The sequence below is a fragment of the Brachyistius frenatus genome, unplaced genomic scaffold (assembly GCF_029030835.1).
Source record: "Brachyistius frenatus isolate BFR_SWC_R1_liver_20210118 unplaced genomic scaffold, ASM2903083v1 Contig_30, whole genome shotgun sequence".
Lineage (NCBI taxonomy): Eukaryota > Metazoa > Chordata > Actinopteri > Embiotocidae > Brachyistius > Brachyistius frenatus.
The window spans coordinates 2904477-3041895 of NW_027210629.1; the positions used below are offsets into that span (position 1 = coordinate 2904477).

General features: G+C 41.5%; 3 protein-coding genes across 5 annotated transcripts in view; 2 read left to right on the forward strand and 1 right to left on the reverse strand.

Annotated features, from left to right (window-relative positions):
- dock8 (dedicator of cytokinesis 8) overlaps positions 1–7487 on the forward strand; it is a 54309-nt gene extending 46822 nt beyond the window's left edge. For all 3 annotated transcript variants that reach the window (XM_069699520.1, XM_069699521.1, XM_069699522.1), the window contains 5 exons: positions 1–193; positions 281–424; positions 1544–1650; positions 4648–4818; positions 5708–7487. The exon at positions 1–193 is cut by the window's left edge and continues 44 nt beyond it. In XM_069699520.1, coding sequence (XP_069555621.1) covers positions 1–193; positions 281–424; positions 1544–1650; positions 4648–4818; positions 5708–5759 — 667 coding nt within the window. In that variant the 3' untranslated portion in view covers positions 5760–7487. The remainder of the gene's footprint in view (positions 194–280; positions 425–1543; positions 1651–4647; positions 4819–5707) is intronic.
- A 2370-nt stretch (positions 7488–9857) lies between these two features.
- Positions 9858–85516, forward strand: aopep (aminopeptidase O (putative)). Its single transcript, XM_069699525.1, has 18 exons — positions 9858–9963; positions 11537–12378; positions 12677–12846; positions 14138–14378; positions 15196–15409; positions 15884–16008; positions 31536–31749; positions 32340–32446; positions 38127–38229; positions 38443–38550; positions 39171–39214; positions 41875–41935; positions 46599–46661; positions 47866–47952; positions 70607–70723; positions 76014–76100; positions 76252–76400; positions 85339–85516. The coding sequence occupies exons 2-17, from the start codon at positions 11579–11581 to the stop codon at positions 76390–76392; spliced, it is 2682 nt and encodes an 893-aa protein (XP_069555626.1). The 5' UTR covers positions 9858–9963; positions 11537–11578; the 3' UTR covers positions 76393–76400; positions 85339–85516.
- A 1403-nt stretch (positions 85517–86919) lies between these two features.
- Positions 86920–121567, reverse strand: fancc (FA complementation group C). Its single transcript, XM_069699544.1, has 16 exons — positions 121443–121567; positions 117998–118229; positions 112107–112194; positions 111881–111975; positions 105237–105344; positions 105065–105129; positions 102793–102957; positions 101831–101984; positions 97963–98018; positions 97608–97707; positions 96030–96105; positions 93036–93150; positions 90571–90745; positions 88981–89193; positions 87708–87903; positions 86920–87095 (listed from the first exon to the last, which is right to left on the reverse strand). The coding sequence occupies exons 2-16, from the start codon at positions 118193–118195 to the stop codon at positions 87091–87093; spliced, it is 1809 nt and encodes a 602-aa protein (XP_069555645.1). The 5' UTR covers positions 118196–118229; positions 121443–121567; the 3' UTR covers positions 86920–87090.
- Positions 121568–137419: the final 15852 nt, after the last annotated feature.

The following is a 137419-nucleotide window of genomic DNA, read 5'->3' on the forward strand; positions in this document are numbered from 1 at the left end:
TGAGATGAAGGACCGGCTGACAAACTTTGAGAAGAACTTCAACCTGCGGCGCTTCTTGTACACAACGCCCTTCACCAAAACTGGACGGCCTCGGGGTGAACTCCACGAGCAGTACAAGAGGAAGACCATCCTCACCACCATGCACGCCTTCCCCTACGTCAAGACTCGCCTCAACGTCATCCAGAAAGAAGAGGTAAGTGACAAACACATGGTGTGGAACATCTAGCAACTTCCGAGATGTCCTCCGCACCAATAATATTGCCTCTTTTCTGTTTCTCAGTGTGACTTGACTCCTATTGAGGTGGCCATAGAGGACATGCAGAAGAAGACTAGAGAGCTCGCAGTTGCCACACATAGAGAAAAACCTGATGCTAAGATGTTACAGATGCTGCTCCAAGGCTCTGTGGGCACCACTGTTAACCAGGTAATGAACACTGCAGATATTTTTGTGAATGACAGCATTGATGCCGTTTTGTGCTGCTGTCTGTTAAATGATCGCCTCACATTTAACCCAATGAAGGCTGTTCTCCTGAAATGATACTCTGCTTCACACATAGGCCTTCACCCACCCCCCCCCGACAGTGCTGTCTTAAAATGCAAAGGGAAATAGGAGAATGATTTACCTCTATTTATGTTATCACATTTACAGTTTCTATTGTAGTCGCAGAGTGCAGGTGGGAGACATGACAGTGATCACACATCAAAGCCTCCACCCCATTCATAACCCCTAATCCTTCCTTTGCTTTTCCCCTGATTTAGTTAAAACGTCAATTCATGGCGCCTCTTCCTTTCATGTCTCCGCTGCATGGCGTGCTAAACCGGAGGTCCCTTTGATCTGATAGCTTCCAGGTCCTGCCAGCATGGTGAATGTTGGAGTAATGATGGAGCTAGCTATGGCGTCTCCGCTCCCTCCCCCTATGCTTTATCTTCCAGCGTCTAATCTGACAGGTCCTTCGCTCCGACCTGATGGTTGTATACATAACACTAATGCTCAGCAGCTCCGTAAACATATAACTCTTGACTGTAATCAGTACAGGAGGCTGGCTTTTCTTGTGTGGGTCCACAGCTCAGACCGAGGACTGAGGCCCAAGCCGATGCGTTTATGATGCTAATCAGAGCTGTTTAACTGTGGCTGTCGTGATGCAGGCTCTCTGCAAGCGTGCTGTGGTTTTATGATGAATATAAGTTAGGATAACAAGATCTCATACTGGGCAAATGGGAGCCAAATGGTGGGTGTATGCAGGGTTAGTGGTGACATTAGCCATGTAGGAGGTTAATCATGGCTCCTTCTCTGATCTGATCTCTTCCTCATGTTCTAGTTCTGCATCTTGGCCTTTAGCTGCATTAGGCATTCAGTGAGCAAGTCATTTAGCCTCGTCTGAATGAGGGGATTTCTTATCCCGCCTTTGTTTAAATGCTCCCAAACACTTACTCGCTTCCCTCTTTCCTTCCTCCTCTCTGTTTTCGGTTTCCCTTTCTTCGTCTTTCTGACTCGGTTTCTTTGTCTTTGTCCCTTTCCTCCTCTCTCCGCCCCCTGTTGTAGGGCCCGTTGGAGGTGGCCCAGGTCTTCTTGAATGAGATCCCAGCGGACCCAAAGCTCTTCCGTCACCACAATAAACTGCGCCTGTGTTTCAAAGAGTTTATAATGAGGTAAGATACGACCAAAGAGTCGCCACACTGTGACACACACACACTGCAGCAAAGTCATTCAAAAATGAGAAAAAACACCCCAAAATAAAATAATTAAACTTCATGGTGAGCAATAAACCTAATGGAGTTCAGCGGCTACTTAACTTGAATTTGCTTATTGTTTCTCTTTATTGCCATCAGTGGATGCGAGAGGAAAATACAGCATCTTTATGAGACTTAGCAAGAATGAAAGTGTTCTCCAGGATGCTCTGTGTATACACCGTCACTGATGTTAGTGTAGGAAGATCAAATGAGAGCACAGAAAAATGTGAGTGATGGAGTACGATCCCCTGCTGTTTAAGCAGAGTGTCAGTGAAGATGTAGAGATAGACGGTATAATCGCAACCAAACTACAAACCAGGTCGCAGTTAAATAAACTAAACAGGTGGAAGTAATGTGAACTGATGTAAACCATTGTGACAGGGGATAGTTTTTCATTTCCCACATGACAGTAGAACATATTATTCATCCTAATATCACGAAGCTATAATTCTTTTGAAATTGCAAAGGTTTGTTGTTCCCCAGAGTTTCATTATATTTTGAATATTCAGAACATAATTTAAACCATCCTACCCATGGCAGTGTGTGTGAGAATTTTTTTTTTCAGGAGCTGTGTCGCATTTGTGGGCGTACATGAAGTGGCGTGTGTGTCTTTGTTCGTGTGTGTGCTTTCATCTCATGGGCATGTGCCTCCAAAAGGTGGTTTTCATTTTTCTAACCCTCATGTCACATTCCAGCAGCCTCGATGGTTACAAGCCGGTTGGCAAATATTTACTGTCATTTCAGTAAGGTTTATTTTCTAAACCCAGGCGAGCTTGCATCGTGTGCCAATCTTCTCAACGGTGGCACTCGTAAAAAAATAAATTAAAAAATAAAAAAGCACTCAGAAAGACATTGTTTTCTAAGTTGGTTGTCCTTTTACCTACAGAGTTAAATGTCTCCCGTCATATTTAGTTCTGTAGGTGCAGCTCAGATTTCAAGCCTCACAAACAAACATGTCATCTGCTGTGCAACTCCTCACTCTGCTTCAAAACATCAACACTGCTTTTCAACAGCCTACTCATTACTGTGAACAGACGCAGTGTAATGTTCAGTGTAGATCTGCATGATCAGGCTGCATCAACATTCAGGCAGTAAGAATATTGCAAGTTGATTCAAAGTTTTAATATTTTCTCTGCCATGAAGTGTTTTACTCATGCTATATATTTGACACGAGGCTATTTGTAAGCTAATAAAAATATATTTCATTATGATTAGCATGGCATTAGCACCCTGGTTAGCCTCATTATACATTGTATATGGATATAAATATACCAGAAGGATTTTCACCTATTTCGGCCTTAGTTAAAGGGCAGATAAGACATAACAACATCATTTAGAAAAGAAGAGAAAGTTAACAGGAATTGTTTGCAGTCCAAAGACATTTTTTACCATTGCGGTATAAAGAGGGCATAACTTGAAGTGGTAGATTAAATTAAAACAGCAGCGGTGTACAATACAAACCTCGGTGAAAGAAAATGTAAAAAATAAAACGCACGATTTCTTCAAGACAACTCGTGACTGAAGTCAAGAGGAAGATCCTCTGCTTTTCTCTTCAAAGCTATTTCATTTGTTCTGCTAAATGGATCTCAAAAGCTCTCACTTGTTATAACCTGTGTATTGATGACATTTCTAAAATGTATTATCTTCTTTTTGCACATAGTCTTTGATTGGATTTGGACCACACAGTTTTAAGGACTTTCTTGAGAACAACAACCCAGAGAAAGTTTCCCCCAGAACTAAATAGGATGCAATGCCGTTTTTAGTTTGCTCTCACATCGGCAATATGAACTCTGAAATGACAAAGACACGACATAAACAGAGCGACTTTTGGTACAGGGACGTTCCTTCTGGGTGCCGCTTGAAGAAGTATGTTGTTTGCTTGATTGACCGGTTTCTCAGCCTGTCCCTAACTTTAGTTTTGCTGCTGTCTTGTCCCACCTCTCCTTTGTCTAGACTTAAATTCTATATGTTCAGTAACTGAAAAAGAGCATAGGCTTTTTTTTTTCCCAACCTGTAAGGGATTTTACAGAGCCAAGCATAAAGAAAACGCTGAAGAAAATGGTCTTATGTAGTCAATATATAAAACAAGGAAGATCCCTAAATATTTCAAATACTTATCAGAAGAATTCAAACAAAGCAGTCAAATAGAGCGCTATATATCAGTAGATGTTTTTATGACTTTGAAATCCTTTCTGGTCATTAATGCTCATTACCCCGCGTGTTTACTGTATACTGTTACACGACATTGCTGTTTCCACATTACCTCATTAAAAGCTAAAAGATAAACTCAGACATGTGTTTGCAATCATCCCCTTCTCCTTGATTTCCTGCAGACTGCTCTGTGTGTTGGCCATTACACATGTCATGATCGAGTAATGTGGGGAGAAACCACTTGCCCTCTGCTCTCACTTTAGCTCAAATCCTCTTTTTCTTTTTAATGAAGCATTGTCCCTTCTCCAGCACATGAGGGAGAGTAGGATTTTTAGTTGTTAGTCATTTGTGATTTGGAGTTTTACCACCGTGGTTTCATAACAACCTTTTGTGTCATTTAAAGTGCAGCACACTTTTTGGTGGAGGTACTTAAAAAAAAAAAAAATCCAAACGGCACAGTGAAGTTCTCCACAGTCAAATACATAGTTAACTCATTTAGAGTTCTTGTACGCAAAGGACTCGCATTTATGTCAAGTAGTGACCGAATGTAAGCATGAAAGAGTGCTGCGCATTTCTGAAAGGCTTGAGGATAGAAGAGGATTAAGGCAAGATTAGTTGGCACAAAATCATCATTGAAGCTGTTTTTTTTTTTTTTTTTTTACATTTGAGGACAAGAAGTAAATTCAATTCTTATTTTTTTTAATCTCATGCAGTGGCATTACGCTCTGTAACTGGTGCCACCCTGCTGTGCTATCTGTCCCGTAGGTGTGGCGAGGCAGTTGAGAAGAATAAGCACCTGATCACGTCAGACCAAAAGGAGTACCAGCACGAGCTGAAGAAGAACTACAACCGTCTGAGAGAGAACCTGCGGCCAATGCTGGAGAGGAAGATCCCCGAGCTCTATAAACCCATCATCAGGCCTCGGCTGGAGAACAGGTAAACGCAGCCACCAGGTCAAACAGCCAATACTGTTTTTACAAGAGACACTGAGGTGAAAAAAAAAAACACATATCATTGATCTTTTTATCACTCCGTGTGTTCGCTGACCCAAACTGTATTCGAGATCCATTCACACTGTCTCTGTCACCTCCACAAATACTGATAGCTGAACCAGTGACACGCTACACACAACACATGCACATACATGAGTGCCATATTGCACTGGTGTATTAAGAAAGACCGAGACTCATCAAGAGCTTTTGTGATCGACCGTGATCATTTTCATACATCTTGTATTATACAACAGGGTATTTTCCATGCTGAGGGATGTGCATGTGTTTCAAGCTTCCAAAGTTAGACTTTTCTATCAGTTACTGGTTTTTATATGCTGATGTGCACTCATGCATAGATACATCTGCAATCAGCTGATTTCTCCTAAGATAATGGCCTATCGATTTAGCAGGCTAGTTCTGATAAAATAAAAATAACACAATAAAATGTACAATACCCCCTTAATATTTTGGAAGTAATTATCTCATGTGTGGCCGTGTCCAACATCTGGGCTTTTGTGAGGGTACACAGGAGCTAATGGGTGATGCCTGCCACTTTTGGAAGCTCCGTTGTTTGGTGGAAATGGGTGGGTGGGGTTGGTGGTTGTATTAAATCTGGCATTTCAGGTTGAAAGGAGGAAGTAACCGAGACAGAAATTTCTATTTTCGTCCCTTCCTCATTGAAACATTTACCTCAAGTCTCTCCTACTGCCTGCCATGACTGCTCCACCTCCTACTCCACCTCCTCCTCATCATCATCATCATCATCATTTATTATGTTTTGCTTCTGCGTTTTCCCTGTCTTCCCTCATGCCACTGTCCTCTGTCTCTCACAGGGATTCCTTCAAACGTCTAAGTTTCCGCAGGGCTGGGGAGGAAAACTCCTGAGATGCCACAGCTCATCTGAGACATAGTGCTACAGAAAGGAAAGGGAGGCTGTCACAAAACTGGGGGAGGAAAAGAGAAGATAAGATGAAAGAGGAGGAAAAAGTGAAAAGGAACTGCTGGTGATACCCTTCCACTCCTGTGCTCTGGAGCAGTATATTGTGTCCACAATGGATTTCTCTAACAATCCAGCAGTGTCTGTTAATGTCTGCTGCATGTCCACTTTTGTGTTTGTTTGTAACGGGAGGCAAAAGGAGAGCGAGCACATAAAAGCAGGGAGGGTGTGGGAATCGCAAGCAAAGTGTAGCTTACGGAGCAATTCACTGTAAAATCTTCAGATGCTGTGGCTCTGTTGATTTCCTTTTTTTTTTTTTTAGATAACTTCAAGTCCTAATAATGCTGCAAACATTTCCTCTGGGTTGGTAAAGTAGCTCTCTCCAGGTCCTTACTGGCCCAGGGCTTGTATGTGTGCTGATATTGGCCATGTTCTGTTTGTATGTGTATGTAAATGTCTTCTGAATGGACGTGTGTTTCTTTCGATAATGTTTTGGAGCAGAAGCTTATGGTGCCATACTGAAGTCACTTTGTACTCAGTCGTGATAAATGATTCTGTTATGGGCTAAAGGGCCTCTGAAATTCCACTGTGGGCAATCTATGCATGACATGTGCCAGTTAGAGCAGCAAGAGTGCGGATGGATTTGTGCACTGGAAAAATAAGGTATAATTTCCTGTGTTAACTCATGAGGCCATTTTTGTCTTACTACTGTTGGACCAACAGTACCCAGGTATGGAGATACAAAAGAAAAAAAACAGTTTCAGGGCCCTACGGGAGGCTCTAGAATACACAGAATACTCAAAACCTTTTGTATATAGAAGAAGTATTGCATCAGATAATTACAAAGATGTTTACAAAGGTATGAAAAACTATTTAGAATTTTATTTTGTGGAAATGTATTTTCAGACAAATAACAGCAATAATGATGTTAATTGGAAATATTGTTCAGTAGGTGAGATTCAGTGTCTTTAACAATCTCTGTCTATGTCTACTGTTCCAGTAGGTTCTGTAGTTGTTTGTAAATAGATTGCTTCCTACGATATACACAGTGCCAAATTTAATTCCTTATTTACGCGAAAAATGGAGAAAGTCAACTAGAAATGCAATAATTTGAAAAGTCACTCCACACAGCTGTGCTCTGCAAAGCGAATCATGTTTACCGCATATGTCAAAGTACATTCCAGAAGAGAAATTCATTACTGCTTCAGAGTATTAAGTAGTGACAACATGATTTCGTGAGAGCTCCAAGAAACGGCTCATCTCTTTGGTGTTATGTTGCAGGTCGCACTGTATTTCGGTAATGCAAATGTACTTGGCAGGTTTGAAAATGGGTATACATTTTTATATACATTATTAATACGCATTTGAATATTGTTCGCTCTGTTTCTAGGTACCCTTCTTATTTATTAGCAGCCAAATGTTTTTGAAATGGCAAAATAAAAAAAACCAATACAGTGTGCTTGTTAACTGTGAGTATTGATTCAAATGTATACCTATTTTTGAAACATTCTGAAAGTTGGTGTTATAAGATACATTGGTGGCATTCAACGAGAGACTGCATTCATCAGTTTTTTTTTGTGATGTTCTGTTGTGTTTTATTAAATGTGGAATCTTTACTTGTCATGCATACATGCTGTTGAAAAACCTGAATAAAACTTAATATATGCACACTGTAACCACTTTCTTTAGTCACTATTTTCAAACTGATTGAAATTGAAAGGACTTTTTATATTTTATTAGGGCCCTAGCACTGGTGGTGCGAAAGCCCTATATCCAAGGAATTATCTTTTTTTTTCCGTTTCTTATTTTTCTCCGCAAAGAACTGCATTTTTGCTGGCTTTATCATATTCAAAAACTCATGAAAGTTGGTACACGCGTCTCTACCGGCGAAAAATGCCATATTCTACTGGAGTTGCGGACATTTTGAGCATCATGGACCGACCTTCTCCAAACGTTACAGGTGTGATAACAGCCCCGCCCTGAAGACACCTTTATGGTAATATTCACTCATAGTCATAGCGCCCCCTGGTGGCAACTGGAAATGACACTTTTCATACTTTCACATGCTACATCGAGGTGGTTGATCACATGAACCTAAAGTCGGGTCAGAATAGCCCAAACATGTCGTTGATGATATGTTGAGAATTTCGTTCGACTTTGTGAAAGGGCGTCACCGTGACAATGCGGCAAAGTTTGATGTCTCGCCGTGACACAGGAAGTTGATGTTTTAGGTCAAAGGATTCTTGAAACCTCACGAAACGTGGCACATACATCCGGGGTGGTGAGACGATACATCTCGTATGTGTTTTGCGAGTGGGCGTGGCCAAACGGCTCGCTAGCGCCCCCTAAACTGCAGCCCTGGCACGTAGTTTCATCTACATCCACCATCTCTGTCCTATTTTAACACTTGGGAGATGAAAAGTTGTTAAAAATAATTTGTTTTCGGCGATCGGTGTGCCCGTGGCGTGGTGGCCATTTTGAGCTTCTCGCCATGAAACTACAAGTTACTGTAAATCTTGTGTACATTGACCAACCTTCTCCAAACGTTACATCCCTGATAAAAGTCTGGCCCTGAAGACATCTGTATGGTCATATTTGCTCATAGACATAGCGCCCCCTCCCGGCAACTGGAAATTTAATTTTTCATTCTTTCACATGCTTCGTTGAGCTGGTTGATCACATGATCCTAAATTCCGGTAAGAATAGCCTAAACATGAACATAAACATGATGAGGATACATTGACAAGCCTGTGCGTTATCGTCACAGCGTGTCGGACCGACTTGAAATTTAGTCTGTGCACTCTTAACATGTTTGGAATTAAAGTTATCATAAGAATTAGTGTTCGACGATCGGTGTGCCCGTGGCGTGGCGGCCAAAAAGTGACCCAAAAGTCATGTTCAAAAAATGACCGGCATTTTCAAAGTCAAAAAAGACTTATGATTTTTTTTTTAAGTCACAAGAAAGGGGCTAATTGAACCCCTAACCGTCTAATTGAGAGGCAGCAGTGCTAACCACTGCACCATCTATCTTCCCAGGAGCTGAACAGCATTGTGACAAATCTTTGGCTCACTGCAACCTATAACTCCACCGTCCACAAATATTCATTCAAATGCGACCAAAATTGCCGCAGACATTCTTTGGATAGTAGATATACGTGTTTTCAAGGGGGTCTGCAGTGATCTTCCCGTAATGTGTAGTGTATGCAAAACCTTTTCAATTTCCCTTTTTCAAGTCCCCCGAAGGCAAGTCCTTCTAAGGGTAAGCCACTCGTGTTTGTACGTGCAGTCATACTAATACCAAACCAACCAAAGGTTAACAACAATACAAAACTCAAACAAAAAAAAGTCCAAAAGAGGCTTCCCCCCCCCCCCCCCATTGTGCATTGAGCAGTTGCCTCACAGTGAGAAGTAACTTGATGCATGTCAGTTCAGAAAAAGGTCATACTCCAAAAATATATTGTATAGAGTATAGAGTATATAGTATATAGTATAGAGTATATAGTACAGTATATAGTATAGCCAGGGCAATGAGGCTAAGTTTGATGTTTCGCTGTGACACATGAAGTTGATGTTTAAGGTCAAAGATGCTCCAAACCTCATGAAACTTGCGTCAGGCACCAACTTTCATGAGTTTTTGAAGATGTTAAAGCCGCCAAAAAAAAGGCAATTCAAAAAAAAAAGAACAATAAGGAACGAGATTGAGAAAAAAAAAACATTAAACTGCAAGCGGGAATATGCGTATGATATGATATGAATATGCGGGAATATGTATTCAGTATGCACGTTTTATGAAACAATACTGTTACTTAATAATAATAATATTTACTACGGAATTTGTTACTTTTAATGATGAAAATACAAAGTGATTTTAAAAGCGGGGAAGAGTCCGGGAGAAGAACTACATTCTGCTGTCCTCGCCTTAAAGTGACGTCATCACCACTCGACTTCGACATGCCGGATGCAGCCCCGTTGTACAATTCATTCAGGACGAGGGAGCACTTCTGATGCCAGCGGTATGTAGGCGGTTGTCGGAAAGTCTCGACCAACACACGGTCGGCAGCGGCGAAGCCGGTGGTTTTGCGGAGACGTCGCCGCTGCGCTTCGGACCGCTGAGTCCGTATTCATGACGGAGAACAGGACTCGCCGTGCAAAGTTTGTCCCCTCATGTCCTGCAGCCAGTTAGCTTCACACCGCAGTCAAAGTTTTCAAACTCAGAAGTGTTTGTGCTGCGTTTTGAATCACGTGGTGTTTACTGAGCTGTCAAGATCTTTCCTTCTCATCACTGCAGTAATAATAACATTACTAGAAATGTCACGGTGCTAACATCACTTCAGGTTCTTGCTTTTACTTCGTCTCCGGAGCCTGTAATTAAAAACAAAGATGAAGACTAAACCTTAATAACTGGACCGGTAATAATAATAATAATAATAATCTTAAAGAGTTTTTCCGCTTTGACTTTTACTGCTTCTGCTTCAAAGGTTGGCTCTTACCAGTTTTGCCAGCAAAGACTCTTGACTTTTTACAGTTTACACTTTAATAAATTAATCATCTTTAACCATTTACTACCCATATTTACTCCGCTGAGCCCATAACTACACAATTGAAAACTCTTTGAGCCACCATATTGTGTTCTCCATTTCCATCTCCACAGTATACAAAGCTGGAACAATCAGTCGATGAATCAATTTGTTTATTGATTGAAAATTAATCACCAACCATTTGGATCATTGATTAATCCGTTTCAGTTTTTTTCTGTTTAAAAAAAAAAAAAAAAAAAAAAAAAGAAGCTAATTCCAGCTTCTGAGATGTGAATATTTTCTGGTTCCTTTAGTCCTCCGTGATAATGAACCGGACATCTTTTGGTTGTGGACTGTTAGTCGGGACCAAACAGACAGACATTGGTCAACATTTTTCAGTTATTTCTTATATTTAAAGACTAAACAACTAATTGAGTAATGGATAAAATAATCAACATATTAATCAATATGAAAATAATAATATGTTTCAGGCCCAGACAGATATTTTTGTTATACGTACTGTAGCTTAGTCAGAGCTACAGTAGTCATATAGGTCTTTTTTTTTGTGTGGCTTTAACAGTAATGGAAAATACTTAGTTTTTTCTACTTTTGTTGCTGTACATATTATCCTCTCTTTGTGTCTTCTCATATTTTTATGAATATACTCCGCACTGAATAACCTCTGATGACTCCCCGCTGTAAACGGTAATTGCACCTCTGTCTTTCCAAGCCTGCATCGTGCCCCGAGCAGGCTCCACAGAAAGATTGTGTCAGCAAAAACTCTCAAATACAGCAGGAGAGCTTTCATACCGGCTCCTGCTGCAGACAGTTAGCTTGTTCTGGCACAGGCCTGAGGTGTCATGCTAAAAATGCTCCATTAATAGTGATCAAAATGGGATCGCGAAATTGTTTTCCTGTTTGGAAACATTTGCGGAATGCGTGAACAGACGGAGTTTGGCACTTGAGTCATGAGATGCAGTTGGGCCGATAGATAGACCCCGACAGATTTGGCTTCATCACAGTCCGCTGACAGAACGCTTAATACATAGACAGAAGTACGTAACCTCAGCCCACAGGAAGCTATGTACCATCAGCTAGTAGTTTTGTCTGAAATCCTCACACAGGCATTTACCCGATAGTAAATTTAAAAAAAAATGAAGTAAAAGAAAATATAATAAATACATGTTAATTCTGCTCTTACTTCTTAGGTTTATCCATCCCCTGCTCATCTTTATCTTTGTTAGTGTGACATGGAGCCAGATGGGGAACTAAACCCTGACACGGATGACCTTCCGCTCCGAGCCAATACGAACCACATACTCGTCAGGCATTATGTTCTGGACCTGACAGTTAATTTTGACAGCAGCGTCATCAGTGGTGGTATCGTTCTGTTCCTGGAGCCGTGTTCTGGAGGGAGGAGGAAGGCTGAGGATGACAGTGGAGCTGGAGCTGGTGATGGTGCTGAGACTGGAGGCAGTCAGGCTGGGTGTAGATTTCAGGAGGTGGATGCAGTGGAGGATGTCACAGAAGGACTTGGGAAGACTACAACAAGGATGGAGATGACGTTTGGTGGTAAAGAAAGGGACAAAGCTGAACTTGAGGCTGACGGCGACAATATTCAGTCTTCACATTTGTGGCAAACCACCAGTGGGGATGATTTCACCTTAGTGCTGGACTGCTGCGACCTTGATGTATCTAAGGTCGAAGAAGTGGACATCGCCTCTGTCTCAGCCATGTTGAGCCTCCCACCAGAGGTTGAAACTGAAAGGTCAGGGGTCAGTTCAGTGAGCCCACAAGCAGCTTTTATTCAGAACATTATCTCCATGCCCTCAAACCGATGGAAGCAGAAGCACCAGTTGTTTTCACTGTGTAGCCGTGCCCCTGGTGCTCAGGATGGCAGCTCACTGCATTTTCATAGAGACAGTTGGAGTCTGCAGGTGAGGAAGAAGGGGGTCACGTCACCTCAGGAGTTTCCCCGTGTCCTCAGGATCTGCTACGAGACGAGACCGACAGGAGGCTCTGTGAGGTGGACCAAAGACCAGGACAACAGGTTTGTCTCAGGAGGCAAATCCTTTAAAAAAATAGTGGTTTAGTAGTATTAATACAGTAAATTTCAAAACTGGCAACTGGCAGCACATCTGCCCCAATTGTGAATCTGCTACTCACATTACAGTGTAATATTCTGTGCTTGCAATGGTGGAAAATAATAATACCGATTCATTAATTCACGAAAACATACCTCAGGCTATTTTGTTCTGTTCTGTTCTGTTCTGTGTGTGTGTGTTCGGTGGATCCTTTGAGCATTGCAATGAGGGTTGTTTATAGTTTACCATTGTTTACCCTTCCAGGGTGTGTGTTTACACTGCCGGCTCTCCCATCAACAACCGAGCTCTCTTCCCCTGCCAGGAGCCGCCTGTTGCCATGTCAACATGGCAGGCAACAGTACGGGCCTCCAGTGAGTGTGTGGTTTTGATGAGTGGGGAGGAGCAGGCGGTACCTACTGAGGACGAGGACACACGTAAGCTCCCGTAAAGCTTTGGAAAACCTTCAGCGACAACCAACAGAAGTCAAGTCGGTTTTATTACTTTTGTTTTTGTGCAGGATATGACATCAACTATCAAGACCCTGTATTAGAAAGTGTGGCATACTGTCAATTGACTATTTTGTTCTATAATAAAAGTCAATTTTACTGAAATCTAAGTAGGGATGGGACCTCAAAACCTTTGGAGTAAATGGTCTGTACTTGTACAGCGCTTTATCACCTTTCGGTCTCAAAGCACTTTAACATGGTTTTCCCATTCACACACTAATGAGACAGATCACCATGCAAGGTGCTGTCATCAGGAGCACATTCACACACCGATGGTACACCATCGGTAGCAACTTAGGGTTCAGTGTCTTGCTCAAGGACACTTAGGCATGTGGACAGGAGGAGCTGGGGATCGAACCACCAACCTTCCGATTAGTGTGCAACCCACTCTACCATCTGAGCCACAGCCTCCCTAAAGCCTGAGTAAATGGGTCTGTAGTGCTGATAATAAATATATTTAAATTTATTTAGACTTGTTTACATATTAGATCAAATATATCCTGATCTTTATAAATTCATCCAGAATCTTGGCCATTTTTTTTTTTTTTTAACTCCGTTTGGGATACGTTTTGTTAAGAAAGCAGGGACCACTGATGCATTTGAAAGATTGGAGTATTTTCTTAATGGGGGGGTTGGAAGAGAAACGAGCACTTTAAGAAACAGACACTTAAAAAAAACACCCGTCTAATTTTGGTACGATTTGGGACCATTTTCACACAAATACAGGCAGGTGTTTTTGTGCTGTTCCAGACCTCTGAAATTCTCTCCACAAGTCAAATCTTTTCATTAAGATTTATAGCATCATCTTACTGTCTGAGTCAGCAAGACAATGACAGAGAGTTGCTACAACAATGGATAAATGTGAATGAGATTAACGCAGCTGTACAAATTGATGTAAATTGAATTATAGCATTAACATCTCATAAATTGATTTATTTCTTTGATTGAAATAAAAATTTTAATTACTTTTAGCAACCGCTGCTTTAGCTTCTTTGGCATCTTAAATTTTGGCATGACTCTTACTCTTTATTGATGGAAAATGGCAAAAAAAAACATTAAATGTCAAAGTTGAACACAGATTGAATAGTGTAGTGAAATAAAAGGCTATTTCAAGGCAGATTTTCCCTCTATTTCTCTCTCCATGCTCTATGTCAGTCATCTAAAGTCCTCTACTTCTCTACCTTTGACATTTCTCTCTTGCTCTTCATCTGCTCTGCAGAATTCTTAATCTGGAATTACTACGTCACGATGGCCATGCCCGCCTCCACCTTCACCTTGGCAGTGGGCCGCTGGCACCAAGTCACAGCAGAAATTCCCCCAGTACTGGAAAAAGGGGTGAGGGACGGGACGGATTGTGCGGAGACGGCCAAACCCGGGGCTGAGTATGAGGCTGAGCTCGTGTCTGGACTTGGAAGCTCCTCTAGTGAAGTAGTAAAGGGCTCTCCATTCCATACTGGCAGGTATTTTATTATTTTTCCCGTATTAATTTCTTCTTGTAAGCCGTCCTCCTCTCCAGATGGTTATTAACCCAAGTCTGGCCCTTCAACATTCCACCCTTAAACTTTCCTTTCACCACATCAAAAATGGCACAGGTGAAGTTCAGGTGATGGATAGGGTGCAGCGCTCAGCCAGCTTTTTCGAAGAAATACATTAAAGTAGCACTTTGGGTTCAGTGCCAAGCAGAAATTATGTTTGGAGAGAAAAGCTAACATCATTTGTTGTAGAGGTATAGGATATAGAGTGCAGGTTAGAGAGGGCTGGTTTTCTGTCGGCAGGGCATGGTTAGGCTAGGGTCTCCCTCTCCACTGGCCAGCACAGGTTGGCAGGTCTGCCAGTGGTTTCCAGTAATCCTCCTCCCCTCATGGTTTTCCTCCAGCAGCAGCCCAGCCATAGCCTTCTGGAGGCCCCATGAATCTCCAACTACAAGGAAAGCCTTTATTTTCAGTGAATGGCTGGAAGGAAACTTGGCTGTCGCTCGAAACCTTTGGAACAGTCTCTATGCTAAGGATGGAGTTTGTGCTGGATATTGGATTAGAGTGAATGAGATTGCATGTCGGCACTTAGATATTTTTGGGATCATTGCGGTTTGCCTTTGTGATGTATATAGTCCATATTTCCATTGCTTTCATTTCCATGCTTAGCACAGAGGCACCGCAGAGTACACCGTATGTGGTTCAGCAGCTCAAGACCTGTATATTCTTTCAGTAGGACAATGAATTTAATAGTTGTTATTAACCTTGGATTAAACTTTTCTTCTTCTGTTTTAATCTACTTCAGCAGAGACCAGACCACCCGCTCAGACTCTGCACTCTGTTACTCTTCCCTGGAGGACGAGGGTCTCTCTGTAACTAATTATTCAGGCATGATGGATGACGACATCTCATGTTCCCATGGCGACTACCCTTGTCGATTTACTGAGCGGGTGGCTTGGTCCCAGCGGGTGATTCCACACCGTGTGTTTAGCCCCGTCTGCCTGCTGCAGGAGGCTCAGGTAGAGTTCTGACAAAGAGACATTAAGACTTGAGCTAATGAGATTTTATATGATTAGATGAGACAGTTAGCATCAGTTCAAGTTTGTGTGTCCATTCCAGAGGTTTTCAGCTGCCATCTCTTGGCAGGGTGGTAAAAGTATGAGACCCTAATCCCATAAGGGCACCTAAAAACATTCCTGACACTCCAAATGAGAATTTGTAAGAGGAATAACATTTAGAAGTATTAAATCAAAGGCTTTTGCCTATTCAGTCAGCTCTGACCCTCATGGTGGTTAAACATCTTTGATAACTTTAAGTGCAGCTCCCTGAGACTTAATATCTTCTGACCTGGACTCCATAGAAACAGTATAGATACAGTATAGCCACAAACTGTTGCATATCCTAACCACCTGTATCAATATGCAGACATGGGACTGAAGTAAAACTTGGAGTTGTATTGTCTTCATTTTTTGAGAAACTTGTTGCTTTTGCAGATGGCAGTCCTCAAGCTTTTGCCTCGATGTTTGGCTGCAGCCTACGCCGTTCTAGGGGTCCATCCCTTCCCCCGCCTTGACGTTCTCATCGTCCCAGCAGGGTTCTCCAGTCTGGGCATGGCCAGGTAATGACACCTACAGTATATTCTTCAGTAAGACGATGCAGATAGTGTAAAATGTTGGGAAGAGGATAGTGTGAGGAATTTGGAGAGACAAAGGTGTTTTCGGACCAAACACTTGTGGGCCTCCATTTGAAACTCGTTTCTCTCCTCTGAAACTGGATTGCTGTTTACACTGTGTTTTAAATGTGCCGATTGCTGTGGTGCTGTGTTCACACCGATCACTGTACACTTACATCATTGCAGTTCCTATTGTAATGGGAAGAGTATCTAACCAGGGGTGGAAGCTAACAAAGTCCCATAAAAACGAAGTTATAGGAATTTAAAAAGTTTCCCCGATGCAGACACAGAAAAAGGGAACTCCGTCCAGCTGCTCTTGGAACTGTGAAATAGTTCCTGCGGTCTAAAAACGCCTGGTGAAGAGGCCCCCAATTTTAATATGTACAATAGAGAGCTTTTACAGGTATTTTGCCTATTTGGTGTTGAAGGTACTGATGGTAGAGAAACAACATAATAATTGATTTATTGACCACTTCAGAGCAGCAGAAACAATCTGGCAACACAACACTGTCATTACTTTTTAAGTTGACCTTGCAAACCGGTGCCTTGTTACACGTTCAGCAGATGCAGAACAACATTAGACTTCATTTGGAGTTGTCTTTTATAACTGGATTATTATTATGGATTATTATGGATGTACATTAAATCCAATATTTAGCTCAATTTTGGCCTTCAAAAATGGCTCGTAACTACTAAGTGCTCCAGTATGTTCACCAGCTATTAACTAAATTGTTTACTGATTGGTGCTTAGTAGTTTATGTACAGAGTTCTTAGAGCTTTGTTTGCTGAGAACAGCTGCCTGCTGCATCTGGAAATGGCGCTGATGAGAGCTGTGAGAATGAACCAAAACAGTGAGCTTGCAGGCCGCAAAACCAAAACAGTGAGCTGAAAGATGCAGAAATGGTCCGCGTAGGGTAATTGCAGCAGTGGCAATTAGCTATGGGTTTGTTGCTACACCTTTCACAAAACACATTGTCATTTTATCTGGTGTAACTGTAATACATTGATTATAGCTGTTCTGGGTTAGCATTATTTGCTGTCTACTGTGCAGACACATTTTAGCATAGTAAATAAAAAACACTGAAACAGAGTGACAACCAAGAACTTGTTTTCCAACTTTATCTTGCTGCTTCTGCTTTGGTTTTTCAAGTAAAATGTTTCTGGGATGCATGAATAACGACACGCTTCACATTTCAAAACCCCCGCACTCTGTCTCAATCTGTACTGTGGAGATCCTCCACACAGGAATTCTTTCTGAATTAAAGAGTCCAACCATAACTCCCTCTAAACTTTGTTCAATCACTTGTTAGTCCTCCTTTTCTCCCTAGAATGACTGCTTCTGTACACTCTCCTTTGTTAATTCATTGTCACATAATTAACCCTTGTCTATTCTTTTATTTTCCTATTCCCTCATCCTGTCTCCAAAACTCACCACTTCTTTCTACCTTCATTCCCTTTTCCATCCCAAACAGCTCTCTTTCCTAATCCTTTTCCAAATTTTTATTCCAATCCTTTTTCACTCTTCTAAAGAACTCCCAACATGTCCCTTAACCTGCTCACACTTCTCTCTTTTTTTCATTTAAACCGTGCAGCTGACACTATCAGCCAAGTCAGTCAAGTTTACTTTCTCCATCCCTTCTTCCAAATAAAACATGGCTCATCCCTCCTTTTTTTTTTTTTCCTACGCTCCAAACCCTTACCCCAAACCCTGACCCTCGTGATGAGAGAGGTGGCTAACCTCCTCTCTGGGCACAGCGAGTCAATCAATAGGCTGCTCTGTTATATCTTTTTTTCAGGCTGTTTCAGGTGGTCTTCAGGCTCTCTCACACTAGACCTGTGTGTATTTATGTATGTATGTTTTAGTGGAGGTCTGGAGGCAGATGGGTGGGCGTAAAGCCACTGGATGACAGATTCTCTGTCGTACGCACTGTAGATAATTCTCCTCTATGTATTTGTTTCTTCTCCACCATCACCCTGTTGCTTTCTTTAGATGCTTTTCCAACCTTGCCCATGTTTATTCTCCTTTTATTACCTTACTCTCCCCTGTTTTCTATCTTCTTCTGTCCTGCTTCGGTCACTTCTTCTTTACCCTCCACTACCTCTTACTTTTCTCCTTTCATCCCTTGACTTTCTGTTTCTCTCTTTTCTCTCATAATATCCTTCAATCTTCAAGTCCCCTGTGTTTGCAACCCTTCTCCGTCGCCTCCACTTCGGTCGATCACTCTTCAGTCTGGCCTCAAGCATTCCACAGTAGTGATAGTTTCTCTGGAAAAATCAACTTTTATATTTTCTCTGCAGTTGAGTTCTTTCAGGTGACATATGGTGTCCTTTTAGATATAACTGCAAACAGCTGGGAGCCATATGAATGAAGTTAAAATTGGAAGTTAAAGTGAAGTAAAGACCATCAATGTCTGGCCTTTTTTTTTTTTAAATTATGCTGATAAAGTAAACTGATTAGGGTGGTCAGTAAACATCCCGGTGTCTGCGGTCTGCAGCCACAGTCTCTTTTCTTCTCTGTCTGCCTTTCTCCTCCTCTGTCGGCCTCCTTACAGAGAAGTGCCCCAGACAGGATATGAGCTCATACCTGAATATGTATTCTGTGTGAATTTCTGACGTTACAGCCAAGATTGGTCTCAGTCAGGGATATTTTGAACGACAGAGGGCGACAAGAGGATCGTCAACCTTGCATATTTATTTTGGCTACATCACCCAAAATACAGAGTGCTCTTTTGATCTATGAAAAATCTCTTCCTCTATCTCGTGAAAATGTGTCTCCCTGCTGTATTTATTTTGAATGGACATCAAGTGCTGACATAGAGGCTGTTCTGCTGTGGTTGTTGTCTGACGGATGTTTTCTTTTCCTTATGAGGACAGCTCCCAGGCACTTATCCCTCTTTCACTGGCTGCTTAGGCTCCAGTTAGCTGCAGATGGCAGAGGAGAGATTTAGGGCCTTCATTAGGCTTCAGACAGCACCTGCACTGACTCCCTATAAAACTCTGCATGGCTCTCAACCCAATGTCAATTCACTGCATCCTCCCCTCGGTACTGGTTGTTCAGTCCTGGATGCCTCTACACTGTAACCACAGGGCTGTGCCATAAGAAGGCTGGGAGGTCAAACAAAATGCAAGCGTAGATTGAGATGGAGATGAGAGACACGAAGAGGGTAAAGGCGGGGTTCACAACAGGCCAGCCGACCCCCAGGATGTGGGAGAGGATGTGTGGATTATTCCCAGCAACAAAAGCCATTAGGCCTTGGAAGGACTTCAGAGACTGGCGCTATTTAATCTAGAGATTGGGAGGTATGTGGGCCCCAGCCGTTGGGATCAAGCCAAGCGCAGTTTTTGTGCAGTGCCCCAGTGGAAACAGCAGGAGTGGAGGGGCTCCGGGCCAGGGAGCTGTGGCAAGGAGGCATAAAGCTGTTGTAGTGTGATACAGAGAAGGGAGGGCAGGGGCGAAAGCAGGGGAGGAATCACAGTGGCGTGAAGTTTTTATACCCAGATACGAGAGGGAGGGCAGGAAACTGAAGATTAAGAAGTCAAGTAAGGGCATGTCTGTATTCAAGGGCTGTGCCACGTACACTGCACGCCCACAAGGCTCTCTGAATCACAGACACACAAAGAAAACTTGAGTTGCGCAAACGTAGCTTCCAGGGTATGAAGCCAGTCAGCAGAACACAGGATTTTGCATCGCCAATTTTAGTTTATTTTATGTAACAATGTGAGCAACAATCTGCTATGTTTCAACCTAATCGTTGTGTTCTAGGAGTTCTTCAGTAGTCCAAGTTATCAACAGATGCATATTGGCCTCTCACAGGAATACTTATGACAAACAAAATCTTCTCTTTATGTCTATCTAAATCATCATCATTATCATTCTTCAAGCTTAGAGAGAAGAACGTGGAAGCACTGTGGTGTTACCTCTCTTCATGAAAGCTTTTGAGACACTGAAGAGCTAATAAGGAGAAGAAGAAAAGTACAGTATGGTTAAACATTGATAGAGGAGTAAGGACGGGGGTTTAAGAGGTGTCTGGGTGTTCTCTCACTGAGCATGACTGTGGAATCCCTTAAAGTTAATTTTGCATCCATTCTGTATAGAAAGCTCACTGTCCTGAGACCATGAGAAAGGTGTAAACTAAAGCTCTAAATATAATAAATCGGCTCTGAGTTGTCATCATCAGGCTACCCGCCATTTCCTGTACATTAGTAATTATGTGTGTGTGCGTCCATATTTGTACATATGTGTGTTTCTTTTTATCTGCCTTAGCTCATACTATTAGATTTTTTTTTTTTCTCTGAATGTGTAATCTGTCCATCGCATCTCGACCACGTCATTTGGTTCTGACAGGAAGGGCACGGCATTTCCTCTCGCTCTTTGAAGCTGAGGTCTATGTATCCCAAAGTGCTGGCTGGACTTGCGGGACTAATCTGAAATCACCGCATTCGCAGTGTGCCCAAATGAAGACATATCCGACGTCCCTCGGAGAGAGCGGTGGTTTTCAAGTGTTGAAATGGGCCTTTTAGTCGTGTGGGTGATGTGGGTTTTGTTTTGCGTCAGTGTAGACAGGCAGATTCCTGTGCTTGTGCTCGTATGAATGTGTGTATTGTTCAAATAATGGTGGAAGGATGTGTATTTACTGTGATGGCATGACGTCAGAGGATTGTTACTCGGACCATTTGTCATTGGCCATTAATTGACCCGGATCAATGTGCGGCAATTTCCTGTTGCTGTTGGAGTTTTTGATGGCAGGGGAAGGGAGGGCCGCCCCACACCACTTGATGGTAGGCTCTGATAAACACACACACACACACACACACACACACACACACACACACACACACACACACACACACACACACACACACACACACACACACACATACATATGTAAACATATCTGTCTCTCAGCATGTCTCATTGCACTTTTTATTTTCAGCAGCGTCCTTGATAATTGCTGTTTTTCAAGCTGAATAACAGAAAAATATTGGACAAGCAGGCTTCTTGCAAACATGTTTTTGACAAAGTAGCTCTCATACTTCTCCAACTATATGTATGGTTTCCCCTGATTTTATTCAGTACATTTCTCATCCTGCTGTGTGTTTTATGTATTTTACTCAACTCTAACCACATAGGGAGTGTCCGCCTGAAGAAAACGGTTGAAGTTGTTAAACTGCTAGTTCCACTTGCAGGACAGCCAAACTAGGCAGCCATATAAATGTCACAGGCACAGCTAAAAATTATGACTGCTGTATACCTCTTGACCTCTCTAAGTGGCAGTGGAGGATTTTCAGCCTGACTTCAGTCGATTGCATTGTTTGTTTATGGACTAGCAGGAAGTTACATTGTCCATTGGTCACTGTTGGGAGGAAGTAGGGAGCTGGAGTGCCAGGGGGAGTTAGTACCCTAGATAGATAGATAGATAGATAGATAGATAGATAGATAGATAGATAGATAGATAGATAGATAGATAGATAGATAGATAGATAGATAGATAGATAGATAGATAGATAGATAGATAGATAGATAGATAGATAGATAGATAGATAGATAGATAGATAGATAGAGAGAGAGAGAGAGAGAGAGAGAGAGATAGAGAGATAGAGAGATAGATAGATAGAGAGAGAGAGAGAGAGACAGAGAGACAGACAGACAGACAGTTAGTTAGTTAGTTAGTTAGTTCATTAATCCCACAAGGGGAAATTCTTTCGCTACAGCAGCATTTATAGATACAGGAAAGCAATAAAATAACAGTAAAAAATTATTAAATATAAAAATGCACAGTATATATAATAAAATAGAATAAAATAAAATAGAATAATTAAATTAAATTAAATTAAAACTAACTAAACAATAGTACAAAGTTTTTTTTATTTTTTATATTTAAACAAACAAGAAAAACGTGAAAGAAAAAAGTGTGCCACTTAGGCTGTTTTTCATCTTTTATAGGGCCAGACCAGTGGTTTTGCATGTTTTGACCCAGTAAACATTACAGATTCTTCACATTACCGCTGACCTTTTTGTAATTAATAAATTGACCTCCTGCCTTCCACAGAAACATTGGGTTGACTGTAATAGATGGTATTTATTTTAGACTTGTTTCCGAATGGCAACCTTTTTAGAGAACATCCAATTCACATAGTAGCTCTGACAACGGACAAAAATAAATTATTAGCTCTAAATTCCTGCGAGTTGATTTCCATGAAATACCAAAATTACTGGAAATTGATGAAAGAATCCAAAAACTTAGTCAGTAATAAAGGGATGAATCATAAAAATGCAATATCTCATAAGATCATCATTATGGAAAGATCATTAACTTTGAGGAAGGAAGTTATTGCTACATCTTGCATAATAGCAAATGAAATAGAAGAGCAGACCGCCAAATCTTAATCTCAACCTGCCCCAGTTTCCAGCATCTCTCTCACTCTCTTGCCTGATTGGTAATGATTCTCCACCACTTTGCACCCCTGACTGAACCGCACATCCGCCTCCTTGTTGAGCTGGGCTGCCCCCTTTTTCTTTGGTCCTCCTTCCTCCATTTCTCTCCCACTCTTCCCACTACTGCTTGTCCTTCCCTTCTTCCTTCTGATGTCTCAGTGGATTTCTTGCCTTTCTGCTCTCCTCTCCAGTTTGCAAAAGTAACCCAAGAAGTGTGTGACACAGGCTTGCTCTTTCAAAAGTCAGTTGGGGGGGCAGGATGTGGGAGGCTGGATTTTTTTTTTTTTTTTTGGCACAGAAGACAGCTATTAATCAAATAGTCAAGGATGAGGTGTTTCTTTCTTCCCACCTTGAGTGGATCTCCAGTGCGTCTATAGCCACACAAAGGTGCCTAGGGAATTGAAAAGGCAGCTCTGCATGCCTGCACCTGGACAGAAGGAGAGGGAGGGTCTTGTGCAAGCTTTTAAAGTGATTGTAAGCAGTTAAGATTTTTTAGGTGAGCTTTATTTCTTTTTCTCCGCAGTTCCCCTTGTTGGTCTGCTCGTTTCCTGCTGAACACACACGTGGGACAGCCTCAAACCCCACAAGCAGTGGCTATGGACATCCATCTCTTCTTAATTCCTTGTCTCTTTTTCTTGGTTACACCCGCCTCTTTGCTCTTAATGAAGATAGCAGGGTACAGTTTAGCAAGTGTTTTGTTATTGCAGGAACATTCCTTTCTAGTTATTTTGGGCGTCTCAGCTTACCTTCTCTATCTGTGGTATAAGTTTACCTGCAGTATCCTCTCACAGCTGAAGGACCCAACTTTTAACTCTTCTGCCGCTTGAGAGAAGAAGGTCCTGCATTTTTGTTGTGAAGTGTTTTTTCACCGGAATAATCCAAAAACAATTTGTTTACAATCGTTATTGCATTTCTGTTGATGGGATGTGCCTGCAGCATGGCTCACCACTCTAACCAGTGTCACATGTGCTGTTTTTTCCCCACACATGTGCTTCCTCTGTCACCAGAGGTTGGTCAGCGATAGCGTGTTGCTTTGAACTTCCCTTATATGAGAACCTGCTGGCAACAGCTGGCATATAGTGCTACATTTAACAGTAACACAGACGCACTGTGCCATAACTCTGGATTAGAGGCTATTGCAAGACAGGCCTGTCACTACACACCCATTCTACTAACTAATGGATGAGTCCACAGGACCCATTCCCTGGAGTGATGGATGGATCCATTGTGTGGCATAGGGGACATTGCTGCTGATCTTGACGTGCATCCTGGGGCATGTGTGTGATAGTGGAACCTCGAGGCTCAGGGTAATTTCATTTGTCTGTGCAAAGCCAGACAGTTTAATGTCCTCTGCGCTGAACCGACCAAAATGAGACATTTGAAACAAAGTGCTGTGAAATGCTCTCTGGTAATGCCTCTGATGTCTGGGTTTGCTTTTAGCCTCAGGGAAAGAGCTGTGCTCCAAGCTAGTCCACCATTTGCTTTTGCAGTTGGCTGTTTTTAATGATCCTTGCGGGCTCTGTGGATGGCAGTGTTGGTCTGTCAGTTTCTCTGGCGACTGGTCAACCTACCAATTTGACCGACACAGAAATATAATTTATATGTTAGACTAAATTCAGAGGATGCATCCTGATAAGTTTGCCGTTCCCATGCCTTTCTCTGTAGAGCCTTAAGTGAGTCAAGTTTTCTATTTAACCTGTGAAAACATTTTAACATCTACTGGAAGGATTGACACATTTTGTGTGGACATTATAGTTCCCAGACAATGAATACCAATGATTCCGTATTTCTCTGGTTCCACTATGAAGTTCATAATTCGGTCTTTGAGTGAAATATCTCAACAATTATTGGGCAGATAGCAATTGAATTTGGTAATGTTTTATAATTTCTTAAAATTGCAAAATACTGACATAGCCATGAGCCTCAACTGTATTTTGTGATCATGCTAAATAAGGTGATACTGAACATGATGAATAATATACCTACTCAGTATGTTAAATTGCTGATGCAGGTTTGAGCACAGCCTCACAGAGCTGCTAGCATGGCTGCACTCTAAAGTCTTCTTTTTAATCAAAATGGATCTTGATTTAAACTAAGTGAAGTTTAAAATACCGTTTTTAAAAATTGTTTTACTCCATTATCTATTTGATATTTAGTCTTTCCATTGAATTTGTTGACAAATAACAGAATTTCACCAGCCTTATGTTCTAAGCATTTCCATTTACTGTCACATTATATGTGCTGCTCTCCTCTTTATGTGTTAACACCTGTTGAGATAGTTCTTGTACCTTGTTCCAATACGTTTTCTGCCATGATTATATATTGTTGTATCGTGTTAGTGGGTTGTTGCGAAGCATTCATATCAAACACCTATGATGTATAGCCATTAGCTACAGTTGTTTTTTTTCTGACATGCGGGCGGCCGGTCAGGTGGCAGCCTGAACCCTCTGTCTGGAAGACAGCTCTGCCCACTTGGCTAATTTCACTTCGATCTCACCTTCATCCATCTTTCCATTCTGTCAAACACTTCATATATATAGCCTCATAGCACTGAGCCGTCTTACTTTCCATCCCCTCACTGTCTCATTCTCTCACATTACGTAAGAGAGGAAAAAAAATGTGTCTATTTATTACCCTACAGGCATGAAAATGTCTTAAATTGTAATACTATGAAAGCGATTGGTCCTGTCTTTTTCATTGAGGCAGTAGTGGAAGCCAAAAGAGGGCTCTGAGTGCTGTGGGATGAGTGATCGAGGTTGTATGCAAATAGCTACAGTGATACAGGAATGTGGGTTATGTCAAATAAATGTCATGTCAACATCTCCCTTAGGCTGATTGACAGGGGCTTGTTGTAGCCCGATCTGCTCAAACTGCACTGCATTAGCGCTCATAAAAACACTGTGTACGTCCTTTTTAAATCAATCCTATTAAATACTAATGTATCAAAGCAGTATAGAACTGTAAATCTTTGATCTAGAACTTGATGATATTTTGCACCTTTGGGAAGGCACCTGTGAATTTAGATTTCTTCTCTCCTGCTTCCTCCCGTTGCTTTTTCAAGTGTTGTCTTGAAGGTGTCAGCCTTTCCCTGCTGAGTCATTCATTGAAAGTTCTTGCTGTTTGCTCTCCAATATTTTGGCAGCTTGACAACATTCAACCACTCTAAAAGAGTTTGGCATTACAGACGAGTGTCCATACTGTTTTAAATATGCGCTCACACACTCAAGTACATTCTTCTGGCATGACATCAGTTTTTGGACTCTGTACTAAACAAGGAACAAACTGCACTGTGGATTGTTTCACTGTTAGATGTCTGATGGTGATGATCAGACATTTGCTGTCACTTCCCAGCTGATACGCATTGAAAGTAGATTTTGCTAAGAGTATGTGGGTGTGTGTGTGGTTGTGCGTATCTGTGCCTGTGATTTTCTCCTGGATTATGTGGGTGCTCTGTTGTACCTTATGCCCCTTACATGTTATTGAGCCTTTGTGTATATCTCTGTTTGTGTATACAAGCATTTCTGACTTTATCAGGTCTTGACCCACATGACCTGCTTATAGTTCTGTATCTATGTATCCAAGAGTGGGCATTAAAGTTGAAATGGCAGGAAACTAATGCAGTCTAACCTTGAAATGTGCCACTTATTTCTCATGTTCCAGCACAAAGCCTAATTTTCTCCAGACTTGAGGAGGAGAGTCCCCTCCTTGCTCCTGATGACCTCTGATATCTTTTCAGCAATTTATTTTCAGGCTCTGATGAGATAAAGTACATGTGGGTGGGGTGGCTCTCTGGGGGCCCCAGCCTGGCCCCCTGTTCATGTGATCAGGCCCTACATGGAGTGGCATTTGGCCTGGCCCTGTGGGGCCCCGTCTGGGAGTAGAGAGCTGATCTGCAGCCAGCCTGGAATGCCAGACATTTGAAGTCAGACTTGTTAAAAAAGAATGAAGGGTGGTAGGAGTTTGGTCAAACAGGCCCCTGTGTCTAAAATAGCCCACAGACTCTGTCCAAGGGGGAGGGAAAGGAGACAAAGCTTCTTCCCGTAAGATGACATTGCGAAAAGGCCAGCCCTCCAACCTTTGCTTGACTAGAAAAGAATAGACAAATTGTACTTTGTGTTTTTTGTCCATCTGTCAGTGCGTCTTAAAAAGTGTTTGTTTCTGTATAGGTATGCAAATTATGTGCACAATCTGTGAAATTTCACCAACGATCCTGTAATAGTGTCTATGTCACACTGGTTCAGTGGTTCAACAGTTTTCCCTGCAGGGAGTTGACACTGCACTCCAGGAGAGAGCAAAACTTGTCAAACAAGTGAGAGACCACAGGATGCTCTCTCTCTCTCTCTCTCTCTCTCTCTCTCTCTCTCTCTCTCTCTCTCTCTCTCTCTCTCTCTTCTGTTATGGCTTTCTCTCACACCATAAATATCTATCACATAATCTTTACATTTACTCTCTAAATCTCTTTTCTCTCTCTCTTCTGATGTTTTTTACATTTTTCTATCCACGTCCTTCGATGTTACCGTCCTCACTCTTATCCTCTCATTTACACTTACAGTATACACACTCAGCTCTCATCATCTTCTTCCTCCTATCTATCCTCCTAGCTGTCTCCTGGGGCTGTTTTACTGGTGTCCCAGCTATGTGCTGAGCTGGGCTGTGGATGTCAATTACAAGGCTATGATATGGCCCCTGCTGCATTATGCATGGAAGTGTCCCGCTGGGGAAAAAAATGGCCTACAGCCAGGAACGAGGGATGGAGAGATGGAGGGATGAATAATGGATGGAGAGATGGAGGAGCGAAACACTATTGCAATCTGTGTCTCACTAAATTGAAGACTTGCCCTGTCTCACACCTCTGAAGCTCAGGGCCGAGCCAACCGGAGTGACTCAGAGTTGTGAGGTTGTCGCGTGAGAAAGCACAGGAGGACTTTAATCAGTATTTCATTTTGTGCGTTAAGACCCAATGGGGTGCTGTCATCTGAAAGGTCACCTAAGGTCTCTGTCTGTTATTCTATGTGCAGACAGCCACCCATCATGATCAATTTTGTTTATCTCCTTCTGCACGTTAATTCCTAGCACTCTTTGACATCCTTTACATGTAGAATTTGTAGTTTTGAGTGGTTTTCGAGCCTATTTGCGCATACTTTTCTCTGAGCCTTAAGACACAGCGAATGAAGGCAATCAAGAACAAGATATACTGTATGATTAACAGTCAGGACTAAAATTTGTGTTTGGCATCCAATTAACTGTCAGAAAGTGTCATTTTATTTCTTTAATGCATTGTTCAGAGGAACATATCTAAGTAGTGAAGAGTAGAAAGCAGACTTACTATTTATTGCACCCTAAGGGCAATTTGTTGTACAGCCAGCAGTCAATTACAAAACCAATAGAGATCACAGAAGCAAAATAAATCAGGATATGTTCATTTGGTACATTCATTCATTTACATGCTTTAAAGGTGTCGGTGGCCAATTCAAACATCCAATCATTAAACATGAAGTAATGTTAGAAAATATTAGAAAATCATTACTAACCTTAATGAGAAGATCGAGGCCAAATTTGTCTTTTTCTTTGTCACCTCCATGAGTGTCTTTGATCCATTATCTAACTGGAAATCCCCCTGTAATCTATGAAAAGAATCCAAATGACACCATAATAGTTCGGAATATTGTTTTAATTGTATGACCATGGACTCTAAAAGAGTTAAAAAGAAAAGTCTTGTCACAATCGAGTTTGGTTAGAAGCAAAATAAATCAGGATATGTTCATTTGGTACATGTTTTGATTGTAGGAAGTCAACAAGTGTGTGATATAAAGACAGTGGAGGATACAAATTATTATGCAAAGTAAGAAGTATTTGCACATTTTGTGAGAGTTGCAGTATTACCACTTATTGCTTTGTGATTGATTGTAATTGTTGATGTAATCAGCAGCTTCAGTAAGTAATTTGTTTGTGAGCCGTATTTGCTGATTTGTAAAATGGAGATTAAATGAGAAGCACCTTGAACATGTGGAATTAAGACTGTATTTCATAACAAATTATTGTCTTATACTTTGTTTGAAAACAGCACTGAAGTTATAGATTGATATCAAAGTTCCACAGTGGCCCTTGTCTCAGATCAAAAGTAAAGATGAAAGGTGTATACAGGTTCATGATATGCATGGATGTGTGTGAAAGTCTTCTCCTGGGTGTATCCCTGGCAGGTCCCTGATGTCACCTGATGTCAGTCAGCGTATCAGTGAACGTGAAAGATGCCGTTGTTCCTCATCACCACCACGGTGGGATGACACTATTTGTCACTGTAGTGATGGATTCCGTCTCCCTCAGAGGAACATGTGCAAGCGCCGTCTCTGAAAGGCTGTCTTTGTGTTTCACACTCACTCGCTCACACACACAGACACACGCAATGCTGGAGCTGACAACAAAGGCGTGCTTATCCAATTGTGGGGGAATAAGATTAGGCTACAAAGAAACTCATAAGGCTAATGTTAGCATGTCCTGCGAGAGCCTTTGTTTGTGTAATCAGGAAAAACATGGGATTATATTTGAAATGCTGTCTCGGAAATGGTGGACATAAGACACTATTGTACGATGTTGACATGCTCCTAAATAACTGAAGGGGCCGACTTGCCTTGTATCTGATGCTGCAATCCTCAGGGAAATAAAGAGTAGTTGTGTTGTTCAGATCTTTTCCTCCACAATAGATTGTCTGGCAGACCCGGCCTGACCTTCGTCTTTACTCACTGTTTACCTTTATAATTGATTTAGTATGTCACCATAATTAGGTTATAGTAAGGGGAAAGAAAACCTCCTCTGTCATCTGGTATGTTAAGATGCTAATCTTTCCTTGATGAGAGCAGCTCATTTTACAGTTGCTGTAATTCATCCATAGCAGCAGCAGTATGTGTGCTTATTGTAGCTGCAGGAGTAAACTGTCAATCCAACAGGTGAAGTAATTGTCGCTGCTTTGTCTCAGGAGTTTTAAGTAGAAAGGGAAACACTGCATTGTGTGGCCTACTACTTCCATAGTTCCCTACATTACATTGACAGTGCTTAAGATGAAGACATTTCATCTGTAACATAAATGCATCTCCACCATATCTGTCATCACAGTTGGGTGGTATGACCCTGAGAGAAATACTTTTCAACAGAGACCTGCAGTTTGCCATAAATTCTCTCACCAAGGTCAGGTCAATGGTGCCTGGGACACTTAAGATCTTGAGAGTATGAAAGGAACTCTAGACAGTCCGTTGTTGTTATATAGGCCAGGAGAGAGAGAGAGGCCATTCATTCGCACCTCTGTGACCCCTCTCCCATTCTTCTGTTGAATAATAGCCTGCCTGCAGTCGGCCCTAAGCCCCTCAGGGCACCCAGAGCCTCTTACATAAGAAAGAAGTAAAGAATGCTCCAGAAATGTCTTCAGCCATGACCTTGGCTTTGACAGAGCACTGTGATTGGTCCTGTTCTAGCAGCGCTGCCTCATGGATATAAAATCACATGCTTTATGTATTCCTGCATCTGTATGCGACTGAGAGTCTACTGTATGAAGATGTCATGTTGTTGAATAAAAAAAATGACTTGAAATGGAAATTCTGCCTGCTCATTTGGCAATGTTTGTCTTTCAGTGAGTTGGTTTCCCACTTTGGTTACAACTACCATGAAATCTGATATTGCAGTCAATGTATCCAAGATGATGTAAACTATCTAATTTTAATGATTCCCTGACGTCTCGTAACCTAGCTGAGTGACAATTGATAAATTATGTACATACATTCATGTTCCCCTCAAAATACATTGCACTTATCTTGGCGGCCCCTTAACTTCTCATCTGATGCCCCTGTTAGGTCACAATTTTAATCTTCACAGACACTTAGCACTTTGTGTTTTGTGCTAATCAACAAATGTTAGCAAGGTAACCTCTTCAAAGATGCTGCATTGAATATGGCAAAAGCCTCCAAACATACATAGAACTGACGGGTATGTGAATGCGGAGTGGCACTGTGCCTGTTTCAGCACTGCAATATTTCCTACAGGAAACCATTTTGCAGTGAAAAACAGTTTCCAAACCCTCAACAAACCTGAGATTTATTTCCTTAATTGTCAGGAAAGGGAAAGTTGAAGAAAAGACCTACAGTCTCCATTTAAACTTTTTAAAATCAGGTATCAAAAATGGACAGAAATGGAAACCATTATCTACATACTGTAGTGTTTACTGACTCACATTTGCTAACCATTTCCTATTCAGTTTTGATAAACTGTTCTCATTAGCTAAATAGCTTAATGAGGCTTTTGAGCCATTTTATCTCTGTAGAACCTGAAATAGCCTCCTATCTTTATTTGTGTATTTTATTATCTGAATATTTACATGTATGCAGTTCTATCGATGGTGCATGGAGGCCAACGCTAGTTGCAATATTTACTTAGCATGTTTAATATTCTAAAGTAACCCTGCCTTGATAAATCTATAGCAGTTGGGCAAAACCTTTTACAATAGCTTGTTTGAATGTGATTTATTTTGTCCTGTGTTGGTTGACTGAAGTTCAGTTCAGTGAATATGATGTTCTCGCTACAGGGCAGTTGTTTTTTGCCAGATGAGTAAGCTGCCCTTCCTTAAACATAATGTAGAAGACGGAGAAAAGGGCGAGCAGTTTGTGACGCTGATGCTCATTAGAACACAAGTGTGGGTTTGTCTTACATGATGTGCTCTGGCAAAATTTTCTCTAATCATAGGTGTGGAGCATTACCTCAGAAACTCTTTGATCTTTTTGGAGGGAAGTACAGTGTGTACTGTATTTTTTTTTTTCTTCTGAACAAATTATTTTAACTCTTGTTGTCCCCTCTGTATTTTTCTGTCTCTCTCGTACTTCCTGAACTTTCTGGATTGTAACCTTTTCATTTTCCCATCTGCTAATTCTTATCTCCTCTTTAAGCCCTACTCCCTCCCTTATTCCTCACTCCGATACTCCCTTTTATAATTTATTCCTGGCTTTATCCCTCTTGTTCATCCTTTATCTCATGTCATGTCATTTGTCTTCCCCAGCCCCCATATAATCTTCCTGTCTCAGAGTGTGTTATACGCCGGGAGTCCTGGTTCTGGAGAGAGCAGCCTGTCTCTGTGTGGCTCCAGGATTTGCCATGAGATTGCCCACTCCTGGTTCGGCCTGGTTATCGGAGCCAGAGACTGGACTGAGGAATGGATCAGCGAAGGCTTTGCCACCTGCCTGGAGGACATTATCTGGGCCCGTGCACAACAAGTACAATACAGTTGCCGTCTTTTGATTGTAGTTTTCTTTTAAACTATTTTATAAAAGTAACTTAATAGTGGCCTTTTTTAGGCTGTCATCTCAGGTAGACAAAAACTTTAGGATGTTTAATAGAAGCTGTCAGAGACACCATATGACATGTAACGTATGGACAAATTGATACCACAGAGAAAGCAACTTTATCTCATCAGAAACAGAAACCAGTCAATGAAAAACAACCCCAGGAATCATTAAGTTAATGTGATGTTTATGTATGTCATTTATTTCTTGTCATTATCTACAAATACTACTATATAATATGATAGAGCGCCTTCATGTTTGCATGTACACACAGATCCTACACTAATCCAGTGTTTTTTCTCTTGTCTGTGATGTTTTTATTCACCTTTATGAAGCCATGATGTGGAGAAATTCATTTAACCACACTCATTGAAGATATAGTGAATAAGACAGCGGTGCCTCTATAACTGTGTCTTTATGTTTTTGTAGATGAAATTCACAATATTGATTTCTTTTCCTGTATTATTTTGGTTTCACTTGATGATGTTATCTTTTACGCCCTCTTTTCTGTCTCCCTTCAGCTCTCTTTACAAGAGAGAACAGAGCAGTTTGACATTAAGGCATCGCTGAGGTTAAGACGACTTTCTGATGAGTTACAGAACTCAAAAGAGGAACTCCAGATCCTCAGGTGTGTGTCTGTCATTGGTCCGTTCAGTTATCTTACCATTGTTGTCATGTACAAACAGCTCTTGGAGGATAGTGAAACAGCACTGCATGTTTATAACAGCATTTTATACAATTACATTCAGTTAACCCCAAACAGTTGACTAAAGTGCTGCAGGGTCATATGTACAGAGGAGGCAACATCGGCAGTCAGTGCAACTGTTTGATCATGTTACTCTGGTATCAGTGCTCAACACACTATTTTAAACATAATAGTTTTTTTTCCTTCTTACATGACATTACATGTCCTAGTTGCTTCAACTTAAACAGGTATTGGAGCTCTGTTACTGAAAGTAAATGTGCCAGTGCTGCAGTGACGGTTATAGAATTAATGTGAATGTGCAGACTCTTGATGTCCACTTATTTCTTCAAGGCAGCCATTCATAATTGTTAATAATTCAGAATAATTGATGGACCTTTGCATTGTTGGCAATCAAGCCTTTATAACACATTACTGTACAAAGCATTGATCTATCAAGTAAAGCCATTGATAGCCATTAATAACTTTCTGAAAAAGCTTACTTTGAATGAGAAGACATTTTTTATGTCTTTAAAGTAACCTGAATTTACAGTACAACAAATTTAGCCATAGACATGGTAGCATAGTGAAAACATTTTTTAGGGGTGAGAGAAAAATGTTTGAATGTGTTGTATTTGCATTTAACAAATTCCCTGTAGCAGATGCAGTGTATGTTTTTTTTAGATTAGACTGCGCCCAGGTTTTTTCCTTAGTGTCTGCACATGCAGACACGCACACGTGGGTGCAAGGTACATGCATTCCAGGCGTACAGGTGTGGCAGGTGTGGCAGCAAAGCATATCCAAGGTGTATTGCACTATGATGTCTTAGAAAAGCTCAGCACACGAGGACAGCAGGCACGCACAAACACACAAAACAATTTATCTGATCCTGACAATGTGGGACCCACACCCTGTTTGTTTTATCCAGGGTAGAAGCACCGTGTCATCAGGGGATTACAGGTAAAAACCCCAGCCAGGAGTTGAAAATGCTCTACTTAACTTTGTGCACATTGTAAGTCTCCTTTGAATAAAACAAGTGTTGTCGCTGGAGATGACACTTGTAACATAATGCGGTATTGACATTCACACTTGTAAGAGGCTGCACAGAGCATAACAGCAAATTAGTGTATTATTGATTTCACGACACCTCTGCTTCTAGCTATGTCACTTCACCGATAATGTGTCATCACATAACTGACGCACTTATGAATTAACACTATGTAGGATTCAAATCAATTCAGTCCCTCGTAAATAGTACAAGCTGTTAGTTACGTCCTGCATCATTAATACCAGTGTTGTTACTCATGTGGTGCTTTTTAAAACTGTTTTCATGAGTTTAAAAAGTTTCAGTGCTTCAATGGAGAATGTGTTTGGGAATAGGTTAATGTTGCCATTAAAATGCTGATATATGTCTTAAAATACAAAGCTCTGTGTGAGTGAAAGGGTTAAATACACACTTGAGAGCGGTGTCTTTATATCAGACCATCGGTGTTCCCCTATAAGGCAGACACACGGATGATTAAGAGTGGTTACAGCAACAGTACAAAACTCACATATGAGTGCAAACAACACACAGACATGCATTCCTGTATGCATGGATGTGAATGTTGTAACTGATCGCGTTACCTGGAAACACATTGTATTGTATTCTTGTAATTGCTGAGGTGCCAAACAGAAAATCCATCTCTTAATCCTCACATATTTTAAAGTAAAATAAAGCAAGTTGAGGCATAAAGGAAGCCTGCTCCCATATTATCTTAATGACTGAACACGTTCAGTCTGTGTGTCGGGCACAGTCCAGCTTTTATCCCTCTGTTTGTGTCTGTCAACATGTGCATTTTTGCAGAGCTAATTATTGTTTATCGAGCGCATCATGATTATAGTGTATGGTCAAACAGTGTTATCATTTTACACAATTTTGGGTGACATTTTATCTTATGGGTCTATAATTTTTGAATGATTTCCTAACAATTTCCAATACGTTCCCTGGAAGGAACGATGCCATGTGGTGCTAATTATAAGGAAAGTAGAATCACTGTTCCAATGAATTGCTTTGTAACCTCGAGACTCTTTTTAATACTCAGCAGGTCAGCTGAACATGTGAAAATGTGACGTGTGCCCAAAGGCAAGCATTCAATTCAACATATGTGTTCATGTAAAAGTAATATTTCCCTTTATAAATGAGTAATAACTGAAAATGTACTGCAGTTGAAATGGAGCAGCTGTTTACTGGGAAATTCCAGCTTTCCTTATGATTGCTACGTAATTAGAGTTAGTTCTTTCCATGAAACTTCCCATGAGAATTATTTAGAAATGAGTAGGAAATTACCATCCGATATAGAAATTTTGTCCAAATTAAGGTGTTAGGAGCAAAATCAAAAAGTTAATGCAAGTTAAGTTTTGTCCAATGCACTGCATACCAGTCAGGATTAACGCCATTTGAACATGGAGGATCAATCTTGATCTTTGGAGCAGTATGTGTGACAAAAACAACTCAGGAGTCATGAACAAGACGCGGGTGTCGTCGTCATAATTGTATATGAATGGACACTGTAATTGTTATCTCAGTTCTGTGATGGTGTTTGGTGTTGACCTCTTCCCAGTCTATGCTTTGACCAGCTTTTGTCTGGTGTTCATTAGTCAGCTCATGTTCTTTACCTCCAGTATTTACTCAGTTTCTCTTTGGTTATTTGTGTTATATGTATTTTGTCTTTTTGCTATTTTATGTGTTGATATCTGGAAAACCTACTTGTTAGCATTACTGTTGATTTAAATTATAAATCTAAATAAATATTGAATATGAGGAGCAAGAGAGTTTACTCAAAGGCTGGGAACAGGCTATACTACTTTTTGATGTGGGCTAGACTGCCTGTATCCAAGTCCTCATGTGGCTTCATTAGAATTACAACAGTGCTGAAACATGATATGAATAAACACAAAGGGGTTGTCACAATGAAAGGAAAAAGGGTATAGAAAGATACACACAGCATCCTTACCATTTTACACGTACACACACACACACACACACACACACACACACACACACACACACACACACACACACACACACACACACACACACACACACACACACACACACACACACACACACACACACACACACACACACACACACACACACAAAGTCAGGTTGTTCTTTCCAAGTTCAGTAGGTCACAATTGACACCCCATGATCCAGCAGGGGCCCCAGTGGCCAGTGTTTATCAGTCCATTTCAGATGAGTTATATTTAGGGCAGCCTGGGCCAGACGCCATTCTCCCTGCTGATTTACTGGGCTGCTGGGAGCACTGCTCTACCTTATCCGGTTTCCACAGTCAACCCAGTGTAATTTGTCAGGATATGGCTCGCGGAGCTATAAACCTCTTTGTGTGTGTGTGTGTGTGTGTGTGTGTGTGTGTGTGTGTGTGTGTGTGTGTGTGTGTGTGTGTGTGTGTGTGTGTGTGTGTGTGTGTGTGTGTGTGTGTGTGTGTGTGTGTGTGTGTGTGTGTGTGTGTGTGTTTGTGTTTGTCTGACATTAAGTTCTGTCAGTAATAGCTCCTGATTTCCTTTTGCTCTTTCTCTCCCTCTCAATTTCTGACACACCCAGGTGTATGCATGGCTACACACACACACACACACACACACACACACACACACACACACACACACACACACACACACACACACACACACACACACACACACACACACACACACACACACACACACACACACACACAGAGACAAACACCCTCCCTCTCACACACAGCCCACAAGTCAGATAAGAGCGCCGTTTATACTGAAATACATTGAGCTATTGTGAGATGGTCAAGGCAGGGAGCAGCGATTCCTCTTAAAGCTTTAGTTAATCATCTGTGACAACAAAAAGAGGCAGCCAGGGATGTACACATCCATAGGTCCCTGGTCTGGACAGTGAGAAGGGTGGAGTCCCATTGTCTAACATGGCAGTGATGGGTCAACATTCTGATACACAAAATGGACACATTTTCTCTTGAAATACATGTTCTGTCATTGTTTTTTTCTCTTGCCCCAGTCCCTCTTTTTCTCTGTCTGACACCACACATAATTTCCAGGGACACAGCATGCCCCGCTGTCCTAAAATAGTCTATTTCATCTTATCACCAGTAACAGACATGTGCACTATGGGCAGGAGACTGGACAGAGAGCAAGTAAAGAAAAAATATGCAATGAATGAGCCATTCTCATGACATTTAAGATTAACCCTGTATTGTATGATGTAAATTTTCACCTGCAGTCTTGTCATGTTTTACAGATTTGTGTTAATCCATGTGTCCACTGGCAGGCTGAGAACATTGTCTGCTTTTATCACACATACTCTGACAATCATTAGTAAAATGATCCGAAATAGATTTTCCCAAATCAGGTCATTGCTATTGTGATTTTTCTCACACCTAACGTTTATGTGACATTGGTACATGCTCACTGGTAAGAACACACCCTCATATGCATGATGAAAGTCCTTGTAAGAGTGTCCAGTTGGATTTAGAAATTCCAGGAAGCTGATGACTTCCTCTCTCAGTCCACTGAGCAAACCAAACATTCCTGTCTATCTCCTGTCCTCGATTTCTCCCACACCTCCTCTTCCTGTCCTCGGCACTAATCTACTCCATCTCCTCGTCCCCCACTCCTCTGCTCACCAGGACTCAAATAGATCAAATATTTGACCAACTTGTGGCTCACAGCTGATGTCCAACTCAAAAATATGAAACATTCAGGTTATAGGAAATCTCTGTGATAAGAATTTGGGTGCGTTTCTTTGTTTTATCTGATTGTCTGTGTGTGCCGACTGGCCCTGTCATGAAGGGGTCCTCTGGAAAAGTGCTAGCCAGTGATGAAGGGTGTATTGATTGGTGGGCCAGACGCCTGCTGTATCGACTAGGAGGGTGATCCTTCAAGGCCTTCCTATTGGCACACCGAGTTAATCTGCTCATCCTGATCAATACCGGCTAACTGACACTATCATTGCACAGCATCCCACGTCAGGGCTCTGTTTGTTTGTCTTTTATTGGTTTTATGTGTGTTTGTTTGTGTGTTTATGGTGGTTGAAGGGATGATTTGTGTCTGTGTGACAGGGAAAGTGAAACCTCGAGCGTGGCTCTTTTGTACCAGTCGTCAGGGGTGCGGTTTTTGTCTAAGCGTTATATGTTCGCTCCATGAGTCATTGCCTGTAAATTCAAAGCACAGCACCGTGAGGTCATATAAACACTATAGTATGCTATTATAAATCTGCAGCTTGATTTCCAGCCTGCCTCGGGCAAAGTATGGCAACTTGGCAAATGTTTTGGCCATTGAGAGTCTGAGTGGCTGGATTTAGTGTTGCTGACAGCATTGTCTTGCTCTGTTGAAATTGTGGTTTTCCTGCAACTAAAATGTCTGTAAGAGCGAGAGATAGTAAAAACAAATCTGTGCTCAGGCTTTTTAACATCCCATGTTTTTTTGCCTATGTCTTTTTCTGTCCTTGTGTTGTTTTCCATGCACCTTCCTGTTTACCAGGAAGGCTGAAAACCTCCCTTTGTGTGCTGTTTGCCCATCTCCTCTATCTGTGGTGTAATTTTGTTTCCCTGCTTTGTTTGCCCTCCTGCAGACCGAACATGGAGAAGACCGGTCAGGTCAGTGACTCTGGCTCCTCCACAGTTAAACATGCCCTCAACCCTGAAAAAACCTTCATGCAGGTCCACTACCTCAAGGTGAGAGAATCCGGTAGTAAACACAGCAAGGAAGGGTGGAATAAAAGGAAATCAAAAGGCTGTGAGCAAATCAAGCTATAAAATAATCCCATAATATCCTTTTAGGAATGCTTGGAGCAGCACTTATACAGGCCCTTGCTGTTGCTGCTCCTGCTCTCTATTGTCTGTGATAGATCATGTTTTGATGTCTTTACCATCTTGTTCTTTGTCCAGGGCTACTTCCTCCTCAGGTTCCTGTCCAGTCAAGTGGGAGAGCAACAATTCATTGACTTCTTCAGAGTATTTGTGAAGAAATACCACGGGCAGCTCATTTTATCTCAGGTGAGGCTGTAGAAGTTTTATTTGATTAACTCAAAGGAGCATCTCCATCTTGTCTTCCTGCTACTTGAGAGGCTGTTAATAAAATCTTAGCTCAGATTTGAGACAGTTTTAACCTGATCTGTCTCAGAGGCACAGAGATATTTCCATAAATTAATCGTAGGCACTCAGTTTCCGCAGTGTTACAATAGTTGAAAATGCACCAGCCGTATCTCAAAGATAATCAGCTCAGCCACATATGTTTATTCTGCTGGGACCATGAAGCTGAGCGAACACACCTGGACGTGTGTGTGTGTGTGTGTGTGTGTGTGTGTGTGTGTGTGTGTGTGTGTGTGTGTGTGTGTGTGTGTGTGTGTGTGTGTGTGTGTGTGTGTGTGTGTGTGTGTGTGTGTGTGTGTGTGTGTGTGTGTGTACACGACATGTAATGTGTTCCACCTGGCTTCTGTTTCCTCAGAGACAGATTGAGTCTTCCCACTAAATAATGAATCTAACATAAACACCGTTTGACCTTGTACTCTTGACTTAAGATCAGGAGTGCCTTTCTCTTTCTTTGTCTCTTCTTCCCGCATCTTCTAAATGCCACCATTTGTGTCTGTCTCTCTTTTTTTGTTCTTCTTGCACAGGATTTCCTGCAAATGTTGCTGATTACTTTTCCTGACATGGAGAGGTATGTAAGTGGCTATGAATATTGCTAAAGTCATGAATAATGTAAAAACTTCTTAATGCATTAAAACCACATTGGTTGAAGTTGGAGTCTCGCCTGGTTTCCGGTTCCAGACATATATGAGATATCTTTACTAATCAACTGTCTTCCTCAACAGATGTGATTTGTTGATAGATTTAATGTCAAAAACGTGTTGATTTGGTCACTGACTAACTTGGTCCTGATGCGGAAACATGGCCAGCAAAAGCTCCTAACACCAATCCGGTTAGGTGAACAGTCCCATCCACTCTCATATTAATTGAAGTGTAAAAGGATAACTGCTCCTCCTGCTCTCCTCCTCTCTAATTTTCTCTCTCCCTCTCTGCACTCATTTAATCATTCGGTTATCTATTTCTCCTGATTGCCTCATTAACCTCTTCTTTTGCCTGTCTCGCTGTCCCTCTTTTTGCTCCTTGTCTGTCTTTCAGAGTCTTTCTCCCACCCTGAACCCTTCGTGTCTTACTCCCTCTCCTCCTCAGCAGCCATGTGTCTGCTCTGAGTGTTGTCTTCTTGCCTTTCCTGTCATGTGGAGTGTGCTGCTTGACTTGCAGAGATTGATCGAATTAAACAGGGGGAGTTGGCCAAAGTCAATATTTGGATCTGATGCCTCTTTCAGTAAACAGCTCACTGGAAGAGAAGGGTATAAGATTAGAATAGACACGGACTGCTGAGGGTCATGGACACTCTTTTCATGGTACAGGGTCATATTTCCAGCTCATTCCTTCGACTAAACGATCAAAACATTTATAAGATCATATAGGCTAAATATAGAAATTCTGAACACAGAATGTGTTTTTTTTATAATTGCATTTATTAATTTCTGTTCAGAAGAATCCTTTATTTTCCCGGCATCACATGTCACTATGAAGATGAATAACCAGTAAAAATGAAATAAAGTTTCCATTGTGAGCATGAAAGAACTGGTAGATACATGTCTCATCTGCTCTTGTGAGACATAAAGCTTATTACTCTCTAGTCCTATTATTAAACAGTATTCGATAAATCATGTGGCGTATTAACTGTATTAACCTTTTGTTTGCAACACAAGAGAAGTATGCTGACATAACCCCCTGTAATCCCACTTTATGGTGTCTCCCAGTTGGTGTGGCAGATGCTTAGTCTTTATATACTGTCTGATTCAGCTTTTCATGCCAAGAGCTGACATTACCTCACAGTGAATTCACTGATGACATTTTTAATGCCCAGTTTCTGAGCAAATTGGTGCTTTATTTGAGAGCACTACATCTCCTAGTACACCAAAGAGGTTTTTATGAGCTTCAATTTACCAGAGGACCACTCTCCATCCAAAGTTGACAGCAGATGTACGGTTATGCAATGACGCAGGAGAACTCTGATAGAGTGTCGAAGCAAGGAGTACAGCCTTGACCTTGCAACAAAATGCCCATCTCTGTAAACCATTTTTAGCCACACGAGCAGTGGTGTGGCTGCATGTTGGTCGGTTGGTCCTCTAGCTGGTCGGTCAATAGACACTCAGACATTCAAAGTCCACACGGGAAGAATTGTGAGCATGTTGGTGCTAACATTAGCTTTCAAAGCATTGATTGTACAGTTTGACTTATACACAAGTCTAACATGTCCTTAAATGGCCACATTAGTGGTAAAGATCTAAGATTAGAAGATTTGTGGTCAACAGTAATACACTTTTTTATATACTGTGATGGAAAATAGATCTTTCGATCATTAATAATTGGAAAATAAAAATAAACAGCATTTATTCTACTCTAAAATGATATCTTCATTTCTAAAATAGGTCAAATATTTCAAATATTGATAAATAATAGTGAGAGTCCTGCTTGGCCTTTCTTCCCATCTATGCGCAACACGTGGTTGTCTTGATATATTGTCATTAGTGCAACATAGAAAATGTTTAAACCACGTAAAATCTTAAACATGTCAGCATTATACAAGGACAGAAAAGATGCGAAAGTAGGATTACATGTGTGGAAAAAGTTATTTTAAGAATATTTTTGGCAAATGTGGGTTGAGCTTCAACCAGTGATAACATAACTCTTAGTAAATGGGTAAACAACAATCTAAATAAGAATGTTTCTTAAAGTTTCTTTCAAAGAAAAACTCCTTTAATGGACTGAAGATCACAGTGTATATCAATACCTTAAGAGTAACCAAGCAGGGAATTTTTCTCCAAGCACAGGTGGGTAGGTTTGACATCGGGGATAAAGGTATGCTCTTTGCCTTTGTGTTTATATATATTGAATGCATACTTGATCGCTTGTTGAATGTTTGTTTGCATACACATTTTGCCTTTCACGCTGTGTGTTCTTTGTATGATCTATGACCATTTTCATGTGCAAACAGTCCCCTTCGGCCACTCTTCAGCCAAGGCCACGTGCATAAACATCTTTGCTTACTGCACTTGCATACTTGTAAATCCAGTTCATTGTCTGTACATGCCCATTTGCTCATCCCTCTATAGGAAAGTGGGTGTGCCCCTCTTTTTGTTTAAGGTGTTGGCCTCAACCTCAAATCTGCCATGACCCTAACAATATTTTCCCAGGGCCATGTTTTCATAGGGTGTCTTGGGCAATAACAGTCATTTCTATAATAATAGGAATAATACTAACACTTGTGCCATTGTGTTCCAGAAAAGGCCTCACCCTCAGTGCTATTTATGCTGACTGGCTTGATCGACCGGGAATTCCAAAGGTATGAGGAGTCTTTTTGTGTTTTTGTATTTGTCTTTCTTTTTCTTTTAAAGTATATCAAAATCTTGAATTTCAAAATGTTCCTTCATTGTTCAATAAGGTCCTGATGGAGACTGATATTATAGGTGTGTGTGTGTGTGTATATATATATATATATATATATATGTGTGTGTGTGTGTGTATGTATATATATATGTATGTATATATATGTGTATGCATATATATGTGTATGTATATATATGTGTATGTGTGTATGTATATATATATATATATATTGTATTTATATATATTTCAGTTAAAAAAAAAAGTTAAATACCATGTAGTAAGTAGCTACAAGCACTACCAGTTTTGGACTACACATTAGTTTGTGTTTAGAGTCAGTATGTGAACTTTTCTTTGTTCACAGGTGCCAATTCTTTACCTGTAAAATAAGTAATTACTTAAGCCATTGTTGCTCCCATTTGTTTCTTAATCACATGACACAAATGCGCAGACTGTTGTTGTTTGTAGGCATTGATGCTGACAGTCAAAGTACTTTTTACCTATCTTGTAATCCATTCTTACCTGGATATCCAGATCAGTCCACTATACTGTAGCTGTCATTGTTTTGTCACTATTTCATGGGCAACACAACTTCACTTTTACTTGTTTGCTTTTTGTTCTCTTTAGTTCTTCTCTGTGATGTTTTCATCATCCAGTGGTCATTTTTCATGTGCTGACACAACATTTGACAACCTAATTGGCTTCTTTGTACAAACAATTGACTGGATTTGGAGCCACAAGCCAAGAATATCTTAACAATAAATCAATACAGTTTTTAGACAATTTCATCAAATCCACATCACTGTAGGTTAAATTGTATTAAAATGCACAAGTGGATGCAGCTTCAGGGTCTGAAAAGTGAGGCCAATGTGGTAGTGCCTTAAACTGCAATCCTACTGAGGGCCACTAAGGGTTGGCTTCAAAAAGGCTCTTGCTCCATAGACTCCCATTCAAGTTCCCCCATGAAATTATGGTGTTGTTCACTAAAGTCAGTTACTAGCGGTCCATTTGAAAATAATCCCGACATTAAGTAGAGATTTGGCCTCAAAAAGCGTTAATCTTTGGGTGTGTGTCTGTTTGATCGAAAGGCCTGTGGTGTCCTCTGGTTCCCAATAAGATCGAGTCCAAATATGGTCACTCATGGCTCCAAAATAGCAAGATGGCGATAGACGAAATCTGAACTGAAGGCTTGATAACAGCAGTGCACCAATTAATGGGTGATGTCACTGTTGGTTGCTGCTGTGTTCAGATCATGTTCAGAGCCAGCAGTAATTCATGTAGTTTGTTGGACAGGAACTTTTTGTGTTAACAGGAGGAATGTGCTCTAAGCATGGATGACAACAGCAGCATAGCTTTTGTCTCACTGTTGAGCAGCAGTAAATAGTTGTGTAATGACACTCTCTAATGGGAATTATGTCTCATATTAGAAGTAAATAGCTGTCTGTATATAAATACTACAGCTTAAATGGTGTGTGACTATTAGCTAGTGGGCATTTAACAACTGCTCAGTGATGATGGCTCTCCACATGACATCATGTCCTGAAAACTAACATAGTTCATGCCCTACTCATCAGGAAATGTTTTGAAATTTTCAAGCAGGTTTTCTGAAAAAAGCTTGACCTCAAAGGAGGAGATCATTGATTTTTTTTGTTGCACGGTTAATTTTTTACCATTGTGTTGTTGAATCAGTGTCATCGTCTGTGTTACCAGACTGTTACTGTATCTTGTAGGTGAGCAGCGCTGCTCTGCCTCTGCCCTCTAATCGAGAAAAAGACCCACGGTCATAGATACTGGGATTGCAAAGCTACACACACACACACACACACACACACACACACACACACACACACACACACACACACACACACACACACACACACACACACACACACACACACACACACACACACACACACACACACAATCAATCCACTTTAACAGCTTCTTCAATTCTCCCATCTCCATGGTAACTGATCTTAATTACCACTGTGTGTACGTGCATTTTTGTGTGTCTGTGCTCATGTTGCTGTCTGGGAACCTTCACCTTCTAGATTATGTGATGATGTAACTGGAGCCTTTCAGGGGCCTCTCAGGGTGGGAAGGACAGGGTGGAGGGACTGCTGTTTTCTCACACCTGATTGGGTGACGGCTGAGTGGTCTTGCTGAGGCTTTTTTTTTTGCGTTTGATGTGCCAGTACCTGGCTAATAAGATCAGCCAGATCGATTGAAACCTTTTACAAATGCAAGTTGCTTGTGTGTATTATGTACACTAGACACAAACACATTTTTAAAAACCACCCTCTCTCTCTGCCTCTCATCCATTGCTCCTCAATGTGTTTGAATTGGAGAAAGGCAAGAAATGGTTTGGCCTAATAATAAACAATGACATTCACCAATCCTGGAGTAAGAGATGGGGAATGAGGAGGCCAGTGCTGGCCTATTTTAGACCTCAGAGTTTAGATGAGTAAGCACTCCCTCTGGGATGATGGATCTAGGCTGAGATACTTGCTTTAAATAAAGGCTACCCTGGAGTCACCAGAGATTTCAGCCTGATACCTTCAGCTCCAACTTTAACTACAACTGTAACCTGAATATTTTATCTTTGTCTTCTTTTGCCTGGGCTATTAATTAATGCCACTTATCATAGACTGTTTTAGGTGCAGCTGCTTTACCTATTATATAAGCATATTAATGCTTACTGTTCTACGAGGCAGAAGGTAGAAAATGATTTCACTCAAAGTATTAAGCCTGAGCATCTTGGGGGGGGGGGAGAGCTAAATTGGCTGATAAGACAAAGAAAATACTGCCAGTTCCAGGAGCTCAAACTTTCTCTGTTGAATACTGGCTGTCAAACTTCAATACTTTTTCAATATGGCAGCTCGGCTGTGTTTGCAGCATTAAAAAGTAAACACTACAAAATTGTGAAAGTTGTCACAAAAGAATGATTTGTCAAATTTTTAGCCTCATTTACTTATCATTACAGTCACGGTGTGGGACAATTTTTATTTAGGAAAGCTTATCTACAGTTGTTTATGCTGAGACAGCATTAAACAATGTTGAATATGATAGGTTTGTAGTCTTTTTGAAGAAAAGGCCTCAAAGAAAGACTTTTTTTTCCCCCCAAAATGTGTACTCAATGAAGTAAGTATTGAAAAAGCATTGTTTTTGGTATTTGGTCTGGTATTTCTATTGCCTGACATAGTTTCTGGGATCCAAACACTTTAAATGATATCCATCCATTTTGATCATTTAAAATCTAATTCATGTTAAAACTGTGGATTGATCTGAGGAACATATAGAAATACTCAGATACATCACCAATTACCACTATAGATTGATTGAATGACATGATTTATTTGCTTGTCATGCATGTTCAAGAGTGAAGGATGTAACTGGTGAACTTCTACACACAGTCTAAAAAAATGTACTCACTAGGAGACACACACAGATGAAGGCGATGTCATTGTAGGAGAGAGCAGGAGGTAGACAAAGGCTTTGCTATTCAGAGAATGGTAGTGGTGATCTCTCCAACCAAAGATGCGTGGTATACTGTTACACAATGCCAATTTACTGCTTCAACACTCACTACATCCTATACTGCCCACTGTAACACCTCCCTCTCTCTCTGTACCTCTCTGTGTCTGCCTCCTTCCTTGGCTTCTACACACACTGTCATGCTATTTCTGTCTGTAGGAGTACTTTTGTGTAATACACATAAAGAAGTACTCAGGCATGCAGTTATGACATTGAACTTTGTGTGTGGCTATGGTAACGCTAAAAGCTGGAATGGAATGCTGTCTGTCTGTCTGGTCTGTCTGTGCGTGGGAATGACATGTGTGCCGTGGACTGAGGCTGAATGTGATGTGCTGCTGCTGCATCTCGCTTTTTTGTGTGCATTAGTGGTGTGACATTACAAAACACCTTGCTTCCATGCTCTCCTGTCTGTCTACCCCCCCCCCCACACACACACAATCGCTCTGTTCTGTGATTCACATCACTTGAGAGCTCTGATTAAAGCTTAAATAAGGTGAGAGAGTAAGTGGTGTTTGTACCTACTAGCTGCTCTCTGTGCGTCATCGGTGTGTGTGTGTTTGCATGAATGACTCTACATATATATATGTGTGTGTGTGTGTGTGTGTGTGTGTGTGTGTGTGTGTGTGTGTGTGTGTGTGTGTGTGTGTGTGTGTGTGTGTGTGTGTGTGTGTGTAGTGGAGGAGGAGTGAATGTGTAAAGGACTTGAGATGACTGTTGGTTGTTGTAAGTGAGGTGATTTTTCCTTTCCTTTCCTTCCTCCTCCTTTTCTCTCAATTCTCCTCCACTTTCCTCCCTTTCTCTCATCCTCCGGATTCAAGTCCAGTTTCCATCAGAGGAACAAGTGATAGCCTCCCACCTCCTCCCTCTCCTCCCACCTCTCTCTCTCCTTCCTGCCTTGCTCAGGCACTCTCTCTTTCTCTCTCTCTCTCTCTCTCTCTCTCTCTCTCTCTCTCTCTCTCTCTCTCTCTCTCTCTCTGTCTCTCTCTCTTTCACTCTCCCCCTCCCTCGCTCTGCCTCTGCAAAGCATTCCTCTCTGTCCTGATCACTTGCTCCCGGCTCACTGCTTTCCCTTCTTCTCTGTCGTTCAGTGGCTGTATGAAAGGAGCACCGTGTGGTCACAGTCGAGGCTGGTGGAAGAAGTCAAAGCAGAGGTAGGCACTCTCTCTCCTACTCTTCTCTCCAGTGTTGTCTCTTCTTCTCATCTTCAGGGAGTGGCAGACAGACTTGGGCAGCTCACAGATTTGAAATATTGCACCTTAGACTGCTTGACATGATTGTCATCTTGATTCTCCTCAGTGTCTTTTCTTTCCCTAAGTTATTCTGCCACTATCTGTCTTTACTGCTTCCCTCTTTTTTCTCCTCTCTGTGTCATTCACACGATTTGTTTCACTGTGTTTGATACCATCTCTTATCTCTACCTCGCTTGCGCTCCCTTTACCTCTCTTGTTCTCATTTGCTCCCAGTTCAGTCTCTCCCTCTGTCTGCCTCTGAGTGAAGTGCGGCACACAGCGCTGTACATCTGTTGCGTGTCATTCTGTGCTGCCTATCAGATTTCCCATAAAGCTTTCATCTTGGTCTTGGTAGCTTTGGCTGTATTTTTCCATTTGTCTGTTTGTTAAAATAACTCTTGCCCAGAATATTTTAAAACACAAAGAAGGCTTGAGTGACTGCACTTGTGAAATGACCAGTCCGCTTTATTTACCATTTGTAAACTTCACTTCTAAAATAGTTAAATTGTCTTACAACAGTGTATTTATTCTGTCATATATACTGATGTAGAGGTGAGGAATCACTGATGGTACAGTAGATAGAGTTTGGCCTTGATAGGATTGGCTGCTTGATGGAAATCTATGGTGTAGGGGTTGCTGCGCTTCAGGCGCTGTTACAGCAACATACTTTCACTATTACTCTTTTGTGTCAGCCAGCTGTTTGTGTTGGTTGCCTGGAGGATGAGTGAGCACTGAACAGTTTGAATTAATCTGACCCTGTAAAAGAGAAGGAGCTATGGACTGGTGTACATTTGTGTACTTTACTCTGTCAATGCTTGCATGCTAATGGCTCGCTGAGAGTATTTTATTTTTATGTATATTTCTGAGACAGAAAGTGTCTTTAGTCTGTTTACATTTAGTTTTTGACTGTGACCACTTGTTCTTTGTTTTTCCCCTTTCTCTCTGTCATCATTACACCTTTTATGATTACCTCTGGTTCACCCCCCCTCTTTTTTTCTGATTCTCCTTCACACTGTCTTCCCTCTCCCTCAAAACCTGCCACTTTGTTGTCTCCTGCTGTCTACCTCTACACTCTTGTCTTTTTCCCGCCTTCACCCCCTCACTCCCCCGATCCTCCCTCCTGCAGGTTGTAAAATGGATTCTCTTCAGTCAGACTCATCATGGGAAGGGCAGAAAGCGGAAGAGAATAGAGCCCAAGGTGAACTACAAAGAGGTAGGAGACACTTTACTGTATTAAGACAATCTATCTACCTCCTCTCTGCTCTACTTTCAACTCTTGGACGTGTCCCTTTTTCTTTTGGAAGCCTTTTTCATCCTATCTCAGTTTTTGCCCTCTTAAAGTGGCTGTCATTCTTGAACTTTACAGTTTTGTTTTTTTTGCTTGTCCAACAACACAAGGATCCCCCAGTTCTGTTTATGTGTTGTGTCTGTGAGGACAGACTACCCTGTACTCCTTTAAATCTATGTTTATGTTGTCTCCTTCACCCACATGTTTAACCTTTTACGAGCTTGTATACATCGTGTGTGTGTGTGTGTGTGTGTGTGTGTGTGTGTGTGTGTGTGTGTGTGTGTGTGTGTGTGTGTGTGTGTGTGTGTGTGTGTGTGTGTGTGTGTGTGTGTGTGTGTGTGTGTGTGTGTGTGTGTGTGTGTGTGTGTGTGGTCATGGTCAATGGGTTTGATTCGGCCTTGAAGCTCCTTTGCATCTGCCCTTCATCCAGTCGTTCCAATCAGTTTGCACTATTTGCCTTAACATAAAATGCTATAGGAAACAATGCACATTTTTTTTTGGGCCTGTGTGTGTAGTGTTAATTAGGGCTCTCTGGAGATGGCTAATCCCCTCCACCCACTAATTGACACACGCACTTGCACATGCCTGCATCATTAATGAACGCACACTGATCTATAAGCCACAAAGGGCCAGAAGTCATTAGCAAGAGGAGAGCAGCTTTTATATATCACTCGCAATGTGCTCAGATGTTTTAGACTTTAGGAAACATTTGCAAAGCCACTCCTCTTTTTGTACATTTTATGTCATGAATATGTTATCTAAGAGCCCCTGGATGTCTTTGAATCAAATTTAGGAAGAGAAAATATAACACTCATTCGTTGCCAAGACTTGTAAAGATCACTGACTTTTTAAGGGCTTTAAATTTCCCTTAATGGAGCTTCATACAGATGTTGTGTAATGTTTTAAGCCGTACCTGAAATCCATTGAGTTTTTTATGAAACTTGTTCCAACATGCTTTTTGAATTACACAAATTACCTTCCTTCAATTCCTTGTTTAATTTTGGAGCACACAGCACATAAAATGCCAGAGCATGCCCCCCTCCCTCCAACCACCTGATACCTGCTGTCTGGCATATTTATAAAGTACACACACATACACTTACTTCACTTACTTCAAGGGGCAGCTAAAGGGCCTCTTCCTGTGGGGGGTGGGAGGGGGGCAGAGAGTGCTGAAATCAGCCTCATGAAAGAATAGCCAATTACTGTCCACTTGCCCATACACAATACTGAGAAAGAGGAGGGAGGGACGAATGGACGGACTGATGGAGCTAGAGAGCAGGGGGATATAGGGGCGGGGGTGTGGGAGTTCAGCGTTTGATGTTACACCATAAAAGCCATCCTGAAAGGAAACACGGAGTGACCCCCCCCCCCCCCCCCGCCATCCACTCCTCTCCCCTCTCTCCCCTGCGGCCCAGCCCTCTCCTCTCTCCTCCCCTGCGTCTCCTTCCCCTCCCTTTGTTTCTATGAACAGAGTGCCCCATGGACGGACCAGGTGTATTTTATATTACTCCTTCATGTACTTCAAACGCCAAACAGCCCAATTTCACCTCAGCCCCCGCCTCCTCTTCTCCAGAGCTACCTCTCCTCCCTTTCTCTTCCCTCCATCTACCAGCCTGTTGCAAAGCTATAAATCATTTGGCAGACCTGACCAGCAAAGGCAGAGGGGAAAAAAAACAAAACGAGGGATGCCAGTTAAAACACGGGACACAGGAAGGTAGAAGCGGAAGAAATAGTTTGGCTAAATCAGAGATGAAGATGTGACTGGAGCATGGAACGATGACAACGAAATACGAAAACCACTTGATGCCACTGTGTCTCCCCTGCAGCTATCCTTTAGATCAATTCAATTTTGAATCGAAACTCATATTCGTATATTTAAACAACAAAAAATGACAAGTTTCAGTGGAAAAACACAAGGGGAAAGCATATAGCAAATGGTATTTCAGAAAAAGAGAAGAAATATGTGACGGAATGACAAGAGAAGAAAAGATAGAAATCAAATTGTCAAGACAGGATTTTTGGAGCTGAAAATTGAAGCAATTGCAGGGTTAGAGGTAGATGATAGTGAAATCTAGCAAGGTGATGAATCTGATGTGGAAATGAGGAGCAGAGTGGATATGTGGAGAGATGAGAGAAGCACATGAGAGATGAAATATTACAGGCCTGGTCTGATGATGTAAGGGCGGTTAGGAAGGGAGGGAACGGAGAAGGTAAGACTTTTAGTGGGCAGGAATTAGGCTGCGCCAGTGTCGCATTTAGCACTAATGACATCAGGGATGATTAGGGAATATACACACATGTACACACTCACACAAACCTATAGATGCACACAGTGGTAAGAGCCAGACACCCCCTGCGGAGCAGCCCAAGATCTGGTCAATTTAATACAGCCAAAGTTTATTACCAACTTCCCCTCGTCTTTGTTTCTGTGTAACGTTATTGATTCACGAGCATCGTGATGTGTGCGTCTGGTTTTCTTTTGTGTGTGTGTGTGTGTAACTTGTGCCGAGCGTGCATGTGTTGTCCAGTGTGTGTGGAGAGGTCTGTAGAGGGATATTAGTCACGCCCGCATGGTAATGGGCCTCATTTTGCTCTCATTTTCATCTGCGGTCTCTGTAATGAGGGGGTCCGTCTGCCCCTGCTGATCAGGACAGAAAACCCTGTAGGGGAAATTTGTGTATAGCGGGAAATCTTGGCCAAATTTTTTGGCAGTATCATACTTCTCTGCTCTTTAAAGATGCAGTTTAGATGTTGTAACTGATCTGGTTCTGATATCAATCAAATGGATTCCATAATAAAAGACCTCAAAAATGGTCAATAGACATCATAAGATGCTTTAACCTCTCCTCGAACCTCACTGCAGCTCAGAGTAGTGCTCAACGATCTCAGGCATCATGGAACAACTGGCCTGTGGAATGGGTCTAATGGTTGGCTGATGCAGCAACGTTAAAATAACAATATTTGTTATTATTAATTATTTTAATTTTTAAAACGGTCAAAATTACAACTATATTCTGATCAGGACATTTAAAGTTGTTCATTTTACTAAGGTAAACAGCCTCCATAAATGTTTTATAGTCCTCTTTTCCATTTCTGCCCGAGATTACAATATATTAGATGCAGTTTGAGGCGTTGTTCTGCCTTTGGTGCAGATGTGATAAGGTTGTGTATATAGCAATTATTTACATAGCTCTTACCCTGGATAAACAAATCCTGGAAATAGTGTAATCCTGAATTCTTATCATTCCAGCTGAAATCGTTCTACACCACATTATTTTTTAACTTTACTGCACACCTTTGTGATTGTGAGGGTGCACAATTATCATGTACACCAGAATGGAATGACAATTATCTTGGTGGGCATTGTGATCATTAACAATTTCAATTGTAGGATTCAACATTTGCGTCTTACATTTTTTAACCACACCTAATGAATCCAAGCTGTGTAGTATTCATTGTATGGGCTACACATGTGATTCACTGATTCTCTGCAGGCTGTGCAGGATCCGAGTGATAATGTATCTCAGAACAGCGACATCTTCCTGTGTGCCACAGATGCAGCAGAATAGGTGGACTTCTTTGTCTCCTCATTTGCACCAACATGACAATCTGCACCTGGTCAATGGTATGAGTTACTGTGAAAACACCTACCAGCAGGCTTGTGTTTGTGGCTGAGACAACAACAGGTTTCGCGAAGCATCCTGTCTTGAGACAGCACTTCAGACTGTGAGGTGTCATCTGTTGATACAGATAGGGTTCAATTCACATACATGTGCAGTATCTGTTCCAATATTCAGCAGCTAAAGCTAATGATTGCGGGCTGTCAAACAATTGTTGATAGCTTTGATCGCCACAGGGCCCATAGCGGAGCGTTTGAGTGGACCAGTTGTCGTGGTGTTGGTTTCCATTTTTGTGAGCCCAGGGTTTAGATCAAAAGCTCCAGAGCAGCTACTAAATGGACCTTGCAGCGCTGGAACGTACATAGATGTCAACCTCTATTTTAGGAGATAAAGTAAACCCGCGACAAAATGAACTAAGTTTGAGTGGTGACTGAAATCTCTTGTGTTGTAATGAGGTGCGATGTTGATTGTTCGACAAGGGAAGTAGTAGTGGTAACCGGAGCCTCCGTGGGAGAGTAAACAGTAGGGAGGGCATGATCAAAAGCCTCTTCAGTTGGGTGGGGTTTGCAGGTGGTGCACATTATTCTGCCATAGCAGAGTAAAGGAGGAGGAGAGCGATGTGGAAATTGTTTCAGTCTGTGTTATTTGGCACTTTGTCTTGGCTTTGATTATTGTAAACGTAGCTGAGTAGTAGGAGATTGTTAATTTGAGAGACATAAAAGACTAGATTTAATCTACAGGCACTGTTTTTCCAGCATGGACTGACATGTTTTGTCTGTACATGTGTTAGAAATTGCTGGTTATAGTAAGAAATCTTGCATTGTCTGTTGTTCTCCTGCAATCTGCGTCTTCATCTTTGACTCTTTGTTTAGACTTTGACCAGAACCCATGAAATAAAACATATCCGTTTAGTAACGGTATCTGTGTTATTGTTTTCTTCACTAAGACGTAACTGCCTCCAAGTACACCCTGTCACGTTTGGCAATGCGAGCTCCACACCTGTGTTGACAAGGACACATCTGGTTTTCACTCATCTCTGTTTTCTAATCTCCAGCGTACTCTCCCAGGTTTACTCCGCTGTCTCCCCTTCCTTCTTCCCTACTCTTTATCTCTCACTTTTTCTTTCGAACTCTGCCTCACTCTTTCTGTCCCCCCCCCACCCCCCCTCTCTCTCTCTGTGATTTATTGGCAATGAATCAGGGATGAGGGAGTATGCCGGAGGAGAGATGGGAACATTCAGGGAAATGGCTGTTTCCGGCCAGACTTCACATCAGGATGGGAAATGGTAGGAAGAAAAGTGTGCATGTGCCTCTTTGTGTGTCTGTGTCTGTGTCTGTGTGCGTGTGTGCGTGTGTGTGTGTGTGTGTGTGTGTGTGTGTGTGTGCGTGTGCGCGTGTGTGCGCGTGCGTGTGCGTGCCTGTGTGTGTTTCTCCGTCATTTGACCAACTGGGGATCAGCTCTGGGGCTGCTCTGGCGGAGTCCTCTACCGTGAGCAACAACCCTCTAATTGTCTTTAAATAAAATGTGAATTGAGCTTTTGCACACATGCGGCAGCACATACAGAGTGAACGGAAAAGAATCAATCTTTGCCTTCAAGTTTTTTTTTTTTAAATTGCACTAATGAATGACTAGCAGTGTGAACACAAGGATACAAGTGCAAAGGTCATCATGGGTGTGTGTTAGGGAGCATATAGCCAGTGATTCTGATTATCTGATTTACTTTTATGTGTCCAATTCATTCATTATCTCCTTGAACCTCTGATGTTGTTTGGCAGTTTTGGGGGGGGTGATGTTTTTTTTTTTTTTTTTTCACGAAAGAGACTTATGATGTGAGGTCAAAGGTGACCGTGGTGAAGAGGGAAACAATCTTCAAACAATCTGCAGTTCTATAATCTTCTTTTCAAACTTCACCCACTGCATGATTGTGTGCTTTTGAATCATGCTGAAAGGATATCATTATGTGCGTAAGAACTGAGTTACCTTGCTGTGCAAACTGCACACCACGCACAAAAAAATGTCCACGGTGATCTACTAACGACGTGCAGTGACGATTGTGTCTTTCAAATGTGCAATTAAACTCACGTCCATTTTGTGTGTTCGCCCGCATGCATTATGTAATATTGGGCGATTCTGCTTGAAGGTGCAAAATACTGAGGGAACATGCAAATAGAACAATTTAGCACCCGCGACGATATTTACTAAACCTGAAAGTAGAAACAGGAGAAGTGATTGCGTGTTTATTTTTAGTACGACTGTCAGGAACGTATTAATCAGGTGTGCAAATCTGGAGAGACGACTGCTCTTATTGTGGTGAGAAGGAGACGCAGAGAAACCAAAGAATACGTAGAGAACGTGGTTTTACACCGAGGGGAAAAATGATTCAGACGTGTCGTTTGTCCAGCGATGATATTTCTGAGTTATTGAATGAACTATATATGATGATTGACAGCCAACAACAAGGAGGAGCCACGAAATACCAGCAATTAAAAAAAAAATTCCTATGACTCAGCATTTTCTTGCCTGTGGGTCGTTCCAGCGTATCTCTGCTCGGATATCCCGCCCAGTCTCGATATTCAGGTGAGCCGTCACAGGTACTGAATGTGTCCCGCAGAATTCACAGGTAGCTTCGTGAGGATCACGAGCACTCGCGAGGCACCGAATGAAAAGTCACCTGCTCATCAAAGATGGTGTTTGTTAAAGGATCTCATCCACCGTCCCTCCTTGTTTTATTATTAACCTTTTTTTTTTTGTACCTTTTTGTTTTTCCCACAGTATTTACCTCCTTGCTGATAATCTCCTATATAGCGTTTTGTTCTTGATATATTTATATTTCTTCATTTTTATTGGATCAGATTTCCTTTTCCTTTAGCGGTCGCTCTGTTTCCCATTGCTGGAATCACTTTAACATACGCAAACCCCTTATTTAAACACAGCGATTTTCACCTGATTTCAATGATGGAATTACTCTCAGCAAATCACCCGCAAAACGGGTGCAAAAAAATGTGCAAACTTTCAGAAGGAACACGCAATTTAGTACTCGTTATTTGAGATCTTAGTAAATCAGGAAACTGGTATGCGATCCAGAGCACCAAATTCTAAGAGTGAGTAAACACTTCAGTACATAAGAAACAAAAAGAAGCTGCTTGGCTGTGTAGCTAGTGTTAGCGACTAGCTCACTTCCTAGTTTTTTTTTTTCCCTAACTAGCGCCGTTAGTAGTCCCTACTTTGCCACCAAGCTTCTAGCACCAAAAGATGCACTAATTCATTTCTCCATGCAACGTTCTGGTGTGACAGGGCCAAAGTAAGCAACCATGAATGGATGGATATATACATGAAAAAAAAAATGAATGGATACGTGTGTGGTCTTTACTCTCCCTGTTGTGAGCAATTAGACACCATATTTAGAAACTGTAGAAGAGTGAGATAGCAGCACAGAGACAGAAGAATGGATCACTGCAGTTCTTTGAGCTCTCTAGTACTCCTTCAAGGTTCAGTGCATGAGCCCAGACAAAGAGTGAGCGCTATGCAAAGGAGAATTAGAAGGAGACATGGAGAGAGGATGAGTAGTCCTGGACAACTAAAGAGGCAACAGAGCAGGAGCAAAACAACAGATCAATACAAGTTTCTTACTGGCTTTTGTCATTTTCTGCAGTATCTGTTGTGGAAAGTGCTGACTAGGAGGGACAGATTGTGTGAAAATCAAGGGATCAGTGTGGCAAACAATTGCTGTTTGAGTCGCTGTTTTCTCACACTGGCTTTACATCAATAAAATGTTGATCCAGCGTTACCTGCCAATGAAACTTTTGGGTCCACTTTAGTTCTTGTTTGAGTATCCATAAATCTATCAAATGTACATCTATTTGAACAGAGCATATACACGGCTGTGTGTGTGTGTCCAACTCATGCCATGACATGACAGGTTCTTACTGTACAAAGTGAGGGAAAGTACAAACCACACAATGTCTGTATGACAAAATCAGGCTGTTTTACATTCAATTGCTCAAAATGTGTACATCCAAAGTTCCTGACCTCCCTGCTGATGGAGAGTCAAAGCTGTTCCTGTTCATAGGGAGTAAAAAGTTAGATAAAAAGCATATTAAAGAAAATTTAAATTAGAGATGGAGAGATTTCCATCTATAGTTGGGAGCAGTGGAGATGGCACCATTTGTGTTGCGTTAATGAGGGAGAGACAAAAAGAAAGTGTCAGCGTGTGTTTGTCTCATTTGTCACTCAGCAGCAGTTCTATTGTCGGGGTCATTTGAAGCTCACGGCCTGCCTCGTCTCGTCCAGGGACTCCCTGCCATCTGTGTGCGAGCATGTGTGTATGTGGTGTTTGTATATATATATGTGTGTGTGTTGGTGAATGAGGGGTATACAGTAAAAGAGAGGCTGGTATAGAGATCACTAGTCAGGATTGATGATGCTGACAAGCTATTTCATGACAGGCATAGCTGCTCAGAAATGCCACTTAGGCCTTCACGACTCGCAGAGGAACGTACACACACACACACACACACACACACACACACACACACACACACACACACACACACACACACACACACACACACACACACACACACACACACACACACACACACACACACACACACACACACACATTTGTGCTTCTATCTTTGTGAGGACTCTCAGCGACACGAGCCCCTTTTCCATTGCTGATACCGGCTTGATTCTACTCGCTGTTTTTGGTTTCTCAATGGGCAAAAGTCATGGATAATACCTGGTACCTGGACTACCCAATTAATGGCAACCTGCTAAACCACGCGGTGGCCCATTGAGGGGTTAAAGACGCTCCTTTGTTTGGTGCTATCTCTACGCTGTTTTTTTTCTCTCCGCTTTCTCTTCACCCCAACTGGTTGAGGCAGATGGCGCCGCTCACGTCTGAGGTTTGATCCTGTTAAAAAAGAAAGGGGAGATTTTCCTTCCAGCAATCGCTCATCTAGGAATTGGTGAATTGTGTTGTAAAGACTTTATTATGTGTTCTGAGAGGACTTATGTAGTGATTTTGCACTGTATAAATTAAATGAATTTAATTGAAAATGGAACTGCTAATGAAAGGATTCAGCGAGTGTGTGTGTGTGTGTGTGTGTGTGTGTGTGTGTGTGTGTGTGTGTGTGTGTGTGTGTGTGTGTGTGTGTGTGTGTGTGTGTGTGTGTGTGTGTGTGTGTGTTATGTTAAAGATGACATCACAGTTGTTTCACATGGCATTGCTACAACGACACCGCATTGAGGAGGTAAACTAGCTTCAGTGGAAAACGAAATCCAGATAAGTACCTGGTACCAAAAGCTAGCAAAGTTTAGCCAAGGCAGGACCGTCAGTGGAAAAGGGATAGTGTGTTCCCTAGCCTTTTAACACTCACTAGTAAATGCCCAACCCCAACACTTACCCCAATCTAAATCTTAACCCCTTAAGCATTTCTTTGAATGTGTGTCAGAAAGTGACGATCAGCCAAAATACACTCACTTCCATGGTCTAAAACTCAAATTGGGCATCCTTAAGACTGACGCAAACACACACACACACACACACACACACACACACACACACACACACACACACACACACACACACACACACACACACACACACACACACACACACACACACACACACACACACACACACACACAGAGAGACGCAAATCTAAGGTAAGGCAGCAAGTTGCGGTGAAGATATCTTCAGGAGGAAGGCGTGAGGTAGTTATAAAGAGTCAGAGTAGCACCAACGGGCTTTTCACTGAAGTGGTCAAAACGAATACACACACACACACACACACACACACACACACACACACACACACACACACACACACACACACACACACACACACACACACACACACACACACACACACACACACACACACACACACACACACACACACACATGCATTCTGAATCCCAGAAGCTTTTGAGTGTCATTAAAGTGCAGCTGTGTTTGTCTTTCCAGCACACATGGAAAACACATCAGGGACACAGAGAGAGAGAGAGAGAGAGAGAGAGAGAGAGAGAGAGAGAGAGAGAGAGCAGCCTGCTGAATATGTCTGCCACAATACGCACAAAATAAGTACCTCACTTTGTCACTCAGACAAATACACATTGTTCATTTTGGAGTCCATTCAAACACAAATTTAGACATTCAGTGTAATGCAGTGCTATAAAACGCAGTGTAGTGTGGAGGTCGCGATGTTAAAGCCGGTGACACTTCAGCCAGATATTTAGTGCAGAGTCGTGTTCAATATTGGGCTGGGCTGTAAAATGGAACTGGCTCTTTAGTGGTGGGAAATGAATCAATGCTTTTCACATAAAACCTGATTTAGGCGTCACCTCGTCGATTTCATAGGTACAGTATGTAATGTAATGTTTGTGTGTCTGTGTGTGCGCGTATGAATGTGGCGCGCTGAGTGCTAAAACATCTGTCTTTCCTGGTAATGACTGGGGAGCCGACAGCGCCCTCAGACAGCCTTGACGCACTTAGCCTGGTCAAGAAAACACACACACACACACACACACACACACACACACACACACACACACACACACACACACACACACACACACACACACACACACACACACACACACACACACACACACACACACACACGCAAAGTAATGTCAGCTGTATGCCACTAGGCCCAACGATTATAGAAATCCCTGCACATGAAACCAATAATAGATCTGACAGCGAGCATCTGAGGTGGTGATGTTGTCATAGAGGGAGCCTGGATTATGATTCCTTTTCTTCACTGGTTGAGGTCACTGTTATTCATGCCATGTGAGTGGGTTTCTGTCCCAAAGGAGCCATTGGTTTTTCTTAAAAGCAGTATTTTTAAGATTATCCTAAATTCCTGAAGAGCAGAGACAAATCAATAGTCTAACTGGGATTTTATGAAGTGGCTTGTTGCCAAAAGACCCTCATGTGCAGATACTCTTTGACGGATACCACATAGACACATGTATTTTCAAACCAGTCATTTTCTGAAATAAGACTCTATGAGACAGAAATACACACAGCTATTTTCATTATCGACCAAACTGCTGATTATTTTCTCGATTAATCATCTGGTCTATAAAATGTCAGAACATGGAAAAAAAAATGATCATTACAATGTCCTGAATCCCATGATGTCTTCAAAATTGAATTGACTGGCAGAAAAATAGACAAATAACTTCAGTTTTCTATTTCACAGGACAAAGAAAAATAGAAAATCCTCTCAATTGAAAGGTCAGAGCAAAGAAATGCTTGTCATTGTTGCTTAAAAAAAAAAGGACTACCTTGAATAATCAACTGTCAAAATAATTGCTGCTTTCTTTGTATTGATTGATCAAGGGCTTCAGCTCTGGAGCAGCTCTCATGACCAAATATTAGAGGCATTTGAAATTTCTCCTGGAGAAAAGTGCTATAAAATAGAGGTAAAATGACACTGAAAGAAAAATCATTTGAATCATGAACATGTTAAATCCTGTCAAAGAGCCAGCGCTGTTCACACTGCCAGGGGATGACAGCATATAGACTGAGTGTCTTCATCTTTCTAAAGGTCTTGTGCAATCTAGCGTTAAGACAGTCATTTCATCATTCATGTAAAAACTGTAAAAGCTGATAGCCAAACTGCAAGCGACACCTTCCTCTCAAAATTTCCCAGTCTGGGATATCATGTGTCTAAACATGGTCTTATCATAGGAAAATAACAGACGGGTTGTATTACTTTGGTTTTAATGCAAAGTAAACAACAAGTTTAGAATTTCTTTTAAGCAGTTTTTCCATTTGTGTATCTTGATGCTCTCTCTTACTCCATCTCTCCTGTTTCTGTGCTGTCTTCTGTCATTTTGTGTGTGTGTGTGTGTGTGTGTGTGTGTGTGTGTGTGTGTGTGTGTGTGTGTGTGTGTGTGTGTGTGTGTGTGTGTGTGTGTGTGTGTGCGTGCGTGCGTGTGCGTGCATGACTCCACAGCTGTGTGTCTCTTTCTTTGCTACAGATATCTGGGTTTAGTCCATCCCACATACCTCTGTCAGCTCAGACTGCTTAAACCCAGCCAGCCTGGGTTCACACAGGAGACAACACGCACATATTTACACCACATACAGACACACGCACAAACATACACGGGCACACTGTTAAAAACAGCTTGCACATATGCGGAAAGACGGACTGAGACTCTGAGCCACAGGAGAGTCTACTGAGTTGCTTCCTGAACGTGACCTTTCTGTTTTGATGGCTCTGGCTACGTTAGCCTTTTGCTGCTGTCTCCACTTCCCCTTCCGCCACTCCCTCTTTGTGTTTGAGTCCGTCTGCCAGAGTCCTCCCATCTTTCGCTCTCCATGTTTTCTCTGCCACTGTGGCGCTGTATCTCTTTTCCTCAGTGTATCTTTCACCAACGGTTGATGCTATCGCTCCACACTCGAGGTCATCACCGGTGCATGTTTGTGTTTTACCCCTATTATTGTTGTCATCTGACTAAACCTGGCTTGAATGGACGAATTCTAGCTGCCTGTGTGTGTGTGTGTGTGTGTGTGTGTGTGTGTGTGTGTGTGTGTGTGTGTGTGTGTGTGTGTGCGTGTGCGTGTGCGTGCGTGCTGACATTTAGAAATGTAACTGCTACAAAATGGCTACGAAATTCAGTTGTGAGTCGACCATTCACGATGTTTGTGTGTGTGTGTGTGTGTGTGTGTGTGTGTGTGTGTGTCTGTGCCCTGTTAACCTTAGTAATCATTATAATTAAGAAAAGCCCCCACCACTGATTATATTTATCTGCAAACCCTTAAAGGAAAGTGGAGTGTGGTTGGTGGACACGTTTTAAAAAAAAAAAAAAATTAATATATATATTTTTTTTCCGAGATAATATTTAACCACGAACCCTCGGCTGCTCTCAGCCTCCAAGGAACAGGCTAGAACAAATGACATGAGGAAATTAAGCCTCTGCTATTTTCAGCCTTAGTCACATTTCATTCTTTTGTACAATATGTATTTTAAGGAGTGTGCAGTACAGAATCTTTGAGGTAATCTCACGTACTGTGAGAGTGTGTGCAGTGCATGTGTTTGTGTTGAGCATCAGGGCTCAGCTAAATTCCAATACGGTGATGATATTGGACTGAGATGTCAGTGATTTTCAGACAATGGTGGTCCTGGGAGGAAGAAAATCCTCGGAAGCAGGATTAGACGATCACAAGACACCGAAACTGCCTGGGGAAATATGGAAAAATAATAACACCAAAAAGAATAGTGCGCCCAAGTCTGTGATTACAGCATAAAGTTGCTTTTAGTCAGTTTAAAGCCTTTTTTGTGAACAATCAATGAATGACTGTGAATAAAGTAAGTTTCAACTTTCACAAAATGTGCACACCCAGAGAAACCTGATTGTTTGAATTTGTATGTTAAAGAAAAAGGTTCGAGGTATTTTCTTATGTTTGGCTCTCTTCCCAACTTCTCCAAACCCTTTTGTGGCTAACAGGCTCTTATTTAAGTCATAAATCCTAAAACTGATTATGAATCGGGATTTTTATATTCTAAAAATAACCAAAGCAATTTCCTAAAACATCTGGCCTCATAGCTTTTACCAAATATTATTAAAACTGAGGTAAATATTATTTTTGCAGGTCAATATTTTAAGTTTTCATATTTGGATCGATAATGAGTATTTATGCAGTCGTTGTGACTCAAGATAAACTGCAGTGCCCATGTCTATTGTCATGAGAGTTTATGCCACAGTGCAATGATTTCATGATTGATGGTGGTGTTTAAAAAAAAAAAAATTAAATGCAGGGTTATGCCACAGATTTATCATCAGATATACACAGAAGTTTAGGATCAATAGGATCAGAGTTATTTTGTTTTTTGCACGGGATTTGTTGATAATAAGAAAAATATAGAATATCACTGTAGGCGGATACTATAACAGCCTTTAGACGTGTTTGTCTCTGTCAGTTTGTCCTTGTGAAGTTGCACAAAAAAGGCCTATATGCCTCTGTTCTCCACCATCCCTTCCTCCTCACCTCTCTCTTTGTCTAAGCTGACGTCCAGCTGTTTGGATGTGTCACTGTAGTACAAATGCTGCAGATTTTTTTTTCTCTCGCACACAAACAGCAGTCCTTTTGTTCCCGTGCTGTTTCAAAGGCCTCTCTCTTTCAAAGGCATACGGGCGGTGCTGGGGCAAAACACTCAACAGCCACCGCTGAGACCCGTGCTCAATCCCCAGCTGTAACTCCTAGTGGTTATTTAGGGTGCCTGCATGGAGGGTAGTTGGATCTAAGGAGGCTTGTTATAACCTTCTGGTGAAGACACTGCTGGCAACACAATAAGAAGGCCTGTCTCTACTGCCCCAGATCAGCAGTAGCACAAGAAGTGACGAGAACTGTCCTACAGAGGAATTGTGTTTTACAGAATTGGGAGGAGAAGGGGGATACGATAAAAAAAAAAACGAGGCCCATCTGAACCGTGCATGGGTTTGAGGAGTTGTTTGTGTCTCCGTTGGGAATGGAACAACTGATTGTGGGAGGAGGAGGAATGGTAAGAGGGAGTTGAGTGAGGCATCCACTGGAGACTGCTAGATTTGCGGCTTGCGTGAAAACATAAAGTGCCAGAGATTCATTAAACTTCCCCTGTTTTGGAGGTGTGTGAATGAGTATGAGTCAGAGTGGCAATGAGTAGGAGAGAAAACATGTTAATTGCCTTCATGATCAATGCCAAGTTACAGGAACATATCATTTTACATAATAAATGCGGCACCTAAGAAAGAACAACGTGTTAAAGCAGTGAGGAGAAGCTATCTGATGAGCAGCAGAGTTCATGCCCCATGCATGCTTGCTGAAAGTGTGTACAGCTTGTGTGTGCTTGCAAACTCATTTTGCGTTGGTGTGTTTTTTTTGTGCATGTGTGTATTGCTTGCCCAGTTGATTCCCCCTCAGAGCAAGTAGCCGCCGGGCCCACTGTGTGTGGTTTTTCAGCTTAACCCCTGACTCGCAACCCCGCTGTGACCCCATGCTGCTCTTTGATTGGCCTGAGACTGTGAACTTGAAGGCCAAGAAGGAACATGGGAAGGAAAAACAGCCGCTACAAGGGACTACCTATCCCAACAACCAGCAGCTGATTAAACACACTCAAACGCACATGCATTCACACAATCACACATGCACACGGGCTCGGTTAAATGTTATGGATTTCAGGGAGAAGGACACATGCTAACATGCAGAGCACATACTGTAGCTGTCCGGTGCATACATACCGAAAAATCTGTCCAGCTCGCAGAGCATAAATTAGGCGCTTAGACTTGTTTGTTTTCCAAATGGGCTCTGTTGATTGGCAGTGTATTATACATGCTGTGAATATTTGTTTCCCATTGTAGTCATGCTGGTGAACATTCCTGACACTTTGCCTGTTGTCAGCTCGCAGTATTTCGGTTCGAAGATACGTTGACGAGACAATCGATCTCAGTAGTCATTGTGATGGCAAGGTCAAAACTTCAAAAGCTTTCTGTCTCGCTCTCTTTTTTTTTTCTTTTCTCGTGTCCCTCTGTCTGACTCCCAAAAGCTCTCATTTGCTTTGATTCCTGATTAGGCTCAAGACTGATTGCAACAGCGGGATCCACAAACACACACAAGTACACTGCCCGTTTCCGCTGCCTGTAGATTTTGCGGCTGTTGATTGGAGCCGTTTCCAATTTCAAAAACAAACAACGCTATTAATGATTAAATTGCAGATAAACAGTCGCAGCTGTAGGTCACTGGCGAGGTCGTCATTCTGTGACCGGCGCTATCTGTAAGATCATCACCGTGCAGGTGCGACATCATTAGAGGAAATGACAGGACAGAAGACAGCTCAAAATGAAAGGCCAACATGTGACTCATAGCTAACCTTTCAGTATCTCGTGTGTGTGTGTGTGTGTGTGTGTGTGTGTGTGTGCGCGCACTACAATCCATTACCCGAAATTGGTTTACAAAATCTTTGTCATTAGACCGATTTTTAAATGTCTTTTTAGACCTTGTGAACCCATGAAATTGCAGTATCATATCCCCACAGCGTATGAATTCGTTCTTCTCCAGCCATTCATCAAATTTAGAGTCTTCTCATTACTGCTTTTACTAAAGTCTCCCTCACATGCTTCTGCAAGCAGAGAGTACGGCTGTTGTTTGAGAGGGGCTTCCTGCTAACATGAGACCATGTGATGTGTTAAATAGTCACCTGTTTCTTTCTGGAGAAGGTAGTATGACCCAGTCTATATAGATACAGATATTATTCACTGCACTTGATTCATTGGTAGGAATACACCTTAAAACCGTATATAATGTAAGAACATGAGCAATGGTTCAGGAGTTTCAGAGAAGTGAATGACCACTTTCCAAGATTTAATATTCCCAAGATACAAACAGCTTCTTTGACATCATTTTGATTTAAATTTTTTGCCTCTTGATTCCTATTTTATTCCCGAGCATCTGCCCTGTTTTATTGTGCATTTTCATTCTGTGCAGCTGTATAGAGCAGTTACAAGCTAATTAAACCTGTAAGTATTTGCGATGCCATTTATGCTATCATGTCTGTTGAGAGAATGTTAACAGCTTCTTGACGTACTGTTTCTCCTCAGGACCCAGGCCTGCCACTGCAGTTTGAGCAAATTAATGTTTGGGCCTTTAAATCAAGTTTAAAATGAAGACAGACAAAAAGAGATAAAGGAAGCGAGGAGGGGCTTTTTAATTGGAGGAGCCAGACACACAGTTTGGACGAGTGAAAGAAAGAGTGAAAAGGAGTTGGTATGGAGACGGGGAGCAGACAGTCATGGAGACAGAGGGAGAGAGAAAGGGAGGGATTTGAGTGAAAGAAGGAGTGAAACCCTAGTACCTGAGACGTGGGCTGAGGCCTTTAGCTGCTGGTGCCAGAATGTGTTTTTACGAGCCTGCGGTCAGACAGAAATAAAAGGCAGCCGAGCGGCTGAATGGCATCACACACACACACACACACACACACACACACACACACACACACACACACACACACACACACACACACACACACACACACACACACACACACACACACACGCGCGCGCGCACGCGAACATTCGAACATTCACACACATAAGTCAATGGCCTCTCAGAAATCACAGTTTGGTTTTATAATGTCACAGTTAGTCAATGTCTCCAACCCATATAATGCAGTGTGACTGAACAAGCAGCACGTTCTCCCCAGTGGTCCAAAGGTAGGGAGAGACGGAAGAGAGGGGAAGTGAGGCAGGAAAAGAAAGCATGAGCAACACCATGAGTCAAGACAAATTTGACGTATAAAGCCCAATATCACAAATCACAAATTCAAGGAGCTTTACGATCTTTACAACAAACATCCTTTATCCAAACGTCCATTTAATGGGTCAAAAATAGAAGAAACCTATGGAACAGAAAGAGAAGAAGAATCACTCTTACAGGATGGAAAGATATGTAGTAAATGTCACGTGTACCGAACAACAATATGCATCATCAGGATGGACAAATTATAGAATATAAACACATAGATTTAGAAGGCTGTAGTGCAGAGGTGCTAAGGGCATAGAATTTTTTTTTTTTTTTTTTTTTCATCTATTCCATATATTTTATGGGCACTTGCCGCAGTCACTGCCTTCGTGCCTTTAATTATTATTTTGTTCTCTCATCCTATTTCTTTCTTGTGTTTGCTTTTTATTCACAACTGCTTTGATCATTTCTTGTCATTTCCTCTTTTTTTATATATATATATATATATATATATAATTTTTTTTATAACAATTATAACAGGCTTTACTTCTCCAATTATGCCTGAGTGCAAGATTTCAAAGCATAAATCTCTGCCAGCAGTCCAGTAAGGAAAGTGTTGTAAAAAAATAGAATTCAGTTTTTTTTTTCATAATCGGTGCAAGTCAAAGCAGAAACATGGGAGATGATAGTGATGATTCAGTTACTAGGGTTACCTGAGGTCTCTCCAGCAGTGATGCGATGGTAAATGCTGATTGACTGCTTAAAGTAACAAAGAGACCGAAAGAGGTGAAGGTCACGACCTTGTTTAGCACAGAGGATTTCAGGGATGGATGAATATTTGGAATCAGCTTTGTACATGCATCAAGGCTCCAGAAAAAGGACATGCACTTGCTCTCCTGTCTACTATACAGAACGAGAGTGGTGGTAAGTGCCGTTGCCATAGAAATACTGAACAAGTGATGGATTGTTGAAAAGGCACAGAAAAAGATTTAAGATGTAAATGTTTTATTTTTTTAAGTTGGACAACCATTTTTCATTTTTTACCCTGTCTCTGAGGATGAGGTAGTGGAGCCAATGACAAATCATCAGATCAATTCATGTCTCTTCATCGCAGCCTGATCAATAACAAGGATAGAAATATCACAATAAAGCACCTATTGATGCTGTGAGCATGTGTGTACACATTCTGTACAAAAGGGTAAAGAGCTTCAACTCACTTTGTGCAGTACAAACATATAGCAGCAGTAGTATGACTAATGTTGCTTAGTCCCATACACCCACACGTATACACACACACACACACACACACACACACACACACACACACACACACACACACACACACACACACACACACACACACACACACACACACACACACACACACACACACACACACACTTTGGACTTTTTCTCTCCATTATTCTCAAACTCTCATCTTCTCCAACTCTTCCCACTCACATGGGAATACTGTGGTCAACAGTGCACGCTTACATCTACGCACACGCTTGACTATATATACTTTTATTTAATTTATAGTTTGTGGTTGACATCATATCCTGTGTTTACTATAGCTGTATCTCATTGAGCTGTCAGTCACTGCGGCAAACAGTCTATATTTGTGCATGCATGCGCACACGTGTGTTTGTGTGTGTGCCATTGTTCTGTCGAGGTTTAGAGGTCAGTGTGTGAGGAAACATTTCAGCAGCATATTTCCCAGAGGTCCTTGCAAGGCTCAACTCAATATACATCTGGTGCAACTTGCCCGTGTCAGTGGTTTGTCCAGAAGCGGAGTATGTATGTTGGTGTGTGGACTGTTTTGGATAAAATGTCCATAGGAATGCCTTTGAGAGAGAGAGAGTGACTGTGTCCTGTCTCTTTCATCATTCGCATTCCTCAGTTGTCACGGACAGTATGGGAATAAAATGCTTCTTTAATCTGTCCAAATTCCGTGCTTTGTGTATGTGTGTGTGTGTGTGTGTGTGTGTGTGTGTGTGTGTGTGTGTGTGTGTGTGTGTGTGTGTGTGTGTGTGTGTGTGTGTGTGTGTGTAGATCTTTTCACATGAAGCACTGAGATAGAGAAGGATACGTTTTCCCCTTCAGTGGTGTGCTTTCAGCACTGTACTATTAAGGGCTATTGTTAGAGTTACCCATGACCTAGTAATGACACGGGACTGTGTGTGTGTTGGACTGTGTGTATGGGCTGTTAGTAAGTGTTTGTGTGCCCTTGTACAAGCTCTACCCATTAATAAGGGAGTGCTCAGCCATGGAGTTCACCTTTTCCCCCGTAATTGCTCTCTCTCGCTCTCTCTTCCTCTTCCTCTTCCTCTGCCTCACACACACACACACACACACACACACACACACACACACACACACACACACACACACACACACACACACACACACACACACACACACACACACACACACACACACACACACACAAACAACTATACTACGCTGAAACACTTTCCCAGTCACCGATGTGAAGTTAGATATCCTAAAAGTGCAACCTTAGAGCAGTTATGAAGACGTAATGTCAAATATGACTTTAAAACAGTCGTTGTCAACTGATGGGTCCTTATGTGGGTGTGAACAAAAACAAAGCTGAAGGGAGAAATCGGCAACCTTAACCCTGAAGTCTATGAAATTTTGATTGCTGCGTTTTTATTTTGAAAGACGTAAGGACGTAAGCAACAGCCAAAACTAACATCGTCATGTCAGTAGTTAGCTCCCACTTGAGCATTTGTCAAATGGGTTAATAATAGATATGTTTACCTTTTTATTTAGCTCAAGTTTGCCTTTTTATGTCATATTTCATATTGTACAATTTCTATTTTTGAAACCTGGTGGTTTAGTTTTTTATTTTATGTTTTTAACAGTGCATTTTGTGTATTACTGCACTACTTGGCACTGACTGGCTCAAAAATGTCAAAACTTTTGGTCATGACTAAATGATGAAGGAAAAGATGTGAGTACTGAGGCTCGACCAGTTGAGAACCATCGCTTTAAACATTACAAATAAAAAGTACTCACCCCTCACACTTCTTCCCATTTGTGATAAAATTAGGAGCAGATGTTTTGAGACCACCTATATACATTTACGTTACCTCATTTGTACATACAGGCAGGTGAAGTACAGTCAAACCTACAGTACAGAGGAGACACCATTGTAAGTGCTACAACTCTCAATTTCAAGTTCCACCTGGCACAAGTGCCACATCTTTGCAGCTGTATTCAGCAAAATTCAAATGTTTCTGCTCTCAGAAGAAGTATGTCTTCAAGCAATTTTAGAAGAGAGAGTTTGAATAGTTTCCATTGTTATAGTAGAGTCCATCTTTGCTGCTCCTTTTTTTTTTTTTTTTTTTTTTTTTTTTTTTTTTTTTTTTTTTTTTTTTTTTTTTTTTTTTTTTTTTTTTTTTTTTTTTTTTTTTTTTTTTTTTTTTTTTTTTTTTTTTTTTTTTTTTTTTTTTTTTTTTTTTTTTGCAAATTCTGTGTCCAAGCACAATGAAATGACAGGAAATAAAGGTCAAGAAGGAAGAAAGGAAGAAGGAAAGTGTATATAAGAATATAAAGTAACAAGTACTGTCCTAAAGTATGTACTTGAGTATTTGTGCTTTTGGAAAGGTTCATGAGACAGTTTGTAGAAGCTGATGCTCGTCACCATGGAGATGTTAAATGTGAAGAAGAAGACAATCATGCTCCTGTTATAATGTGTGTGTGTGTGTGTGTGTGTGTGTGTGTGTGTGTGTGTGTGTGTGTGTGTGTGTGTGTGTGTGTGTGTGTGTGTGTGTGTGTGTGTGTGTGTGTGTGTCAGGGTAATAATAACAATGTAAATTGATTTGTAATGTACCTTCATTGACCAGGAATTGATTGGCGCAGACATATTGATTACCGCCATAGCAACAGAAATATACATAAGGGCACAACAGGACCTCAGTCTTGGCGGAGGGAGGTGTGTGTGTGTGTGTGTGTGTGTGTGTGTGTGTGTGTGTGTGTGTGTGTGTGTGTGTGTGTGTGTGTGTGTGTGTGTGTGTGTGTGTGTGTGTGTGTGTGTGTGTGTGTGTGTGTGTGTGAGAGAGAGAGAGAGAGTGTGAGAGAGTGTTTAATTGCAGTGCGGTCCTCTCTTTCCACCAAAGGATGGGAGAGTGAGAAGGATCATGGGGGGGCCCTAAAGAGACTTTTTAGAGATGGAGACGCCACTTCAGAAAACACTCAGCCTTTACAAAATGGAGGGAGCAGGGACATACAGAGGGGGGAGTCAATAGAGGGTGAAGGGAAAGACTGGATATCAGATTTTCCACGGAGTTAGGGGATCATCAGTGTGTGTGTGTGTGTGTGTGTGTGTTTGTCAGGATTGGTAGAAGTGTTTGATTTGATTATTTGCCAGCTAGAGTCTGGGTGTTATTCCCTCAGCTCCAACAGCTACATGTTGAAATACTTCCTGGTTTTAGGTCAGGTATATCCCGGTAGCGCTGTGGAGGTTGTTTACTGAGGATAGCTTCACCAAATATGGGCTCCACAAAAATTATATTGTCGCAGGCTGTGTTTACATAAATAGAAGGAGGTAAACATATCCAGCATGAATAGGATGTCTCCCTCCTTGTCTGTCATTTTCCTCTTGCTATCTCGTGCTCTGCTTCACTTAGTGTCATACACACACACACACACACACACACACACACACACACACACACACACACACACACACACACACACACACACACACACACACACACACACACACACACACACTCACACTCACTTCATACTTATTTTCACATTCGTCTCCACGGGGCTTTCAGACCTTAATTGTGTCCCAGACTGGGACCAGACAGAGAGTGTGGCTGGGAGTGCTGGGTGTATCCAGGAGAGAGCCAGGCAAGGCTGGGCACAGCTGTCCCCAGAGGAGGAAGTCACTCTCTCATATCGCTGCCCACATCCATCCTCAGAGTCATCCTCTCAACTCACCGCTGAATTTTCACCGTCCCCGAAGATGTTAGTCATCACAGGAAAATAGTTTTTTTCCCTTCAGTTCTACCGCAGGATAACACAATCAGTGTACGCACTATTAGGAAGCAACAGGAAGGCATTTCCTATTTCCTGAAAACCTTTTCGTCTCTGACATAGCTGCAATGAGGGATTTCACTGCAACCTTACAACTTCCAAAGACTTATACTGTTCTGTAAAATGTCTTTTTTGGCCGTGTGTTTCTCTGAACAGTGCTCCTCTCTTTGTCTCTCTACAGCAGGACCAAATCAAAAAAAGACAACTTTATTGCTTTACTCTTTGTCCTTGGTTCAAATCCGAATAATTTCTCTTTGTCTGTTCTTTTTTGTAATATTTCCCAGTTGTACAAGATTCACTTGATTTACCATATTTATTTAATTACTGTGTCAGCTCTGTTTTATTATTCTGCCGTTTCTTCTTGTTTGAAAGGCCGCATTAATTGGGACTTATATTGATGTGTTTTTTCATCAAGGCTTTCGAAGCGCAGCGTAGAAAATGAAACTCGTGGAAAATAATGTAAATTGCAAGTGGGTGAACAGCATGCAATATGTAAATGCTAGACTTGATAACTTTGCCAGTTTGACGCCGCCGGTGTAAGGAAGATGGGCCAATTTTGCTCCTAATATTTAATAATGTGTCTCAATATATTGTATGAGGGTGCTTGTATTACTCAGCAGTATTAATATCATGAACTGTTTTGTCTCCTCAGTTGACGTCGGACCAGTTGGTGATGCTTCTCGAACTTGTGTTGGAGGAATCGGAGCTCAGCGTGGCATCAATGCGTGCTCTGCAGAAAACCTACAGTCTACAGAATCGAGACGCTGAGGTAAGACCACACACTCACATAGACACATATTCTCACACACACACACACACACACACACACACACACACACACACACACACACACACACACACACACACACACACACACACACACACACACACACACACACACACACACACACACTCAGACAAGTGAGCATATGCATCCAAGCTCTTTAATCTCCTCTAATGGGAGAAACATTTTTTTGAGGGTTTCCTGTCTTCCTTTCTTCTCTTCTGATCCCAGGTCACAGACGCTAAGTAATGTTCTTTACCGCTGCCATTACTGGCTAAATCCCACAAGTATTCACTTCATGTTTTAACACTGAACAAAGTTCCTCAATGGTACTATTAACAATGTTTGTGAGTGTTTGTGTGTTTTTGTCTGTTTGTGCTGTTTGTGTGTGTGTGTGTGTGTGTGTGTATGTGTGGACAGCTTTAAGAGTTCTTTATTGTACAGCCTCTCGGTACAGGAGCATGAGTGAGAAAACACAGCTGCGGCAGAGCCCGTAAACTGTCCACGCTAACCTCCATCATTAACACATGGCTCGTCTTGAAATGAAAAATTCAATACATATTTAGTTTTTATTAGTTATATGAGCTGTTGGGGCAGTAATGTATGTAATGGGGCTGAGATATTCTGTTGTACAGAGCCAGTTGAGTGGTGATTACATGAGAGACATTTTAAATATTTACATTCCAAACTCTTGCTCAGGTCCCACAAATAAATAAGAGTGCTTCTAATTCTGTATTTTCAAGGTGTTTCTGCCCATTTTTATGCTGAAATCTGAAAGCATAATTTATTTCAGAGCTTCCGCTTCCTTCTTTAGATCATTGTCTTACTTTCAATTTTAGTAGTCGACCTCGTGGTCAAAATCCGGAGCCACTCTGTGTTTGGTCTCGGGTCTTTAGTCAGACTTCCTGGCAGATGAAAGCAGATTCTCATCTGCAATTTCCAGGAAAAAAAAAAAAAAACTTTCAGGGTTTGCTAAAAATACACAGAGCCATTATGCATAGTCATGCATGGTCAAACACACACTTACACAAACTGACACACACACACACACACACACACACACACACACACACACACACACCTACACACACCTGCCTAAAGGCAATGGTCCAGTCCTAATGTCAGTAATCTCATTCAGAAGAGGTTAATCGCCTACGCCGCGCCTTATAAATGTGGCCATTTATTCTCTTCTCTGTCCATGGCTCTTTTTCTTCCTCTCTTCACTCAGCTCTGCTTTGTCGGGTACCGCTTTCTACTCAGATGATTGACGATTGATCTGTCTAAAATTCTTGGATAAATACGGGAATGAGAGCAGTGCAGGCTCGGTAGCCCCTCAGTGTTTACCTCACAGAGAAGGAGAGCTTTTCAGAGTGAATGAATATTGGGTGATAGGAATAACTGGTATGACTTCTGAAAGGCAGTTCGTGATAAGGTGACTCTGAATGACTATCTTTCCCATTACTGTGAAATGACTGATTGATCACCTGAAGATAGAATTGTGTAGCCATACCTTTTAGGGTGATTACATGCAAAATGAATGACAAAGTTTTGATATTTAATCATTTGAACAAATCCTTTCCGTAGATATCTTTCCCATTGCTTCAACTTAATGTGGTGGCACATATTACATACACACATGCATGTTGAACCACCTGTTAGTTCTGTGCTAGACGTGTCTCACTACGAGCAGAAGTGCGTTTAAAAAGACGTTTAAGTGTGACGCTGCACTGTGAAAGTGATAAAGGAGCTCGATGCTGGGTTAAAGGTGCTAATGTGCAACCTCAAGTTTCTGTGTGTCTGATTTGCGTGAGCACGTACACAATAGTCAAAGGAAATCTGTGGCTGACCGCCGGTGTGCGTGCAGTCCGGACTGCTTTGTGTCCGCCGTGAGTGACCATGAATATGTGTGTGAGTGCGTCTGAGAGCCGGGGCATGCGTTTGCATGTATGAGTGAGAGTGCGTGACTTCGACCCACTTCCTTTCATATGAGCCTCATGTGATGTGAGATGTGGTGTGACTCCACATGTGCACGTGTACATGCATGTGCGTCCTGTGTGCAGTTTCGTGAAAGCGTTTACGTGCATGTATGTGTCGAGGGCCATCTGTCGGTCAGTCACACAGGCCCTCATTGTGCTCAGGTCAGGTTTACTCCAGTGACTGGAGACTTCACATCAGGTCATCTGGAGGAGAGGAGGAGAGAAAACAGAACAGCAGAGAGGAGTTACTAAGAATAAACAAAGAATTTTCTAAGAAGGAATTTTTAAAAAGTTATCTCTAGATTATTTGTATACTTAAATCAAATTGACAATCTCAAAGGGCTTCACAGGCTCATATTAGACTGGAAACAAAAACAGCTCCTCAAGTGAGGAGGTCTTAAAAATAAAAACCATGGCAAGGTTCACAAGGGAGGAAATCCCCCTCCAGGCCTTGTAGGTGCCACTGGGCCAACTAGATAAGAAAACAGTGATGGCTGCATTTAGATTGTGTCGTGGGTCACGAGTATAAAGATTTAGATTTGACTTTATTAATCCCACAGTGGGGAAGAAAGATTAATATACTAAAAGAAAGAAAAAGGCTAGTTCACCATTTTGGGAGATTTGCTTATTCTCCTTTTTAAAAAAAAAAATAATAATAATAATAAGATTCTGCACACGAAATAAGAGGCCAGATAAAATTTGAGTGAAAAAGTTAAACTGGCTGCATCTAAAGATGAAAAATCCACCCAACGGCACCTCTAAAGCTGACTGAATAAGATGTTTGACATTTGGATAAAGCCCTGTTTCTGCCTGTTTTCACTCTTTATGCTAAGCTAATGATCTCCTGGCTATAGGTTCATATCTATCAAACAGAGAAATAAGAGTGGGGACAATCATTTCATCTAACTCCCGGGGGGGGAAGAAAGGAATATTTCCCCAAATGCTGGTGTACATTATGTGGACATGTCCAGGCAACACTGCATTGTCATTTCCACTTCATGCTGATCACTTTCACTTAATGCTTTTGCATATATGAGATATATAGGTTTGTGTAGGTTTGTTTGTTATGGTAAGTAACATGCACACACAAAGTACTTGAGGAACAGCATGTGTTAGGATTGGTACGGGTGGGGTGGGGTGGAGTGGGGGGAGGAGGGGGCGGGGGCTGCAGTAATAAATGAAGGAATGTCACTGTGTAATTGCATGTGCTGTCAGAGAGAGGGGCCCAGCGAGAGGAGAGCCAGTAAAAAAAGGGGGTAAGGAGAGGTGCACCAGGCAGCTGCTCTGCCCCGGGGCTCTCCCCAGGAATGTGACCCAGCACAGCAAACAGCTGCCGGGGCTACGCAGGCCAGAAGGGCAGGGCTGGCACAAGAGGGTACACATACTGTACACACTCCCGTGCACTCCCATGAATACAGACACACATATCCTTGTTCCCATGTGGGCAGAAGACAGAAGAGCATGTTACATTTAACTCGCTTTTTTGTCTGCTTTGGGATTTTTGTCGCCTTCCACAAAAAAGCTGAAAAAGTATGGAAATGGAAGGTTTTAAATTGGGATGAAAGAGGGTTTTGAAAGGCCTTCTGAGACCAATTAAACTCATGTTTATTTATTGGGCTGCAGAGGTAATGTGAGGATTTAAATGTGGTTGTATTAGATTGAGATTCTGTTCTTATGCTGCTTATGCTAGATGAAGGGCGGTCGAACATTTCTGGCACAAACAAACAGAGCAACAATTCCTATTAGGAGTGTGAATCCTTTAAAGAAGCACTCGGACAGATCCATTTGGCTCCTATCTGGAATATGCCATCTCAAAATGATTATGTGTACAACTGCTTTAGAAATGCCCAAAGCTTGAGCTGTTGAAATAGAATCAATCAGCAGAAATCCCACGCTTGGTCACTGTACTCTCCAAAGGACTAGTTTATTATTCTGAGAGAGTGGAGATAGTTATGGAGACAGAAACACCCTCAAAAAAACAGCCGAGGGAAATTGTCAGGCTTTAAAGTAGTGAAGGTGCTTTAAAAGATTTTTCAACTGGAATTTTTTATCGCTCTTCTGTCTCTTTTATCATCTTCTGTCTGTTTCCTCCACAAGAGTACATCCATACACACACACACACACACACGCACACACACACACACACACACGTGCACGCTCATAGCAGATGATGAAGGATGATGGTTGAGGCAGGGACAGAGCCAGTCTCTGATCTCTCCTGTAACCGCGGCAACAGAGCTCCTATTGATCCTCTGGGAGAAAGGCCAGGCATTAGCTTTCCCACTTACAAATACACACATACAGTAAATGTTCACCTGCGTAGACACACACACACACACACACACGTATACACACTCCGAGCACGCACGTAGTCGGAGAATTAAATAGAACTTTTACGCGTGAATCTTTAGATTGAGATGATTTTCTTCCTAAAACAAAGTTCACGTCTGGTAATCCTCCGACTGTGGATGAAGCCATTCTTCGTCAGAGCAGCTCCCAGCTTTGTTTCCAGGCTTATCAGATGAGCTGTTTGTCTTTTGTTACTGGCATTGAGGGAGATCTGTTTCATATTGTGTGTGAGTGCACAGGCTAAAACCCTCGACGTAAAATGTCCTGCAATATGGTAACTTTTTAAAGATCAAATCAATTCACACCATTCAAATTTGAATGCTTTTCTTTTTTTGTATTGGCGGTAAAAAGTAATTCAGAAGAATTTATTCTTCTAAAGTGCTTTACCAACCATGTACAGAAGTTGGTAAAGCATTAACGTGGTTAGTGAACGATAAATTATCGACTGGTATCCCGGAAAAGTGACGCAGGTCAGATGATGTGTAATGTGAGTCTTTCCTTGTTCGGAGGAGGCGGGTTGGGTGCGTGGTCCACTGTTCGGTCTCCTGTTTCCAACCACGAGTCGGGACAGTTTTTTTAAAACCGCGTTTACTGTTGCCATGATGATGTAGGTTGCATAACTTGAAGAAAGTAGTGAGTTTAACCCAAACCAAGTACTTTTTATGTCTAAACCTAATCAGGGGCACACATTTAGGAATCACTCCCGATGGTAGCATTTGAGGGTCGAAACAAACTTCCTGTGTGGTCGTTGGGGGGGGGGACCTGGTGGGTTTGTGCCATTTTTCATGTTTTAATTCCTAAATCCTTTTTTGTTTGCTTATAATTTTGTGGCCAGTTTCACCAAAAGTCTCTTAAAAAGGGGAGTTTTCTGTTTCAATCCAATTTTAAATAAATGAATGAAAAATCTGTGTTCCATCATTGTTTTATTTTCTCTCTGTTTTGGTTTCCAGGTGCGACATCGCTGGTGTGAGCTGGTGGTCAAACATGTGTACACTCAGGCGTATGGAGACGTAGAGCACTTTCTGGTTCATGACCAAGTAAATACACACAGCTGCTGAACATTTGTCCTGTATTATACAGACAAATCTTCAAACATACTGATTCAACCAGAGAAAATTAGACAGTAAACTAAGACTGACACGTGTGCGTGTGTGTGTGTGTGTGTGTGTGTGTGTGTGTGTGTTCCAGGCCATGGGTGTGTATCTGTACGGGGAGCTGATGCTTCAAGAGGACCCGGAGCAGCAGGCTCTGGCTCATCGCTGCCTCTCATTGGTCCAGGAACAAATGGACCAATCGGCACGCAGGGTGGTGGAGGAGATGGTGCTGTGACATTGAAGGTGAAGTCTCATTTTCAGTTCTTTAGCTTTAACATGTTGCTTGTCATTTAATTTTTTTTTTCGTGCTCGTATGCTCTTGTTTTGAAACTCAGTAGGAGGCAGAGGAAGATTTTCATCTTTTTTTAATTTACATTTTTTGCTCTCAAGACCAGAATCACTTTCTCCTAAACTTACGGAAGCTCTCGTTTCATCATAATTTGACTGGCGCTCATTGGCACACATATGGACCAAAATTACATCAGCGAGTCTCTAAACAAGCTGAACCAGAAATGTAAAACTATATTTGTGCAGATTTATAAAATAAGAGAGATCTATCTGCTTAGGGTTTTCAGTTGCTTTATATTTGCAGAAAGATGTCTGATAATCGGCTGCTGAGTTACTTGATCCATTCATGGGAAAACGAGCTAATAACATCCCAGAATAATAAAACTCAGAGGGGCTTCGGAAATGTAACCGCAACATTTAATCAAATATTCGGTATCGTCTAATCATTTGACTTTGAGATGTCGGGCTAATTGTATTTTTCTGGCGTTTTTTACGTATTTGTATGTTTTATTGACACAATCTGTATCTCACATCTGACCTTTTAGTCTGAGGTGGCGTCTGTAAAAGACAGCTTTGTGTTGAATTGATCCTGATTCCCTCTGCCCCGGCGGACAGTCCGTACTTGAGTCACTTGGCTACCTATGCTTGCACATTCCTTCCTGAGCCCATTGAGTGTGCGTCTCGTGTGTGTTGTGCACATGTGTGTTTGTAGACTCCGAATGGGGCCTTTTCCGTGGTTTCGCAGCAGCGCCGTCAGGATGTGTTTGTCAGAGATGGAATTTGGGAATGTGTTCCTCAAACAAACGAGAGAGGAAAGACAGAAAAACAGCGAGAACGGGTCAGTGAGCATTTTCTGAGTTGCTCAGGATGGTCTCCACTTGATGTGGAGTGATTTTTATACTGTTTGACCCTGAAATTCCTTGTGTGTGTGTGTGTGTGTGTGTGTGTGTGTGTGTGTGTGTGTGTGTGTGTGTGTGTGTGTGTGTGTGTGTGTGTGTGTGGACGACTCTGAACAGTAAGGGGTTCATTGGCTTGACACTAAATTAAGAAATGGGGGGATTGGGGTGAAGATAGGTCTCTTTGAAGCTGCTGATCTTTTCATAACAGTCATGCTATTACTCACATTAACCTTTGAATAATGAGAGCAGGCAATTAAATGCATCTTGGCTGCACAATTTAGGAATAGCAACCTAACTATTCTTCAGTCAGTGATTCTAAAACTGTGGTACTTGCACCACTGGGAGCTCCACCTGGTGGTACACGAGAGCCTTGAGCTGAAAGGTGAAAGGTCATTTCATTTTATTACAGAAAATTATTACGACATTTTAATGACATTATAATAATTAAACGTTTGATGTTAATCATTTAAATATTTGAGAAATATAACACGCCTGTACTCACATCTGACATAGCATATCGCTAGTGTTAGCTTGCTCACATTTTAGAAGCCAAAACCAGGAAATGATCAGCAAGTCGCTTATTGAAATGTTTTAATATTAATTCAACTATTAATCAGTTATCAAAATCGTTGCCGGTTAATCGACTGTCGATCTTCTAATCACCTAATCAAGTAATTCTTCAACTTAAGTGTGGTCTGGTTAAGATTTATTCAAGTGTTTCTTGTAAACAGCCCCACAGCTGTCAACAAAATCTAGTAACGATATTGATCAGCTCTGACAAGTTTCTGGAAATTTTTTGACATAACTCAAGAACTCTAGCAGCTCTCGAACAGAGCTTTTCTACTTTCTAACCAAACAGAACACAAAAAAATATACCTTTCTGACTTTGCTCCAGATTTCGCCGAAATATGTCTTAACGTAGTTGAATAAAGTTAGAGCACAAAACTGACGAAGAACAGTGATTTTAAGGCGCTTTTGTTTTACTTTGTCTGGCCTTCACAGACAATTCAATTTGGATCAAAGCATACATTACTTAACCTCGTCAAATTTCTTCACGCTCCACCTTTTCGCTCACAGCTCCAAAGTCCGCTATCTATGTTATTATTTTGCAGTCGGGTGAAGGGAGGCGTCTCCGACCTCGGTCAACACCGGCTGCGTCACGAGGCGCTGCTAAATACTTGTCCACACCAAACCTGAGTGACTTACTGCACTAAATCCTTTTTTTTTTTTTTTTTTTTTTTAGGCTGTGACCAAGCTGCAGCGAGACAGGCTTTTATCTTCAGACACAAACACACACACGGTGAGACAGCTTTATGCGTTTGCGCAGGATGCGAAAGGCTTTCTCCACAAGTGCTTGGCATCTGGCTTGAGTCCTGATAAATCTCTCTGACACGCACGCAGCACAAACATACGTACAGCACACAAATATGTAGCACCTATCTGTCTGTGCCAGCCGATCTCTTGTCATCATCCGTCACTCCCTCGCTACACCTCCCTGTGGAGTCTTACCACAAGTACAGGAGAAATGAAATGGAGCAGCAAAAACAAAAACAAACAAACAACAACAACAAAAAAAACGAACAGAAGAAGAAAAGATGAATATCCTAACTTTTCCCACTGCTTCCCATTGGACTGACACAAACAAGCCTCTGTAAACATCAGCGGATCACGCTGGTCAACTGAGCTCGGGTGCAGATCTCTCTCCAATTAAAATGATGGATGAACAGACCCCCCCCACCCCCCACTGCTTTTTCATATCGCACTGTGGGGAGATGGATTTATGTTTTACTGCTCACTTTGTGTTCCCCCCATTGTCTTTTTTTTTTTGAAAGTAGAACAGTCTTCCCTTGTACCCTTTTACACCCTCGCACAGACCACAGCAGAGTGGGATTAGGCTGAGGCGGGCTGAGAGGGTTTTTTTTTTTTTAACTCAAAACAACATGTCTGTCAAGGGCGCACTCGCTGCTCTGTGTTTTTAAACCTAAAAAGCACAACCCTTTAAAAAGAGAAGGGTGGTCTCTCCCTGTCTCTTTCTCCCCCTTTTCCCCTCCCTGCTCACTCCCTCGTTCTTTTCTTCCCCCCCCCCCGGTACATGCCTCTGGAATCCCTCTTGATCCGCTTAATGAGGGGCATATCGCCGGGTTAGCCGAGCGTGGCGAATGGGAGACGAGGAGAGGGGTAACCAAGGAAATAGTGTGAGAGAGAGAGAGAGAGAGCGGGAGCGAGGATCTACAGGTCCGGTCTTTCATGGCTGCGGTCTGATGGGGCAAGACGTAAGGGAGGGAAAAACACGGAGGAAGAACAGAAAAAGTTCGAGGTTTTTTTTATTTTATTTTATTTTTTTTGGGTTTCAGAGTGTTTGCAGTTTTGCAGCGGAGTGAGCTTGAGGATGTAGGTAGAGAGGGGAGAAAAAAAAAAAAAATAGACAGACAGAAGATCTTGTTCTTTCATGTCTGGGCTGTGAGGGTTCCTGGCGTGCTGATTTGTGACTTATGATAAAATCACATTGCCAGGGATTACCACACAGCCCTGACCCAGCCGGCTGCTGTCACACACACACACACACACACACACACACACACACACACACACACACACACACACACACACACACACACACACACACACACACACACACACACACACACACACACACACACACACAGCCCCCCCCCCCCCAACCTCCCCACAAAATTCAAAACTAAAGAAGACATGATTATTTAAGGGTCTGTGTAATTGTGTTGGAGGAGCTGGTGATGTGGAAGTGCAGGAAAAAAAAAAAAAAAAAAAAAAAAAAGGATGACGAGGGAGCTCAATAATTGTGGGTGTTTTGTAAAGAGTGTGTTTACCGGAAGTGTGAACGTGTCAGTCAACCGTACAGGTTTTTGTATCCTCTCTCCAGCCAGACACAGAGCTTAGCTGATTGGTGAACAGTGATTGATTTCCTCTTTGTTCACAGTGGCTAAGTTCTGCACCTGAGGAGAGCATGACCCAGACAAGCAGACAAAGGGAGACAAGTGCGAGAGAAAGAGGGGGGACGAAAAGCGGCGTTCGGTTTTTGCAGTGTGTTGAGCCTTATTTTCCCACTCCAGTTATCTGATGTGTGTTTTGCACATTTCACTCACGCCACTCCTTCCTCCGTGTCCTCCGCAGTTTTCTCGCTCCCTGCTTCGACAGTCCTTCCTGCTCTCGCCTCGTTTCACTTTTCTCTTCCTCGCGGTCTCACAGTTTGCCCCTTCAGTTTGGTCTGAAAAGCTCTCCTCTCTCCCAGCCTCACTTGCAAGTCTGTGAAACTTTCCACCGAGACCCTCACTCAGAAGAATTAAACACACACACACACAAAAAAAAACAACCCGTCGCAAATTTAAAATGCAACTTTACTAATGAGTGCCACTCTACGCTCTCCCGCTTTCCCTGTTGTTTCTTCCTCCTCCTCTCATCTTCCCTCTTTGCTCTGTACTTCCACCTCTCTGCTTCTGTCTCCCTTTTTTTTTTAGTTACGTAGCGTAAAAGATAATGCTGCAGACGGTTGCACGCTTCTGTAGTTAGAGCGAAGGCGAGAGCCAAGTATCTCAGGAGAGCGACTGTACTCGCGGTGCTAATGAGGCCTGGGGAGACCCAAACTCTGCTTAATGCCGCTGACAGATATTCCATCTATACAGGAGCAGAGGCCACCGTCATCACCCTCATCATCATCATCATTGTCCTTCATCGTGCTACTCTCTTAGCAGCAAACGTTGTTCCGGCCGACGTGTAAAAAGTATGATAGAAAACCAGCAGTGTTACATCGCAGTCTTTCGGTACTTCCAAGCAGTACATACGAATATTTCCTTAAAGATATAATTAGTCAGGTCGATGCAACGTGGACTCAAACGTGTGGCATAAAAATGGATAAACAAAATCTTTTAATGAATGGTATGGGAATTTAAAGGCGCAGTGCGTGGGATTTAGTGGCATCTATTGGTGAGGTTGCAAGTAACTGAACATGCCTTCACTCACGCTCTGCTCCCGCGGATGCAAGAGAAACTATGATGGTTGCAAAACTGGCAAAGTGAAAGGGCCTCCTCCGGAACCAGTGTTTGGTTTGTCCCTTCTGGGCTACTGTAGAACTGTGGCGGTGCAACATGGTGTCCTCCAGGAAGAGGACCCGATCCCTATGCCGGTACGAAGAGCTCATTCTAAAGTAACAAAAAAACAAAACAAAACAAAAAAAGATTCTTAGTTTTAGGTGATTATACACGAATCCTCCTCAATCCTACACACTGAGCCTTTAAGGGAGTATTTTAAACTTTTTTTTTTTTTTTTGGATAATGCATTATGTTGCCCAAACGTACACGAGGAGATTGATTCTAGTCTCATAACTGTCTGTTTGATTTGAAGCCAGCAGCCAATTAGCCTACTTAACATAGAGACTGGAAACAGGGGAGGAAAAGACGGGCTCTGAGCAAAGGTTACAAAATCTGCCTTCCAGCACCTCTGGAACTAACTCACTTTGTTTGTTTACTCTGTTTAAAAACTGAAGTGTAAACTGACTTTGATTTCACAGGAGGATTTTATGAGGGACTATTTCTTGGCTAGGTGCAGTGACTTCCTGGAGTCCCTGTTGGCTGCTTGACAACCTCACAGTGACATCAAGGTTTCTGCACAGTATGAACAAGATTTCATGTCAGATTAGCTTTTCCTTCTGGTTTTCAGTCTTTGTGTTTAAGCTCAGTTAACCGGCTGCTGACTGCAGTTTCACATTCGTCTAACAGATGTGAGCACATTAGAAAAAAAAGCGAATCAGCATGTTTGGCAAAATGTCAAACTGTTTCTTTAACTTAATAATGCAGTAAAGCATTAAAGTGAGATAGCGCAGGTTAACTGGTTAAAAAAAAAAGAAAAAAAAAGGGTTGCCTGGGCCATCATGAAATCAGTTCTCAAAATCATCCTTTAAGCACTTAAAACGCCTCAGGTTTTCAACTTAAAATCACTTTGGCAGTGAAAAGTGCCGCCCGGGCGCCCTCGGCTGATACATATTGATTTTTGATGTAATCTCAGCCTGAGGAAGCCAAGATACAGAAACCCGTAAAGCAGACGAATTCTCACACACTGTGAAGAAAAACAAGACCGAGGCATCAAAGATGGAAATCTCAAACACGATTTCAAGGTGCTCCCATGATCTAGGTGTCAGTTTCCCCTTATTGGAGTGATTTAGTGCTCCTTACAGTGGATTTAATGTGCCACACGAGCTTCGATTGTTTCGTCTCGGGTAGGAGAAACAAAAAGCTGTGATTTCTGCAGAACACCCACTGATAACGTGAAAAGCAGCAATTCTCAGTTGGGTTACAGCACATGCTTTTGTTTCAGGCATCACAGAGTGTACTGAGAGAAGGTTCCCGAATTAGTCAAGATAAGCTGTAGCACAAAAACACAAAAAAAAACACTGCAAACAAAGGACGAACGTTCTCAGCAATGTGAGCAAGTTTATCATGCAAGGTTGCGTTTCCCTTGTGCTGTCTGCCGACACAATGATCAATAAATCCAAGTCTGTTTTCACAAGTCCCAAGAAATAGATTGGTTTGGGAACTGTTATGCAACAAACCTCCCCTCCCCCTCCCCCCATTTACATCTCCCTGCTAAACAAGGAAAAACTCATTCCAGCTGAGCGCGCTCGTCAGATGTCGATATCTGCAGGTGAGCTACGCGCGAAGAATTAATCGCGCGTGACGGACGCCCCTAAAGTTTAAACATACTGTATCGCCTCTGCCACAAGGTGCCGGGATCCTCTTTTGTTTTACCAGCCGACCGTAATGCAAATCTATACCGTTCTGGTCCGACTGCTCCCTCATCAAAACAGTGACAGATGGCTGAAAATGTATTTTAAACCTGCTCTTGCCTTTTTTTTTTTGTCAATTAGAGTGGAAGCTGCGAGGGGGTATTATAGCGCTCTATATTCACAACGACAAAATGGCGACTAAACGAGGACAGATGTGTGAATTAGAAATGAGGGCCATGTGGAGCCTGCCATTTTTAGACCTATATTTAGGGCCTGTTAAAAGAGTAATGACCATCAAAGGCCTGTAAAAGAGAGGAATTGCCATCGGAGCCTGTATCTAAAAGGTGATTTATTACAGTCTGATGGGAGGGAAATTGTGCTCTGCACTTTAAAGGACAAAGCAACGTCGTGTAAAGACGCCGAAAATAAACTTATTCGCCCCCACAACACCCGCGTCTCCTTTTCTTCATGCATGTTAAAACTTGACTGATTGTCTCTTTTAATGTCGAGAATATTTCCGGAAGCTGTTTCACTGGATTCTATTTCAAAGTGGGGTTGTCGGTTTTTTTTTTTTTTTTTTGGCCACTTTTGCAGTTTTAAGTATGTCGTAAGAGACGGTTGGAGGAATGCGATTTTGATGGATTTATATTTCAATTTTTATGATCAGCCTCCTCAAAGGGTCCCGGCAGCCTTTCTACGCCAGTTGTCCCGCTGACGCTGCGGCGGTGAGGTTTCAACCGTGTCAACCGCCCCTTTTCACCAGCTGGTGAAATCTCTTTAACAATCCCGACGGTTTGAGTAAACCTACGGTAGTTTGGTTTCTTGCGGGTTTGGCGCAGCGGAGGGAACAGCGCTCGATATGCTGCCGAAGTCGGCTTTGCTATTCGCTTCGTTACAGGAACTGCAAAAAGAAAAGAGGAACAAATATACGCTCGTAGCCGGCACTTCGTGGGAAAAGGAGAACGGAGACTCGGGCTTGGCTTCCTGTGCCTACTGAGCTGATAATCAGTCCTATGGAACCACTGGCTCAGTTCAGCAGGAACAGGAGTCCAGTCCACTCACCAGCGAACCAGAAACCACCACTGCTCCCAGCAGACATCGCCCCCCCCCCCCCGACCCCCACCCCTTTTTTGTTGTTGTTGTTGTTGTTGTTTTTAACACGTCACATACAAAAGCTGTTCGAACAGATTTTTCCTTCTAACGATTCATTCACTCGTGGCGCGGTATCACAGTTTTCAGAGCCGGCGCTTTGGTTTCCGATGAACTGAAAATATATTTCAAGAGAATGTTTTGTATAATTTCACTAAAGGGAGACTTTTAGAGAAATGTCAAGTACCAAGGACTGTAATTATTTCGGGGCATTACAATTCTTTTGTGACGGCAAAGCCCGGCTGATCAAACGGGTTGGGCTTAGTTTGTGGAACATATATTGATTCCTGAAAAGGATTTGCTGTTTAATGGATTAGTAAATTGTCCGGATGTTTACTGCCAACGGTTTCGATAACCGACGGATCGTTGTTTTTGTCTGTTTTCGTAACGCTGTAATTGAAATATTTTTGCATTTCAAAAAGGAAAAAGGAATCTTCTGCTATTTTGTTAGACTAAAAGAATTATTCAATTAATTGATCAAATTTAAAAAAAAAAAAAACGTCAACAGCATATATATTCCAGAAACACTTGAAGAATCGAGTATTAGACCGACTGCAGTTCAGTTTGTGGCCTTCATCGGGGTCAACATGAAACACATTGCACATCTACCCAACCCAACTCCGGCTCCCCGTCGGCTGCCGTGTGCGCGTTCGTATACGATTGGCGGTCCTTCATTTATTTAGGATTTTTTTTTTTTTTTCATGTGTTTCAAACCCACTCTATGTTTCATGAAGACCCTGATGAAAGCCGCAAGCATGAATATACTGGAACTGCCTCAAGGATATCTTCGCAGTAAGATGCTAGAAATAGCGTCAGCGTTGCATAGTTTGTCCACTAGAAGGTGCTGGCAGCTTTTTATTTTTCTAGTGTCAAAACATTCAGCTGTTGTTTTTTTTTGTTTGTTTGTTTGTTTGTTTAACTCGAGTTGACCTGTGTGTCGTAGTCCTCACGACACCCGCACCGGAATATTTGTCAGGATTAAATGCCACAGAGGTCAGTGTGTCTTCGCACCAGGCGGAGGACAACATCTCCCAAAAAAATGTTCAGCAACGCTCCAACCTGTACATATTTCTTCATCCTCTTCCAGGTTTGCTGACTGCGGGACGGAGATGACACGAGTTCGGCACGGAGGGCGTCACGAGGGTCCGGCGCTCAACCTCCTGTTTCTCCGGGACGCTGCAGGAACGCTCGGCGGCGTGAACAAGCAGAAGGCTGCGTTTATACTCCGCGGACAAGGCCAGCTGGCAACGTTTCGAGCGCAGCAGTTCTGTTCACCGGAGCCTAAAGAAGTAGCTGGTGTGTGTGAAACACCGTCGACACGAGCCGTTCGTAGCGAGACGACGCCGACTGCATTGTCTCTGTGGCGAGATGGGGGAAAAAATGACATCATTTCACAGATTTTTTTTTTTTTTTTTTTTTTTAGAACGATAGGTAATGGAGATGGGAAAAGAGGAACCTCCAACCGTGTGCGAGAACCCGAGCGGCAGCATTTAAGTTAGTGCCCGTTTGTGTAGGCGCGTTGTGAGTTCATGTCTGTTTAGTCTAAAGTCACCATCTCGTTCATGAGAGTTTAGACTAGAAATATTTAAGGTGAAGAATGGTTTTTTTTTTTTTCCCACTCTGACCGGTGATCAAACCTGAAAATACACCACAAATGACTCTGGGGGGCATTTTTATGTGTGTAAATGACAGTTTAATACCTGCTGCGCAAACTAATGGAAAACTTGTTTATGTACAGGTGAATTTTTAATGTGTTCGTGTTCAAATAAAATGATGTTGTCTTAAGTGTAAATTCATGTTTTTTTCTTTAAGTGTATTCCATTATTGTCCATCAGAGTAAAAACCTGAACGTCAGTTTGTCTCTCGAGCCTGTTGTACTGATTTGATACGTAAACTACAAAATACCGCAGCCGGATTGTCGCATCAATATCCTGCACATTTATATTAATGAAATAGACATTAAAAAAAAAAAACAATATCCTTATACGCAATTCACTTGATGAGAAGATTTGGGTTTTTGAACTTTTGTCCTATCTTGTAAGAAGGCGACAGCAGAACTGGGGAAGACGTCCACGGTCTTTAACCGTCCTGTTTCTGTCTCGTGTTGAACATGGAATCTACCCGTCAGTACAAACATGCCAAACGAGGAACCCTCCACCATTCAAAGTCTTCCATTATACTTCAAGATTTTGATTGTCTAACGGTGCTTCCTTCAAATTAAGACCACTTGTACCGCATGTACAATATATATATATATATATATATATTATATCCCTTCATTTTAATTGGATGTTGTGTTGATGTAAAGCTCTCTATCTGATTTTGTTTGTATTTTGCATTTAATTGTTAGAAATGAGATGAATCTTTATTGGCAAAGGGATGAGCGTGGTGCTGGAGGGTATTGGAGGGAAGATTACGAAAAGAAATGAAGGCGCATTTTCTTCTGTGTTGTTTTATTTGTTTCTGTACACTTTACGCCCCTAGCAATAAAATGAACATTGGGGGGGAGAAAAAAATAATACATCAAAATGACCTCATGTAGCAGATTCAGTGAAATGACACCTAAACCAATCTGACCTCATAACATTTCAGAAACAATCTCAGCGTTTGTGATACACACTGAATACTTTGAAAAGAACTTGGCAGATCACATTGTCTAACAAGCGGATCGTGCGCAAAGCAAAAACAAAACAAGGATCCTAAACGGCACCAAAAAAAAAACGATCTTTTTAAGACCCTCGTAATCAGCCAGTGGTCACAAAGCACGTTTACAGTGGAATCGTAAACAGCGTCCGCTTACGTTTATGAATCAAATACAGTTGCAGATGAGAGTTGTTCTTCAACCTTAGAAACCGGGACACGAGAGAACATAATTACAGTACACCCAGCAATGAGCGACATTCATTATTTCCATTTCCATCGCATACTCAGTGCTGTCGGAATATGCTTTCCATCGCAGGGATATTTTAAAACAAACCGCGATTTCGCAAAACCCCAACTTGTCACTCGGCTTTCCTCTCCTTCGAGCCTACGTCTCGCAGTCGGCGTGTGCAGCGTGAAGGCTTTATATTGTGAGGCAATTATATGAGTGGGAGGATTCTGACACGCCGTACGAGCCGCTGCTTCGTCGCAGTTGTGATCTGTCACTGCTCGAGTGTCCTTGTGGGGCCTCGCGGTTGTGTGTGTGTGTGTGTGTGTGTGTGTGTGTGTGTGTGTGCGCGTAATAATTGTAGCCTCGCCGCGTAATCTGTCCTTGCTCTGTTGTTTTGACACGGTCCTGTCATTGCAGCGCAGCGCATCTACACAGATGCGTGGCTATTTGACATTCTGGAAACGTGCCTTGATTTAAAAAATAAAAAAAAAAAAAAACCTGAGACGAGGATGAACTCACTGCTGTGTGTGTGTGTGTGTGTGTGTGTGTGTGTGTGTGGGGGGGTGTGTGTAATGCGTTCTCACCTGTTTTAGGAGTAGGCGAGTGTGCGCGCTCGCTCCACGGCTTCACGTTTGAATGCACGCGCGTTATTGTGGTTTGAAGTTCCTCGATCCTGAGATGAACTCTGTCGCTTGATAAGCGGCTTCCTTCGTTTCGTGTGAGCTCCAGTGAGCTGAGAACACGTGCTGCTTCTTCAAGCCGGCCAGACTGAGCTACCACCTGGACTGACGCACACGCACACACGCACACGCACACACACACACACACACACACAAAGGAAGAAAAGTTACTGCCTGAGACGGGGGACAAAAATCCTTCCAAAGCCAAACTGATCTCATGGACATGTATTTCTTCATATTCATGATATATTACAATATCAATTTCAACAGCGATCGAGATGATTCTGGATACGGTCGCTAAAATTAAACTTCCGGAAACTGCTTGTGTATTTCCTCTTCTATCCACGTCCAGATTCAGTGATATTTTACATTAAAAGATCTTAATTGTGGTGTAGGTGGAGATTTTGTATTAGAAAAAAAATTGCCAATTGTCTTTAAGAATCACATTCAGTAATTGAAAAGATATTTGTCCTAAAAAAAAAAAAAAAAAAAAAAAAAAATCAGCCACTCTTGTCCAATGTGCGTGTATTGCTGTGCGTCACACATTTCATCATTCAAACATAGCATTTTAAAATCATAATATAGACAACACACAATTTGTTTTCACTTGAAATGAACATTTCACGTACATCACAGACTTATGTTTCTACGAAGTGGACCGTGGAGTGAAAAAAGTTGGGTCTTGATAAAGATCCAGAATTCATTTTTATTTATTTATTTATTTTTTTGGGGGGGGGGGGGGTTATCTGTGGGTCAGGTGCTAGGGTTGTTCAGTTTGATCCCCTCGTGAGACACTGAACTCCCAAGTTCCTCCCAAAACCAGACCTGTGCTTTGCATAGAAGCTGTGTGCATGTTTGTGAAGGTAGAAAAGCACTTTGTTAAGCAAAGTCTAAAATTTGAAAGGAAATTAAAAAACAAAACAAACAACAACCCAGAATTCTATACTGAGGAAGAGTGTGATTATCTGATTCTGTAAAATGGACATTCAATTGCTTTTTCCGAGGTCAGAAAGGAACTCCCGAGTCCAAAAGATGTCTAAAAAGAAGACTTTGAAGTAGAACGAAATGAACAGTGAGTCATGATGTGCAATGACTTGTTAAAACGTGGCATGTGTACCAGAAGAATCTGGAAATGACTGAAAACAGATTCGGACGGGAAGAAAACAGTTTCCCTCACCGTCTGTAAAATCTCTGTTGAGTCACTCGGGGGTAGTTGGCAGAAAACAGCAAAGCTAACTAAGAGGTCGAGGCCCAGTAATGGAGCCGGTGATGGCTGCTGAGGTTGCGGTAACAGCAGAGTGACCAAAGACTGCAGCCGGTCGAAGGGGACAGGACGAGGTAGGACAGAGAACAGAGTGTGCAGGTGGTTCCAGACTTCATTGGCCCGTACCTGGTGACAAAAATAAGACGTTATTGGAACAAACAAAAACAAAAAAAGCAGATTTTTAAAAATTTTTTTTTTAAAAAGAGCATTGCTTTAAGTATCTTTCCTGCAAATGAAGATCGATAGACCAGTAACGCACAAATGACAGAAGAAAACAACCTAACGTGAGACGGACGTAGAATTGTACTCGGGGAGGTGGCAGTAAAAACAGGTGAGGCGACCGGGTGGGGGGGGGGGGGGGTTATTATGAGAGGCGGCGGATAAACGGGAGACACGGAGACGAAACTCAGGCCAGCGGGCCAAGACGCTCGCTGAGAAATCAATACTACATCACCCTACCCTTTTTCACCCGGCTCCCCCTCCCTCATCTGTATCTCTCTTGTCTTCACCACTGTCTCACCCTCTCCCCCTCTCAGACAGGGAGGGGGGGGCGGCACATCCATAATTTATTATTCTTTAATGTGTTATTCGTCTTTCTCTGTATTGGTTCACTGGCTTTCAACGACAACGCACCTGCCCGGAGCAAAGAACAAGCCCTTCCGCGTTTCTTACATGGTTGGGGAGTTATTGATACACGCTGCAGACGAGACCAGCTGAGACCTCTACACCCCCCCACCCCCCACCCCCGGCACCGACGTCCTTCTGCCCCAGAACTTAAATTGACACCGCTCTTTACTATTTAACCCCAGCAGCGGCTTGGTAAGACAAGAGCAATAATTAAACACGAAATAATGAGATTGTTTTTTTTTTTAAATTTTTTATTATTATTATTATTATTATTATGATTTATTTTTAAATGGGTTTCCAAATGAAATTATGACATGATAGACTCATAGTCTAAAGCAATGCCAATGTCATGACAATGATAATCCTAGTATGTTGATATTTAGAAGGTACAATGATAACCACGTTCACCCTCTTGTGCCTGGGACACACCGCCTGCATGGTGTGTGTGTGTGTGTGTGTGTGTGTGTGTGTGTGTGTGTGTGTGTGTGTGTGTGTGTGTGTGTGTGTGTGTGTGTGTGTCCACACTGCTGCAATGCTACTGCCAGTCTTAAAACAAAAATACAGCCCTTCAACTGTTGAATAATTGCCATCATGTAATTAGAGCCTACATTGCATTTCTGCTATGTTTATATTGTACAGATGCGATCGCAGAAGTCGTCCCTGTCTATCATCTTTGCGGGGACATACTTTGCCCGATGCGTGTGTTACATCGTGTGACAGTTCAGCGTGTTCGCGTAAAACTAAAGAACAAACTGGAGATTGAGGGTCATGTCATTAAGTTACACGTTAGGTTATAATGGACCAATGTGGCCGCAGAAGACAAAACTCCAACTCGATGGCGGTCATTTCTTTCTTTCTTTCGGAGGACAATCTTACCAGCTGTAAAGCTCTGCGGTGCCCCCTGTTGGTGGGGTGGTGGTAGAAGGTCAGCAGCCACAGGAGGGGACCAGAGTCCTCGGGCCCGGACGTGACCAGCAGCTGAGCAGCCACCTGTACCCAGTGGTGACACAGAACCAACAGGAACCAGGCCTCAAACACCCTGCGGTGCCCCCTGCGGGACAGGAGGAGGAGAAACCGACGTTCAGCATTGCGAAAGCTGCCGAAACATTTGGTTCTACCGAGTGCAATCAGATCTGAAGGATTTTTTTCGGATTATTTTCTTGACATTTCTGTGCCACTACAAGTGGAAGCGTGAAGGCCGGTGGCAGTGCGGCGCACCACGGGGCGTCATTTCACGGAGCATGCGCTTTGCACGGGTTACATCGTAAAAAGAACAGCATATCAGCCCCCCAAAAAAAAAAAAAAAAAATCATCAAGTACCTCGAGTTTAAAAACGGGTTGTTGACCAGGAAAACAGTGTTTAAGCTCAAAATGAAGTCCTTCTGGGTTTTTTTTTTTTTCCCCCCAGAACTTTCAGATAGGTCTCGTGACCTTCATCGGCGGTTCAGATGACGTGATTTCATACCTGTCACATGACAGCAACTAAACCACGTACATGACAACTGAGCAAATGAGATGAAGGCTGTGAGACACGGCTGAGAACCATGTGATACAATTCTTTCCTCAAAAGTTAACGTTGGTTGTATTCAAAACACAGCATGACGCCGGAAGTACCCAAGTTGGTGAGGCTAACAGTGCTATAAAAAGCGTTTAATATCTAGAAACTTAAATGATTTGGGTTGTCTGATTCGGATCCTTAATAGCCTGGCACTAATGCCATCCCAGTCTCAGTTTTTTTTTTTTTTTCCAATGAGTGTGTGTGTGTGTGTGTGTGTGTGTGTGTGTGTGTGTGTGTGTGTGTGTGTGTGAATATGTGAGCATCTCTCCTTCTCCAATTCCTGCCCCGAACCGAAGCTGAAAAATACAACTGATAATTGTCAGCCAAGCAATTTCTGCCCAAGTTGCTGTCCAACTACTGTGACAAAGTGATATGCCGGCTGTTTGTCTAAGAAACAGCCATCATGCTGAAAAGAAAGTTAGAATAAAAACCAACAGTTTTTTTTTATTTTTATATTATTGCACTGCAAATAGACCTCAGTGTTAACAGGCTGTCTGGGCCATTTCCATCATAAGGGCTTTATTCATGAGCCACGACTCTGAGTCACTGCCAGTAATATTAGTTCCCCCCCCCTCCCCCCCAAGTGACAGGAACAATGGACGATCAAAGAGAGACAAAGCTTTCATATAGATATGACTCAGAAGTATACTGAATCTCGTTGTTTTCTTCCCAGGTGTGACATCACACTGATATTTTATCACATTTAAAAAAAAACCAATGAGAGGCATCATAAGGATGAGCATATTAAACACCTTAAACTACAAAGTTGATCGCAAATATAAAGGACTTCATTTTTTTCAATAACAGCAACTCATAATCGATGTCCACGATTTACAATTTTAATACTTCACTCTCTTCGTTAATAAAAGATACAGCTATATTGGCGGGAGAGCACGGTACTCACAGAAACTACTGAGAAATGTCCGAGGGCACAGAAAGATGTCCTTCTTTTTCTCCTCTGACGGCTTATAACAGAGTATCTTTGTTTCTTGGAGTGTTGGATAATTCAAGTTCGGTCTCTGGGAAACTGTGATGGCCGTTTTTTTTTTAAAGTATTTTAGGACCATTTAAAGATAATTGTATTGCTAAAGACAATTAATAGTTAATCATAATTTTTTTTTTTTAAATAAAAGAAAATAAACTGTCAGTCGCATCCCTAAAAGAAAAGAAAGAATATTTCCGAAGGACGCGGGGAGAACAAAGAACATCGGTGTCACGGATTGCTGTAAAATGTAAAAAGGGGACGCAAGATTGCGGGATGGAACCGAGACTCAAGACAGAGAGGGCTGTGAAAGGGAGAACACGGCCGCACAGCTGCAACGGCGGGAAGGACTCGAAGTTAGAAGAGCGATGAGGACTTCTGTCAAGATTTGCCTAACGCCATCGTTAGAGCGCTCCTCCTCATCGTCCCTCTTTCCCCTTCAGCCTCCGAATATACAAACAGCGGTAACCCTCTGCAGGACTTTGGCAGCTGCAACTTTGCTTGGAGCAACGCAACATACTGCTTTTCCCAACCTTTTTTATCTGCATCCCCCTCTCCTCTTTTTCCTCTAAATCCGCCCGACCGAGGTTGCTCACTCCCCGCTTTTTTTTTTTTTTTTTTTAACTCTGTCCACTCCCCCCTGCACTCCTCGACTCACTCTTTTTGGGCGTCCAAACGCTCGTTTTGTCCACAGTTGTCTCTTTCCCAAGCTAATAGCCTGTAATGAATGCTTGGAAGAGGCTTTGCAGTGCTGCAGGACCTCTCTGCTATGAAGCGAAGGGGCCTCTCTCTCGCTCTAACCTGGTGCTTCTGCTGTCTCCGTCTCCCTCCTCTTCCTCCTCTTCCTCCTCTGTCAGTCTCCGTAATGAGCCGCTGAGCCAGTTCAGGTGATTTCTCCAAGCCCCCTGAGGCATCTCTGCAGGAACAGATTCAGGTGTATTAACCTAATGATTACTTGTAGCGCAAATATGCACATTTTACAATCAACTAGTTTTTTTTTTTTTTTTTTTAACAAAAGTCAAAGCCAGCCATCTAGTCAATTGTTAAAATAATATATAACAATCATGGGAAATACGTCCATTGTCTTCCTTTCCAAATGTTAGGTAAGAAGACTGACACCACTATCGTGTCTGTGCAGTAAATGACTAAAAGTAGTTCCAGTATGCAACTCTACTAAAAACCATAAATTGTCATTTGGTGTTATTATGTTAATTTGTATTAAAAACACAAAATAAAAACAGGTCCCACTGCAGTTTCCCAGGGTCCAAGCTGAAATCTTCACATTGCTTCTTCTTTACTTCCGTAGAAGACCAAGAATACCAGCAAATATTCACATAGTAGCCAGTAATCAAAAGCTGTTTTCACCTCTTCTTAATAGGCTGGCAGGGGGGCTGGCGCCTGAATATAGAGCTGACCTCCTGTCCCCCCCCCCCCTGCGAGCCTGCGCGCAACCTGAGATCCTCTGGTAGGTCGTTCCTCGACCATACCCCGAACTAACCGTAAAACTAAAGGCGACCGGGCGTTTTCTGTTCGGGCCCCTCTTACTGAACGACCTGCCAGAGGTGATCAGGGACGCTAACACACCGTTTTCTTTTGAAGTCACTCTTAAAAACGCACTATTTTAGACTTGCCTTTTGTTGACTGCATTTTTACCGATTTACTGTCTGTTTTCTTGTCTATTTTATTTGCGCTGTATTTCATCATTATATTTGATAGTGTTGCATATTGTGTTTTAAATGTGTGTAAAGCGCTTTGTAACTTGTTTTTGAAAAGCGCCGTAGAAATAAAGTTATTATTATTATTATACTCCTTACATGTGATGTAACATGTTAAAAGTGCAATGCGTACATTTTTGGTTTAAACCTTACAAAAATGATCAACAGAATGTGAAGAAAGTGCAGTTTGATGTTATTTCAAAGACTGTTTTATGTTGAAGCGACATCTACTAAATATTAGTATGCTAACCAGCTAGCACCGTCCATTTTCCACCTATTAATACGACCCTGGACCTCCACAGGAGCTAGTGAGTCATTGGCGTGTCCAGTCTGCGCCCATTCAGACACGAGAGGAAGACAAGGTTTGTGTATTTGAACTTGTTGTTAGAACAAATTGAAAAGTAAACACAACGATGGCTGAAAACATTTTTTTTTTTTTTTTTTTTTTTTTGGTCAATCCACTACCGGTTCCGTACAATCTCATTTTAGTATCATCTATCATAAATAAAAAAGCAACTACATACTAAACTAAATGATGGCAGAGCAAGAAAACACAAAAAGTGCTGAAATTCAGAGCCGAGAAGAGGGCAGACTGCCTGGACATTACAGTGACTATTAATGTACAACATTATATGTATTATAAGACAGGACTTAAATCTTACATATGGCATATTTAATAACTGAACTTTACAGATGTTGATAGGTGGATTTAAAATAAATAAATAAATTTTACCTCTAAATAGAGCCAGGCTACTTGTTTCCTCCTGTTCCCTCATTTTAGACTCCACTAAACTAAACCACCTGTTAGCTGTAACTTCAGATTTGCCGTCCAGCCATGAGAGTAGTTTCAATCTTCTCATACAACTAGAGGCAAAACAGACAATAAGCACATTTCCCAATCTGTTTAACTATTCTCAAGTTAAGACGCAGAACACTTCCACATAAAAGTCACAAGCAATTACTGATCTCCGGAAGGTAACACAAGTCCATTTTGCATGTGTAGCAACTGAAACAACCCGTAATATCAGGCACACATATTTTCCAAGCGGAACTGGATCAACCGAAATTACTGTCTCCTGTTTTCCAGCAATTATTTCTAACTGCTTTTAGACCCGGCGTGTTGTTTGTTACATGCAATACTCTGGAAAATAACTTTCCCACCACAAACTAAAACCCCACCTAACTGACACTTCAGGTTGACTAGCAAACTATAACAAATATTTCAAGTGCCTGACATCATGATCCGGGTCTTTCCCCCGCGCTGTATTTTAACAATGCAGTTATAAATCTTTATTCATGACATTTTCAGAAGAAGGACAAAGTCCAAACAAAACCTCAAATCCTCTAGTTTTCATAGTACCATTTCCATTCAGTCCCTGGTGAAAAATTGCCCTTCACTGCGCACGCACACGCGCACACACACACACACACACACACACACACACAAAATAATAATTAACTCTGAGTTCTGGCTGGGCTCCAGTGTGTCCCTAAATGGCTCCATTCATGTAAATCATTCCTGCCTACAGGCCAGTCTGGACACACACTGATAAGCAGCGCTGTGTTGTGCTCCTGCACTCACCTACTGTGTATCTCTTCAGTGGTAAAGATTCCCATACATAAACACCGGTAATACAGTAATATATATATTTGGTATAGAAAAAAATATAGAGTCTTCTTAATGAGACAAATAAAAAGGGGTGATACTGTGTTTGTTTAAGATGAGTAGGGATTTCCCTGATTCAAAATAAAAGCAGCTTGTACAAACCAGGTGACTCATTAAACCTCTGTATGGATTTCACATAAGTTATGACACTCATTTTGACAGCACCTAAGCGTCACTTCCTTTCCACATCATGTCAGCTTTTATATCTGACATGAAACCCTTAACACAGTTATACACTAACTATTATTGATTAGCCAGAACAAGACACAAAAGACCCCATTCATTGCGAAACAGAAAAACTGCGCACACACCGTTAAAAAAATAACCTGATTACACTCCTACTCACAATGCAAGGTTTTGTACATTGTGTCACAGTGAAGACACATACATGTGTGTGTGTATCTGCACACTGACCTGACGGCACGATCAAGAGGGGAGCCAGCAGACTTGGGGGTGACTGTGGGAAGAAGGCCTTCAATGATACTCTCGTCTGAAACAACACAAAGCACAATTCTCCCTCAGCTTCGTCAATGTAAATCATACGAACCTTCACTCATACATCAGTGCGCTCCGAAAGCCTGAAAAGTGACATTTTGAATGGGAGGCTGTGTAACAGTGATACAGTAGGTGCTAATGTGTAATGTAGCGTGTAATGGGTAGCGTTTAGTGCAGTGTGTCTCCAGCCATTAAAATTGAAGCCGGTGTAAATGCACGGCAGCACTGCCATCTACTGGTTAATAGAGATGAAAAGGAATAAACTGTTTTCGCAAAGCTGTATAGCAGATAATAAATCATACCTACATCGTAACACATGTGTTTTCTGGCCTTTTGACAGTAATGGCTGACATGTAAGTGCCAGATAATTCCCTACAGCCACACAGAATGTGTGGATGGATGATCCGCAGTACAGCAGCAGAGGATCCGTGAGAGTTTTAGCAAATGTCGAAAAGTACATAGTGACACATCGGTGTCACAGGTTCACAGTGGGTTCCACAAATTGCAGGTGATTTAGCTGTACAAAGGCATTACCTGCAAACTGATGATTTGCAGTTATTGTCTATGCAGCAGGGGTGCAGACTGTGTAGGGGGAACAGTCGGCTCCCAGCTGGAGATCAAGTGATAATGACGCGCGGAGGTAATCGTTAATCATCCTGTGCGTGCGTATCTAAGGCTGCAGCATAAAAGTAACCACTCTTTACTTTCCAGCAAAGATGGTGGATACGAATCGCCGAACCAGTGGTGTAAAGTTCAGGATTTTTTTTTACAGTAGGTGAAGTCCGTGTCTCCCGCGGCACTGAATACTAAAGAAGAATATGTTCAAATTGCTTCATCACCAAAGTTTAAGTGGTATCCTCACAACTGCAGCATATTTATAAAAAAAACAAAACAGTTGTCCAATAGCTTCCAAAGTGTTTACACATCATAGGGATGAAGAAGATGATGCTTCGTGTAATCACTCCAAACTTAAACATTTTGGCTTTCATCACCTAAAAACAGAGATGTGCCTAAAGCAGAGGATTAGTGAACTGTGGTGACAAGAAAACGTGGGTTTTTATTTTGGGTCTCCGCATAATAATCAATTTACAAAATATATCTGAAACTATTAGCCGATTAATTCATTCTTCGACTGACATAAAATTCATCAGGAACAAGTCTGATAACAAAGCAATTGCTTGTTTTAGCTTTTCAAATGTGGACATTTGCTGCTTTTCTTTTTTTTTTTTTGTACATGATAGTAATTTAAATATCTTTGGGGTTTTGGGCTGTTGATTGAAACAAACAAGAAATCTAAATATGTCAGCTTGTACTTTTATTGAATTATATTAAATTACTTAAATTATAATGGGCAACATTGACTATTTTTTGATATTTCATGAACCAAAAGAAATGAGGCAAATTAATTCATAATGGAAAGAGTCGTTAGTTGCAGCCCTACAAGGAACAAATATTCACGTTGACTTTAAGGTCTTTTTTTGAAATGAAGAGGCCTACCTGAGGCTGCAGCAGTGCCACTTCCTTCAGGAAACACCTGGTGAAGGTTTGAATGAGAAACTTAACAGGGTTGTTTCCTTCAGCTTGCTTAAGGACGGACCTGCCAGAGACACACACACACACACACACACACACACACACACACACACACACACACACACACACACACACACACACACACACACACACACACACACACACACACACACACACACACACACACACACACAATTATGGTGTATTCCATCACAATAAATAAAGAGTAAAATAGTATTTGGAAACAAACATATAGAAAACAGACTTCAGCAGGTTAATAACAAATACAGTCACCTCGACAGGACACACCAGCACTCACCTGAAGATGTCATTCACAACCAAGAATATGGAGCAGTGCTGAGCAGAAGCTTTTGGCTGAAACACACAAAAATCTTACAAGTTATGTTTGAATTAAATAGTATTTTCATTTGAGGAGTTTTATTGGCATAAAGGTTTCAAAAACAATGTTGCCAAAGCATCAAAATACAGTTTGTCCTAATAGTAGGACAGTACTGCTTCATAGATACTAAGATCCAACAATAACAATTCATTTTTCCATTACACTGGCTTTGAGAGTTCAAGTGTTCGTCTAAAATACTGACCTCTGGGTGTCACTGTTGCATCATCTAGACACCTCTTCTGCCTCAGTTCGTCCCTGTTCTCACTCTTTTCCTATTAAACACTGGGTTTACTACTCTGTCAGCCCTTCACACCCCTCCACCCCTCCCCCCCCCACACACACACACACTTTCTCATCTCCTCCTAATGCACACTCATCATGTGTTTTAGATTTAACACATTCTAAAACGCCCCAGCGCAAACATTTAACAGCTGTACTGTTCATATCTTCTGGTCCCTAATTATCTCCCCCTGCGACACCCGGCTTATATAAGGACATGTGCTTCACTATAGGAGGAGAACGGGTCGTCTACCTAACAGGCTTTACCTCTGCGGAGTAACACAGTAGGGGAAAGATTAGGAAGAGAAGCAGATATGAGCAGGCTTTTCTATTTATTTGATTTCCTCACAGCTAATTTAAAAGTTACTATTTGTGCCAGTAGTGAATATACATAAAGTAAATATGTAGTAAATGGCATAATATAGTAAATGGTATATTAGTACTATGACTATAAATCCCAATATGTACCAATGAGCTACAACCTGGTTAAAGTGATGTTAGAGGGCATTTCCCCCCAGGGTCCATGCACCCACGTAACTGCACATTTCATACTAAGTACCTTAGTATGAAAGTCACAGGAGGAACAAACAGCCCCACCAAGTGTTTATATGGTGCCGTTACAATGTGAAAACATCGAAAGCAAGTGCTTCATCGTCAGTTTGTTCATGTCTGTCTGTTGTTGTTTTTTTTTTTTGTCCCCTAAGTCCAGAAAACAGCATTAATCAAATAAAACATAAAACTGTTTAAGTGAGCATCAGAAATATGTTTGGCATACGGTTTATGTATAACAGTGTACATCTGCGTATGTGGGTTGCATGCCAGCGTGCATGCATGCGAACTGTCATGGTTCCTCCATAGTGAAAACAGATGGGTTTTTTCAGCATCCTCCTCCATACCTTACCACTAACACTTCAAGGAGGGTCAATTACAGCACGCAACAAACATCCTGTTTTTGGCAGTCAGGCCCAGGAAGCGAGTGTTTATTGTTATTGGGCCTGCGTTTCTCACTGGATCACAGGGGGGTGGGACAAGCCAAAATGAGGAATGTGGGCCTAATTTCATGTTTCCCATTTTTGATTGTAGTTTAAACAAGTCAGTGAAAGGGAGGCGAAGAGAGAGACAAGCCGGTCTGTTCACACGCCTCAACGTTATTTGCTCTCGCACATGTGTATCCCAACGGACACTCGTCCGCGCGGACACTTGCATGACACGCATATCTGGCGTCCAAACAGCTTCGAGGCTAAGTGAAACCCAAATGTACAACTCCCAGACAGACACACTATACCAGATGAAAAATCATAAAGAAAAGCATGGCGAAAGAAGACGCGAGTGTAGGGTTTGCATGCATACAAGTGCGTGTGAACAAGTAAGGTGATTAAAAACAAAGATGAATCAGAGATGGATGAAAGGGTAGACAAATGCAATTGTATGCAGCGATTTGGGCACCCCAGCATTACAGAATTACATTTCGTTGATTAAAGGGACTGCAGCAAACAGACATAAAAAAAAAATTGGGATTTACGTTAGTGTTTTACCCAGGGGCTCCCAAATGTTTCAATACAATTGTAAATCCATGCGGGGACAGTGATACAAACAGTCAACAATTGCCCCTCTGTCCTTCCCTCAACTGAAAAAGTGTGAGTTGCTTTCCTGTTATGTAGACAACTCAAGTGGACCAACACTGGGAAAACAAGAGCGACACAACCGCCAAACTTTACCTCAGTTAACTGGAGCAAAACGGCAGCTAAATTCTTGTTTCCCACTTAGTTGACTGACATTTACAGCTATTTATTTATACCAAAGGGAATGCAATCAGTAACTTCGGTAAAAACGATGCCATTCACAATGTGCAGACAAGGTAATTTATTGCTGAATAAACAATAGATATTTGGCACAAACAATATGTAGAAAACTTGTCAACTTTAGAGACGGGTCTAGATTCCGGGAGACACTTCTGTATCTGATTTCAGTGTTTTGTCGGAGTTTTCTTGAATTGGCTATTTCCAGTGACACTTTTAATTATGTTATTGTGATCTTTACTTCTCACAGGGGCTACAATAATTTGTCAAACAAGTTCCAATTGTGGGATGAAAAAGCAGCCCCCGTTAGCTGAGCTAAAAGAACATGACTCACTCCTGGTATGTAATGATTGCATTGTTGTAAAGAGGACATCATCTTCAATAACCAGTCATTCCAATCTATAAATCAGAAATCCCTTCTGACTTCTGAACTGGGCATGATCTTACGTTATATGAAGTGAGGAGTGGCCAAGGACCCGAGTGACAGAGAGTTCAGTACTTACCCAGCACAGTAAAGGCTGTGTAGCACAAGCCAAATGATGTGAGATGCGGTTTAGAGCTCGCCAAATTATGTGAGATGCATGCGGAGCAAAGCCAAATGGTGTTAGCCAGGCAAAAAACAGTCAATAAAGACCCACCAAAAACACGATGGAACATTTCCAAGAACTATGCATATGAAAACAACACAACTCCATACCTCATAATAAAATGAGCAAGCCCTATATTCAAACGGTTTGGTTTCACAGTTTACAAAGCAGTTCAAAGTGGCGCTAAACACATATGGAGTGCGCAATGATTTCTGATGTAAGACCAGATAATTCAGGGCAGATGAGTCCAACTTTGTACATAACAAACTCATTTAACAGCAGCAGTATATCACCAATACATCAACAGACTCAAATGCTGCCAAGTCACAAAGCAGTAGAACAGCAGAAAATGCCACGATACAATGGCACAACCATCTACACATTTCTCTCCCACTCTAAATGTTAAGACAAAAGTGGATGTTAGAGGTTTTTCATACATGCACTTTTATACTTTCATACAGATGTCCATTTGAATACAATGTCAGCTCTCCAAATACCACACAATGTACTTTGGTCTTTAGGCTTGGCTGCCATTATTTCCCGCCAATAATGGTGCTGTTAAAATAGTTGTTCATGGAAATAAATTAGGTAAACATGTGAGATGTAAAAAAGCTGGTTTGAAACAAAAGCAGACATTTCACTTATATTGCAAACTAATCAATTGACTAAACAATCAATCAGTTGATTAATTGATTAGTTAATTAATTGAAATTGTAAGAATTAGAGTAAAACAAAAAAAATTTCACAAGTAAAAATGCCAAATAGGTTCCTGTTTCTCAAATGTGAGAATGTGTCCTTGTTTCCTGATTTATGTAGTTGTAAATTAAATATCTTTTGAGTTTTAGACTTTTAGTCAGGTAATATATAAAGATGTTATCTTGGGCTGGTATAGATAGCGATGAGCTTGTTTTTCACAACTTTTTGACATACTTGACTACAATCAAGCAAGAAAATGATCAGCAAATTCATCAATAAAATAAATAATTGTTACTTGCAGCCCTGGACTAACCTCTGAAGCACTTCCACACATTCGGGGTTCCTTCAGTGTTCAGTGCTGATTCATCTGATTATATCTTTGACTTTATCCTGTTTAACTTGTGATTTTATAGGTAATTTACCCACCAGCAGTGACTGAGCTACTTGCTGCTCTAGCTTCTGTAGCGTTGACTCTGTGTTGGTACCAGACTCCAGCAGGCAGAGCACTGCCTCCTCCAGGCTGGACAAGTTGTGATACCACAGAGAGATCAAGGCCTGCTCCTCCAATGAAAGGCCCTGGCTGTAAAACAAACAAACAAACAAAAATCTGGTTGATTTGTATCCTACTACGTCATTACACGTTATATATGTTGTATCACTTTGTAAAGATTGGATCACCGGGCAAAGTCTGGATTATATGTTTGGTCTAGGCTTTGTAGAAACTAGTGTGCGTCTGTCTGCTATATGACTCTAAAAATCCCTCCCTTGTCCACTCATTCACTACTCCCTATGCAATAGACACTTGTTTACTTTATAGGCAGCAGTGAATTAAGATTTAGGATAGCTATTATCATTTTTCCATCATCACTACCAGCTGTAGAGTCACACAATACAGTATTGTATCTATTAAATACATAATGTGACATAGTGGAAATGTTAGCAGAGGGTAATGAACATTGGTTTTTTTTTCATTTTATTGTGAAGTTTGAGGGCACTATATTGTCCATAAATTTCAAACGGGAAATGGTGGTCCACACTTAAAATGCACAACACCATATAGGGATGTCAAGATTTTTCAATAGTCATAAAATTAAAAAAAAAAAAAAAATCTTAATAGCTTATGCAACTATCATCTTGGCTTATTTCCATTGTTTTCCACTTGTGCCTTATAGTAACATGTTACTACAACCAGAAGGTGGCGGTGATGCACCTACAAGCTATTTGCCAAACGCTTTGAAGTGGAGGACCGAGGTTTGTTGAATAATAGTTGAATAGTTTCCAGCAAATATTGAATGGTATTTTTGCTTGAAATGCCAATCCCCAATACCATGTAGCAAATAGGGAGTGCTTTTGGACAGTCATAGTCTAGGTTTTTAATGTTGCCCTACCTTGAGTATGCAGAGCCCAGAGCATCCAGGAGGTCTTCACTGAGAACTCCGCTGACACAAGTCACTGGTCGCTGTAGCAATGCACCAATGAGAGGAGAGGCCTCGGGACAAGTGACAAGTGGGACACAAGCTTCTGATGTAGCCAGAATACTGTCACATGAACACCTGTGTGGAAATATTCATTTTATGTTTGCACAAAATGTGTGTTATGAAGATAGAAAAGACATCCATCCATCCATCCAAGGGGATGATTTAAATCAAATTCAAATTGGTACACTGACTGCGGTACATACAGTGGTGTGAAAAAGTGTTTGCCCCCTTCCTGATTTCCAATTTTTTTGCATGTCTGTCACACTTAAATGTTTCAGATCATCAAACAAATTGAAATATTAGTCAAAGATAACACAAGTAAACACAAAATGCAGTTTTTAAATGAAGGTTTTTATTATTAAGGGAGAAAAAAAAAATCCAAACCCACATGGCCCTGTGTGAAAAAGTGTTTGCGCCCTCCTGTTAAAACATAACTTAACTGTGGTTTATCACACCTGAGTTCAATTTCTCTAGCCACACCCAGGCCTGATCACTGCCACACCTGTTCTCAATCAACAAATCACTTAAATAGGACCTGCCTGACAAAGTGAAGTAGACCAAACGATCCTCAAAAGCTAGACATCATGCCGAGATCCAAAGAAATTCAGGAACAAATGAGAACGAAAGTAATTGAGATCTATCAGTCTGGAAAAGGTTATAAAGCCATTTCTAAAGCTTTGGGACTCCAGCGAACCACAGTGAGAGCCATTATCCACAAATGGAGAAAACATGGAACAGCAGTGAACCTTCCCAGGAGCGGCCGGCCGAACAAAATTACCCCAAGAGCGCAGCGACGACTCATCCGAGAGGTCACAAAAGACCCCACAACAACATCCAAAGAACTGCAGGCCTCACTTGCCTCAGTTAAGGTCAGTGTTCATGACTCCACCATAAGAAAGAGACGGGGCAAAAATGGCCTGCATGGCAGAGTTTCAAGACGAAAACCACCGCTGAGCAAAAAGAACATTAAGGCTCGTCTCATTTTTGCCAGAAAACATCTTGATGATCCCCAAGACTTTTGGGAAAATACTCTGTGGACTGACGAGACAAAAGTTGAACTTTTTGGAAGGTGTGTGTCCCGTTACATCTGGCGTAAAAGTAACACCGCATTTCAGAAAAAGAACATCATACCAACAGTAAAATATGGTGGTGGTAGTGTGATGGTTTGGGGCTGTTTTGCTGCTTCAGGACCTGGAAGACTTGCTGTGATAAATGGAACCATGAATTCTACTGTACCAAAAAATCCTGAAGGAGAATGTCCGGCCATCTGTTCGTGACCTCAAGCTGAAGCCAACTTGGGTTCTGCAGCAGGACAATGATCCAAAACACACCAGCAAGTCCACCTCTGAATGGCTGAAGAAAAACAAAATGAAGACTTTGGAGTGGCCTGGTCAAAGTCCTGACCTAAATCCTATTGAGATGCTGCGGCACGACCTTAAAAAGGCGGTTGGTGCTGGAAAACCCTCCAATGTGGCTGAATTACAACAACTCTGCAAAGATGAGTGGGCCAAAATTCCTCCACAGCGCTGTAAAAGACTCATTGCAAGTTATCGCAAACGCTTGATTGCAGTTGTTGCTGCTGAGGGTGGCCCAACCAGTTTTTAGGTTTAGGGGGCAAACACTTTTTCACACAGGGCCATGTGGATTTGGATTTTTTTTTTTCTCCCTTAATAATAAAAACCTTTATTTAAAAACTGCATTTTGTATTTACTTGTGTTATCTTTGACTAATATTTAAATTTGTTTGGTGATCTGAAACATTTAAGTGTGACAAACATGCAAAAAAAAAAAAGAAATCAGGAAGGGGGCAAACTCTTTTTCCACACCACTGTACATACCAACACTACTTACCACTTGGCAAGCTAATTATAAGACTGTTCTTGAAGTTAGTGTCTACTAGAAGACAATCAGCTATTTTGATAAATAACAGCATACCATTATAAGGTTCCAACCTTTTAAATGTGAGGATTTGCTGCTTTTCTCTGTTGCATATTATTTCCGAATAAATATTTTGGTCTGTCCGTTGGACAAAATAAAGGGGAAACTGTAATACTCCTTTTTTGGGGGGACTTTCTGGACATTTCAAAAACAAAAGAAAAATATGTAAACAAAACAATAAGCAGATTTATTAATAATGAAAGTAGTCTTGAAGCCGTACTTTCTCAAGGGTGATTTCTGTTTACCTTTGATTTATGTTACTCAAAGAGCTGCAGCTCTTCCCAACTTTTTCATGCAGCAGTGCCACCATCTGAAATGTCAGAAATTCACACACACAGCATATTAACATAATTACACTCGGTGTCCTATATATGCACAAATTAAACCTACAGAAAGAAAAAAAAAAAGAGACAATACCTTTCTCAGGACTTTGACATGGTATTCTTTTGCTGATACACCCATACACTTCATCACTGCCTGTGCAGCAGCATCGTCTTCTTCTGTAGCAAGTTGACACAACACTTTCTGTGGAAGAGCAGGCAACACAAGAGTTCTGGCACTTAATGTGTATATGTGTAAAAGTGGACTTTGGTACAGTCTGCCTAAGCCCCAAGATCCATAACATCAAAGCTAATTAGCTATGGGAATATAGGATGACTCTGTCTGCATCACATCATTTGAACCACATGAGTGGAGAAAAGGTATTCCAGTAAGTGAGAATGTATGGACAGCATATGAGCAACTCCAGAAATGAGCATTCTTTGTTACAGAGGGCCTCTGTGTTTTACAAGAATTTTTTAAAAGGGGCCTCATCATACACTGATAAACTAGACTAATAAACTCAGCTGATTCTCGTCTGTGAAGAACCCCAGTCATAATGAAGGAACAAAGAGAGGGAACACAATCCTCATATTGTAAGTTATAATGTTACAGGAGGGTTTCTCAAAACAGAAAAAGCTCCAAAAATGAAAACTTTTTCTCAGCAAATAAAATAAATATGTTGCAGCACAAGAAGAGTTGAAACACACCGACTTGTTTTACTTTCAGTGCTGGCATGTACAAACCAAAACCAAAACCAATGTCACGCAGCATTCAGTGGTCTAATGATTAATATACTGAGTGTTTGACAAGAATTTTCTTCATTGGATTTCACTCAGAAGAGCTATGACAACCCAAAGACCTACAGCATTAAATTAGGGGTTGATTTAAACCTTAGAAACAATCTTCCCCATTCGACCACCAAGTTGACTCATTGGTACAAGTTACATCCAAGTGAGATCCAACAGAAACAGCCAAGGCCTCACATCTTCAGCACACATCTGTTTTTAAAACTGTGATGAACCAAAAACACAGAAAAACCCACACCGCTAAGAGGAGACTAAAAAAAGAACAAGTCTCTTTCAAACTACAGATAAAGGGGGCTCAACAAAAGATGAGGAGAAAAATATATTGAAAGAGACAATATGTCAAAAAAAAAAAAAGAGAGGACAAATCACAAAATCCAAGGCAGAGCAGTGCTGCAGTGCTGCAGTGCTGTTGGTGGAGCTGTGTGGTTTCTTTGGCCTGGCCCTACAGCACGCTAAGATCCTTACCCTCCACATAGTCTCACAAAACAACCCCAATCACTACCATGTGAGAGCCCTCAAACCCTGCACATTGAGTGCATACAAAACCAATCACACTTATCCCACCCTTGGTAAGGAGGCACAGTGGGGCTGGGGGATGAGAGGGAAGGAAGACTGGTTGGGGGAAATATCACAGAGAGGCTGGAACGCACTGCGACTGCTGCATTTGGAGTGGGGAGAAAAGGGTGCGGTCGCCGGAGGAATGGGATGAAGGGCAAATGGATAGATGGATGGCAAATACTTTGGGTCAAAAGTCGCCTTTCTCTCACAGAAAACGGCAACTGAGTTGGCTTCGGGGACACGGACGGGCTGCTGCCATAGAAATTATCCCTCCATAAATCTAAAATTAAAACAGAGGATGTAGAAAAATGCACAAGGCAAAGACTTGGGTTGTTTTTGATGGGTGTCTGTTAACAATTACAAAGCCATGATTGAATTCTCCCAAAACCAATGAAAGACTCTATATAGCCTCAGAAGGCCAAAACAGCAAAGACAAAAAAGGGAAGATGAAATGAAGGAAAAGAGTAGAAAAGGAAGGCTGATCATAGAAAATAATCAAAGTTGGAGGCAACTGTGCTTGAAGCTGGTGCACTGACAGCATATATTCAATAAGTGCAATTTAAGAAGAAAAATCCATTTGTTTCCTAAATATGCCTTTGTTAAACCCATAAACTTGAGGTATTTCATCATTTTACAATGCTGACTTTTAGATGAAAATTAGCAATTTGTGTTATGAAGTCAATCAAGATTGAAAATAAAAGTTTAACAGTGTGACAAAACCATCGTGAACTTGCTTAAGTTTTTCAGTTTTAGGGGCTGGTAGCAATTTCCAGTGTTCCTTTTTTGGTTGGAGCTCCCTTTTATGTTTACATAAGGGTCATGAATTGTGCTTTACAATATGAAGCAAAGCAAAACAAAACATATAAGCATATTATAATATTAGATTGAAAAGTCTGAATGTCGAGTCAAAATGGTGTCTAGAAATATATGTTTCTTAAGTCATGAATGCAGAATTGAGCGTTTAAAGGCATTGTTTGATTTTTGGAAAGCATGTTTTCTTGCTTTATTGTTTAAAGGCAAATTAGAAGTTATTTAACATTCATCATAATGCGTATAATATTCAATTCATATGTCCACCCAATATTTGTGCCGCATCAACTCACAATTAGAAGACTCTGGTAAACTATTTGCCAACACTATTGGTAGCCAAGACACAGTCGCAGCAGGTAACGCTCTGTCAAACCACAAACTGTCCTTTTTGTATTTCTGCATAGGAACAAAGTTAACAAAGAAGATGGGAAATAATTCACCAAAAGGTCAAACTATTCCTTTAATTTGAAAGGAAGAAATATAAAAGATAATGTCAGTAAGTGAGGCGGTGACACCCAAGAAGAATCAGGGAGATGGGAGATGAAGGGTACGCGTTATTGTGACAAAACCACTTTCATCTTCAAATAATAACACAGCAAACAGCAGCCAACGTGAAGCAATATTCTGATATATGTTTTCATACTATGAAGAAGCCGCAGAGGCTGCAGGGCCTACCTGTGGTTTACCCTGTTTGAGTCACTAAAGATACACATCAAAGATTAAGGTATCAAACAGTTCCACCATTGGCCCTCTAATATTACACTTTCATGTTTTACTTATCTGTCATCTCCTCAAAGATCATGCTATGTTGCTGCAGCACTGTGTGGTCCCTCTGCTAGTGCAGGATGTCGAGAAACAGACCAATTGAGTTAATGACTATCTGACATCGCCGGCAGCTATGTGGCTGTACCCAGAATTCATCAAACCCATTGAGAACACTCAGATGTGGAGGAGAGGCAGACAGGGAGGAGTGAAGCAAAGACACAAGTTAGAAACGGCAAAATACTCTATGAACTGCCATGATTTAATGAGAAAAATGCATGCGGCTTTTAACAGTATATACAGTAGTAGAAAAACACATGTATTTGCACAAAGGCTCAAAAACATGTGCAAGCACATGCATAAACTCACAAAGAGCACAGTATTTAGCCACTTAGCACCAGACCCTCTGTTTATTATGGAGGCAGCAAGAAAACAATGTTGGGGAGCAAGATCAGACAGGGCTAACAGAAAACAGGCTGCATTCTGCATTCCAGGACAGGCGGTCCAACACGACGCAGACGCAGCGAGAGACACAGAGACAGACCATCGCTGGCATAAAACCATCCATTTGCCCTGCTCCCCCAGTCGGTCTAAGCTGCGGTGAAAAAGGGGTTTTTTTTGTGCTTCCCGCCATTCCTGTCATTTGTGGTAAGAGGAAGCTTCTTTGGTGGACAATAAATGACAATGAGGAGAGGCTTGAGAAGCGGTCATGAGTTTATTGTACTTATACTCGTTGGACACTTTCAACGAGCACCTTTCAGTACAGAATACATATGTGAAATTTCCGTACCAGTGGCCCCAGTGACCCAGACTGTAAGTGCTGCTCCTTAAAGCACTGAACGACAGTTAACTGCTTCTATACAATGTGGAAAACGCAGCACAAACCCAGACTGATTTTTAACGTTTATCAATGATTAAAGTGCTGCAAGTAACTATTATGTTCATAATTGGTTGATAAGTGAATTATTGACAGAAAACAATCAAACTTTGTAGGCTAATGCCGTCTTTAAACGTCTTGTTTTTTCTGACCAATGTTAAAAACTCCCAAATATAATCAGTTTACTATTGCAGAAGATTAAGGAAACCACAAAAAAATATATATTTCTACGGCTGGAGCCAGGCCTGTCACAATTATTACAATATCGCCCGAACACGACTATTTGAGATAATCGCAATTATTTTGCATAATCTTTAGAATCAGCTCCAATCATCTTTACAAACAATACTTCATACTTCCCCCATTTTTCCCCATTCGAGGTTTGACTCGAACTCTTCAATGACGTGAAATCTCGTATCGTTACTGTCTTCTGCTGTGATTTAATAGGATATATACGTGGGGTATTAGCCCCACCATGGTATATGGTTTATTTTGATTATTGCTACCCGTTATTATCAGTAATTTCTTTGTATACTTCAGTATTAGGCTCTGTGTATTTAAGTTGCCTAAAAGGCGAACAGAAATACAATTTTGATTTATATGTTCAACGTTCAATGCCAATAAATGGCTCCTGTGCTTCATACAGTGTATGTGCTGTATATTATTAAACCATGATTAGAAAAACTCAACTAAATTTCCTAATCACAATTATTTGTATTATCATTTCATGATCATGCTCTTGCTGGATCATTTCTTTAAAAAAAAAACAAAAAAAAAACAACAACACTTAATAAATGTATGAATCGTCAAAATAGCTACCAGTTATTTTCTGTTGCTTCATTTATTGATTAATCAAATTCGTTTTTAAGCTCTAGACCAATTCAATTGTTCCTTATTGTTTCAGTAAAAGTCACCAGAAAAGATGGAACTAAGCAGTTATATCACAACTATCCGATCATAACCATGTCTCATTTTGCACAGACATCATACAAAAACATATGCCCACGACACAGATGCAAACACAACCATGCACACACGTACTCCGCTTCCCCTCTTATGGGTCAAAGACCATCTGGCAAATTCAAGGCACTGTTTTAATTAGCAAGATGTTTTATTAGATGAGAAATTAATCAAAAGAATACAAACACACAGTTAATCTGGCAAAAATGTGAAGGTTTCACATTGTTTATCATAGGCCATCTGTGTGAACCCTCTCAAAGTTGAAAATTGCAGAATCTTTTCTTCCCTCTGTTCTCTTTCCCTCTTTTGTGCGTGCGCCTTGAGAACACACAGTAAGTAGGATCAGCTAAGTCTAATATAAAGGCTGATCCTTCTCTGGTGACAAGAGGCAGTAAAACAGTCAATTTTAATTTGCTTTCAAAATATGCTTTACAGTTTGATGCACAAAGGCTTAGACTAACGGAGACACAATCTACCTCATTCATCATCCATGTCCAATTGGAGAGGAAAGACAGAAAGCTGGCGCGCAAACTTCTATTAAAACTAAATTAGACAGAAAATCTCTTCAGCAGCCCAAAGGCAGTCAAACAAAGGTTCTTTTAAGAGTGTTTGTTACAGTAAAATAATGATCTGTAATTGCCAACTAATCCGTATGTCAAGTCTGTCCAGAACTAATTAGAACGTAAACAGCAAATAGAACGTGCCTGACAATGATGAGAACGTGCATATGACTGACTGTTAGAAGAAAATATGCATGTACAACTAAACACAATTAAATGTTCTCGATAATTCAGAGTTTTTGTCTCCATCTCTTCAAGCTTCCCTGAGTTATCGTTCACATCCAAACACACTGAAGACACAGCAAGTACCATCAAAATGATCAGGTGAAGTCGTGATTGAACATTGACACACTGTCCAGCACCGTCACTGACTTTGGCTGCCGTATTTCTTTTTCTTTCCTCTTTGAGTGTTAGACTTGTGTTTGTTCAGTAACACTGGTTGAACATTATGGCACTCTGTCATATCCCTGCTTCTTCCCTGAAACAGTGTCAAAATAAAATAGTTTGTATGTCAGGTGAACCTAGTGAGTCTGCTACCATTGTCAAAAATAATCACAAAGCTTCTATGACACAAACAACTTGTCTAACAGACCAAACACTGTTCATAATCTTAACAAAGTGCATTATTTCACCAGACTGTTGTTTCCCAAACTTTACTCATTGCACATTATGCACTTTTGTGCAATTGACTAAAATGTGCCTACAGCAACATGTACAACTACCAGAATTTGTATCTAGATTTGGTCAGATTCATGTTTAGTTAACATTTGAATAGATAATTGATGATTTATGTCATGATTTTTCTAGTTTTAGGCTGTTTTACTTAAACAACCTAATTGTAAAGCTGTTTTGTGTCAAGAAAAATTAAAATCCTGATGCATTTTAGATGTTAGCCTTATTATTACACATATACAGCTTGGGGTAACAAAAACAATCAAGTGACAAAACTGAAGTATTCTATTGGGACAGGATTCAAAATGTATGAAATGACACCAAGCCCTGCCTTAATTTTAATAAGTATTTTTCTGAATTGTTGTATCTTTAGAAGATAAATTACAGTAAAGTGCTGACTGTACGTACAGTAAAGAGATGGCTAGATTTGAAACAATCGTGGTGTAGCTTATGATAGCTGCTACTTAGGCCTCAACGTTTCCCTGAATATCAGTTTGAACTGAAATGTCAACAGCAAAATGAGCTGTACAGATAAAACATTGTTATTGTACAGTACAAAGTGAATTAGAAAGTTGGTGTGTAAATCCAGTTATGGGTCACTTTGCTAAAATCTCATTCCTCATTCTAAAAGGATCAGTGTTATAGGTTCACTGAATTTCCCTGAGTCTTTGCTGCTTAGTAATCACTTAACCCCGAGTTCAGCAGTAAAAGAGATTTAGACTTTCCAGTTCATACCCGTATCCACTGGTTGGCTTTTCTTTCCACAGCATTGCTTGGATCCTCTGAGTATAGTCCCCACAGACACTGGAGCAGCAGCCCTCTGCTTGATTCTGCAGACAATACAGCACCACATTACACACCATGTCAGAATCATTGCCGTCATTATTACTTCCGTCTGCCTGGGAGTTTTGAAACACTGATTGTAAGCGTGAAGTGTAAGTTGTGGGGAAGGTGCACTCACCGGCCGCAGTCACATAACGGTTCCAGCAGAGCCGGCCTAAAAACTGGCCTAAGAGGGGAAGCCGCTTCATGGTTTCAGTTGTGGAGCTCTTAAAGATAGACAGAACAAAGCACAAAGAGAGGAAAATGTATTTGATACTGTACATGTTTTTAATTTTGAACTCTCATACCTCCAGGAAGGCACATACAGCACAGTAATAAGATCTATTTTCCATCTGGTATATAATCAGACTAAAATATGACAGAAGTGGAGCCAGTACAAAAAAAATAAAAATTCTTTCATCATTTCAGTGTATTACAGATGTTTACACCTCATCACCTGTTTCATCCTCTTTTGTTTTGTCTTTTGAACCTAGCAACCCTGTGAAACAACACTAAACAGGAGAAGATGTAAACGAGCAAAATTCTTCTTCATTGGTGAGAGGACTGAGCTGAGTAACAGAGACATCCAAAGGCGTCCAGCGCATTGCTCATGCACCTTTGTTTCTTATGTTTTGCTCATGTCACAACTCCCTCAATAGTGTCAACAGTGAGAGGTATAGAAAACAGAACACAGTGCAGAGCAGGGCTCTGGTCGAGGGTGCTATACCTGTAAGGGTTTAAGTATGTGTGTGTCTGTGCATGTTTATCCAGCTCGAGAATAACAGACCATGTGATTTATTTCACCTCACAGCCAATTAAAACACCCGGAGAGTTTTGATGTTACGACGGACGCTTGTTTTTAAGAACTGGAACAACCTTTAATCCTGACTTCCTATACATTTCAATTTGATAAATATTCAATTTCCCCAGATGATTAATGGAAAAAACTAAACGGTGTCGGTGCTGTTGTGAAAAATAAGACCATTCAACACCAGGACAAAATAAAAGGTGAGTTTTACAACTGCTTCAGCTGGCAGTTCAGGACAACCAGACCAAACTAATAATTGAATTTCGCTACAAAAAAAGTCATGCATGTCGTTATCTGTACTAGTGCACGGCAAGCGGGAGACGAAGACAGGCCTTCAGTCTTCAATCCTTTAAAAATGATTTTTGATTCAAACTAGCCTGTAAATTAACAGGTGTACAATATTGCTTTTGTTCCATCTTATTACTTTTCTGGGTTTAATACATTAACACAGAGCACGCCCTGTTTTACTATATGATGACTGCATTGGGACATGTAGAAAACAGATCAAAGAGCTGACGTATTTCTTAAATTTACAAGCATATCTGCACATGTGTGCATGAATCATATTCACGCGCATGTACAGATTTACTTATTATTCAAGCCTTATTAACGATATATATATATGTATATAGATATATCTATATACACACACTTCTCCTCTGAGCTGATTAAACTCTACAGCAAAGCTTTGGTGCAGAAAAATCCCAGAGAAATCTGATATATGCCAGTTGTAATTGAAGCAGTGTGCTGTTGCTCAACCGCAGACAATTTTGCTTACTTGACTGAATTTGTTTATTTATTTATTTTTAAATTAATTAATAAGTCAAACGACAAACACTTATTCGGCAACATACTGTATAACCACAGGCCACTACTAGAGAGGTTACAAATACATGATTTCATCCTGATCTAAAACTGTAAACACAAGCGGAACAGTCAAAGCTGTGTTCGCTCTCGGGATCAAACAGGGAGGAGTGGTGACGGTGACGGTGGTGGAGACGTGGTGCTCCGCACTGAATATTTCAGACACACTGTCAGGAGGTTAGCGTGAGAGTAGATGTCCGTCCTTGTCAAATATCTGCAGCCTAACATGTCAACACTGCACACTGGCCGAGCACCGAGTTGGAGCTCGGTCATTGACAGTCACTGATACCAAACACACACAAGCAACGCACACAGGTTCACAGACACGACGCCCAGATCATTATGTCATATGAATGCCACAAGCTACACTGTCTCATCAAGCAATGATTTTTATTTTACCACCGTATGGACATTTACTGTTACACAACACACCAACTAATCGTGTTGTAACAATATACATTGGTTTAGTGAAATAATGCGAAAGTTTGGCGATGTAACAAAATAAATAAAATCATGAAATTAATAAATACTGGATTTTTTTTTTTTTTTGGTCGGTAGCCGATATGCCAATATTTTCCAACTTTTAACTGACCGATAGCCAATAGAAATATATGCACTTCTTTTTTTTCTCCACCTTCTGTGTTGGAGTTAACATATTATGTCCACTGTTATTGCTCTGGCCCAGATGTACACATTCACTGATACAAAATAAGAAGAGATACTTATTGATACTCTTATCGATACAACTCTCCATAAATAAATACATTACATTACATTACATTATATAAATTAACAGTGTTGAGTAGCAAACTGGAACAGCATTATTTTAAACAGGACTTTTTCATTGACAGTGTTTTTACTGTGCAGTACTGCAGCTCCCTCATCACTGAATGATTGATCCGCCGCTGCTCTGAGTGATGTGAAACTGGAGTTTCTGACCGTCAGCTTGTCAGCAGATCACGCGCGGAGCACGCGCTGACCATTTCAGGCGGAATTAATGAACGCACCGATAACTACCAGCTGGTTAACGGTTACGTTTAATTGTTAACCCATGTTGGTATAATTTAGTTGACTGTGTGTGAAGCTGCAGGCTGATTTCATACAGCAGCAGCGACACATGAACTTCGAGCTTGCGGGCCGCCCAGGTAAAGTATATGCATGTGAAACACCGTATTGTGTATCCATATTTTGCTATAACAAGAGCATTTACTTATAAAAACAGAATACATTGATACCTTGTAAAAACTTGCAATTGTTTTGGTTTTTTTATGCTATTTTATCCAGAAAATGAATGATTTTCGTTGTCACGAGAAAACAAAGCTCGTTTGTTCATAATTATGGGTTCATTTCTCTTGATTGTCACGAGAAAATAGAAGCCAGGTTTCTTGTTTGCCGTGAGACGTTCAGGCCCGTCCCACATACATCAGAGTCCCAGAGCATCTCAACATACTTGTAGCCTACAGCTGTTGACAACTGTGGAGGACTGTGATCGTTTTTTCAGAAACAAATACTGTCTCTGTATTTTCAGAGAAAACTTTGCACTTTTAAAGTAGACCTCCATGTAAATTTTGTAGTCAGCATTTAAAGCAATTACTAGTACTGCAGGGGTTATAAATAAAGCGAGGCATAAGGAGGACGGGGGAAAATACCAGAAACAAAAATGTTTCTAGTCCGATATACATGTGTTTGTGTTGTTTTCATCTAAAAAAAAAAAAAGAAAATCAGAGAGCAAACATGTAGGAGTTTCAAAGTTGCCGAAACAGAAAATATAAAGGCAGCTTTAGACCTGTGTGTTGAAAAAGAGTATCAGACTGTGAAGGAGACTAACTTGACTCATTCAAAAGGGTGAGATCACCATTAATGGGAAGCTTAATGGAAACAGGCCAAGCAAAGTTTCTCTAAATACCCCCGCTCAGCCCCACAACACCACCAAAGCCGTCTGAAACAGACTTCACACTTTGCCTTCCCATCAGTCCAGCAGCCCATGGTAAAAGTTGTGTGTGTGTGTGTGTGTGTGTGTGTGTGTGTGTGTGTGTGTGTGTGTGTGTGTGTGTGTGTGTGTGTGTGTGTGTGTGTGTGTGTGTGTGTGTGTGTGTGTGTGTGTGTGTGTGTGTGTTTTTCTGATGAAACTGTAAAGGAATGCCCATTTCCTATAGAAACTGCATGCTGTGGGACTGCAGGGATGCTCACAAGAATGAGCCATCACAAGACAAAGTAATTATCACTGAATACCCAGGGCCAAAATCTGCATGAAAGCCTTGTCCACATTGTCCCTAAATATAAAAGGGTTTCAAGACCATGTGTCTTGTTTTGATTAGGGACAGACATGACGGACAGAAGTGACTGATTACGTACCAGCTAAAGAGCCAAATGGGACAAGTTCATAGGCAACAGTGAGGTAACACTTCTGTCCCTGCACTGAGCCACAATCAGAGTAGCCCTAACAATAAATAGGAAAGTCACTATGCTGAGCACACAAATATACACTAGAATGTATTGTCGAATTCCGCACGCTCTCCGTCCATCTTACTTTAGTGCTGCAGGATTCCCTGATCATTCCTTTGAGGAGTGATTTAATACTGCATCTGTGGTGTAGCAACTATGTTGAAAGCAGACTTGACAAGCTGTACAACAACATAGCAGGTGCGCATCGAAAAACACTCTTCGGAAGGAATAGCTTGACATTTGGGAAACAGCGAGTTTAGCTCCATCTAAAATGCACACAGAAGCACCTCCCAAGCGGAATAATATCCTTTGTTTAATCCTTACAAAACCTGAGGGATATAAATGTCAGTTTGTGGTTAAGGACACACAGTGACTTTCTGACATGTCCTTTGGTTACATAGCAACCTCTCGGTGATGACAAGACTCCAGGAAGTCACTGCATCTAACCAAGGAAAAGCCTGCCACACCTGTTAAACAGCTAAATGACATTTTTACATTTTGTTTTTTGTGCATATTAAGCCGTCGAGGTATAACATACCTGTAAAGGTACTGGTAGGTACAATTTTGCTGCCCAAAGACAGAGATATGCTACCTGCTAAGTTATGTTGTTTCGGTAAGAGAACCGTCTGCTGGCTCCAACCTTTTAACAAGTGGACATATATGAGAGTGCTGTTAGACTCCTCGTCCAATATCCCTGTAAGAAAGCAAATAAGCCTATTTCATAAAATGTCCCTATTCCACTTAAAAAGGCAACATGCAGATAAAAAATTTTTTTTAAAAAGTGTAAACCTGGAAATGAACAATAACAAGGAGTATTTCACATCTGAGGCCATAAGCCACAGGAAAGTTATAAAGCCATCAAAGGACGCAAAATGCTGCCAAGAAGCAGGCTATCCTCAGCTGGTCTTTTATGAGCCCACTGCCAGTAAAAAGGATTTCAACCCAATTAAGCTATACCATTCTCTTTCTTTGTGTCCTTCTTTGTATCCGCTCCATCATTCTACACACACGCTGACACCTCTGCACGACGTATACCAAGAATGATGCCAACAGAAAAGAGGACAGACAGAGAAAAATAAAAGCCAGTCAGTGCTTGATCTGGAAAAATATACGGCGTGTTGCCAAAGCAATGAGAAAGTCTAAAGTAGGACAGGCGGACACACTGAGACCGATTCTAACCATGACCAAAGTGTTAGTGAAACACCATTACAGATTAAAACTTGCAAGTGCACCATGAAGGTAAGACTAACAAGGAAAAGATTCCTGATGTGAGAAAAAGAGTATATCATGTGAGAAAAATGGTTCTAAAAAGCAGCGAGACAGAGAGTCCTGAGGTAAAAGAGCTGAATAGAGGAGGTATGACCATAACAGTGAAATCTCAGTCCTGCAGCCCCAATGTCCTCTGCCCCCTTCCCAAATTTTCTGGACCTGATATGGGGATACATTAGGTTAGCGCTGGAGGTCCCAGTGCGACTATTACCTGACTAACTCAACATTGCAGCGCTGCCAGCGAGACATACACAGCCTCTACTCAGCACAGAGCACCTTCTGTTAGCAGGACCCTGCCAGTGTTAGTGTTCAAGCCCTGGCTCGGACAGAGATGGAGCGTGTGCACGTTTGGGCATGTGCATTAGACTTGCACTTGTTTGAATTAACTTCGTGCCTCATTAATCAGACAGCTGCTTGACTTGATTAAAATCCATTCATTGGATAAGGCGTGCTAAGTCTATCAGGCCTCTTAGTTGATGCGAGCATTGAATTTGTCTTGACAGCCATCTTAGAAACGTAGCGTAGGAGCAGGATTATCCGAATGTGTCAAGAACATAAATGTCAGAAGTACACTTGCAATATGAGAAAGTCAAGAAACAAAAGCTGCGAAGGTATGACCTCAACTTTTTACTGCGTCTGCTTACCATGTTGTTGATGTGTGCGAGAAGTTGTTGGAGGAAATCCCTGAGTCGGTTTAAGTGTAGGCAGGTGTCTTTTTGAGTGTCTGGACTGTCGGCCTGGCCCCACGCCACCGCTTTGTCCAGCCAGAACTGAATCTCCCGAACATCCAGCGAGGGCTCTGCTGTTTGCTGGAGCTGGCTCACTGGCTGCAGCTCAGACATTTTGGCTGCTTGTCTAGGCAAATTTACTTAGGAGCTAAGAGAGAAAAGATAAACAACAAGACCACAGTCAAAGCCAAGGATTACACAGAAACCATCTAATCGTCTGTTCTTGCTGGTGTTAGGGATGAGCAAAGGAACCATTTTTACATCGGTGATTTGTACTTTACATAACATTTAGAAAATGTTTCATGCTATTCCATTAATTAGTTACAAAGGCTAAAAATCAAAAACAAAATTTTAAAAATGAAAAAATAGGCGTTGCAAATATTTTGAGAAAAGAAATAGATGTAGACAATTGCTTGATCTCATCGAGCCACTTTTGAGTTTTGGGGAGAAAGGATGAATGAAAACAGAAAAATTCTTTTTTTACAAGAAAACCCCGCAAGGCACATTTGATGTAGATCAGCTATATTTCATACAGCAAGTTTATTCAGTGAGTGTTGTTATTGTTACGTCAACTAAAAAGATCAACCATGAAGATGAGATATTTCAGTATATGGGTGACCCTGAAATTAAATAAACATAGAGAGAGGACGAACAATCTGAACTCCTGGTTATTTGGTTTATTTTCTATGAAACAAAGAACCGTATAAAATTGTAAAACATTATTGGCCATTTACAACATTATTATTTCATGAATTGTAAGAATTTTGTTAATATTAGTCAACAGTTAGTACCATAAATAAGTCCTACGGAAAAAATACAAAACTCGAACTAAAAGTTAAGTATTGGCTATTTATTAAAACTGGATTAAGAAAAGAAACGGTCAAATATACTTAAAAATATAACTCACAAAACATTTTCATACTGATAATCACTTTAAATATCTGTGAAAATATACACGAATACAAATATATCTGATAAACGAGTGTCAGTTGACAATAATCAATGTCATTTTTGGCCTCTACTTTAATACTGTATGTGCACATGTGGCCCACATTATCCCCTACTTTCTATGGGGCCGTTGGTGGCTAATCCAATAATAAGTGGAATTATTAAATAGAAAATAAATTGGGGGCAATAAATGTGTTAAATCTGGTTATGTTAACCTCTTATTACCACAATCTAACAATGAGACTTTTAAGCTCCAGGCGATCAAGCTTTCTCCCACACATTCATGATGGCCTACTGAGAAATAAACAGTACATTCTTCACCTTTTATGAAGACGGAGAGAAAGACGTGGGGGGCAGATCACAGGGTGTGTGAGGATGTGTTTCATGTCTGTATATAGCCTGAGAATGGTGTGTGTGTGTGTGTGTGTGTGTGTGTGTGTGTGTGTGTGTGTGTGTGTGTGTGTGTGTGTGTGTGTGTGTGTGTGTGTGTATTTGTTGTTTTTTGCCATAATGATAGGTCTGTGTGGGACGCCACAGGGTTGTGTTTTATGATCACCTCGTTACACACAATTTGTTTAATGTCTTTCCATCATCTCTGCTGGAAAGCCCCTATGGCTTGCTGATGTGAATATATAAATACTCATTTTGGGGGAGGAAAAAAAACCCAGACCAAATTCGGAACAAACGCCTCTTGTTGACTTGTGTCTTAGAGGCTCCGTTTTCAGCGAAGCAGACGTGGAAAAGAACTACATGCCGACAGTTTCACACACGATCTTTATCACAAGGACAGTTACATGTAAATACACGGGCGCATATTGTAGAAGCTCAAAGTTGGTGCAAACGCATGTGACACAGGCTGAAAAAAACGTGCACATGCGCAAACACACTCGTCAGCAGCTCTGGTGTTGGCTGAACACATTCTGGAGCAGGAACGAGATGTGACTGGTCAAATATTATCTTTGAAGATTTGTTAAACTAAGCGTGTGGACTTTGGGTTTCGCTGAGTTTGCTGTTCCAATTAAGAGATTGTTGACGTTATTTCAGTATAATCAAATCAGTTAAACATCACTTTCTGCAAATGTACTTCTGTATGCTTCAGTGTGTTATATTTAGGAGAGCCGGGATTAAATTAGACTAATGTAAATCATAAAAGGAACAGTTTTGTTCATATTTACACGAATCACTTCTACAGATGCATCTAAACGGGGCACTACGGATCAATGAATGGTGTGACTTTTCTAGTCACCAGATCTACATCCAGCTAAATCCATAAAACACAACTTTTATTGGAGATTTTGGATTAAAGTGTTAAGACAGCGCTTTTGACCACCATCCACTTTGACCACCCACGGCTTAATTTCTACACTAAAAGTTCAAGATACTTGAAGAAGTTGTGCACAGGAGCTGTCCTGACGTCTTGTGATGGCCCAACACTTCCCCCATTGCTGATGATTCCATTATTAATTATTCTGTCCATTTTTTTTTATTTACTAATTCACAGTTACATCCACAACACGTCATAACACTGCAAACATCCTTATTACGTAAGGTTACATTGATTACAGCTAGTTAATGTCTTGAATAGTTAAGTTATCGTTCACACAGTTTCTACAACCCACAGTTGTGCCTTCAAAGAGCTTGTTTTTTTTATGACCAACAGTTAAAAACCCAAAGACATTCAGTTTAAGACAAAAAAAACAACCAAAAAACAGCATCAAATCATCATTCAGGAAGCTGCAACCAGAGTGTTGACATCAATGCATGCAAATTACTCAAAGTATCAAATGATCAGTTGCAGATTAATCTCCAACCTATTAGTAGTAGTAGTAGATATATCAACTAATCCCTTTATTAATGAGTAATTTCAGCTCTAGTCATCACGACTTCCCAAAACCCAAGAGATTAAACAATTAATCAAATTACTGCTCCAGCCCTGAATTTCATCTTGGAAAAGATGTTTTTTTTGTTTTTTTTTTTCTCTGAAAGAGAAAGATACACAGCTACATTTGTACACCTGGATCATAACCCTCCCAAGACACACCCGGGGGTGCAAATATACAAATACAAAAACGCCATAAGAGCAAATCATGCGGCTTCACACCGATTAAAGTGGTGGAAAGGTCAAATGTTCCTGTGTACCTGACACACGGACTCATCGAGCAACAACCACATCCCGCCACAGGATGCCAGTATTTCCTCGACTCGACTGCAGGTAGTTCAGCTCAAAGTAAAGACAGAAAAGAACCAGATACGTCAGTCGGAGTTTAACTTTGTCACATCTCTTTCAATACACAATATTTGAAATCATTTCCGCCCTCCTTTGCCAAGAGCTGTCGTTATTTAAGCTGTCAGCAACGTCGCTGCTCTATAGTCGTGTGACCGTCGGCTGTGGCAACTTCAAATGCGAACTTACATGTAAATAAGAGGTGCGGACATTTAAGTTTCACCTCTATAGAGAAGACGTCAGCTACATCCATTCAGTCTTCGTGTCTTCGGACAAGGAGACAAGGTGTTTGTACTGCGATGTAAACAAACTGAAATTCCCTCCTTGCTCCGGCTTCCGGGTATGGCGGAAGACCATTGGCTGAGATCCACGTGACCCTCTAAACTGCTACTCGCATTGCTTGCTGGGAAATCGAGTCGCATGGTTAAACAGAGGTAGCAATTAAAAAAAAAAAAAAAAAAAAAAAAAAGTTTCTTGTTCGCCAATTTAAATTTTGTATGCAGAAAACAAATGTTAAAATGTTTTTTTTTTTTTTCAATCTTTCTAGAGCTTTTCACTCATTTGTTCTTTATGTTGACATTTCCAACTTATACTGATTGAAATCAATTTTGACTAAAGATAACGCAAACAATGTACGGTATACGTTTTAACAACCACACAATTTATAAACAAGCTAAATTAAGCTAAAATAGAGTCAGGCTGATAGATAGAAATGCAGTGTCAGTGCACAAGAAATGAATATACAGTGTGCTGTAGCTCCAATTTAATTGTGCATACAAAAGCAGTGGCCAAATGAGGAGTTTAAGCTTCATTTTATTAAAACTGAGATTTAGAGAGAACAACAAGTTGTCTTGAGGTTTGCTCTATCTTTGTTATGCATAGAAAATGAAAACTTCTTCAAAGCATGTGATCTGACAGTAAAAAGTTATTTGAAAATAATGTTTCTATTATTATGCACTTTGGAAATACAATCTTCTGTGGAAGAAACAAAGAGGATTCACGAAATACAACACAACAGTATTTGAGAGAATAAACACAAAAAACTAATAAAATGAACAGGGTGACCAATCATATGATGTAAATTTGTAATTTGTATTTAGGATTAATGAATTAATCCGAGTGAACCAAATATCATTTTACTGTTATGAAAAATGTGAAGAAATATTGGTTTGTGATTATTCAGAGATAACCTGTCACAATTATTACATTATCACCTGATCGCAATTATTTGAGGATAATCGTCATCATTTTGCATAGTTGTCAGAATCATGTCTATAACAGCTTGATAAAACTAACAGTGATGTCATATTTCCATCCATATTTCCACACCATTTTCCACCATTTGAGGTTTAACTGGCACTCTTTTAATGACATTACCTCATCTCGCCCCCTTCTTCTGCTGTGGTTTAACAGCGCATGAGTTGAGAATTAGCCTCTAAACCTCCAGTGTTCTACCGACAACATTTAGATGAGCATCTGGTTGACCATAACATTATGGATTTAGTTGCAAAGAATAAATCTCTCTTGTTTTTCATAAGTTGTATTATTAACCTATGATTGGGGTTATAACATATTAGTGACATAAAATGAACAGAAAAAGACAAATTGTAAGAAAATGAATTGACAGCTAAGATGTCATGATTGAGACAGCCTTAGATCTCCAGGCCTTTCATGTGATGCACAGATATATTTAGTTGAACAAGCTCAATCTGCCACCATGATTTCCAAACAGTAATGAAAGTGTAATTGAATGATTTCACTAGTATTTTCACATTGTCATTTTTTTTTAAATTATACAGTTTGACTTAACTAGCTGGCCTTGGTTTTAAGGTAAACATGTTATCCGCTCATTAGTGGTTCAAGGGTTAAAAGGAGTTAGAGAATGCCTGGAACAATTACTGTGCTGTATGTCCGTAATGTGAAACTGTATCCAACTATTCCGGACATATGCTTATATTCTCATCTGAGTGAGTGAGTGTATGCATTTGTGTCATACATTTCAGGGGTGAGGGTGAAGCAGAGTGCATATCATGGCCAGGAATTCAGGGGTCCCTGAATGTGTCCCTCAGGAACCCAAAGCAAACTTTGAGGGGTTCCCGGCTTGCCTGGCTCAAACTGACAAATCACCCAGAGGCTCCAGCCAGACCCAGAGCAGCCAAGCACACTGCACCAGGAAACGGTTGTTTAAACATACGTAATGCCATGTGTGTGAGTTTGTCGATGTATATATGTGTGAGTGAGTGTGTGTGTGTGTGTGTGTGTGTGTGTGTGTGTGTGTGTGTGTGTGTGTGTGTGTGTGTGTGTGTGTGTGTGTGTGTGTGTGTGTGTGTGTGTGTGTGTGTGTGTGTGTGTGTGCGCATGTGCATGGGTGCCTGCATGAGAAAGAGATTACAAAGGCTCCTACTAGAACTTATTGTGCATGTGTCTGTGTGTGGCCAAGTGGCTGTTAATGTATGCCTCTACCACTTGAATACTGCTGAATATACAAGCCATGGTATGTGCTGTATGTGTGCACAGTTTGAGTGTTACAGGGAGGCAGCAGAGTCTGTTAGATGGGGAATGTGTTTAAAGTGGTCTAGTGGCTTTAGACTTCAGAATTTCTGTGGTAGGAAAGCCCGGGTATGTGGATATGTGTGTGTACAGGTGTGTGCACATATGGTGGATGTGTGTGAGTGTGTATTGGCTCCCCTCTCATAGTTTGGTACTCGTGGCCTGCTTCCCAAATAGCACTGAAATAACATTGAAATTGTGTGGAGACGTCTGTGAGGTGCAAAAAAAAAAAAAAAAAAATGTCTTTAGTTCTCTCAAGTTTTCCTTTAAAGCGAAGTCCACATCTACTTAAAACTCTGAACAGCTACTATGAGGTTTTCCTCAGATTCAAAATCATTTTTCTTTAGGCTTTTATGTTCACATTTTTATATAGTATATGTACATTAAAAATTGTTACCTGGAATCTTCTATTTACACAATCCTCTGCCATTATCAATTAAATCCCAAGTCACTGAAGTTATGAATTATTGTAATATTTGAATCTAAAAAGACAATTAGGAGTGCTGATTCAAATGTAAGATTTTTCTGTAATGTCATTAATTCTTTAAAATCAACAGTGTACAGTATATGGCACTTTTTTTTTAAAATTTTTTTTATCCCTGGCTTGAAACTGACATACACACTCAACCTTTACATTTTCCTTATATATATTTAAGTGTTTCTGAGGGTGGAGTACCATCACATAAAATATATACATTAGTGTCTCCATCCATAAATGTCCAGTGAAGGCAGCAGTTGAAATCATGAGCCGCAGGCCGGCCCAGGTTCACCATCAGCTCCACCCTGGTTGCCTGCCTGGGCCGACATGGAGGTCAACCAGGGCTAGATCACTCCACATGCTGGATGATGTGTGTGTGTGTGTGTGTGTGTGTGTGTGTGTGTGTGTGTGTGTGTGTGTGTGTGTGTGTGTGTGTGTGTGTGTGTGTGTGTGTGTGTGTGTGTGTGTGTGTGTGTGTGTGTGTGTGTGTGTGTGTCTAAGTCTTGTAAAAACATCAGCATATGGGTTTGGAACAAGGTCCCTGGCAATACTCGAAAAAAGGAGAGAGCGCAGGAAAGAAAAACCACAGCAAAAACTTGAGAGAGTGTGGTTTGATGCCCAAAGTGGAAACCCACATACTGATGTTTTTGTGTGTGTGTGTGTGTGTGTGTGTGTGTGTGTGTGTGTGTGTGTGTGTGTGTGTGTGTGTGTGTGTGTGTGTGTGTGTGTGTGTGTGTGTGTGTGTGTGTGTGTGTGTGTGTGTGTGTGTGTGTGTGTGTGTGTGTGTGTTTGCCCTTGTGCCTCTGCATGTGTGTTGCTATGCCTTCGCCTGCATGGGCACACATATGGATGCGAGGAGAAATTAAGTGTAAACCATGCGTGTTTTTACTGTACTGCTACTCTGTGATTATTACAGAGCCAAGAGACGGGTTGTCACGTAGCGGGGCAGCAACACATCCATATGTCTGTGTGTGTGTGTGTGTGTGTGTGTGTGTGTGTGTGTGTGTGTGTGTGTGTGTGTGTGTGTGTGTGTGTGTGTGTGTGTGTGTGTGTGTGTGTGTGTGTGTGTGTGTGTGTGTGTGTGTTTGCATGTGTATGTATGCTTTCATGCTTGCAGTGGAGGCCAGATCACAGCCAACAATTTGACATCGCCAACTGGGCAACTATGCCAGTAGGATGTTGAGTCCGGTCACAGTTTTTTATTAAAAAAAAAAAAAAATGGAATAATGACTACTGAAATTAGCAGTGGTGTACATGTTGAATCAAAGACAAAGAGTTAATTAAATAGATGCAAATAAATTAATCAGTGAGATTGTGTCTTATGAAAGGATTTTGCAGGTGCGCCATCTCACTTCTCATATCAAACTCAGTTAATCCCACTCGATCACTTAGAACAACATAAAGAACACAAAATATCACTTTGCAATGCTGGAAGTGATTACCAGTTTTTCATCTGAAAATTATAAATCTAAATCTGACCCCAATACAAAAATACCAACCATAAATAGATTTTGGGGAAAAGGCAAATCACGTGATCAAAATTTTTTGAATTATAGTTGTTTTTTTGACCTTGTGGTTTGGCCAGAGAGAGAGAGATGGAGCCGGGTGCAGAGCTTGGGTATCAGTCTTTGGAGCATATCCCGGGCTCACTGAGACCAGGAGCCGCACAGCTGCTGACAAATTTGTCAGTTCTGATCCAGACCAATCCTGTTACTAGTGCTGCTCCAGACCAAAGCCATTACCAACCTGGCTCTGCTGCTGTGGCCCTACATGACCTGACGCCTGTTTCACTGCACCATACACCAATGCTGCTCTGGTGGATAGTTTATTGTGTGTGTGGTGTCTCCTGCTGGAGGAAAATATGAGCACTGCGATAAGCTCAGTTTGCATGCTCTTTGTTAAATTGTTCAGTGTTTTTCCAAAACACATCCACTGGTGCACAACACGTACTTTTTCCACCGCAATGTTTAGTCATGCAGCAAATAAAATCCCCCCTCCCTCTGTGGACCCATATCAATTTGTATATCGTGCCAATCGGTCCACTGGGGATGCAGTCTCCTCCACCCTCCACTCAGCCCTCACCCAACTGGACACTAGTGACTCCTATGTGAGAATGTTGTTCGTAGACTTTAGTTCAGCATTCAACACCATCATCCCTCAGCAGTTAATGTGGAAACTGGACCGGCTGGGCCTGAGCTCTTCTCTCTGTAATTGGTTGCTAGACTTTCTGTCTGAGAGACCACAAGCAGTCCGGGTTGGCAACAATACGTCGAGACCATCACGCTGAGCACGGGGGCTCCCCAAGGATGTGTGCCCAGCCCCCTGCTCTTCACCCTCCTAACTCATGACTGTGCACTGCTCTACAGAACCAATCACATCGTAAAAGTTTGGGGACGACACGATTGTGGTGGGTCTCATCCGCAACAACGATGAGGCAAACTACAAGCATGAGGTGAACCGACTGGCCATGTGGTGCAGGGATAACAATCTCTCCCTCAACGTGACAAAAACAACGGAGACTGTAATAGACTTCAGGAGAACCCTCACCCAACACCCCCCTCGGACCATCACCAGTTCTGCTGTGGAGCGATCGAGCAGCATCAAATTTCTGGGTGTTAACATCACCGAGGATCTCTCCTGGACAAACAACAAAACCCAGCAGCGCCTCTACTTCCTCTGCAAAAAAAGACCACAGGAGCGCCAGCACCCATCGTGTGCTCCTTCTACCGAGGCACCATGGAGAGCATCCTGACCAGCTGCATCACTGTGTGCTACGGGAGCTGCGCTGCCTCCAACCGCATCCACTCTGTAGTGCACTGTGAAGGCAGCTGGTAGAATCATTGGTTCTGTACTCCCCTTCCTCCTGGACATCTACAACATCCGCCTTACCCGCAAAGCAGTCAGCATCGTGGGAGACTCAACCCATCCCTCACACAGCCTCTTCAGCCTACTTCTTAATGTTCCCCAATAATTTATCAGAAACTTTGATGTGAGCTCTAAAATAAAACATTGCAGATGCATCCGGACCACTACTCACAAAAAGAAGCGTAACTCAGGTACTGATTTGGATCAGGCAACCAAACTTGTAATTCTTACTCATTAGGATTATACCTTCCTTCTGCACCGTGCACATCATAGTGCAGTGCATCGTTTGCGCGTAACAGGAACAGTCAGGAGTAGAACATATTGATCCACTGTCATACGTCTTATGAGTCTGGACAAACATGGATGGAAACTGCAAAATGAGTGGTTGGTGGAGTCATAAAACTGCGAGGCGGTTATTCTAGTTTTTAGATGATTGTTTTTTTTAACAGTCTCAGTTATTTGTTGTCTAGAACAGTCGCTTAAACCTACCAGACAAATATTACTCGTAATATCCATGTGGAGGCATGAGTGTATTTTTAGAACAATTTTATACTCAACACCTCTGGGAAATAGTGACAAATTGCAAATAGGAGTCCAAGGATGATCAGTCTTTTGAATTCTGAACTCCGTAAATACATTTCTTTGCTCAAACAAATGGGCTGTAAATTGAGATGTACCACTCTGCCTGCTGGTTTTCCCGACTGTGTTTTGCTTTCTGCCATCTATTATGATGAGCAGACACATCACTTGTGTGTCAATTCTGGTCTTTTTGTGGACGCAAATGCCTGTCCTTCAGCCTGATGACAGTTGAAGCAAAGGAGGAGGGAGGGAAAGGGACATTCAGATTAAAGCAGAAGAATGTGCCGTTTAATATCATCAGATCCATTTGGGCTTAACTGTGAATGTCTGGCTGTTAGAAGACAAAAAGGGACACAGTAATAGAGAGGAGAAGGAAAGGAGAGAGAAAGAAAAAGCACTGTTCTCCCTCAAATGGATTGGTGTCTCACAAAGTTTAACTTCCTGTGTGCTTGCATGTGTGTGTGGTGTTTTTACTTGAACGTGTTGTTGTTTTGTGTTTATTTACTGGCCTTAAATGTAAGTTAAGGTTTGACCATTTTTATGATGGAAATGGGTCAATTTTAAAGTCATTAACCATCTAAACTCAGTGTACGCAGTAAATATTATATTTGCCCTCTATTCTCTTTTTGTTTTCAAATTGCATGTCTATCCATCTATTTCAATCGTTTTATCGTCAAAATTAAGTTAAGATATAGGTAGAGTTATATCATGACGCTGGGGTCGTGAGAAAAGAATTACAGTTTGTTTTTATCACAGAAACTGTCTTTAACTGTCTAACAGTTTGATTCGGAGTGAAACAATTTCAGTTAAATGAGCATGAATGAGAGAATTCCAGTTCTAGGAAAAATATCAAAGACTAGGTAAATAGCAATAGGGTTCTCTGTGATGCACAATGTTCAGAGAGAAATAAAAAAAAAAAGAAAGAAAGAAAGTATAGAAAGAAAAAAGAAAGAAAGTAAAGTTAAAGGGCTCGCAGCATTTTCACATTTGGCTTATTATGTTAAACCCCTTTTCCCCACTCTCTCCTGGGCTGCCACACAAAAATATTTTAAAAAGCAGAAAATAAAAATGCCAAACGCAGAGAAGCCTTAAAAGGAAATCGAGATCTACCCAGCCTTATAATGTCTGGTGTGAGCAGTCACAGAAAATGCGTGTAAAATTCTGCCTTGAGGAGCAGATCTTACCTTACATAACCCCGCTCACATCTTTCACATCTAGTCACTTGTAGGTCTTTTTAGGGAAAACACGTGGGACCAAATAACTTCACAGAAATGCAAACACATATTTATTGTAATCTATTTTGTCTTTCATGCACAAACACGTGTTGTCACAGGGATACACTTTTCATGGCAATTCCAGGCATTTTTAAAGCCTACTTCTTCATTGCGTTGAGAGGAAGCTGGGGATTGGCTGAGAAAGGGAGACAGATTCTGTGACCAATGTGAAACAGCACTGCATGCATAAGCCTGTGCACACCATCACGCGCCCAGACACACACAAACACACACATTGTGCATACTGAGAACTGCACTTTCACAATTATGGCAACTTTTAGGGAGCTGTCCACATGTCCTCGCAAGTATTCAAATTATTACTTTACATACTAATTGATTTACTCAGTGCTTTCCAAATTATACCATGTATGTGTGTGTCCTTGTGTGTGTCCCAAGGGTTAATCCATTGCTCTCTCTGATTACAGATGGTCAGATACTATGCAGCTGCCTGTGAAGTCTGGTACTCAACCAGTCAGAAGAGAACCAGCTGAAACTTTACATTTGTAATCAGTCAGTGAAAGACAATCACCAGTGAAACTCCAGCAGCCGTCACATCTAACCTCTTTAGCTTCTAATTGTCCCTTTCAATGGCAAATCCCAAAATTAACTTCATTTGTACTCAACAATTTTTCTTTCAAGCCCAGAAGAAGAATTTAAACTTGGTGCAATTAAAGTTTGAATCATGTTTGACTGATTATCAGAGTTGGGAAAACAGTACAATACAATATTTTGATGTTTCGCTTTAACTTTAATTATTTGAATTTAGATTGTTACAGCCATTACATTTTTTATTTTGTGGTGAACAAATAAAAAAAAAATGTGTTTAATATCTTCCTTTTTGTTGTATAAATTCCAACACTAAGTCTGACAGTTTAATGAACATAGGGGAAAAAAGGAAATTATCCAGTTGCAAATATTAAATCACTTCTGGCTGTATTCGACCCCTGAAGAGTCAATTTGACCTGAAAATGACAGTGATTTGGCCCCCAGCACAAATTTGTGCCTGTCACTCACTCAAGTTTAGCAACCTGATACCAGAGCTTTGTGTCCACTTGTACCATGAAATACTGTATCATACATACTCACACACATACTTGTACCCATACCACCACATTTACTTTGTAGAAACACACACACACTTACACACCTGCTTTCTATTAGTCCAGTAGATTGCAGGGAAATTGAGTGGGAGTGTTAAACACACACACATCCATCTATCTGCCCCTCTGTCTGCAATAATTACACACTTCCTGCTCTAAAATCCTTGTCCGACAGCTTCGAATCCAATCACATCTGTGTTTAAGGTTGAGTGTGTTTGTATGTGTGTGTGTGTGTGTTTGTGTGTGTGTATGTGTCTGAGGGGGTAGGTTTGCAGATGCTTGAGTCTGCATTGGTTCATCATTAGCATCACAGATATACCTTGAGTGTATATATGACACGCATAGCAATATTAAAGAAAACTTGAACCACTCCTGCTTATTTTAACTGTTTCAGATTTTTCTGGGATCTAAATTAGTTAACACTCAGTCAACATATATTGATTGTCATCCCTTCCGCCACTGCAGTCCCATTACTTTATCCGATCCTGAATCCTTATTAATATAGTATTTACAGACAGTAAAGTCAATCTTATTATAGGTGACATTGATTATTATCTTTCTCTCCATGTCTGTGAATACTTTAGCAGCCCTTCTTTGTGCATTCACATACTCATATCTGTATATATTTTTTCTGTGCATGTGTCTGTGCATTTATTCAGACCGAGTCTCCCTCTGGGGTCCTCAGAGCGCTCCTCCAGCCCTGTTCCTCATTAGGCATCTGTCATGGTGCCAGAATCAATAAGCACAGATGGAAGAAAAAATAATATTTCTCCTCTCCTCTTTGTGAATGGCCAAATCATTAGCAAATTCCAATGTGTTTACCCTCATCATTGAGGAAAGACCCTCCTCAAATTTACTGTACTTTTAGTAATTTGTATCCCCCTTGTTTTGTTTATGACCTACACATTAAAATCCTCCTTTTTAGCATAAACAGTTAGAGACATGTGAAAAACTTCAGTTTGCTTTGCAGAATTGTGAATTTGCTCAAAACTTACAGACACAGATGAGAATATTTAGTTGTGGGTTTCTTTCTTTCTCTCTCTTTCCCTCTGCTATCCTCCCCTGTCTTAAAAGATGACGCATCTGTTTCCATACGTTGTTGCATGTTTGCTGGCAAAGACAAACAGCAGAGTTTAGACAAAGAAGTGGGTGGTGTGGACTTATCTGGTGTGTGTGTGTGTGTGTGTGTGTGTGTGTGTGTGTGTGTGTGTGTGTGCGTGCGTGCGTGCGTGCGTGCGTGCGTGTGTGTGTGTGTGTGTGTGTGTCTGTGTATGTCTGTGTGTATGTCTGTGTGCCAATAGGACTACATTAAACAAAAGGAAGAAAGGATGACAGCATCCAGCCTCAGTTTGTCATCTCCGGTGTAAACGGCCGTACATCATGCTAACATCTTACATGTGCTCGGCCCAATCACGGCAGTCACACACAGCCGTGTCGACACAGCAGTAATGAAAACAGAAGAATGGAGAGAGGAAGCCAGGTGGATACAAACAAAGGCAAATGGAAAGTGAAGAAAAAGACCAAAAGTGAGCAGTCAGATGGAAGCAGAACATGTGGGAAGGAGGGTAGAAAGAGAGAAGTTGAGGGCAGGATAAATGTTTCCAGTATTAGCGGAAGAGGAGAGATTATGACATGGCTTGGCACCACTCTGGTGCACTCGTCTGCAACGCAAAGAAAGAGTGGGTGGGTTTTCCACCTCCACAGAATAAATGATGCGAGGGGAAATGGGAGTAAACAACATCAGTCATTATAATTACTCTCATACGGTTACTCCCCATCCACCATCAACCATCCGCCACCTCCCTCCCCCCCCCCCGCTTCAATCTCTTCCTCCCTCTATTTTCCATCTGTCTTTACTTCCATCCTTTTTCTGCCCCTTTTTTTATGACTTGATTATACCTTATACTTCATTCTCTCTCACTCACTGTCTCTCTCTCTATCCATCCTGGGTAACTTTCATCTTTTTTTGACCATATAAATTTTTTTTACCTAGCCATAGATCTCAGACTTCAGTAGGGTGGTCTGAATCTGCACCGCACCGAAGAAATACGAGGCTGTGAAAGTCAGAGACAAATACTAGATATGGTCACGCATTAGCATTTCGTTTGTGGTGTCAGAATGCAGAGACATCAGCCAACAGTAGTAAAATGTTGGCAAATTTCTCTATCTTTTTTTTATTTTTTTTTTATGGAAATGGGAGCAGATACACGCTTTGGCTCTGTAGGTGACTGTCCATTGCAGCAGAAGCTTTTTAATGCTGCTGTGAATCATGTCAGCTGTCTCTACGAATTGGATGTGGTTCCCTCACTGTCTTGGATCTCTGTGCTGCTCTGTCTTCCCAGCTCTTCTCTCCTCTCTCACATATAATTCCTGGAAAGCTGTAGTAGTGTGTTTGAATTTTTTTTTTCAACAATGTATAAAAGGTGTCCCTGGTATATCTGTTTTGAAATGCTACATAAGTTGAGAGTGTTCAGTGTGAGAACTAAGACTAAGATCATCCTCGTGTAAGACTGACCTTAATGCTAATGTCAGCATACCGCTGATAAGCAGGTACAGTTTACTATTTTAGTTTAGCATGTTAACATTCTAATATTTGTTAACTAGCACTAAACACAGTACAGCTACAGCTGATGGAGATTGCTGTTAGTTTACTTCGGTTTTGTTTGAAATTTTGGAGAAAAAAAAAGATCACCAAAATCCTTGTAATACACGGCTCCAAAAAAATAAAGGGAACACTTAAACAACACAATGTAACTCCAAGTCAATCACACTTCTGGGAAATCAACCTGTCCAGTTAGGAAGCAACACTGATTGTGAATCAATTTCACCTGCTGTTGTGCAAATGGAACAGACAACAGGTGGAAATGAGGCAATTATCAAGACAACCCCTATAAAGGAACGGTTGTGCAGGTGGTGACCACAGACCATTTCTCTGTCCTCGTCCTTTCTGGCTGATTTTTGGTCACTTTTGCATTTTGCCAGTGCCCTCACCACTAGAGGTAGCATGAGGCGGTGTCTACAACCCACAGAAATTGCTCAGGTAGTGCAGCTCATCCAGGATGACACATCAATGCACGCTGTGGCAAGAAGGTTCGCTGTGTCTGTCAGCACAGTGTCAAGAGCACGGAGGAGATACCAGGAGACAGGCCGGTACACCAGGAGACGTGGAGGGGGCCGTAGGAGGACAACAACCCAGCAGCGGGACCGCTATCTGCTCCTTTGTGCAAGGAGGAACAGGAGGAGCACTGCCAGAGCCCTACAAAATGACCTCCAGCAGGCCACTAATGTGCATGTTCCTGCTCAAACTGTCAGAAACAGACTCCATGAGGGTGGTACGAGGGCCCGACGTCTACAAGTGGGGCCTGTGCTTACAGCCCAACACCGTGCAGGGCAATTGGACTTTGCCAGAGAACACCAAGGTGGGCAGCTTCGCCAGGTTCACACTGAGCACATGTGACAGACGTGACAGAGTCTGGAGACACCGTGGAGAACGTTCTGCTGCCTGCAACATCCTCCAGTGTGACCGGTTTGGCGGTGGGTCAGCGATGGTCTGGGGAGGCATTTCTTTGGAGGGCCGCACATCCCTCCATGTGCTAGCCAGAGGTACCCTGAGTGCCATTAGGTACCGGGATGAGATCCTCAGACCCATTGGAAGACCATATGCTGGTGCAGTGGGCCCTGGGTTCCTTCTGATGCATGACAATGCTCGGCCTCATGTTGCTGGAGTGTCAGCAGTTCCTGCATGATGAAGGCATTGATGCTATGGACCGGCCTGCCCGTTCCCCAGACCTGAATCCAATCCAGGACATCTGGGACATCGTGTCTCGTTCCGTCCACCGACGCCACGTCGCACCACAGACTGTCCAGGAGTTGACTGATGCTTTGATCCAGGTCTGGGAGGAGATCCCTCAGGAGAACATCCGTCGTCTCATCAGGAGCATGCCCAGGCATTGTAGGGAGTGATACAGGCACGTGGAGGCCTCACACACTACTGAGCCTCATTTTGACTTGTCTTGAGGAATTTCCACAGAAGTTGGATCAGCCTGTGATCTGATTTTTCCACTTTTATTTTGAGTATGATTCTGAATCCAGACCTCCATGGGATAATGATTTTGATTTCCATTGATCATTCTTGTGTTATTTTGTTCTCAACACATCCCACTATGTAATGAATACAGATTTTCAACTGGAATATTTCATTCATTGAGATCTAGGATGTGTTGTTTAAGTGTTCCCTTTATTTTTTTTGAGCAGTGTATATTCTGAGAGGGGGGGACCAAATTTCATGGCAATCCATCTAACCCAAAGTTGTCCAGACACATCACTCAAAAACCATTAAGAAAGTTGGATATATCACGAAATCGTGAAAATCTACACAAATTTTTTTGGGCAAATCCATTCAGTAGATATTCTACAAGCTAGGCCAAAGTATAAATGTTGATCTGTTAATCAGGGTGTCACCAAAGTCATATACATAGGCCTTCGCTTTCAGTCTGGACCAAAGTGACCAGCATACTGACAGTCCCATCACGAGAGATGTAGAGGATATCAGAGGTTTAACGGTTGTTTTGTAACGTTGATAATGTATGAAAAGTAGCAGTGGATGCTGGCAACTCCATGTAATACATTTCTCTGAACTCCTCCTCTTAAATGATCATTTTTTTGTAATCAATCCACTCTAATCCTCTCAGATGTCTGATCTTGTTGATTGGACATGTGATTTCAGAAAGCTAAATTCCAACTCTAATCACTCTCAGACTCACACTGATAAAAAACTGAGACAAAGAGCTTTTGGAGTCTCTGTTGTAACAAAATTCACAGATAAATACTCCGAATCTGCATCTAGAAAACTGTCCATTGCCGCTCTCTCCAACATGTCACATGGGAAGCATATTTCTCACATGATTCACATAAGGGCTATTTTCTTGCTATTCACCGCCGCAGCCTGCAGAATTGTTCTTTAGCGCTAAGCTTATGTAAGTCTGGCCGTGGTGAACTTGGATCTCCCATTCTTCTGGATTGGTCGTGTAGGAAGAACGTACTCCCTCTGCGGGAGATAAAACACCCAGCCAAGTCAAACGGGTTCCAGAATGGGACCGAACACTAGCACCAAACCCCTCCCAAAAACCCACCCACCTTGAGGCTCCTACAGAATATAACAGAACAGCATGGAGGAGATAATTCTTAAAATATATGTATATATACAAAGAATCAGGCACATTTAAAAGCCCCCATTTTGTTATATATATATATATATATATATATATCTTTGTGGGAAAACTGTTGGAAGAGTCTGTGTCTTTTTGGGAAATTTTATTTACATGCTGATAGATTGATGAAAAATGAATCCCATTTTCATGTCTGTTTGTCATTTTTAATTTAGCTTGCCATGTCTACCTTGTTAAGATAAGCTTAAGATCTCCTGGCACACTCTGTTTGGCACACTATGTATTGATTTTCTCATCTTGGTGACAAAACTAGTTGGTTCAGTTTATTTCCGAAAAGATCTCCTGAATTTCTGCTTTCTTTTATTATTAACAACGATCTAGGTTCAAAGTTTAGGTTTAAATAGGTTTTAAAGCTAAAATACACTGCCATTTTAAAAGGTTTAATGATGCATACTAAACACTAATAATGTGTCTTGTTCTTGTCCTAATGTTTCAAAGTAAAATGTAAAGTCAGTAGCGCCTTTTCACTCTTCCATCATTTGCTGCCACTCAAGTCAAGTATTTACAAACCTCCGGCGGCTTTGACGTCAATCTGGCTTCTTCATACGCACATTGTTGCGGTTGCACACCCACACACCCACACCCACCCACCCACACACACCCACCCACACCCACACCCACACAAACACACACACACGCACACACACACAGAAGCAAACACGAGTCCACACTTGAATGGTTTTCAAGGTGTCTGTAAGGCCTCAAAGGTAAAACCCCCATTCGTCTGGATCTGGAGTCGTATCAACACACTGTTTCCTGCAGATTTATTCTTAAACTCCCCTTTTCATAAAGAATGTGCAAATCTGGCGTTGGATCTGGCAGGAGTGCCTGCGTGTGTACGTGTGTGTCCCATGCAGTCATGTCAACAGAGCAATCATTCACGTAGAGGAGAGTATACACTTAGAGGGTTTAGCTCTGCCGGCAGGTGATGATGGACAAGCCTTTCAGGGAACAAGCAAGGGATGGAAAGAGGGAGAAGGAGGGGAAAAGATGGATGGAAAAGATGGACTGGAACAGAGGGATCAATAAATCTTTTTGTATAAATCTCCTCACGAGTGTAGGCAGTAGATGAAAAAGCAAGAAGTAAGTAAATAAGAAAATAAAGTCATTTAAAAAAGAGACGAGTGAAAAAAAAGCTTTGTCGTGCAGTAGGTGCCTGCTCCATTTTCACCCGGCCTGGGCAGAGAGCCACGGCTGAACAGTCCATTAGTTTAGGAGAGAAGGAACTTCTTAATTGCCTCCTCTCTCTTCTATTTTTGCTCTGCCTCCATCTTTCTCCCCCTCTTACCCCCTTTCAGCTGGCTGAGAGAACAGGTACAGGAAACATTCATTAACAGCCTGGAGCTTGTTAGCCTTAGTGAAGCACTCTTCACAATATGTGCAAGCGCCATCTCTGAGGGCAGCTCTTGAGTGTGTGTGCATACGTGTTTGTGAGGAGGCTTAGAGGTGAGGGGGGCTAAAGGGTAAGGCAGGGCCAGGGGAGGGGGGGCGTACTTGTTTGGTGACCCGGGGTCCTCCAGCAGATGAGGGGAGTGCTCCTAAAAGAGATCTTAACAACATTTTGAACTCAATGAACCATGTCACCTGCAAACAACCATGGAGTGGGAACAAATATTTCACCTTTAACACATTTTTTAACACCGTTTTTCATGAAAGCACTGGATGACTTAAGATGAGTCCACAGGCGTTGGATTGTTTGTGAGGATATTTGTTTGGAACTGCATTTAAATAATCATTATAGACCGAGAGATTTTAGCGAAAGCTACCGGAACATATTCTTCCACTTACAGAAACTGCATTTTTGTGTTTTGACTGCCACATTGCAATCTGCATGGGCAACATGTGGCATTAGTCTCTACCTTAGCTCTGAACTCTCATCAAGCCACAACGTAAAAAAGTCAAGCCTGGTTAGAAAAGTTCAAAACAGACACTCAACACTCTGCCACCCAGCTTTTCTAAACACACCCTGTCATTTGTAAGATGTCAGCCTGGCTCTCTGCACTGGTTGGACAGCACGCAGGAGAGTTGTGTGCCTTTATTGGCTTTAAAAGATAATGACATGCCTACTGCCTGCCTCTTACCGCTGATCCAG

Bases quoted from the DNA above. Each gene is read 5' to 3' on its own strand.
- aopep (XM_069699525.1), top strand. From the start codon at position 11,579: ATGGAGCCAGATGGGGAACTAAACCCTGACACGGATGACCTTCCGCTC. The intron at 14,379-15,195 runs GTATTTTATTAT...AATCTACTTCAG, and splicing joins TCTCCATTCCATACTGGCAG to CAGAGACCAGACCACCCGCT. The intron at 38,230-38,442 runs GTGAGAGAATCC...TTCTTTGTCCAG, and splicing joins TGCAGGTCCACTACCTCAAG to GGCTACTTCCTCCTCAGGTT.
- fancc (XM_069699544.1), bottom strand. From the start codon at position 118,195: ATGTCTGAGCTGCAGCCAGTGAGCCAGCTCCAGCAAACAGCAGAGCCC. The intron at 97,708-97,962 runs GTGAGTGCTGGT...TGTCTCTGGCAG, and splicing joins GTTGTGAATGACATCTTCAG to GTCCGTCCTTAAGCAAGCTG. The intron at 93,151-96,029 runs GTCAGTGTGCAG...CTGTTCCTGCAG, and splicing joins CCTCTTGATCGTGCCGTCAG to AGATGCCTCAGGGGGCTTGG.